This window comes from Sceloporus occidentalis, unplaced genomic scaffold (genome assembly GCF_023333645.1).
Source record: "Sceloporus occidentalis isolate IW3139 unplaced genomic scaffold, rSceOcc1.0.p SCAF_21, whole genome shotgun sequence".
Classification (NCBI taxonomy): Eukaryota; Metazoa; Chordata; class Lepidosauria; order Squamata; family Phrynosomatidae; genus Sceloporus; species Sceloporus occidentalis.
This window is the reverse complement of record NW_028317001.1, coordinates 9,989,413-10,133,095: the sequence shown is the minus strand read 5'-3', so window position 1 is coordinate 10,133,095 and position 143,683 is coordinate 9,989,413. Positions and strand designations below refer to the sequence as shown.

General features: G+C 44.2%; 3 protein-coding genes, 1 long non-coding RNA gene and 1 pseudogene across 7 annotated transcripts; 4 read left to right on the top strand and 1 right to left on the bottom strand.

Annotated features, from left to right (window-relative positions):
* Positions 1 to 47,422: 47,422 nt before the first annotated feature.
* Positions 47,423 to 113,218, top strand: LOC149301582 (uncharacterized). Its single transcript, XM_089484316.1, has 7 exons — positions 47,423 to 48,202; positions 49,140 to 49,253; positions 67,863 to 67,970; positions 68,814 to 68,934; positions 70,332 to 70,918; positions 98,014 to 98,600; positions 113,215 to 113,218. The coding sequence occupies exons 1-7, from the start codon at positions 48,128 to 48,130 to the stop codon at positions 113,216 to 113,218; spliced, it is 1,596 nt and encodes a 531-aa protein (XP_089340442.1). The 5' UTR covers positions 47,423 to 48,127.
* Positions 73,290 to 87,509, top strand: LOC149301584 (uncharacterized; annotated as a pseudogene).
* Positions 92,984 to 94,087, top strand: LOC149301583 (uncharacterized). Its single transcript, XR_016272230.1, has 2 exons — positions 92,984 to 93,128; positions 93,967 to 94,087. It is a non-coding gene; the product is annotated as an uncharacterized LOC149301583 (long non-coding RNA).
* Positions 113,219 to 114,129: 911 nt separating the features above from the next.
* On the bottom strand, positions 114,130 to 126,744 carry LOC149301581 (uncharacterized). 4 transcript variants are annotated; one of them, XM_089484060.1, is made up of 4 exons: positions 125,828 to 126,744; positions 121,601 to 121,767; positions 119,137 to 119,257; positions 114,130 to 115,250 (listed from the first exon to the last, which is right to left on the bottom strand). In XM_089484060.1, exons 2-4 carry the CDS (start codon positions 121,673 to 121,675, stop codon positions 114,433 to 114,435), a joined length of 1,014 nt encoding a protein of 337 aa, XP_089340186.1. In that variant the 5' UTR covers positions 121,676 to 121,767; positions 125,828 to 126,744; the 3' UTR covers positions 114,130 to 114,432. The 4 variants fall into 4 exon arrangements, with proteins under 4 accessions (XP_089340186.1, XP_089340187.1, XP_089340185.1 ...); XM_089484061.1 differs by having other exon boundaries at positions 125,990 to 126,744; XM_089484059.1 differs by lacking the exon at positions 125,828 to 126,744 and adding an exon at positions 124,443 to 124,512.
* Positions 126,745 to 134,920: 8,176 nt separating this feature from the next.
* LOC149301580 (uncharacterized) lies at positions 134,921 to 143,269 on the top strand. The gene is made up of 4 exons (XM_089484052.1): positions 134,921 to 134,941; positions 136,847 to 137,015; positions 137,841 to 137,961; positions 141,720 to 143,269. The coding sequence occupies exons 2-4, from the start codon at positions 136,941 to 136,943 to the stop codon at positions 142,856 to 142,858; spliced, it is 1,335 nt and encodes a 444-aa protein (XP_089340178.1). The 5' UTR covers positions 134,921 to 134,941; positions 136,847 to 136,940; the 3' UTR covers positions 142,859 to 143,269.
* The last annotated feature ends 414 nt before the right edge of the window (positions 143,270 to 143,683 follow it).

Below are 143,683 nucleotides of genomic sequence, written 5' to 3'. Positions count from 1 at the left end.
AGGAATTAACAGCCCAAAAAACAAGGTAAACTTTTTCATTATTGAGGGAAACAGAGACTTGATGTAATTTGCCTTCAGGAAACCCATATAAAGGAAGAGGATATAAGATTGTTGAAAACGCCAAATTGGGGAAAGAATACATAGCAGCCTCAAAAGAGAGGAAAAAAGGTGTAGTGATATATATAAAGGATAAATGAGAATCTAAAGAGGTATTCTCAGACCCCAATGGATACTTGGTTGGTGTAGAAGTTACTTTACAAGACCAAAAGATCCTAATGATGGGAGTTTATGTACCCTTAAGAAATAATGGCCTGTTTTTTGGAAAACGGAAAAAACAAATGCCAGACCATATTTGCTATAGGACCTTAATGATGTGAGATTGGGGTGAGGTGATATGCCCGCAGATAGATAAAAAAGCAGACAACAAAATATACTTATATAAGAAAGGGAAATTGCCGGAATCTTTCTTTGAATTAAAAGAAGCCTTCATGTTAGAAGATACTGGAGAATGAAGTAGGGTCTGTCTAAGGGATTCACGTTCTTTTCAAACACCCATCAATCCTGGTGGAGAATAGATATGTTCTTGACTTCCCCGACTATTAGCACAATGGTGGAAGCAGTAGAAACCTTACCAAAAATCCTATTGGATCACGATCCAATTTTATTGTCTTTGAAGAATAAACCTAAGGAACTGATATGAAGACTAAATGAGACTTTGGTGCTTTACAGACCGCCTGCCGGCGCTGTTGTTTGCTCCGCGAGGGAGCCGCAGCAGCCAAACTGTGCGACTCCCTTGCGGAGCAAAAAAGAAGCTCCAAAATGTCCAAAAACGTCATAAGCGCTGCGTGACGTGCAGACACACAGCGTCCGCTGCGTCAAGATGGCGGTAGCCGTGTGGAACGGCCGCTGCCATTTGTTACAGACAGAGTCCGTAACAGGAGTAGGGGCATCTAGAAGAGATGCCCCCTTTTTAAACTGGGATGTCCTGGGGACGTCCCAAATGGCGGTATGTAACCCGCCTTTGATTCCTAAAGAAAGTAAAGAAGTGCTGGAGGTCAAAAATTTCAGACCGATTTCTCTCCTTAACAACGATGATAAAATCTGTGCAATGGTCTTAGAAAGATTTTTAAAAACCCTACAAAATATCATAAACGGAGACCAAACGGGCTTCCTCCCAAAAAGGCACCTTAGAAACAACACGAGGAATTTACTGGATATTATAGACTTCTATGAGAAGAAAACAGATTAAAAAGCAGCTATGATTTTTCTTGAGGCCGAAAAGGCGTTTGATGAAGTTAATTGGAACTTCATGCTGGAAACCTTAAGAAACATGGTTCTAGGAGATAACTTTATAAGCTGGATAGATGCAATCTATAGAAAACAAACATTGAGACTTATTATTCGTGGGGATAATAAGAGAGATACCCCTCTCACCTTTGTTATTTATAGCCACTTCTAGCATTAAAGAAGATAAGAAGACCAAAGGCCTGAAAATAAAACAGGAAGAGTTGAAACTTAAACTATACGCAGACGACGTGGTGATATACTTATCTGACCCAATAGAAAGTGTTAATCCCCAACTTCATAAATTAAAGGAATACGGACAGCATTCAGGTTTCCGGATTAACAGGGATAAGACAAAAATTTTACCAATGGATTTAACAAAAGAAGGATCAGGAAAATCTACAAGAGGAGACTGGCTTTAAAGTAGAAAAAAGGGTCAAATATCTAGGTGTTGAGTTCACCTCTAAAAACCGAGACCTCTTTAAAAGCAACTACAAGAAAATATGGGGTGATATCAACCAAGATCCCAATAGATGGGCTAAACTCAACCTATCCCTCTTGAGTAGGATTGCGTCATTTAAAATGAATGTACTGCCTAAATTACTATTTTCATTTCAGACTATACTATCCTTCTTAATGACAAACCATTTTTAGAACGGCAGAAGGACCTGCAAAAATCCATCTGGACAGGAAAAGACCTAGATCCAGATTTAAATCTCTAATAGATGATGTAACGATTCACAATCCTCTCTTCTATTTTGACCCGATGCTTCTTTGGGTGTTTGAAGGACAGTCGTGTGGATGGATTTTAAAACACAGACCAAGCGGCTGGTTAAACAAGAATGTAAGTTTATTTTTAACACAGAATAGGCAAAGGTATCTTTGAGATGGAGTTGTTACTATGTCTTCTTTTGTTATTTATATACAGGCCTGGTTTTAACTCTATAATAATAATAATAATAATAATAATAATAATAATAATAACTCTGCCACACAGGCTATACTGTCACTCAAGAAATGATGTAAGCCAAAGCCCTCTTCCTGAGTCTGGTTCCCCTGAGTCTCTCTTCTAGACTCTCCAGAACTAATCCTGTCCCTCTCTGGACAAAGCAGTTCCTTAAGTAACCATCCCTCAGGAACTATGGGAACCCAGTCCTCTCTTGGACTCTTCTGTTCCCATCCTCTCTATGACTATCTCCCACTGAACTCCCGCTTCATCCCTCAGGATTGCAAACCCTAACTGACTCCACCCAACTGCCAAGCGGAAGCTTCAAACTCCTCAGCCAGCACCTGATTGGCTTAGAGTCTATGGCTTCTGATTGGCTGGTTTGTAAGTCAGTCCGTCACACGCCTCCCCCCTTTAATAGGTTCATTGAGACACAGAACCAAACGGTTCTATGGTCCAAGGAACTCCCAGTTATCAATTATACTTACCCATGATATATAACATTATACACACATCAGGTTAGACATGTGATATATTTCATATACTTGTTTTATCAATAACCATTTCCAACTTAAATATCTTTGGTATTTTCCTGTATGTTCCCCTTTTAAACATAGGTCTAATATCAGTTCTACCTGTTATAACAACTTACCATCATTTTCTTATACATTTAGCATATTATATCCATATCCCTTATCACTTGTTGGGTTTTAATATTTTAATATCACTTAAATAACCTTTTTTCCCAACTTTAGATCTTTATATGTTCCATTTAAATGTTTTTATCAAACATATTTAATCTTTTAACCCTTTTCTCTTATTGGATTAAAGACTGATGGAGCATTATCTCCAACTACTTTGCCCCGTTCCCAGTATGGTTTTGAAAACATTTCATCTTCCATTATACTAATGGCAAACTACAATATATTGGTTTTCCAGTCTATCAACTCAATTATATCCTTGTCCTTTTTAGGAGTCTTCTCTGGATCAGTCCTTGTAACTGACCACGTGTTTCTTTTTACCGGCTGTGGACTTAACACCTCATCTAGTAAAAAGTCTTTGCTTCCTCCTGTTTCACTGGACCACATTCCTTGAGTGCGTTGAGCAATCTTTACATCTTCTTCTGTAGACCGTAAAGTGTCCCTTATCAAAATCATCCCGTTCTCTAGATAGTTCATCACAATCTTTGGTCTTTTTCCCTCTATTGAATCTCCTTTTTCAGTTGGTTGATGGCTTTTGGGGTCCCACCAACGCTTGTCTGTCATCTGGTTGCCACCAGTATGTTTGACAGCAAAGTTTATAGACGTGAACATGTTCTGCATATACACAGCTATTCTTTCAACTTTTACTTTAAGATTCTTCCAGTCTCTGTGAACTAAACCTTTTTCTTGGGTTATATCACCCATTTGCCAAACAACATATTTTTCAACACTGTCCTATTTAATATATAGCTTCCAGAACCCTGAACTCTTTATCATAACCTACAAAAGCCTGATGTGATGCTTTTAATAACTACTCCGCAGACAAAATCTCTCAGATGAGAGCCGATTTGGATGCCGGCCTTACGACAGAGGCGACAGGAGAGGTATCCAGGGCCTCCGCCCATACTGTTATTCTGGATCAATTTGAGTCAGTTAGTACAGAGGATGTGGAGAAGCTCCTTGGGAGTATGAAAAAGACCACTTGCTCTCTCAATCCTTCCCCATCTTGGCTGGGCATCCAGGGGGAGATACCATCAAGATGGTACTTAAGAAATATAACTAATGCATCTTTCAGGGAAGGCTTTCTTCCATCTTGCCTCAAAGAGGCGGTGGTTAAACCACTTCTACAAAAAGCCTTCCCTTGACCCTCTGGACAGAAACAATTACAGGCCAGTTTGGATCTTAATATTCTTAGGCAAGGCAATTGAGAGGGCAGTCACCATTCAACTCCAAGCAGTCTTGGAAGAAATGGATTTTTCTACATCCATTTCAAACTGGATTTAGGAAGGGTTACAGAGTTGAGACGGCCATGGTCACCTTAGTCGGCGATCTCCGTTTGAGCATCGACAGCTCTTTGAAAAGGGGAAGTCTGACCCTTCTGGTGCTATTGAAGGCCTCTCAGCGGCCTTCAATACCATTGACCACAGTATCCTTCTGGAACATATGGGAGAGTTGGGAATTGGGGCACTGCTTTCCAGTGGTTCAGGTCCTACATCTCAGGCAGATTCCTGTGACTTAGGGACAGTTCTTCGTCCAAGAGGGAGCTCAAGTCGGGCGTCCCTCAAAGCGTGATTCTGTCTCCAATGCTATTCAACATTTACATGAAGCTGTTAGGTGAGATCTTCTGGAGACATGGGGCGGGGAGCAGGGAGACCTTGAAACAGTAGTACATGTGCTCAACTTCTGTTAACGCACTCTACATGGAGCTATCCTTGTGCCAAGTTCAGAAACTTCAATTGATACAGAATATGGCAGCCAGGTTGGTTACGGGCTCTTCTAGAACTGACTACATTACACCGGTTCTTAAATCCCTTCACTGGCTGCCCATTAGTTTCTGGACAAGATACAAGGTGTTGGTTCACTCTGGAACGACCTCCGGATGAGATCCGTCCTATTAACACCTTGGAAGCCTTTAGGAAGGCTATTAAGACGGACCTCTTTCCAGACTAGATGAGATCTATTGACTTGCCTCCCCCTCCCCCTGACCCTGACCCTTGCCATCGTTAGTGTGATGGAAATTGCTATTGATGTATATCGTTCCTGCCCTCCCACCTCTCCTTCAGAAAACGACCCATTTCTTGCCCGAAAAAACTTTTTTTACTGTATTGTGTTATGAAAGTTTTAAATTTTCTTGCTGTTTAATAGGATTTTTAAAGGTTGATTAATGTTTTTATAATTGGGAGAAGGGTTGGGGGTTTGGAATTTTAATTGTATTTCTTAAATTGTATGTTATTTTATTAGTGTAATCCTCTTTGATTCCATTGAGGAAAAAGCAGAATAATAATAATAATAATAATAATAATAATAATAACTTCTCTTCAAGGGGGTCAAAAGCCCTTTCAGTATGCTCCCAGAACTGGGGGGGGGGGGTGTTTCTGGGGCTGTGGGTATCTCTGTTGGTCCTCCTCTGCAGGGTTGTTGTGAAGGAAAAGGTAAGTATGTGAGGGGGTGCCCAATCTGGATCCTGTGGGTCTCTAAGCCTAGTTCCCAGGTTGACAGGGGATTGCCAGAGTTTTGAGGTCCCTCTGTCTCCCTCCTCTTGGCTTTGGCCAAGAGGATTTTGGCTCTTCTCCCCCCCCCCCCCAGAGCCCCCTCCCCCAGGACTCCAGAGAAAACTCCCCTCCCCCAAGAAAAATGCTATTGAATCCTATCCTGTGTGATGCTTTCTATTTGGCACAAAACTCTTCCCCAGATGAAGCATCAGAAGAGAGGGTCTCTCCTCGGCCCCACTTTCCACAAGGGAGGGGGCTCCTCAAAGACCTTTTTACCTTTGGATCCCCCTCCCCTCCATGGCCATGCCTCTCTCCAAGGATCCCACTGGCCTTCATTTCTCATAATAACCCCCAAGTACCCTGGACCCAAGGAATCCCCCAAGGAGGGGGCAGGGAAGGAAAGAGGGATAGGAGGCCTTACAGGACCCCTGCCTTTCTTTGGGGGGAGAAGAGGAGCTTCTCCCCTCCAGCCATTCCTCTGAATGAACAAGGGCTCTCCCCACTTCCCTCCCTCCCTCAGAACAGACTGTGAGGGCAGCAATGGCTTCTGGGGCTGAGACTGTGCAGGCGCATATAGTCCCAAAGGCCCCTCCTCAGCATGCGCAGGGATTGCCAGGTCCTAGATGCTGCTGCTTATTCCGCTGGCGGCCTTTGTGGGAAAGGAAGGTATGCGCCGGGGTTCAGTGGCCTCCCCTTCCTTCCCTCCTTTCTTCCTTTGAGGAGACCGCAATGGAGGCCAAGGTGCAGAGCTGGACTCAGGAGGGAAAGGCAGGAAAGGAAGGCTCTGCTTTGGAAATATAGCTCTCTCTGTGTATCCTGTATGTTTGTGTCTGTGTGTCTGTGCTGTTCTTATGGCTGGGAATGGAGTTGAGAACTGAGGAGAGTAGAAAGGGTCAGTTTTGGGCAAATTCAGAAATTCTGTGCATCAAAGTCCAGTGTGTTGAAACAGTAAAGAACTTTATTGAGAACACATAGAAATTCAGTGTTTAAGCCAGAACTGACCACTCCAATACAAACAATATATTAAAACCCCTAAAACCAAAAACATGACCCTCTTCCAAACCTAGCCCCCACCTCCAGTTCCCACAGTCTCTGCCCCACAGGTAACAAGGCCCCCTTTTGCCATTCCCAAAAACTAGCCCTTTCTCTTAATGCCGGCCTCCAACTTTCTTAAGCCAAAATCCCACACATTGCAAAAGCTATAATTCCCATAACTATTCTAACCAGCTGCAACAAATCCCAACCTCCCATCTACCTAACCTATACCACAACCCACAATCCCCAGCCAAATTGACAACGCAAAGCAATTATCTATACTATTGGCAATTAAAACCTAAACTTAACAAAATCCAACTTGAAAACATAGAGACATATTGACAGACAACTTTTACAAATAAGATCACAAGGGCCTTTTCTTTGCAGTGCTGGATTGAAAATATATTTGTTGTATTCGTTATTGACAAATATAATGTTAGGATTTGTGTGGCTTCTCTCCTCTGTGGACTCTCTGATGTGTCACTAGGTGTGACTTCTGAGGAAAACATTTCCCACAATGCTGGCATTTGTATGGCTTCTCTCATGTGTGGACTCTCTGATGTATCATTAGGATTGACTTCTGAGAAAAACATTTCACACAACGCTGGCATTTGTATGGCTTCTCTCCTGTGTGGACTCTCTGATGTTTCACTAGGTCTGACTTTGAAGAAAAACATTTCCCACAATGCTGGCATTTGTATGGCTTCTCTCCTGTGTGGACTCTCTGATGCATGACTAGGATTGACTTGTAAGCAAAATGTTTCCCACAATGCTGGCATTTATGTGACCTCTTTCCTGTGTGGACTCTCTCATGACTCAAATGTTTTTCTGTAAAGAACGACAATTACAGATGAGACTGAAAATCAGACTTAACAGAGGAGGGTGTTACTGCATGATTTAGCCCTCATTAATCCCTCCTTCTTAGAGATTAAATTAATAAAGTTGCTGTGAGTAACCTAATCATGACCCTGATGCTTATGCCCCTAAATCCATTGAACAGTTGCATTCTTACTCCTAGGAGCTAGCAAAGAAGAGACCATATGGGAACTGCCTTGAGGGAATCAGTGGAAGAAGATAGTCAAAGGACTGTTGAAAAAAAATATTCAATTAAACATGTGCAAAAATACTTTGATTGACAGGTGGCATCATATCCTGTGAGACGGCCACTGAATGCTGAGTCAGAGCCCAAGGCATGATGCAAGCTAACTGCAGAGGATGCTTCATGCTGTTTGGCACCAGGAGAGGACTCACAACCAATACAGTATGCAGCTCACATGAGGATTGGAGTGGATTGGATTGGAGTTGTGTGTACAAGGGATGGTGAAGTTGATGGAAGTTGGAGAGGAGAGCTTGCAAATATTTGTATTATTTTGCAACTCAAGATAGAGAAGCCCCAAGGATTTCGATGAAATCAACTGTGTTTGTGACTTATTTTTAAGTGTGAAAAGTGGTCATTGCATTGCCAATGCCTATATCTGGATATTTGCTTCCGTACTCTGCTATGATATTTTTTAGCTGTATCTGGGTGGATCACTCTCAGACTGTAGTGTACATTGGCTTGTGAACGCGGTCAAAATTCAGAGCCAACAAGAATCTGAGAGGCAGTGTGCTAATCCCTTTTGTCTGATGTATTTGCATCCAACACCCATTGCATTCAGTTCGTTTCACACCATTCTTCCCCCACAAAGGAAATATTCTAAAGTGATATAAACCTTTCTGAACCCAGTTTCTGCCCCCAAGCACCAATTTCAGTATAAATATCAGCCCCGACTTGCTTTTCTTCGGTGTCAGTCCAGTTACAGATAGACACTCTGTTTGTTTTCATGGCTAAACACCTCAGTGCACTCACCAACCCCAATTGTCATGGGAACTACTGACTTCTCCTTATTTCAAATCCTTAACAATTGGAATAAAGATCTGGATAGATAACGTATCACCATTATCAAAGCCTTACATCTATTCACCACACCCACCTTTGTTACCTAGTTCTTGTGTGTGTGCGTGAACACTTCTATGTATGTGTCTGTGTGTTTTGCTTTCCCCCTAAATAAAACACAAAAACCTATTTCAAATCCCACTGAAGATCTGTTTGATTCAGGAACTGATATAGATTGGCTGAGTCCAGAGGTCACTATTGCCCCAGTAAAACTATTTCTTTCTATTGAGCTAAGTACCAAACTCCCCTAAAAGCATAGCGCTTGCGTCCCACAACATTCCAGAATTGGCAGTTTAGGATTGCATATTTAGAAACCTTACAAAGTGGAGAACAATAGTGCCTCACTAAAACTAGAAATTCCAAGATTCCACAGGAAGTTGTTATGACAATTAAATTACGTGTGAAAGGGAACTAGGAATTGTAGTAGAGCACAAGTTGAACATGTGTCAACAGTGTGATGCAGCAGCTAAAAAGGCCAAAGTGATCCTAGGCTGTATCAATAGTAGTATAGTGTCAAGATCAAGGGAAGTAATTGTGCCACTCTATTCTGTTTTGGTCAAGGCTCACTTGCAATAATCCTGTGTCCAGTTCTGGGACGACAATTCAAACAGATGTTGAGAAGCTGGAGCATGTCCAGAGGAGGGAAACCAAAATGGTGAATGGTCTGGAAACCATGTTCTCTGAGGAACGACTTAGGGAGCTGGGCATGTTTAGCTTGGAGAAGAGAAGGTTAAGAGTGGATATGACAGCCCTGTTCAAATATTTGAAGGGATGTCATATTCAGGATGGAGCAGGCTTGCTTTCTGCTACTCCAGAGAAAAGGACATGGAATAATGGATGCAAGCCACAGGGACAAGAGATTCCACTTAAACTTTAGGAGGAACCTCCTGAGAGTAAGGGCTCTTCAACAGTGGAATTTACTCCCTCAGAGTTTGGTGGAGTCTCTTTCTTTGGAGGTCTTTAAACAGAAGTTGGATGGCCATCCCTTGGGGGGGTGCTTTGAATGTCTATTCCTGCATGGCAGAAGACTGAAACGGATGGTCCTTGTGGTCTGTTTCAACTCTTTGATTATATCATTCTAAAGCAGAATCATAGCTCTCTGACAGTAAATTATGAAAGGGCCCTCAGTCTTAACAGGAAGGGCAATGGATTCAGGTTCCTTACCCACAGAGGCCACATTCTCATAATTCTCCATCATCACAGAACTGTACATCAGTCTCTGCTTCTTCGTCAACAGTTTCCATTCCTCTTCGGTGAAATATATTGCCACATCCGCAAAGGTCACCTGCAACAGAAAATAGCCCTCATCCAGAGAGTGACTAAGCAAAAGGGGAGGAAAGCACATGGTGCATTGCAAATATTATTTGATCACTTTAGAATTCAGTCCAGGAAATAAACTTTAAATTCTGCAAGCCAGAAAAAAGCTGCAGCCTTTGAGATCCAGTTTGTCTCGAATCCTATCAATATAATATACAATATAATAAAGAATATAATTTAGGCCATTTCTGGAATATTATTGATTGATTAGGATACTGACTATCCCAACATGTATAGTACATTTAGTCACCAATGAATTATAGTGCATTTAGCCATATGTCACCTAATTTCAGAGGTATATTTCATTGTTAAAAACAGTTCTGGGGAGTGCTCTGGGTCTGAGAGCCACTGGGCCCACCCTCAATTTAGGCCTAGACATATTCTCCCATATCCCCCAGCATTTCACAGATGAGGAAAGCAAGACACATGTGGCTAAGCAACACCAGAAGGTGGTCAAGATGGCCAAAGTTGTATGATAAAGATCACACAAGCAAGGAAGGGTACCGCAGTTTGCTTTTGCCTCCGTCTCCTGGCAAGGGCAAGACCCTGCTTCCTCCTCTCCTCCCTTCTCCCCTCTTTTGAGTGGAAGGGATGAACACTCTTTTGAATTTGGAACAAATTTTTCAGCAACTGAACTGACCTGAGGAGAATGGGGAAAGTGGGAGGAGGAGAGAGAAATAGGACATTTTCTAAGCCCCTGAAAAAATGAGGTGACAGAGGATTACCCAGGACTCTTTCTGCCAAACTGGGACAGTATGTTCTCCGCTTGCTTTCATGAGCCGGACCAGACATAGATGAAACTAATAGTAAGGATAGCAGCTTACCAAAGAGCTGTTGTACCTCAGGAGCCTCTTTCTGTTGGAGCCCGACTCCCTCTGCTTGTCCTCTGTTTCGGCCATCAGGTGGGCAGGGGATCCTGGTTGTCCTGCACTTGGGTCACTTCTAGCAAGAGAGGCCCAAAGCCGTGTCCAAGGAGGCCAAGATGAAGGTCCTGAGAAAAGGGACCAGGATTAGGATTCACTTGGCAAGAAACCCTGCAGCACTCAAAGACACAAAGAACAGCATCCTGCTGGAGACATACGCAGGTGACATATGCCTCGTTTGGCCCAATGCAGAGGTGGGCATCCCCTTCCTCCCTCTGCACCAAACAAAGCTCCCTGGACCTAGCATAGATTTACATCAGCTCCCCTACTCAACAGATACTCCATGCCTTATTAGAGTGGGGGGGGATTAGGGGATGGGGAATTAGAGAGGCCCCTGGCTATGTCCCCATTGATAGATGTGAAATCAGTCCATCATAAATAAATAAACCATCTGCTGAAACCTGCAGAGGTCCCCAGTGCTTTTCCCCAGCATCAGCCCCTTTCAGAAGAAGGCTGCATGCACACTATAGAAATAAGGCACTTTGACACCGCTTTAACTGCTCAGTGCTATGGAATCCTGGGATTTTACCTTTAGGACACTTAGCCTTCTCTGCCAGAGAGTTCTCATGCCACAACAAACTACAAATCCCAGGATTCCATAGAATGGAGCCAGGAGTTTCAAACTGGATTATTTCTGCAGTGCAGATACATCCCGAGTCGATTGTAAAAGGATAGAAGCACCCATGTCTTGTTTTTACCCTCCTAATAATGGTTTTCCTTTAAAAAATTAAGTAGTTTGTTTTAGTCTATAATCCTTATTTTTGTTGTTTGTTTTATGTTTCATTCTTGGTAATTTGAGTTATTCTGGTCTGTCTCCTTCCTTCTTTCCTGAAAATCTATTAATAAGGAAACTGGGGAGACTTTTAAAACCTCCCAAAGGAGCCACTTTTGGCCTTGTTTGGGGGACTAGCCTCCTCTTTGAAGCCAAAACCCTATGTTTGTGAAGAAGAAGAATAAGGCTTGTATTAAAACTATCCTCTCCATTTCTGATCCCTTTTAAAACCCATGTTCCCCAGAAGGAGCAAAGCTGTGTAATAAGAAAACCCTCTCAGAAAAGACACACAAAGAGACACACTTCCTTCCTTTTGGCCCAAGGAACCTGGCCTCCTTCTGACTTTGGAGCCTCAGGAGAGAAAGAGGAGCCTCTGTTCAACTGAGGCTCAGAGAAGGTTCCGGAACATTATTCCCCACAGTCACAAGCAGCACAAAATGGCCACCAGAACACAAAATGGCCACCTCTGGCTCAGCACTTGGAGGCCTCAGTGCAGTAATGAAACCTACAACTTCCAGGCCTTGTCCCTCTGCTCCCTCTCCCCTCTCTCTCTGCCTCCTTCCTTCCTCCTTGTCTCTCTCTCTCTCTCTCTCTCTCTTTCTTTCTTTCTTTCCTTCCTTCCTTCCTTCCTTCCTTCCTTCCTTCCCTCCCTCCCTCTCTCTGTCCCCTTCTCACTCACTCTTCCGCGTGCAGAGCTAAATAGAGAGGCAGAAGCTCCTCCCCTTCTTTAATCTGGCCAATGGGAGCAGAGGAGCTGGGAGGCCCCGCCCCCTGCCCCACACTCACAGGCTCCTCCTGCAGTTAATATGGAACAAGGCAGGAGGGACTGAGGGACCCTGGAGCCCCAGCCACACTGGTGGCCATTTTGTGTTCTGGCAGCCATTTTGTGTTCTGGCGGCCATTTTGTATGCTGTTTGTGACTATGGTGTATGTTCTAGAACCTTCTCTGAGTCCTCAGTTGAACATGCATAAACACACACAGATACACAGAGAGAGAGAGAGAGAGACATACAGACACACATATACACACATTATATATACACACACACACACAGAGACATATATACACATACATATACTGTATATATACATACGTGTCACAACAAACTACAATTCCCAGGATTCCCTGATTTGACAAGGGAATTGCCTCCACGCTTCCAGATCACAGCCCCAGAGAAAGAGTCTCTACAGTATATCAGCATTGCCAATTTAAGTCCACTTTTTCAGCTGCATTTGAATTTAATAATGATAATAATAATGGTGATGATGATGATAGATAGATAGATAGATAGATAGATAGATAGATAGATAGATAGATCGTGTAGCACATTTGAGACTCACTAAAAGAAAAGTTGGCAGCATGAGCTTTCCTAGACTTAAGCGTACTTCCTCAGATTTATGGGAATTGTAGTTTATTGTGGCACCAGAGCTCTTTCTCACAAAACTACAGTTCCCAGGGTTCCCTAGCACTGAGCCATGGCAGCTAAAGTGGTCTTGAACTGGATTATTTCTGCAGTGTGTCTTGGAACCAACTCAGACTGCATCTTCACTCCAGAGACAATCCAGTTTCATACCATTTTAACTGCCATGGCCCAGTGCTATGAAGTCCCGGTAATTGTAGTTTGTTATCATACCAGAGTTTGCTGAGAGAGAAGGTTCAATGTCTCACAGAACTAGAATTCCCAGGATTCCATAGCACCGAGCCTGGGCAATTAAAGGGGTGTCAAACTGGATTATTTCTGCAGTGTGGTTGCAGCCGAACACGTTTCTATTTTGCATAAATCTTCCTGGCCCCCCTTCATGTCCAAATAAGTATCTTAAAGGTATTAGAAGGACTGAAAGATTCTTTGTTTGGTCCAATGGTAATTTTGAGAGTTGAAATAAGTTACAATTATTTTTATTCAATTAGGTTTACATTTATTTGCTAAAGATCCACCATATTAGTAAAAATATAAATAAATCCTATTATTATTATTATTATTATTATTATTATTAACATTACGGGAACTTTCAAGGGATTTTGACTGAATATTCCGTTTAATATGGGGTGGATTCCATGGATTTTGGTAAAACATGCCGGGAAATAAGTTCAAGGCTTCTTACCAACACTGGTCCTGCCCTGCAGTAAGACCACTCCAATCCCTCTCAACCGAGGACTACAACTCCCAAGTCTTCTTTCTTTCTTTCTTTCTTTGTTACTTTCCTTCTTCCTTCCTTCCTTCTTTTCTCCCAAGCTGCCTTGTGTTAGTGCTGTTACTGCTCTTGTTGTCGTTGTGTGCTTCTAAGTTGTTTCTGACTTATGGTGACCCTAAGGGAAGTCCATTGAAGGCTTTTCTTGGCAAGATTTGTCCAGAAGTGGTTTTGCAAGTGCCTCCCTCTGAGGCTGAGAGAGTGTGACTTCTTGCCTAAGGTCACTCAGTGGATTTCTGTGGCCAAGAGGGCATTCGGACCCTGGGCTCCAGGGTCATAGTCCAATGCTCCAGCCACTAAACCACCGCTGGCTCTTTCTTGAGGATTTGTAGTTTTTTGTGGAGTGGCTCTAAGTCATTGCCGACTTCTGGGGAGCCTTCCCTGGGGTTTTCTTGGCAAGAGTTGTTCAGAGGAGGTTTGCCATTGCCTTCCTCTGAGGCTGAGAGAGTGTGACTTCTTGCCCAAGGGACCCAGCTGGTTTCATGGAGGAGTGGGGCACTGGAGCCTGGACTCCAGAGTTGTAACCCAACACTCAAACCATTGCACCACACTGCCCCCCGTTCCCATGTACAACCTGAGAAATAATAGCAGACTTTTTTCTGTTCTTCATGTGTGTCTTCAAGTCTAATCCAATTTATGGCAACCCTAAGGCAAACTTATCATGGGGTTTCCTTGGCAGGTTTATTCAGCGAGGGGATGCCATTGCCATCCTCTGAGGCTGAGAGAGTGTGACTTGCCAAGGGTCACCTAAGTCCCAAACACACTGCAGCAGTAATCCAATCTGAGACCGCTTTAACTGCCCTGGCTCAGTGCTAGGGAGTTCTGGGAAATGTAGTTTTGTGAGACATTGAGCCTTCTCTGTCAGAAGGCTCTGGTGCCACAATAAACTCCATTTCCCAGGATTCCCTAGCACTGGGCCAAGGCAGTTAAAGTGCTCTCAAACTGGACTATTGCTGCCGTGTGGTTTGGACCTTACTTGGCCACAAACTGTCCATAGCCTGCACTGCATCTCCTAATTCTGTTGGCAGTCCCTCCCTCCCAACACTTTCTCATTTCCCCCCAAAACCAGCACAAAGCTGGCAGATGGAAAGAGGTTTTAAAGCAGCATTTAAATCTGCCATATTTGTTTTTAAAAGACTAAATGTCCCAAATGCTATTATCAGTTTTGTAGCTATTATTACAGAAAGACGTAGAGTGCAAACTCCTCAAGTACCTTTATTTTCTGGAGTGAGATGCGTTTTTGCAACTGACTCTCTGTGATGATCTCCGGTGGTCCAAGCAGCCAAACTGCAGCCCTGTAATAATAATAATAATAATAATAATAATAATAATAATAATAATAATAGTTTTATACCCCTCTCTTCAGCCAAAAGGCTACCAGAGTGGCTTACAAATTGTTAATTAGACATTTAGACATTATGGCTCTTAGCCCAGCAGACCCTTAAATTCCTTAAATCATGCTGCCTCCATCCAGTGAATTATAAAAGGACTTCCCTTAACCTACACTGGGACCAGTTAAGGAACCTTATTTCTCCTTCTTTACTGATTTTCCCAAGCATCAACTGAGCCAAGACACGTGTAAAAGGAGCGTCGAGTAGTAGATACTCCAAGGAGATATTTACTATAAATAACAAAATATAACTGAAATATAAGTCCTACAAAATATTAAGAGTCTTTGAGGTACAATATTTGTAAGTATATAATATTCAATTCATACAAGCTATTAAAATAATAAATAAACCCAAGCGTCCAATTCTGAGACTAACTTCCAAGATCCGCTCTTTAACTCTCTCTCTCTCGATCTCCAACCGACACAATTCCCCCAACTGTCTCTTGGTCTCTCAGTCCTTATATCTCCTTCTCACGGAAACTTCCAGAAGAACCGTTATCTTGCTCTCTGATTGGTCAAGAGAGCCTTCCGTAGCAGTGATGTCATTCTGCATTTGCATAAACCTCCCTTTTCTGCCTGAAGAAGACCTCCATTGACTGGAGCCCAGTCATTGCACTTTCCCAAGGCAAGGCTTGCACCTATTTCCCAATGTTGTTCTTGGGGTCTGCCTTCCAGTTGTTTCCAGGTCTTATGGTGACCTTATGGGAGTCTCTGAAGGGGTTTTCTTGGCAAGTTCCTTCAGAGTGGGTTTCCCATGGCCATCCTCTGAGGCTGAGAGAGTGTGACTTGCCCAAGGCTTCAGTCCTTTTGGAAGCCTTTCTGCTTTATCTTCTAGAAGGCAGCTGAAGTGTTGCTTCTTGCTCTGAAGAATGAGAGGAACCTTGTGGCATCCAAAAGGCTAACATTCTCTGGAGTTATGTCTGATGATATGTATATATAGGATTGCAATACCTGTTCAATTATTAAAAGGTTTCATATCATAGATTCTCATAGATATGTCTCTTAATAGCAGTTAACCAAATTAAACAGTATATAAAACAAAAACATGAAACAAGCTGGACAAGGCAACTGTTACATGGATTTGTAATTGGTTGACTGGCCAAACCCAAAGGATATTCAACAGTGGCTCCTTTTCATCCTGGAGAGAAGTGACCAGTGGGGTGTCCAGTGGGGCTCTGTCCTGGGCCCAGTGCTATTCAACATCTTTATCAATGCCTTGGATGACTGAGTTGGGGGCATACTTATCAAATTTGCAGATGAAACCAAATCACGAGGAGTAGCTAATACCCCAGAAGACAGGATCAAAATTCAAAATGTTCTGAATAGACTAGAAAGCTGGGCTAAAGCTAACAAAATGAAATTCGACACGGAGAAATGTTTGGTATTGCACTTAGGGTGGAAATATGAAATGCAGAGATATAGGATGAGGTACACCTGGCTGAATGAAAATACTTATGAAATGGATCTAGGGGTCCAAGTAGACCACAAGTTTACCATGAGTCAACAGTGTGATGAGGCAGCTAACAAGGCCAATGCGATTTTAGGCTGCATCAATAGAAGTATAGTGTCTAGATCAAGGGAAGTAATAGTGCCACTCTATTCAGCTTTGGTCAGGCTCCACCTGGAATATTGTGTCCAGTTCTGGGCCCCACAATTCAAAAAGGACATTGAGAAACTGCAGCGTGTCCAAAGGAAGGCGACTAAAATGGTGAAGGATCTGGAATCCATGCCCTATGAGGGAGTGGGAATGTTTATCCTGGAGAAGAGAAAGTGATATGAGAGCCCTGTTTAAATATTTGAAGGGATGTCATATTGAGGAGAGAGTAAGCTTGTTTTCTGCTGCTCCAGAGACTAGGACCCTGAACAATGGATGCAATCTACAGGAAAAGAGATTCCAGCTCAACATTAGGAAGAATTTCCTGACAGTGAGGGCTGTTCGACATTGGAAGACACTCCTTCCTCGGAGTGCAGTGATCCTTGGAAGTCTTTAAAGAGAGGCTGGATGGCCATCTGTCCGGGATGCTTTGATTGAGAGTTCCTGCATGGCAGAATGGGGTTGGACTGGATGGCCCTTGTAGTCGCTTCCAACTCGATGATTCTAAGTGAACATGAAACATGTCATAAGAAAGTAATGCTATGTAATGAGAAGAAAAGGTATGTATACACAGAACAATTACAATACACAAATCAGCTTCAATTTATCTACTCTGAATAACATACTGATGTAATGCAGAATAACATCTAAACAATGATAATGTAAAAACTAATTTCAGTTTATTACTATGAATAACCTACTAATGTAAGTAATACAGAATGACTGTATATAAACAAGGGCAATTGTGAGTACAGTTACACAAAGGCTTCAGTACAATGACAATACATATAATTAAGAATGGGCTACAACAAAACAACAAAAGGAACAATTACGAGATACAAACTCCCTCCAATATATCTGCTCTAGGTGAAATGCTAAAATAGATGATATGAAACTGAATTAAGTGCTGTTATCCCTGTCTTTGGGAATTGATGGAGCACATTTCAAGACAAGAGGTCTTCCTCAGCCGCAAGGGAGCAGGCTGTCATCTGAGATACTCTAGTTCTTCCTCATTCAAGAAATGTGCCAGAGACGTATTTTGCAACCGATTTTCCTCTACTTTCCTGCATGAAACTTGTCCTGGTTTTGGGATCTTCTGGGGAGGCCCTGGTTGCTGTCCCACGGACCTCTCAGGTGCATTTGGGGGGAAGGCAGGAGAGGTCTGCTTGGGGGCTGCTCTCAGGAGTTGGGACCCCTTCTTAGTCTTGCCGTTTTCATTAATATTCTGCTTCCCCCGATTTGGGACACAAGGCCGGTTCTGACCATTAAAACAACCGTTGTTTTTGTTGTGTGTCTTGAAGTGGTTTCTGACTTATGGCGACGCTATCCTGGATTGTTCTTGGCAAGATTTGTTCAGAGGAGCTTTGCCATTGCCTTCCCTTGAGGCTGAGAGAGTGCGACTTCCCCAAGGTCACCCAGAAGGTTTCTTTTTTAAATCTTTATTGTATTAAAAGACATATTTTGTGACAGCAGCTAGAACAGAAATAGCTAAATTATGGAAATATGAAAAGATACCAACTTGGGAAACCTGGGAAAGTAAATGAGTGCAGGGAATTGGATAGACTTTCATGTATATCCCAAAATCATGATAAAGGCAGAAGAAAGGAGGAGTGGAAGAAAGTTTTGATAAAGTGGGGAAAAGAATGGGAATTAAACTTGTCGCTAGTGGAGGACTAATCAAAGTCCTCTCTTTTTACTGTTCTCAGTGGATTTGGGAGAATGAAATTTAAGTATCTTTAAGAATATTATGCTATGCATGTTAAAAATTGAATATAAGAATATTCTGTTTCTCTTTGCTTTCTTATATAAATCCCAGGTCAACAAAGAATGATTGAATGACTCACTGTGTATATTAAAAACAATAGAGAGAGATCCATACAATGAAATTGATGTAAACATCTGTATAAATATATATTTCTTCAGTTGTTGTTAACCTTACAAAATAGTAAGAGAAGTAGACAAAATTTCTTTGTAAAATTGAAAGAAAAAAATTGCAGTTTCTTTCTTTTTTTACTTAAATTGTAAAGGAATAATTCACATCTAGACATCATATTTCGGAGGGAGGTTTCAAGGCGAAGGACATTCAAATGGGCTCAGATTCAGAAGACGGAAAAGGAAGACTTAAGAGGGTCCCAAATGACAGTCAAGACTCAGATTTGCTTTTACAAGCAATTTTTATTTGGATTATGTGTTGGTCGTGTTTTATGTATTTGGAAACTTAAATAAAGATGATTTTTTAAAAAAATACATATAACTTATAACAAACAAATGAAGAACATTTAAATTATCAAACATACATAGGAATACCATAGATACATATAATTCTAAATGCAAAATACATTAGAAAAGACTTCCAAACCTAAAGCGACAGCTAGCTCCTTTCTTTAAATAATCCTCTTTTATCTCCGGCTAACTAGTCTTTACATCTTTTCTTGTTCTTAGCTGCCCTCAAGTCGATTTAGACTCATGGCGACCCTATGGATGAGAGTCCATAATTCTCTATTTGTCTTGAGAGGGAGCCATCAGGCAGACCCAGCAACATCTTGGACTGCCTGAAGGAAGAGGCCCCTCCCTCCTCAACTGTCATCTCGGCCTCAGAGGGAGCCATCAGGCAGACCAGCAACATCAGGGACTGCCTGAAGGAAGAGGCCCCTCCCTCCTCAACTGTCATCTCGGCCTCAGAGGGAGCCATCAGGCAGACCAGCAACATCTTGGACTGCCTGAAGGAAGAGGCCCCTCCCTCCTCAACTGTCATCTCGGCCTCAGAGGGAGCCATCAGGCAGACCAGCAACATCTTGGACTGCCTGAAGGAAGAGGCCCCTCCCTCCTCAACTGTCATCTCGGCCTCAGAGGGAGCCATCAGGCAGACCCAGCAACATCAGGGACTGCCTGAAGGAAGAGGCCCCTCCCTCCTCAACTGTCATCTCGGCCTCAGAGGGAGCCATCAGGCAGACCAGCAACATCAGGGACTGCCTGAAGGAAGAGGCCCCTCCCTCCTCAACTGTCATCTCAGCCTCAGAGGGAGCCATCAGGCAGACCCAGCAACATCAGGGACTGCCTGAAGGAAGAGGCCCCTCCCTCCTCAACTGTCATCTCGGCCTCAGAGGGAGCCATCAGGCAGACCAGCAACATCAGGGACTGCCTGAAGGAAGAGGCCCCTCCCTCCTCAACTGTCATCTCGGCCTCAGAGGGAGTCATCAGGCAGACCAGCAACATCAGGGACTGCCTGAAGGAAGAGGCCCCTCCCTCCTCAACTGTCATCTCGGCCTCAGAGGGAGCCATCGGGCAGACCAGCAACATCTTGGACTGCCTGAAGGAAGAGGCCCCTCCCTCCTCAACTGTCATCTCGGCCTCAGAGGGAGCCATCAGGCAGACCAGCAACATCAGGGACTGCCTGAAGGAAGAGGCCCCTCCCTCCTCAACTGTCATCTCGGCCTCAGAGGGAGCCATCAGGCAGACCAGCAACATCTTGGACTGCCTGAAGGAAGAGGCCCTTCCCTCCTCAACTGTCATCTCGGCCTCAGAGGGAGCCATCAGGCAGACCAGCAACATCAGGGACTGCCTGAAGGAAGAGGCCCCTCCCTCCTCAACTGTCATCTCGGCCTCAGAGGGAGCCATCAGGCAGACCAGCAACATCAGGGACTGCCTGAAGGAAGAGGCCCCTCCCTCCTCAACTGTCATCTCGGCCTCAGAGGGAGCCATCAGGCAGACCCAGCAACATCAAGGACTGCCTGAAGGAAGAGGCCCCTCCCTCCTCAACTGTCATCTCGGCCTCAGAGGGAGCCATCAGGCAGACCAGCAACATCTTGGACTGCCTGAAGGAAGAGGCCCCTCCCTCCTCAACTGTCATCTCGGCCTCAGAGGGAGCCATCAGGCAGACCAGCAACATCTTGGACTGCCTGAAGGATGAGACTTCTCCCTCCTTTAACTCTATTTTGTTTTTTTTACGAGTTTACTGTACACCGCTATGATCATCGCGGAATAGCGGTCTATAAATAAAACATATTATTATTATTATTATTCATACTTGACCTATACCAATTTTATTTTGAACTGGAATTATTCCCTCCCCTTTTAAATGTAAATCCTTTGTACATATTCCCCCAGATATTATCTTTTCTTTCCACAATACATAGTAATCTTCATTACAAATTTGACGTTTATATAATCTTTATTATTTTCTGAGTCATAAAAATAGAAAACAAACGACACAAATACAGAATCCATAACATCACTGTCACAAATCTTTCCGTTTCCTTGGACCCACTTTCTGCTTTCTGTCTTCTTGGCCTTTCAAAGAGCTCACTTTCATAATATTATAACAGAACCCTGCTTTTAAACACAAATTTTATGCACAACTCTAAAACGTATGAACACAATATATCCCAATTGCTTATTGATAATATCAGTTTTCATTTATGTTCTTATCTATTGTCAAAATAACGTATGCATAACTTCGCAGTATTCGATTCCTTCTTTATCATGGTTTTCTTTAAGCAGGAGACTCAAACTTTCTTCTACTGACCTATAATTAATCAGGAAATAAAAATACACATTTAAACTAATTTTTGAAGAACAGACTTTGTAGATTCAATTCCAGTTAATTCAGACCTCAATGAGCTTCAGATTTAAGTTCCATCCTTTTCCCATTCCTCTTCTCTTTTTCCATATCGTAATTCTGAGCCCTACAAGAGAGTTTGTCCCGTTCCCTGCAATCATTAACTCTCTGCATCCAATTTTCCCGTCTTGGAGTCTCATCTGACTTCCATAACTTTGCTATTTCAATTCTAGCTGCTTTTACAAGATATAATATAATCCTCCAATATTGTCTTCCGTCCTGAGGGCTTTAAATCGAAGTTATATTGAGTAAGTACAACTTAGGGCTCATTGGGAATTTTATTCCCAATATCTGCTGTATTGAGTCATGTACTTTCTTCCAAAATGTCTGATTTCCCTGCAGTGCCAACATATATGATAGATGTTTCCCTTTTCACAATCACACCCCCAACAATTCCCCTGTGCTAATTTATAAGGTTTTTTTTAGCTTCCATGGGGTGTAATATCACCTGTTCATTATTTTCATGTGGTTCTCTTTTAGATCCTGTGCTACTTGATCTTTGGAATAGCGGTATATAAATAAAACAAATTATTATTATTACTGTACATTTATTTGTTCTATTCCAGGCATTTTGCCATTCTTCAATTTCAATTTTGCATCCCATATCCTGCGCCCATTTCCCCATATACTCTTTCACAGTCTCCTGTTCCATATTCCTCCTCAACAGTAGTTTGTGTCATTTGGATATCTTTTTCTTATCAGGTTGCCAGAACAAATCATCCAATTCGTTTAGTCTAGCTTCGATCCCTATTGTTTTGTTGTCTACCAGAAATCTTTGTTTTAGCTGGTAGGAATTAAACCACTGTCTATTATGTCCATCCTTGTTAATATCTTCCCTAGATCTTATCGACCAATTCCCTGATTGATCCTTCTTAAGCCAATGTTTGTATGTGAGCCAATTACTGATGCTTATCCATCTACCGAAGAGTGCCTTCTGGGCCGATGTCCGAAGTGGTAACTTACAATAAAATGTCTTTTTAATCTTGCTCCAAGTGAGTAGTAAAGATTTCCTCATTGGATGATTATTGACATCTTTATTCATCCCCAACTTCTCATAACATAAGAAGGCGTGCCAACCAAATATTAGCTGCACATCCTCTAGATCAAGCATTTCTTTGTCCTCTAATTTAATCCATTTTTGGATCCAAATTAGATTACATGCCCAATAATATAATCTGAAGTCTGGGAGCAAATAGCCCCTCTCTCTGAAGCATCTTTGAGCTCCTCCCATTTAATCCGAGGTTTGTGTCCTTTCCATATGAATCTTTTTAGCTCGGCTTCCCAACCTTTAAATATCTTATCCTTAATCTCTATTGGCAAATTTTGTAGCAGAAACATAATCTTCTGTAGAACTGCAATTTTGATGACGGCAATTCTGCCTCGTAGTGAAAGATTTAACCAGTTCCATCTCCTTAAATTTTCTCTTATGTCTTTCCATACCCCTAAATAATTATTGTCTTTAGAAATCCAAATTCCTAAGCAGCTCAGTTTCTTTCTTTCTTGGAAGCCCGGTTTCCTCTTTCATTCCTCTACCTCTTCTCCAGTCATATTTTTAGTTATCAACACTGTCTTGTCTTTATTGATTTTCAGTCCTGTGAATATGCCGAATTTCTTTAGCTCCTGTAGCAGCGGTTCTCTGCCCCGATTTGGGTCCTCCAAAACTGTTACCACATCATCCGCAAACGCTCTTACCTTGGTTTCATTTCCTTTCCTGTTAATCCCTTTTATATTTGGATTACCTTTAACAGAGGAAATCAAAATGTCCATCACTTCTAAGAATAAGAGCGGAGATCTCGGGCATCCTTGCCTTGTGCCCTTATTTACCATACATTCTTGGGATCTTTCTCCATTGATAATTAAGCTCTTTGCCGATTATATATTTGCCTTATTGTCTCCCATTTCCATACTTTTTACCACTTCTATCAAAAAATCCCATTTCACGCCGTCGAAGGCTTTCTCCGTGTCAATAGCAATGATGGCACATTTTTCTCATTATTGACCTGGTAAAATTCAAGACAATTTATAATCGTTCTGATATTGTTCCTAATCTATCTGCCCGGTAAAAACCCGTTTTGCTCCTTCCCAATTGTCGAATTCAAAATTCCCTTCAGTCTGCTGGCAAGTATTTGTGTGAATATCTTATAATCAGTGTTCAGCAAACTTATTGGTCTATAATTAGTCATTAACAAGCTGTCCTTTCCTTCTTTAGGAATTAAAGTGACACTCGCTAGCTCCCATGAGTCTGGAATCCCCTCTGCATTAATAGGATTAAACCATTTATATCGTGGATCCACTAGTTCCCCTTGAAATATTGTATATCTAGCTGTAAATCCATCCACTCCAGGGGATTTCCCCTCTTTACCATCTTCTTATCTTCGTCTATGGGGCCTGCAAAGGGAGGGGGCTTCCTTTCCTGGGGAGGGCATGGTCTAGATCTTCCCTGTCTATGGGGCTTCAAAAGAAGGCTCCAGGGCAGAGGAGAATGTGGCCCAATAGAGGGACCCTAACATTTCCCCAAATGAGCACATTCTCCATCTCTCTGTCCAGAGGCAGAGCCCTCTTTCCCAAAATGGCTGCTGAGGGATTCCTATCCAGATGCCCTCTGTCTTTCAGCAGCCCCCTTTATGCCATCTCTTCCCTTGGCACTTTCCTTCTTTCCTTCCTTTAACCTCCATCCCTTCAAGGAAGGGGGCTTTCAGGCAAAGAACTAACAATGGTTTCCATGTCCTTTCTGCATGTTCCCAGAGGAGGATCACTGATCTTTGCAGGGTTGTTGTGAAGGGTAACTAAAGGATGTGTGTGTGTGGGGGGGACTAATTCAGATCCTGTGGGCCTCTAAGCCTAGTTGCCAGGGGGGTATCCCTCTCCCCAGAAGGGGCTTTGAGCTCCCTCCGTCTGCCTGCTCTTGGCTTTGGCCTATATCTGGGCTCTTCTCTCCCCAACAGACAGAGCCCCCTTCCCCCAGGGAAAACCCCTTCCCCCCAGAAAGCTGTTGTTTCAAATGCTGTTGAAGCCTATGCTATCTGATGTTTTTTATTTGTCACAAAAGTCTTTTGACTGGGAGCCTCCCCTCTTCCCAGAGATGAAGAGGGTGCCCCCATTGGAAGACCAAAGAGGGGGGCTTGCCAGCCCTTATCTCCCCCCAAATGAGGAGGAAGGAAGGGAGAGTCTCTCCTCTGCCCCACTTTCCAGGAGGGAGGGGCTCCTCAAAGCCCTTTTTACATCTAAAGGACCCTGCCCCCTCCCCCATGGCCATGCCTCTCCTCAAGTGCCCCCTGCCCCCTTTTTGCCATACATTTCTCTCCCCCATTTCCATCTCTTCCTCCCTCTGAACAGACTGTGAGGGCAGTAATGGCTTCAGGGTCTGAGACTGAGCATGTGCACATGCCGCAAAGGCCCCTCCTGAGCATGCGCAGGGATCGCCAGGGCCTTGCTGCTGCTGAGGCTTATTCCGTTGGCAGCCTTTGCGGAAAAGGAAGGAGTGCACCCTTCATTCCTCTCTTTTTTCCTTCCTTCCTTTGATGAGACTTGGAGGATGCCAGAATGGAGCCCAAGGAGGAGCTGGACTCAGGAGGGAAAGGGAAGGAAGGAAGGCTCTGCTTTGTACATAGAGCTCTATCTGTCTGTTTGGTATGTGTTTGTGTGTGTTTGCCTCTTTTCTGCTTATGGCTGGGAATGGAGCTGAGGACTGATGAGAGAATAAAGTGTATTTTGTGCAAATTCAGAACTTCTGTACAACAAAGAGTCCAACACATTGAAACAACAAATAACTTTATTGAGAACACATAATCAGAAATTCAGTGTTTAAACCAGAACTGCCCTCCCCAAGACAAGGAATACATTGAAACCCCAACACCTAAAACCCACCCTCTTCCAATCCTAGCCCCCACCTCCACAGTCGCACAGTCTATGCCCCAAAGGGAACAAGGCCCCCTTTGCCATTCCCAGAAACTAGACCCCTTTCTGTTAACACCTACCCCCACCTTTCTTCAGACAACATCCCAAACTTTCCAAAAGCTATCATTCCCATAACTATTCTAGCCAGTTGTATAAAAAAATCCCAGCACCCCCTATCTAGCTGACCTATGCCATGACCCATAATCCCCAGCCAAGTTTATAACCTGAAGCAATTATCTATATTAATAGCAATTAAACTTAACAAACTATAACTTTAAAACAGAAACAGACATATAGACAGACAAACGTAACACACAAAATCACAAGGGCATTTCTTTGCATTATTGGATTGAAAATATCCTTTTTGTATTTCTTATTGACAAAAACAATGTTAGTTTACTGCTGAGATTGGAGCGGCTTCTCTCCTGTGTGGACTCTCTGATGTCTCACTAGGCTTGAGTTCTGAGAGAAACATTTCCCACAATGCTGGCATTTGTGTGGCTTCTCTCCTGTGTGGACTCTCTGATGTCTCACTAGGTGTGACTTCTCAGAAAAACATTTCCCACAACGCTGGCATTTGTATGGCTTCTCTCCTGTGTGGACTCTCTGATGTGTCACTAGGCTTGAGTTCTGAGAGAAACATTTCCCACAATGCTGGCATTTGTATGGCTTCTCTCCAGTGTGGACTCTCTGATGTCTCACTAGGTCTGACTTTGAAGAAGAACATTTCCCACAATGCTGGCATTTGTATGGCTTCTCTCCTGTGTGGACTCTCTCATGTGCCACTAGGATTGACTTGTAAGCAATTTTTTCCCCACAATGCTGGCATTTGTATGGCTTCTCTCCTGTGTGGACTCTCTGATGTGTCACTAAGATTGCCTTCAAAGAAAAACATTTCCTACAATGCTGGCATTTGTATGGCTTCTCTCCTGTGTGGACTCTCTGATGTCTCACTAGGTCTGACTTTGAAGAAAAACCTTTCTCACAATGCTGGCATTTGTATGGCTTCTCTCCTGTGTGGACTCTCTGATGTGTCACTAGGTGTGGCTGCCGAGAAAAACATTTCCCACAATGCTGGCATTTGTATGGCTTTGCTCCTGTGTGGATTCTCTGATGCATGACAAGGACTGATTTGTAAGCATACCTTTTCCCACAACGCTGGCATTTGTATGGCTTCTCTCCTGTGTGGACTCTCTGATGTAACACTAGGTGTGACTTTGAAGAAAAACCTTTCTTACAATGCTGGCATTTGTATGGCTTCTCTCCTGTGTGGACTCTCTCATGTGCCACTAGGATTGACTTGTAAGCAATTTTTTCCCCACAATCCTGGCATTTATGTGACTTCTTTCTTGTGTGGACTCTCTCATGACTCACAAGTTCTTCTGTAAAGAAGGACAATCACAGTCAAGAATGAATATCAGAATTAAGAGAGGAGGGTGTTACCCCAATTTTTAGCCCTTGCTGAACCCTCCCTATTTGATATTAAATTAATAAAGTTGGTGAGAGTGACCCGAGCATGACACTATTGCAGATGTCCCGAAATCCATGAAACAATTGTATCCCTACTGACAGGAGCAAAGAAGAGATTGTAGTAGAACTGCCTTAAGGGAATTGGTCGAAGCAGATAGTCAAAGGGCTGTTGAAAAAATATTCCATTAAACCTGATTTAAAATATTTTGATTGACAAGTGGCATCATTTCCTGTGAGACTGCCATAGAGTACTGAGTCAGAGCCCAAAGCATGATGCAATCTAACTGCAGAGGTCACTTCATGCTCTTTTGCACCAGATGACTCACAACCAATACACTATACAGCTCATCTGCAGATTGGTGTAGACTGGAATGGAGTTGTGTGTACAAGAGATTGTGAAGTTGATGGAAGTCAGAGAGCTTGCAAAGATTTGTATTATTTTGCAACTCAGGATACAGAACCTCCAAGGACTTGGGTGAAATCAACTGTGTCTGTGAGTTACTTTTAAGTGTGGACAGTAGTCAGTGCATTGCCAAAACCTATATCTGGATATTTGTTTCCATACTCTGCTATGTTATTGTTGAGCTGAATCTGGAAGTGTTGCTTTCAGATTGCACTGTACATTGGCTTATGAACAGGACTGGAATTCAGAGCCAAGAAGGACCTGAGAGCCGGTGTGCTAATCCCTTTTGTCTGAGGTATTTGCATCAAGCATCCATTGCATTTAATTTGGATTCAGACAATTTTTTCCCCACCCAGGAAACATACTAAAGCAATTTAAACCATTTTGAACCCTCAGTCTCTGTCCGTAAGCAACAATTTCAGTATAAATGTCCGCCCCGATATTTACTGTTCTTTGGCGTCAGTCCTGTTGCAGAGAGACACTCTGTTGGTTTACATGGCTCAGCGCCTCAATATACTCAACAAACCCACTTTCCGTTCCCTTGCAGGACCCTCAGCAATTGGAATCAAGAACATTCTAGGAAATGTATTACCATTAATATAGCTTTACATTGTTCACCAATCCCACCTTTGTTACTTACCTCTTGTGTGTATGTACGAATGCTTGTGTGTGTGTGTGTGTGCGCGCGTGCGTGCAAGCGTGTATTTTGCTTTTTCCCTAAATAAAACATAAAAACCCATTTGAAATTCCTCTGGAGTTATGTGAGATTGCGTGCCTGGTATAGTTGGGCTGACCTCCGAGGTCACTGTTGCCTGAAAAAAATTATGTCTCTTCTTTGGGCTAAGTACCAAATCCCCCCCCCCCCCCCAAAAGCATAGCACTTGCAAGTGTCCTCCCCAGACTCCAGCATTTTGGTTAACAGAGGGCTCCTGGAACCAAAAATGCAGCTAGGCAAGCTCAGGTTGGAAAATAAAAGTGCTTTTTCTCTAATTGTGTCTTCCTTTCCTTCCTTCCTAAATATTACTCATAATTGCTAAATAAAACCACTTAATATGTCTGAAAACAAGGACATGAGCCGGTTCTCATTAGTTCACTGAAACCAGTTCTGAAAATCTGTCAGAACTGCCTCCCAATCCCCAAGGCCCCTCTCCTGGCCCTTCCCAGGGGTCCCTTCCTCTCCGCACAGAGCTAGGCGATTCTGGCTTGGCTCCTGCCTTCCCCTCCTGGCTCCCAGATGCATGACCCCCTTCCCTTTCTCCCTCCGCTCTCCAACCTTCTTTCTTGCCTATCAGCATCTCATTTTCAGCATCTCTTCTCTGCCTTTCATTTTTCACTTTCTGTCTCTTTATCACAGAGATACCCACAGAGTGTGATGCATAAAAGGGGCACTTTGAGGCCCATCTATTGAGAAAGGCGGGATAATCAATATACAAATAATTCATTGGCAAAGGCAGAGCAAAGGAGCTGGGACCTGGACTCCAATTTTGGTGAGGGTCAAGCGCCAGGGAGCAGCCTTAAAACAGCCTTAAAACATTTATAAGACAGGCATGGACTACTGATGGGGTTTGGAGGAGATCTCAGTGGCAACCCCACATTGTATTGCTGGGGGGGGGGGGGAATGAAATAATATTTTGCCCCTCAGCATCCCACAGCATCCCTTTGGGGAAGTGGAGGCCATTTTGCCACTGTTGGGCCCTCTCTGAGCCATTGCAGGCCCAAGGGAGGTCTTTCCCCCAAGAAGACTATCCAGAGCCTTAAAAGGATGGAAGAGGGGCCAAAAAAGGTAGGAAACTTGCTCAGGCATGTGCTGAGTACCATTTGGGTGTGAAAACCATTAATCTCCATGGCTTCTTTCCACAAAATCCTAGAATAGGTAGTTGAGGATGGAGTAATTAGAATCCTTAGAACCTGGAGAGCAATAGTGCTTCACTGAACTACAGATTCAAATATTCTACAGGCTGTTGCTATCACAATTAAATTAGGCTTCAAAGGGCTCTAGGACTCCTAGTAGACCGCAAGCTGAACATGGGCCAACAGTGTGATGCAGCAGCTACAAAGGCCCATGTGATTCTAGGGTGCATCATTACAAGAATAGTTTCTAGAACAAGGGAAGTAATAGTGCCATTCTATTCTGCTTTGGTCAGGCCTCACTTGGAATCATCCTGTGTCCATTTCTGGGCCCCACAATTCAAAAAGGATGTTGACAAATTGGAGCATGTCCAAAAGAGGGCAACCAAAGTGGTGAAGAGTCTGGAAACCATCAAGCCCTATGAGGAGCAGCTTAGAGAGCTGGTTATGTTTATCCTGGAGAAAAGAAGATAAAGAGTGGATATGATATCCATTTTTAAGTATTTGAAAGGGTGTCATTTTGCGCAAGGAGAAGGCTTGCTTTTTTCTGCTACAGAGAAAAGGAGACACCACAACGGATGCAAGCCACAGGGAAAGAGGTTCTACCTAAACATTAAAAGGAACTTTGTGACAGTAAGAGCTCTTTGACAGTGGAATATACTCCTTTAGAGTTTGGCGGAGTCCTCTTCTTTAGGGGGCTTTAAAAAGAGGCTGGATGGTCATCTCTTGGGGGTGATTTGAATGTGTATTCCTGCATGGCAGAAGGGGATTGAACTGGGTGGCCCTTGTGGTCTATTCCAACTCTATGACTCTATAATTCTAGTGGAACCATAGCAACATGATAATATAGTATGAAAAGGCCCTCAGTCTTTATAGAAAGAGCAATGGATTCAGGTTCCTTACCTACAGAAGCCACATTCTCATAATTGTCCATCATAACATAATTATACATAAGTTTCTGTTTCTTCGTCAACAGATTCCATTCGTCTTTGGAGAAATATACTGCTACATCTGCAAAGGTCACCTGAAATAGAAAATAGCCCTCATCCAGGGAGTGACTAAACAAAAGGGGAGGAAAGCACATGGTTCATCCCAAATATCATTTCATCACTTCAGAATTCTGTCCAGGAAATAAACTTTAAATTCTGTCAACAAGAAAAAAATCTACTGCCTTTGAGATCAATTTGGTTTGCATCCTTTCAATATAATAAACAATATAATTTAGGCCATGGCTGGGATACTGAGGATGGATTAGGATACTGACTATTCCAACACATATAGTACATTTAGCCACAAAAGAATTAAGGTGCATTAAGCCATTTCTTCCCAAATTTCAGAGGCAAATTTCATTTTTAAAAAACAGTTCTGGGGAGGACTCTGGATTTCAGGGCCACTGGGCCCACCCCCAATTTAGATCCAGATATGGTCCCCCATATCCCCAACATTTCACAGACAGGAAAAGCAAGGCACATGTGGACAAGCAGAAGCAGAATGTGGTGAGGATGGCCAAAGTTGTTTATGACGAAGATCACACAAGCTAGGAAGGGCACAGTAGTTTGCTTTTGCCTCCTCCTCCTGAGCCAAAAAGGAAGACCCTTGCTACTTATCTCCTCTCCTCTCCCCCCTTTTGAGTTGATGGGGTGCAAACCCCTTAGAAGTCATTTTTCTGCAACCCAAGAGACCTGAGGATAAGGGGGAAAGTGAGAGGAGGAGAGAGCCCCTGAAAAAGCCCCTGAAAAAGTGGGGTGACAGAGGATTAACCATTACTTTCTCTGCCAAACTGGGACAAGATGTTCTCCACTTGCTTTCATGAGCTGGCCCAGCAGTGACATAAATGAAACTAATAGTCAGGATGGCGACTCACCAAAGAGTTGTTCTTGGACAGCCTCTTTCTCTTGGAGCCCAGCTCCCTCCGCTTGGCCTCTGTGTTGGCCATTAGGTGGGAAGGGGGGGTCATGGTGGCCCTGCACTTGGGTCTCTTCCAGCAAAATATGCCCCTTAGCTGTGTACAAGGAGGCCGAGATGAAGTTTCTGAGAAAAGAGACTAGAGTTAGGCTTGGTTTGTCAAGAAATCCTGCGTCACTCAAAGACATAGAGAACAGCATGCTGCTAGTGAGATACACAGGTGACATATGCCTCCTTTGATCCAATACAGAGGTGGGTATCTCCTTCCTCCCTCTTCACCAAACAAAGCCCCCTGGACCTAGCATAGATTAACTTCAGCTCCCCTACACAACAGATACTGCATGTTAAAATGCTTTTCATGTCGCTATGTTATGCAGCATGTGAGGCAACATGTTAACGTATGGTGCCAGATTCTCCACCTTGACTGCAGGCAGTAGCTTGTGAGCTGAAGAAACACCTGTCGCTTTCTCAATGAGCAGAAAGACAATGTAATCTTCTCTCAGATGAGGCTTTTATTCATATAAGAGGTTCCAGTGTGTACAACACTATATACATCGACACCCTCCACCATCCACACCAGTAACAACCCACTCTGGGGCACACACTGTCTGACTCTTCCTCAGTGACAGTTGAGAATGACAGTTGACAGTTGCATCAACATTCCAATGATGCACTGTTTAAATGCTGACACATCTAACTGCCACTAGAGCTGTCAATGACTTCCACAACAGCTCCACCTAGTGACCACATGCATGTCATTTCCTGAGACCTGTTCACCATGGTCCTGACACTCCATGCCTTGTGAGAGTGGAGGGGGGTCAGGGGATGGGGAATTGGAGAGGACCCTGGCTATGTCCCTGTAGCTAGATGTGAAATGAGCGCATCATCTGCTGAAACCTCCTGACCTCCCCAGTGGCCCTGAGAGGAGAAGGCCTTCCTTTGGCTTCTGGCTAGAGAAACACAGCTGGAGGCTTCTCCAATGCCTCACACTCAACACTCTCATCAGGCATGGAATGAACATGGAGGAGGGCTTCCACAATTCCCATTTTTCATTTTGTATTCCTTCTAATTTCACATCTATTTTAAACCTCTCCCTCATTTGAGGATAAAGATACCAGTGACAATCTAGGCCAGATTCTTTAGGTTCTTCTTGTGTTTTGATCTCTAGTTTTCCTTGCGATTCTTTCAGGACATCCTTGTATCTTAACCATTTAGTTTTCTGGATACTTTTCCTCCCGAAAAGAGCCTCATGCGGCAAACACCATAAAGGTATTTTTGGACATATTCTACACTTGTTTTCCCCCAGATCTTCAATAGTGCTTTTCTTACGAAATTATTTATGCTTTCTTTATGAACTTTCTCTTTACCGTAAATTAGGTATCCATGCCACCCAAATCCGGACATAACAATTGTTCATTCTCTGACATAAACCATTGTTTAGTCCAAACTAAACAACAAGCAGCATAATAAAGTCCTCCTCTACTTTTGTCATCACAAAGTATTTTCATTTTTATCCTGGCTCTTTTTTTAATTCCAAATAAATTTTGAGATTTCCTTTTGCCATAGATTCAAGGGTTTTTCATTCTGGATGATGGGTCTCGCTTGAAACAGAAACAGTATTTCAGGAAGGAAACTCATTTGGATCAGTGATATTGTTCCTAATAGCGATAAGTGTAATTTCCCCATTTTTCTAGGTCTTTTCTGATTTCCTTCCATGTGTCTCATAGTTATTGTAAAATGGATATGAGTTTTTATTTGTTACATTTATTCCTAAATATGTAACTTTCTTTCTCACTTTAAATCCACTAATTTCTTCCTGCATTTGTTCTTCCTTTTCCTCATATTTTTTGTTATTAATGTTATTTTGTCTCTGTTTACTTTTAGTCCTGAAACATATTCCAATCCCACTATTACATCCATCATTTGTCTTGTGCTCTTTTCTGGGTTCTCCAGGGAATACAAATGTCATCTGAGAAGACGCTCATTTTAAACTCAGTTGTTTTTAATTTTTATCCCATTGATCTTATTTTCTAATCTTATCCTATTATTCAGTGCTTCAAGGATCAGAATGAACAAAAAGGGTGAAAGTGGGAAAGCTTGCCATTTACCTTTAGAAATTCCTGTTTTTTTTATAGTTAACAATTAGTTTGGCTCTTTGATCTTTATACATTGCCTTTATCCATCTTAAAAAAGAAGCTCCTATTTCGATTTTTCAAGTGTCGCAAATAACATATCCCAGCCTACGTTATTGAAGGCCTTTTCTAAATCAACAAAGAGAAGTGCAAGTTGTTTTTTGTTGTGCCTTTCAAAATATTGAATTATATTTAAGATGCTTTGTATGTTATCACTGAGTTGTCTGTGAGGGAGAAATCCCAATTGGTCCTTTTGAATCCAGTCTTTAAGAAATTTTTTGAGTCTATCGGCAAAAATCATAGAAAATAGTTTATAATCCATATTTAATAAAGAAATTATAGCTCTTTACCTCAGTTGCATCTCTATCTTCTTTTAACAGCAAAGTTATATTATATTGTTTCCATGTTTCAGGATAATGGTTTTCTTTGATGGCATTTAATTTTAATTTGAGTGGTGTTAACAATTGATCCTCAAATACTTTATAATAACTGACGGTGAAGCCATCAGTCCTCGTGTTTTCCCTTTTTTAAACTTTTTCTTATTACTTCAATGATTTCTGCTGCTGTGATCGGTCCATTTAATGTTTTTCTTTCTATTTCTATACTCATTTTGGGGATATGTAAATTCATTTTATAAACCCAGTGAAACTAGTAACTTACAAAGCTCTAGTAAACAGCATGTACACACACAATCCCCACACAAAGGACTCACTTGAGCACTGTGTGTCTGGGGTCTGGAAATCTCACTTCCACCTTCTGGGAAGACAATGCTGCCAGAGACTGAATTTGGGGCTTTATTGTTGGGGTGTGGAAAGATGCGCTCTGTCCACCATGACCACCTGAAAAAGTTGAACCACGTCAACAGGACGCCACAGAGAGGGAATCTGAAGAGATGTCTGCAAAGATATTCAAGGAAAATATTTCTTCACCACTGCAAATGGTCTTGAGCTCCCGGCTTGAGAAATAAGAACAATAGCACTTCAAGCTTTCACCCTACACGAGGGCTTTAATAAATAAGTTACTTTGTCAACCAATCAACAATAACAACAAAACAGAGAGGCGGTTACTCTAACATCCAACTGTCATAATTGACACACTCTCTCAGAAGGACTGGCAGCATCAACATTCCATAATGCAAGTGTCAACTGTTAACTGCCACTGGAATTTGACTGTTTACAATACTTAGCTCACAGCTCTGTCTTGTGGTCACACACGTGTCATTTTCTAACATTTAAGCCTGCAAATCATGGGCTGAGTCTCTCAGCGGCAACCCTTCCACACAATCCTGGACTGAAAGATTTAAAGAAAGGTCCCCTTTCAGCTCCAGGAATAAACACCTACCTTCAACACAAAGACCCTGACTCCTGCAGCCCCAGAAAGGCCTCTCCTGCAGTCCTTTATGGCCGGAGCTTCCCTGGGTCAGAGGCCGTCTCCTCAGCCATAAGAAGGGTTGCTCTGAGTGCGAAGGAGGAGGAGGTCCACAGGGCTGAGGGAGGGAAGGCAATGGGGAAAGGTCAGTGCCAATGGCCATGGAGGACAGAAGGTGACAATGCCTAAGAAACCCCTCTGAGTCCCAGCCCTAGGAATGAGTGGCAGGAGTGAGTCCAGGGGGCTGAGGGGGTCTCCTTTCCCAAAGGGGGAGGAAAGGACCAGTGGGACCCTCCCCAGCTAGGGCCCAAAGGGAGGGTCTCATTCTCCACCTCTCTCTCCCAGCCCCCAATGGACAGCCTCCCCACTGGCCCTGAGTCCCTGCCTCCCCTTCCTCAGACCCCCACAGGTCCCTCCCTCCCTTCCTTCCTTCGCCCCAAAATGGAGGGCCAGAGGCAAAGGGACACACTTCCTCCCTTCTGGCCCAAGGAGCCTGGCCTCCTTCTCTCTCTGGAGCCTCAGGAGAGAAAGAGAAGCCTCTGTTCAACTGAGGCCTCAGAGAAGGTTCCAGAACATTATTCCCTACAGTCACAAGAAGCACAAAATGGCCACTGGAACACAAAATGGCTGCTTCTGCCTCAGCGCTTGGCAGTTCTGGGTCCTCAAACAGTATTTCCAAACCTTAACAACACCTAAAATGCCAAAGCAAAAGAACATTCCCAGAGTTCCATAGCACTGAGCCATGGCCATTACAGTGGTGCAGAACAAGAATGCCCAGCGATGGTGGCATTAATGATGATTAAGGTCTGGCAGCAGATCTATCCTCAACCCCCCAGGCCTGATATCATCATCATCATCATCATCATCCTCCTCCTCTTTGCTACAGCATGAGAGCCACCATTAAAAGCATTGAAATCCCCTTTGGGGACCCCACTCTCCCACCTTCAGAGAGGGCTGCTGGGCCTCCTTCCTCCCCTCCTTAATGGCAGTGGCCAAAGAAAAGCAGCAGCAGTAGACCCAAGCCAGGCCCAAGCAGACCTCAGTGCAGCAGTGAAGCCTAGTGGCTCCAGGCCTTGTCTCTCTGCTGCCCCTCCACTCCTCTCTCTCTCTCTCCTTCCTGTCTGTCTCCTTCTCTCTCTTAAACTCTACTCCTTTCTCCTCATTCTCTCTTCCGCGCACAGAAGTAAATAGAGAAGCAGAAGCTCCGCCTCTTTTTGAGGCTGGCCAATGGGGGCAGAGCAGCTGGAAGACCCCGCCCCCTGCCCCAGACTCACATTTTGTGTTCTGGCGGCCATTTTGTGCTGCTTGTGACTGTGGGAATAATGTTCCAGAACCTTCTCTTAGGCCTGAGTTGAACAGAGGCTCCTCTTTCTCTCCTGAGGCTCCAGAGTCAGAAGGAGGCCAGGCTCCTTGGGCCAAAAGGAAGGAAGTGTGTCTTTTGTGTGTCTTTTGTGTCTCTTTTCAGAGAGGGTTTTTATATTACACAGCTCTGCTCCTTCTGGGGAAAAAGGGTTTTAAAAGGGATCAGAAATGGGGGGATAGTTTTAACACAAGCCTTATTCTTCTTTTTCATAAACATGGGCTTTGGCTTCTAAGAGGAGGATTGTCCCCCAAAAAAGGCCAAAAGTACCTCCTTTAGGAGGTTTTAAAAGTCTCCCCAGTTTTCTTATTAATAGATCTTTATGCATGAAGGAAGTTGACAAACCAGACCATCTCATATTACCAAGAATGAAACAAACAAGCAGCAACAAAAATAAAAATTAGACAGAAAAACAAAGTGCTTAGTTTTTGAAAGTAAAACCATAATTAAGGGGGTAAAAATGAGACTTGACTGCTTCAACCCTTTCACAACCAGCTCAGGCTGTATCTGCACTGCAGAAATATTCCAGTTTGAAACTGTGTTAACTCTCCTGGCTCCATCCTGTGGAATCCTGGGATTTGTAGTTTGTTGCAGCACCAGAGATCCAGAGCCACCCCAAGGCAAGGCTCTCCAGGGCTCTCTTGGCCCTCCTTTCCTTGCGAATACTGACTATCTCAGGGAGTCTGTATATTAGAGAATCAGGAAAACCTTTAGCTATTGTTAAGATTGGGAAATCCTGTTTGGGTCACTTCTGACTTTATGGACCTTACATCCTCCATTATGGGTTTCTTGAAGGCCTCAAACTGCCAACTGTGAAGTGCTAAGGTTGAGGTGGCCATTTTGTGTTCTGGCAGCCATTTTGTGGTCCAGCAGCCATTTTAAGACTGGCCCATTGTGACCTCAGTCTGATGCTCCTTACCTGAAGCATTGATAGTGTCCCATTGTGACCTTAGTCTGATGCTCCTTGCCTGAAGCATTGATAGTGTCCCTTTGTGACCTCAGTCTGATGCTCCTTACCTGAAGCATTGATAGTGTCTCATTGTGATCTCAGGCTGATGCTCCTTTCCTGAAGCATTGATAGTGTTCCATTGTTTTCTCAGGCTGATGCTCCTTGCCTGAAGGACTGAGACTGTCCCATTATGATCTCAGGCTCATGCATCTTACCTGAATAACTGAGACTGGCCCATTTTGATCTCAGGCTGATCCTCCTTTCCTGAAGGATTTAGATGGGACTATGGTCACTTCAGACTGGTGCTCCATACCTGAAGGATTAAGATGTGACTATTGTGGCGTCAGGCTGATGCTCCTTTCCTGAAGATTGAGACTGGCCCATTGTGATCTCATACTCAAGCTCCTTGCCTTAAAGATTTAGATAGGACTATTATGAGCTGAGGCTGGTGCTCTTTACCTGAAGGATTGAGACTGGCCCATTGTGACTTCAGCCTGAAGCACCTTCTCTGAAGGATTGAGAATGGCCCATTGTGACCTAAGGCTGATGCTCCTACCCTCATGCATGGAGTCTGCCTATTTTGATTTCAGGCTGATGATGCACCTTGCCTGAAGTATTCGGATGGCGCTATTGTGACTTCTTCAGGTTGCTGCTCCTTACCTTAAGCATTGAGACTGTCCCATTGTAATCTCAGAATCAGAGGATTAGAGAGTCCTTTAAATCCAGGGAGGAATTAAAAACTGATGGGTTTAATTTAAGTTGGTTTAACTACTATCAGGTTCAAAATAAATTTAAAGAGGACATGAAAAGGGGAGGAATTGAAGATAAAATGAATGAATTAGATATATTATTTTGGCAACCTGATAAAAAGAAGGTCTCAAAGTTTTACAAACTGTTACGCAGCCGTATTTTAGAGCAGGAAACGGTTAAAGTATATATGACGAAATGGGCACAAGACTTGGGGAAAATAATCAATTTAAATGAGTGGCAAAATGCCTGGAAAAAAACCTATGACTTTACTATAGCACAGGAACCCAAAGAGAATTTATTAAAAATTATGAACAGGTGGTATTATACACTGTGGAGGATTAAAAGAATGTATAAGTTGAAACACGGGAAATGCTGGAGGTGTAACAGTGAGAAGGGTAACCTGATTCATATTTGGTTGAATTGCAAAATTATTCAAGGCTTTTGGAAAGAAATTCATATATTGATTCAAAAAATATTGGAAATAAAATTTCCGCTAGACCCAAAAATTTACCTTCTGAACATGACAACAGTGTTAAAACCAGAGGATGAAAAAATTCATTGGAGGACAATACTTTATATGATTACAGCGGCAAGAGTTGAGATTGCTAAACTGTGGAAATCAAACAAAACCCCTACAAGAGATACTTGGTTGATGAAAGTTAATGATTACAGAATATTAGACATGCTTCCCTGTAGTGTAAAAAATTTTAGCAGGAAAAGATCGAAGGAAGATTGGAGAAAGATAACCGATTTTTTGAAAAAAGAATGGAGCTTGGAGATAGAACTTAATGAAGTTTAAATGGGAGGAATTAAGAACATTAAATTTTGTATAGTTTGTGGAATTAATAGAGTGGATTTGGCTTTAACTATCTTCTCCCTTTCTCTCTCCTTCTTTTATATAATTTTTCGACCTTGGTAGCCATAATTTAAAGAAGAAATAGGCTACGAAACAAAGTGGTGCTGAAGAGCGTGTCCAAAAGAAAAGGGAAATTGAAAAGGCTAAAAGTTGTAACCAGAGAGTTTACCTTTAACTGTAATGAGTTGTATACAATTTTAAGTTTGTATGATCCCAAACTTGGATGTTATATGTAAGTTACCTTAGATTTGTCCCAGGCGTTTTCCCAATATTCCAAAGGTATTTCATGTCCTATTTCTGTTGCCCATTTTATCATATATGTGGATATTATTTCCTGTTCCATTTCTCTCTGAAGAAATAGGTTATACAGCTTGGAAATTTTATCATCACAAGACTTGAAAGAGAACTGTATAAAGACCACAAACAGATGATATTATACACCAGTAAGAATTGCGAAGCTATATAAATTGAAAAATGATAAGTGTTGGAGGTGCCAAAAGGAAAAAGGATCTTATTTCCACATGTGGTGGTCCTGCCCAGTAATAAAGAACTACTGGTTAAAAATCCATAGGAATATCAGACAGAGTTTGAAGATTGACTATCCTTTTGTACCTGAATTGTATTTACTAAATATGACCTCTGTGGTGGGAACGAAAACGGAAAAACAATACTGGAGGATTATACTGAATTTAGTAACTGGCGCGAGAATCGTGATAGCTAGAAATTGGAAATCAGTATATGTACCCTCTACAGATGAATGGTGGTTAAAGGTTGTGGAAATCAAGACTATGGAATGCTCTACAGCACTGTGTGATGATAGTTTAAATGAGAGTACTAAGGAAATAAGTAAGAAAGAAAGAGAATGGGAACCTATTACAGAATATCTTACTATAAGATGGGAAATGGATCAGTAGGGAAATGTTACACGATGGGTAGGATAGGTTCAGAGGGGAAGATATGTATAAAAAGATAGAAAGTAAGGTTAAAATAAAAATAAAATATAGATACTTCAAGATAATTAAAGTAAAGAGGCTTTGAAGATACAGTGTCTATAACACTTATAGGGAAGCGTCTCAAATGGTGGAGATGATATCGGAAGATTGTTGAAGATAACATATATATAAGGATGTATATAGATTAAGTTGTATTAGGATTCTTCTTTTTTTGGACTGTAATGTATGAAATCTGTAAAATCTAATAAAAATAATTTTTTTAAAAAAAGTAAGTTACCTTAGGAATGTACAGAATTATAATTTTGGAATTATTATTATTGTAACTAAGGGAATTGACCAAACATACAAAAGATGAGTGATAAAGACAACTGTGTTACATAGTAAACGTTGCAACAAATGTTGAATTAGCTTGTACTAAGCTTTGTTACTTTCCAAGTCCGGGACAGAAGGAAGTTTACTTATGAAGGGTTTATTAAGATTAGAAGAGATACATCTAGCTATTAATGGTTGTATGGAAATTTATTTTAGTCTTTTTTTCTGTGTTTGTAATGGATATACAGCTATGATGGCTTACGTGTGTTGGGATTTGTCAATTTTAATGGAAACTAATAAAGATTATCTTTAAAAAAAAAAAAAAGAAACCATAAAGCCCTATGAGAAGAGACTTAGGGAGCTGGGTATGTTTAGCCTGGAGAAGATAGACAGTTAAGAGGGGATATGAAAGCCCTGGCAAAGGGGGCCTTGTTACCTGTGGGGCATAGATTGTGGGAATTTGGAGGTGGGGGCTAGGTTTGGAAGAGGGTGTAGTTTTAGGTTTTGGGGTTTTAATGTATTGTTTGAATTGGAGTGGGCAGTTCTGGCTTAAACACTGAATTTCAATGTGTTCTCAATAAAGTTCTTTGCTGTTTCAACACACTGGACTCTTTGATGCACAGAAGTTCTGAATTTGCCCAAACTGACCCTTTCTTCTTTACTCAGTCCTCAGCTCCATTCCCACCTGTAGGAACAACAGAGGCAAAGATACACACACAAACATACAGGATACACAGAGAGAGCTTTCTTTTCAAAGCAGAGCCTTCCTTTCCTGCCTTTCCCTCCTGAGTCCAGCTCTGCACCTTGGGCTCCATTGCAGTCTCCTCAAAGGAAGAAAGGAGGGAAAGAAGGGGAGGCCGCTGAACCCCCAGAGCATACCTTCCTTTCCTGCAAAGGCCACCAGCGTAATAAGCAGCTTAGGCCCTTGCAATCCCTGCACATGCTTGAGGAGGGGCCTTTGGGGGCATCTATCTATGCACAGTCTCAGCCCCTGAAGCCATTGCTGCCTTCACAGCCTGCTCTGAGAGAGGGAAGTGGAAGAAGGCATTGTTTGTTCAGAGGAATGGCTGGAGGGTCTTCTGGGGGGCCATTGGGAGTTATAAGAAGGAAGGAAGCCCCTCTTTTCCCTCCAAAGAAAGGCCGGGGGCCTGCCAGGCCTCCTCTCCCTCTCCTTCCCTGCGCCCTCCTGGGGATTTCTTGGGTCCCAGGAACTTCGGGGGTTATTATGACAAAAGAGGACATGGGATACCCTTGGAGAGAGGCATGGCCATGGAGGGGAGGGGGATCCAAAGGTAAAAAGGACTGTGAGGAGCCCCCTCCCTCCTGGAAAGTGGGGCAGAGGAGAGACCCTCGCTTCTGATACGTCTTTGGGAGAGGCATTTGTGTCAAATACAGAGTATCACACGGGATAGCATTGGAAACAACATTTTTCAGAGGGGGGAGAATAATTTTCCTTGGGGGGAGGGGGCTCTGTCTGGGGGGGAGAAGAACCCAAATCTAGGCCTAAGTCAAGAGGAGGCAGAAAAAGGACCCCAAAGCTCCTTCCTGGGAGAGGGACACCACCCGGCAACCTAGGAACTAGGTTTAGAAACCTACAGGATTTGGATTAAGCACCCCCTCACATACATACCTTTCACTTTACAACAACCTTGCAGAGGAGGACCAACAGAGAGACCCACGGCCCCAGAAAGGTTGTTTGTCCCATCGGTTGTGGGATGTTGGTTAAAGGAGGAGAAGGAAAGAAGGAAGGAGTGAAATTGCCAAGCAAGGGGAAACATAAAGGGACTGAGGGGGGACATCTGGGACCTGATTCAGGCATCTTCCCCCAGGAACCCATTATAAAAGCCTTCCACAGCTCACTGTGACATTTTAAATGACCATTTTGCAGATACAATATCTCAGATAAGAGCTGGCTTGGATGCCTGCATGATTACAGAGGCTATAGCTGAGGTGTCCAGTGCCTCCCTGAAAAAGAAAACCAACTCAGCTCTACCTCTGGAAAGTGGAAGCAGATAGACCTGGAAGGGACGTGAAATGGGAAGAAGGGGAAAGGGGGAAAATCTTGGGGGAAGGATCTCTTTTCTGGGGTTTGCACCCATTGCTCCATCTCCCGGTCTCTGGGGGGGGGGGGTCTGCTGGGAGGGGAGAGCATGGAATTCTGGGAGAGGCTGGCGGTTGGCTTGGATTCTAAATAGGGTTCTAGAAGGCTGGTGGGTTTGACTGTTGGCTGGTTAGGAATAATAATAATAATAATAATAATAATAATAATAATAATATATTTATATACCGCCTTTCCAATAAGATCAAAGCGGTTTACAAAATTACAAAAAATACATAACACATAAATGAAGGAAGGTAAATCCCTGTGGATTCTGTCAGCCTTTGAGCTTCACAAGACTCTCTCTCTCTCTCTCTCTCTCTCTCTGAGGTTTTGGAGGCAAGGGACTAATAATAGGAACAATCATAGCATTAATCTTTTATATCCCTGTTGGTTTATTTTATTTTCTAGGAAAGACTGAGGCTTGATTTGCTCTGAGAGCCATTGAATTCTACTTTTGGTGCTTCACGGAAGAGTGCATAAGTGTGTAAAGCACATGTAAAGCACCTCCATTTGCACTTTCTGCAGGTGTGCAAAGAACCAAGATGGCCTCCAAAGGAAGGAAGCGAGGAGAAACCACACTCGAGGAAGAAACTGGAGGAAAGGAGACCTTGGGAAAGTCAATGTCCAGCCCTCCTTTTTTGTAGCGAAGCCACTGGGAATACTGGGATGCAATGGGGGTCAGTTATGTGCAGTGCAGATACAGCCTGAGTTGGTTGTAAAAGGGTACAAGCACCCAAGTCTGGCTTTACCCTCTTAATAATGGTTTCACTTTTCAAAAAATAAGCACTTTGTTTTTCTGTCTAATCCTTATTTTTGTTGTTGTTTGTTTGTTTCTATATTTGTTTGTTTCATTCTTGGTAATATGAGATGGTCTGGTTTGTCAACTTCCTTCATCCATAAAAATCTCTTAATGAGAAAACTGAGGAGACTTTTAAAAACTCCCAAAGGAGCTACTTTTGGCCTTGTTTGGGGGACTATCCTCCTCTTAGAAGCCAAAGCCCAATGTTTGTGAAGAATAATGATAATAAGGCTTATATTAAAACTATCCTCCCTATTTCTGATCCCTTTTAAAACCCATATTCCCCAGAAAGAGCAGAGCTGTGTAATAAGCAAACCCTCTCAGAAAAGAGACACAAATAGGGTTGCCATAACCCGGCTGCAACCGGGTTTTTCCCGGTTTTGGCTGCCCCTGTCCGGTCACGTCACGGGTGCAGCCAAAAACCGGGAAAAGCCCAGTTGCAGCGGGGTTGCTAGGCAACCCTTGGGGCCTCGCTGCCCTCCTCCTCCTCCACCGCGCATGGCCGCGCGGAGGAAAAGGAGGGCAGCGAGGCCTGGGGCGGAGGAGGCTGCAGGGAGGCGGCGCCTCTTGGGCGCAGCTGCGCCAACCTCCCCGCCTCCCTGCAGCCTCCTCGCCTCCTTCCTGGTCTCTGCGGGGGCCAAGAAGGAGGCGAGGCCCCGGTGATCGCCGGCGGCCTGCTCACCTCCTTCCTGGTCTCCGCGGGGGCCAAGAAGGAGGCGAGGCCTCGGTGATCGCCGGCGGCCTGCTCGACTCCTTCCTGGTCTCCGCGGGGGCCAAGAAGGAGGCGAGGCCCCATTGATCGCCGGCGGCCTGCTCGACTCCTTCCTGGTCTCCGCGGGGGCCAAGAAGGAGGCGAGGCCTCAGTGATCGCCGGCGGCCTGCTCACCTCCTTCCTGGTCTCCGCGGGGGCCAAGAAGGAGGCGAGGCCTCGGTGATCGCCGGCAGCCTGCTCGACTCCTTCCTGGTCTCCGCGGGGGCCAAGAAGGAGGCGAGGCCCTGGTGATTGCCGGTGGCCTGCTCTGCTCCTTCCTGGTCCCTGCAGGGGCCAGGAACGAGGTGAGGCCCCGGCGATGGCCGGCGGTCTCCTCGCCTCCTCCCTGGTCTCCACGGGGGCCAGGAGCGAGGTGAGGCCCCGGCCATCGCCGGCGGCCTGCTCGCCTCCTTCCTGGTCCCTGCGGGAGCCAAGAAGGAGGCGAGGCCCTGATCCTGGCCTCCGATCACGGCGAGGCCCGGGGCCCAGGTGGGGAGGGAAAGCCTCCTTAAGTGGAGGCTTCCCCTCACTGCTTGGCCTCCGCTCCCCGCCGCAATCGCGAGGGGAAATGTAGGATAAAATTTTCAAATGTAGGACACATTTTGTGTGTCCTACATTTGAAAATTTTGTCCTACATTTTTCCTGGTTTGGAGGTCCGGCACTATGGCAACCCTAGACACAAAAGACACACAAAGAGACATACTTCCTTCCTTTTGGCCCAAGGAGCCCTGCCTCCTTCTGACTCTGGAGCCTCAGGAGAGAAAGAGAAGCCTCTGTTCAACTGAGGCCTCAGAGAAGGTTCCGGAACATTATTCCTCACAGTCACAAGCAGCACAAAAAATGGCTGCCAGAACACAAAATGGCCTCCTGTTCCTCAGCACTTGGCAGTTGACATTTGAAGCTTTCAGGGGAGAGAGAGAGACTGAGGGGAAGAGAGGAAGGAGGCCGTGGAGGGAAGGGGCCTTGGGAGATATAGGGCCTTCCTGAGATATTTGGGGTTCATTTCCTAACAAAGGGGTTTCTGGCCTCATAAAAGATTTGGGGCAAACTGGATCTGAAAGGCAGTAGTAGCCTCTTGCCAATGGGATTTACAGTGTTTCCTGGACTGGATCTCCCAGCATCCACAGGGCCAGAGAGAGGAGGGCCCTGCCCTGCATAGGGCTGCCATTTCATGGGTCTTAGGTTCTGGGAATGTGTGCCTTTGGCCAGTGTCCGTGTGGCTGGGGCTCCAGGGCCCTTCAGTCCCTCCTGCCTTCTTCCATATTAACTGCAGCAGGAGCCTGTGAGGGTGGGGCAGGGGGGCGGGGCCTTCCAGCTCCTTTGCCCTCATTGGCCAGACTGAAGAAGGGGAGGAGCTTGTGCCTCTCTATTTAGCTCTGTGTGCGGAAGAGAGAGCGAGGAGGCGACAGAGAGAGACAAGGAGGAAGGAAGAAAGAAAGAAAGTGAAGTGGCAGCAGAAGGACAAGGCCTGGAAGCGGTGGGCTTCACTGCTGTGCTGAGGGCTGGCTGGGCCTGGCTTGGGTCTGCTGCTGCTGCTGCTGCTGCTGCTTTGCTTTGGCCACTGCCCCCACGGAGGGGAGGAAGGAGGCCCAGCAGGCCTTCCAGGCATGGGCCACTCTCTCTGAAGGAGGGAGACTCTGACTCCCCAAACAGACTTTTGGTTTGGCATTTTAGTGTTGTTAAGGTTTGAAATCCTGTTTGGGGTTCATTTTGAATTTGGGGCCCTTTCATCCTCCATTTTGCGTTCCCTGAAGGCCTCAAACTGACAACTGCCAAGCGCTGAGGCAGAGGCAGACATTTTGTGTTCTGGTGGCCATTTTGTGCTTCTTGTGACTGTGGGGAATAATGTTCCAGAACCTTCTCTGAGTCTCAGTTGAACAGAGGCTTCTCTTTCTCTCCTGAGGCTCCAGAGAGAGAAGGAGGCCAGGCTCCTTGGGCCAAAAGGAAGGAAGTGTGTCCCTTTGTGTGTCTTTTGTGTCTCTTTTCTTATTACAAAGCTCTGCTCCTTCTGGGGAATATGGGTTTTAAAAGGGATCAGAAATGGGGAGGAGAGTTTTAATACAAGCCTTATTCTTATTCTTCACAAACATTGGGCTTTGGCTTCTAAGAGGAGGCTAGGCCCCCAAAAAGGCCAAAATTGGCTCCTTTGGGAGGTTTTAAAAGTCTCCCCAGTTTTAATATTGAGAGATTTTCAGGGAAGAAGGAAGGAGGCAGAGCAGACCTTCTCATATTATTACCAAATAAACATAGAAACAACAATAACAACAAAAATAAGGATTAGACAGAAAAGCAAACTGCTTATTTCTTTTAAAGGAAAGCCGTATTAGGAAGGTAAAAACAAGACTTGGGTCTTCTGCCCTTTTACAACCGACTCAGGCTGTATCTGCACTGCAGAAATAATCCAGTTCGAAACCGCTTTAACTCTCCTGGCTCCATCCTGTGGAATCCTGGGATTTGTAGTTCGTTGTGGCACCAGAGCTCTCTGGCAGAGAAGGCTAAGTGTCCAAAGGTAAAATCCCAGGATTCCATAGCACTGAGCATTAAAGACAAACCGATTACTCGCATTTACCATTACTTCCAAACTACCAGACTAACTTTTATTTCTATCTCCTTCATTTTTGAATTATCTGTTAATAAGTAAAAAGTAAATATATATTGTTCTACTTATACTTATCCTTACAAATAATTTATTTTCTCTTTCAGTCCTCATTTAAATTGTAAACAGTTGATACAAAATCGCTCCAATTAGATTAAACTAAACATCATTGGGTTTTTCACCTCCCAACATACTTCTGTTTTACAGCTGTTATATTTCTTTGAATAACTTAAAACACTTAACCTTAAATTAGTTCTGTCTCTAAAGTAGCATTTTCCCTCCATGCTTCTGGAGATATTCAGTTATATTATTCCAGTCTCCTTTATATAAATTTGACGCTCCTTTCTAATTCCTCTTGAGAGTTTGTCCATTTCCATCATGTCAAGAAGCTTAAATATTCAATCTTCTTTTGAAGGTATTTCTTTAGTTTTCCATCTCTGAGCAAACACTATTCTTGCAGATGACAACATATAAAATAATATTAAACCATTTCCCCCCCATGGATTGTTCTATTATATTAAGCAAAAAAATTCAGGCACGAATTTAAAAGATATAGTTACAACTTTCTTAATTTCAAAATAAATCAACTTCCAATATTGTATCGCTTTCCCAAAGTCCACCACAAATGATAGACTGAGCCCTTTTCCTTTTCACATTTCCAATACAAATTACTGCAATTCCTTTTTTTTTAAATATAATCTTTATTAGGCATTAAAAACACATAAAGATACACATAACAATAAATAAGATGAACGACATATACAGCATTACATCTTAAATAAATGTATTAGTTATAAACTATACACAATTTATAGTATTCTAATCTAAAAATAAAGCAAGATTAAGTAAGACTTCCAAGAGAAAGAGAGGACACGATTATGCCAAATTATAGCCCTTAATGCAATCAGATCTAAACAAATAGAATTAATCCATGCACAATTTAAATATAGTAAAAAAAGTCATATATCATATATTATACTTATGTTTTTGCTTCTGTGCCTAATCTCATATCCTTCCTGATAAGATAAATCAAAAATCATAGCTACCATATAAAATTAGGGGATAGGCCTTCCTTCTTAATAAACAACATAAAAGGATGCCATACTTTCTTTGTTCTTTCCCAGTCAAGGTTTTTCATGTAGCAAGTGAGTTTCTCCAATTCCATATAATCCAATAGTTTCATAGTCCAGTCCTTCCACAAGGGCTGCCCTGACCCTTTCCAACAAGAAGCATACACCAATCTGGCCGCTGAAATCATATAAAACAGTAATTTCCCATGCATATTCTCAAGTTTAACATCCATAACCATATTCAACAAAAACATTTTCGGGTCAAATGGGGATTTATAATTAAGAATCATTTGCATCTTCTGATGAATCACTTTCCAGTATTTCTTGGCATGCTGACATTGCCACCACATATGTACCAGGGATCCTGGGGAGTTACCACACTTCCAGCAGTCCAAATTTTGGGTTTTGTAAATTTTGGAGAGCTTTAAAGGAGTTAGATGCCACCTATTCTGCATCTTGTAATAATTTTCTCTGATTGCTATACAATGTCTTTACATCAGGAAGTCCCAAGCCCCCGTTTTTACATCATCCTGCATTATCCGAAAGCGGACTCTAGGTTTCTTGCCTCCCCACAAAAACTTGCTAATATCTCAATTCCACGTTACTAATGGTGCTTCATTAGTTAAGATTGGGTTAGTTTGAAACAAGAAAATCATTCTAGGTAAAACTAACATTTTAATAGCATCCACTTTACCCAACCAGGATAAGCCGATTTTATTCCAACGGGATAAATCTGCTTTAATTTTAAGCCAAGTTTTACAGTAATTATTCTTATACAGTTCCAAATTTTTAGTGGAGAGCCAAACCCCCAGGTATTTAACTGTATCAAATTACTGCAATTCTTATACATCTTGCTTATTCTCTCTGGTGTTAAATACCACCAAAAATGTTTTATAATAACTCTCTTTGATGTTTTGGCTGCAAGTATAGTTCAATCTTTGTTTCCAAGTCTACTCCCACTGGTCTAATTCAATTGCAAAACCAAAGATTTGAGACCATCTAACCATATTTTCTTTAATAACTTCCTCTTCTGTACAGATTTTTTAAGAATACAATTATAAAGTCTTGCTAATAAGGCATCTTTATTCAACATTATTTCCTGTTCTAGATCAGAGTCTGATTTGCAAATACCAGATTGTTTTTTATCCATTAGGAAGAGCTCTCTAATTGTCTGTAAAAGAACCATGAAAGATCATAACCCTGATCATTAGGATCTTCTCGTGTCTTTATTCTATAACCAGTTCTATCTATTTGTATTGATTCTTTATAGGAGATCCAATTTGCGTCCTTTTTTGAATCTCTGGTCTCCTTTCTCAGGAACTTCATCTCGGCCCCCTTGGACACATCTTTGGGGCACCTTTGGCTGGAAGTGACCCAAGTGCAAGACCACCAGGACACCTGCCCACCTGATGGCCGACACAGAGGCCAAGCGCAGGGAGTTGGGCCCCAAGAGAAAGAGGATGCAGAGATACAAGAACTCTTTGGTGAGTTGAGGTTCTTGACTATTAGTTTCATCTGTGTCAGTGATGGGCCAGTTCATGAAAGCAAGCAGACAACATACTCTCCCAATTTACCCAAGACAGTCCTTCGGTAAGTCACTATCCTATTAGCTTCATCTGTGTCACTGCTGGGCCAATTTATGAAAGGAAGCAAATCACATACTGTCTGAGTTTTGCAAAGACAGTCCTGGTTAATCCTCTGTCAACCCACTTTTTCAGGGGCTTTTAAAAATGTCCCGGTTGCTCTCTCCTCCTCCCACTTTCCCCCTTCTCAGCTTACTTCAGTTTCTGAGTGCCATTCAGTTTGCACCCCATCAACTAAAAACTGGGGAGAGGAGAGGAAAGAAAGAGGCAGGATATTGCCCTTCCCAGGAGGCTGAAGTAAAAGCAAACTGTTGTGTACTTCCTAGTTTGTGTGATCTTCCTCATAAACAACTTTGGCCATCTTGACCACTTTTTGGTGTTGCTTGTCCACATGTGTCTTCCTTTTCCCATCTGTGAAATGTTGGGGGATACGGGAGAACATCTCTGGATCTAAATATGGGGTGGGCCCAGTGGCCCTCAAGCCCAGAGTGCTCCCCAGAAGCGTTATTAAAAATGACGTTTGCCTCAGAAATGTGGCAAGAAATGTCTAAATGCACCATAATTCTTTGGTGGTTAAATGTACTGTATGTGTTTGGATAGTCAGTACCCTAATCCATCATCAATATCCCAGGCATGGCCTAAATTATATTATGTATTATATTGAAAAGATTCTAGACAAACTGGATCTCAAAGGCAGTAGCTTTTTTCTTGCTGACAGAATTTAAAGTTTATTTCCTGGACTGAATTCTAAAGTGATCAAATAATATTTGGATGCATCATGTGCTTTCCTCCCCTTTTGCTTAGTTATTCTCTGGATGAGGGCTATTTTCTGTTGCAGGTAACCTTTGCGGATGTGGCTGTATATTTCACTGAGGACGAATGGAAACTGTTGACGAAGAAGCAGAGACTTATGTACAAGGATGTGATGATGGAGAATTACGAGAATGTGGCCTCTGTGGGTAAGGAAGCTGAATTCATTGCCTTTCCTATGAAGACTGAGGTCCCTTTCATACTACATTATCATGGCACTATGATTCCACTTTAGAATCATAGAATCATAGAGTTGGAATAGACCACAAGGACCGTCTGGTTCAAGCCGTTGCCATGCAGGAAACACATTGAAAGAATACCCAGTAGATGGCAACCCAGCCTTTGTTTAAAGTCCTTCAAAGACCTTTAAAACCCTTCAAAGAAGGAATAATAGTAATAACCAGAATGAGACGCTAATATGCTCTGAGGGAGTATATTCCACTGTTGAATAGCTCTTACTGTCAGGAAGTTCTTCCTAATGTTTAGGCTGAACCTCTTTCCCTGTGCCTTGCTTCCATTGTTCTGTCCTTTTTGAATTGTGGTGTCTAGAACTAGACACAGTATTCCAGGTGGGCTCTGACCAAAGCAGAATAGAGTGGCACTATTACTTCCCTTGTTCTAGACACTATACTTCTATTGATGCAGCCAAAAACTGTATTGGCCTTTGTACCTGCCGCATCACACTGTTGACTCATGTTCAACTTGTGGTCTACTTGGATTCCTAGATCCCTTTCACATGTAGTTTCATTCAGCCAGGAGTCACCCATCCTATATCTGTGCATTTATTTTTCCGGGCTGAGTACAGTACCTTACATTTCCCTATGTTGAAATTCATTTTTTTTAGCTTTGGCCCAGCTTTGTCTATTCAGGCCATACTGAAGTTTGATCCATTCCTCAGAGGTATTAGCTACTCCTCCTTATTTGGTGTCATCTGCAAATTTGATAAGTATACCCTCAATTCTGTCATCCAGGTCATTGATAAAAATTTTGAATAGCACTGGGCCCAGGACAGAACCCTGTGGGACCCCACTGGTCACTTCTCTCCAGGATGAAAAGGAGCCATCATTGGGTTCAGCCAGTTAACCAGTTACAAATCCATGTAACCGAGTGTTCAAAAAGGTTTAAATCACTTTAGAATGTTTCTGGCGGGGGGGGGGGGATGGTCTGAAACCAAATTGAATGCAATGGGTCCTTGGTGCAAATATCTCAGACAAAAATCATTAGCACATAGCATCTCGAGTCCTTCTTGGCTCTGAATTTCGATTGTGTTCAAAATCCAGTGTACACTACAATCTGAGGGTGACACTTTGAGATGCAGCTCAGCAATAACATAGCAGAGTACGGAAGTAAATAGCCAGATATATAGATATTGGCAATGCACTGACCACTTTTCACACTTAAAAATAAGTCACAAACACAGTTGATTTCATCTAAATCCTTAGAGGTTCTCTATCTTGAGTTGCAAAATAATACAAATATTTGCAAGCTCTCCTCTCTGAATTCCATCATCTTCAACATCCCTTGTACATACAACTCCTATCCTATCCACACCAATCCGCATGAGAGCTGCATACTGTATTGGTTGTGAGTCATCTCCTGGCATGAAACAGCATGAAGGGACCTCTGCATTTAGCTTCCATCATGCCTTGGGCTGTGACTTAGGACTCGATGGCAGTCTCACAGGATATGATGCCACCTGTCAATCAAAGTATTTTTGCACATGTTTAATGGAATATTTTTTTCAACAGTCCTTTGTCTGAATATCTCCTTCTAGTGATTCCCTTAAGGTAGACACCCTCCAATCTCTTCTTTGTTGACTCTTATAAGTAAATATACAATCGTTCCATGGATTTAGGGCCATAAACAGCAGGGTCATGCTTCAGTTACTCACAGAAACTTTCTTAATTTTATCTCTAATAAGGAGGGATGAATGAGGGCTAAACCATGAAGTAATACCCTCCTCTCTTAACTCTGATTTTCAATCTCATCTGTGCTTGTCTTTCTTTACAGAAGAACACTTGAATCATGAGAGAGTCCACAGAGGAAAGAAGTCACATAAATGCCAGCATTGTGGGAAACATTTTGCTTACAAGTCAATCCTTGTCATACATCAGAGAGTCCACACAGGAGAGAAGCCATACAAATGCCAGCATTGTGGCAAATGTTTTTCTTGGAAGTCACACCTAGTGACACATCAGAGAGTCCACACAGGAGAGAAGCCATACAAATGCCAGCCTTGTGGGAAATGTTTTTCTCAGAAGTCAGACCTAGTGACACATCAGAGAGTCCACACTGGAGAGAAGCCATACAAATGCCAGCCTTGTGGGAAATGTTTTTCTCAGAAGTCAGACCTAGTGACACATCAGAGAATCCATACAAGAGAGAAGCCATACAAATGCCAGCATTGTGGGAAATGTTTTTCTTCGAAGTCAGTCCAAGTGATCCATCAGAGAGTCCACACAGGAGAGAAGCCCTACAAATGCCAGCATTGTGGGAAATGTTTTTCTATGAAGTCACACCTAGTGAGACATCAGAGAGTCCACACAGGAGAGAAGCCCTACAAATGCCAGAATTGTGGGAAATGTTTTCCTCAGAAGTCAAGCCTTGTGATACATCAGAGAGTCCACACAGGAGAGAAGCCATACAAATGCCAGCATTGTGGGAAATGTTTTTCTTCAAAGTCAGACCTAGTGATACATCAGAGAGTCCACACCGGAGAAAAGCCATACAAATGCCAGCATTGTGGCAAATGTTTTCCTCAGAAATCAAGCCTTGTGATACATCAGAGAGTCCACACAAGAGAGAAGCCATACAAATGCCAGCATTGTGGGAAATGTTTTTCTCAGAAGTCAAACCTAGAGACACATCAGAGAGTCCACACAGGGGAGAAGCCATACAAATGCCAGCATTGTGGCAAATGTTTTTCTATGAAGTGTGTCCTTGTCATCCATCACAGAGTCCACACAGGGGAGAAGCCATACAAATGCCAGCATTGTGGGAAATGTTTTTCTAGGAAGCCATACCTAGTGAAACATCAGAGAGGCCACACAGGAGAAAAGCCACACAAATCCCAGATATGAACTAACACTCTTTTTGTCAGTAAGGAATGTAAAAAACGTATTTTCAGTCCAGCAGTGCTAAGAAAAGGCTGTAGTGGTTTTGCTTGTAATGTTTGTCTGTCCATATGTCTGTTTAATTTTTAAAGTTATATTTTGTTAAGATTAGGTTTTAATTTCTAATAGTATAGATAATGGCTTTGGGTTGTAAATTTGGCTGGGGTTTGTGGGTCATGGTATAGGTTAGATAAATGGGGGGCTGGGATTTGTTGCAGCTGGTTAGAATAGCTATGAGAAGGGTAGCTTTTGCAATGTGTGGGATGTTGGTTTAAGAAAGTTGGGGGCAGGTATTAACACAAAGGGCTAGTTTTTGGGAATGACAAAGGGGGACCTGTTACCTGTGGGGCATAGACTGTGGGAATTGGAGGTGGGGCTAGATTTGGAAGAGGGTGATGTTTTAGGTTTCTGGGTTTTAATGTATTGTTTGGCTTGGAGTGGGCAGTTCTAGGCTTAAACACTGAATTTCTATGTGTTCTCAATAAAGTTCTTTGCTGGTTCAACACACTGGACTCTTTGATGCACAGGAGTTCTGAATTTGCCCAAAACTGACCCTTTCTTCTCTCCTCAGTCCTCAGCTCCATTCCCAGCCATAAGAACAGCAGACGAAACACACACACACACACACACACACACAAACATACAGGATACACAGGGACAGCTGTATTTCCAAACTAGAGCCTTCCTTTCCTGCATTTCCCTCCTGAGTGCAGCTCTGCACCTTGGGCTCCATTGCGGTCTCCTCAAAGGAGGGAAGGGTGGCTGCTGAACCCCCGGCAGATACCTCCCTTTCCTGCAAAGGCCACTATCGGAATAAGCAGCACCAGCTAGGCCCTGGCAATTCCTGTGCATGCTGAGGAGGGGCCTTTGGGGCCATATATGCATGCACACGAAGCCATTCCTGCCCTCATAGTCTGTTCTGAGGGAGGGAGGGAAGTGGGGAGTGCCCTCTTTCATTCAGAGGAATGGTTGGAGGGTCTTCTGGGGGTCCTTTGTGGGGTTATAGGAAGAAAGGAAGTCCCTCTTCTCCCCCCAAAGAAAGTCAGGGGTCCTGCAAGGCCTCCTCACCCTCTTTCCTTCCCTGGTCCCTCCTCGGGTATTCTTTGGGCCCCATGTTCTTGGGGGGTTATTATGAGAAGAGAGGGCAGGGGGGGACCCTTGGAGACAAGCATGGCGATGGAGGGGAAGGGGATCCAAAGGTTAAAAGGGCTTTGAGGAGCCCCTTCCCTCCTGGAAAGTGGGGCAGAGGAGAGACCCTCCCTTCTGATGCCTCATTTGGGACAGAGTTTAATAGGATTGGAAACAACATTTTTTTTGGGGGGGGGTGGGAGTTTTCTCTGGAGTCCTGGGAGGAGGTGGCTCTGGGAGGAGAGAAGAACCAAAATCAAGACCAAAACCAAGAGAAGGGACACAGAGGGACCTTAATGCTCTGGCAAACCCCTGGCAACCTGGGAACTAGGCTTAGAGGCCCACCGGATCCGGATTGGGCATCCTCCCTCAAATACTTACCTTTTCCTTCACAACAACCCTGCAGAGGAGGACCAACAGAGAGACCCACAGCCCCATAAAGATCCTCCCCCAGTTCTGGGACCATGCTGAAAGTGTGGTAACTCCCCAGGATCCCTGGTACATATGTGGTGGCAATGTCAGCATGCCAAGAAATAGTGGAAAGTGATTCATCAGAAGATGCAAATGATTCTTAATTATAAATCCCCATTTGACCCGAAAATGTTTTTGTTGAATATGGTTATGGATGTTAAACTTGAGAATATGCATGGGAAATTACTGTTTTATATGATTTCAGCGGCCAGATTGGTGTATGCTTCTTGTTGGAAAGGGTCAGGGCAGCCCTTGTGGAAGGACTGGACTATGAAACTATTGGATTATATGGAATTGGAGAAACTCACTTGCTACATGAAAAACCTTGACTGGGAAAGAACAAAGAAAGTATGGCATCCTTTTATGTTGTTTATTAAGAAGGAAGGCCTATCCCCTAATTTTATATGGTAGCTATGATTTTTGATTTATCTTATCAGGAAGGATATGAGATTAGGCACAGAAGCAAAAACATAAGTATAATATATGATATATGACTTTTTTTACTATATTTAAATTGTGCATGGATTAATTCTATTTGTTTAGATCTGATTGCATTAAGGGCTATAATTTGGCATAATCGTGTCCTCTCTTTCTCTTGGAAGTCTTACTTAATCTTGCTTTATTTTTAGATTAGAATACTATAAATTGTGTATAGTTTATAACTAATACATTTATTTAAGATGTAATGCTGTATATGTCGTTCATCTTATTTATTGTTATGTGTATCTTTATGTGTTTTTAATGCCTAATAAAGATTATATTTAAAAAAAAAGGAATTGCAGTAATTTGTATTGGAAATGTGAAAAGGAAAAGGGCTTAGTCTATCATTTGTGGTGGACTTTGGGAAAGCGATACAATATTGGAAGTTGATTTATTTTGAAATTAAGAAAGTTGTAACTATATCTTTTAAATTCGTGCCTGAATTTTTTTGCTTAATATAATAGAACAATCCATGGGGGGGAAATGGTTTAATATTATTTTATATGTTGTCATCTGCAAGAATAGTGTTTGCTCAGAGATGGAAAACTAAAGAAATACCTTCAAAAGAAGATTGAATATTTAAGCTTCTTGACATGATGGAAATGGACAAACTCTCAAGAGGAATTAGAAAGGAGCGTCAAATTTATATAAAGGAGACTGGAATAATATAACTGAATATCTCCAGAAGCATGGAGGGAAAATGCTACTTTAGAGACAGAACTAATTTAAGGTTAAGTGTTTTAAGTTATTCAAAGAAATATAACAGCTGTAAAACAGAAGTATGTTGGGAGGTGAAAAACCCAATGATGTTTAGTTTAATCTAATTGGAGCGATTTTGTATCAACTGTTTACAATTTAAATGAGGACTGAAAGAGAAAATAAATTATTTGTAAGGATAAGTATAAGTAGAACAATATATATTTACTTTTTACTTATTAACAGATAATTCAAAAATGAAGGAGATAGAAATAAAAGTTAGTCTGGTAGTTTGGAAGTAATGGTAAATGCGAGTAATCGGTTTGTCTTTAATGCTCAGTGCTATGGAATCCTGGGATTTTACCTTTGGACACTTAGCCTTCTCTGCCAGAGAGCTCTGGTGCCACAACGAACTACAAATCCCAGGATTCCACAGGATGGAGCCAGGAGAGTTAAAGCGGTTTCGAACTGGATTATTTCTGCAGTGCAGATACAGCCTGAGTCGGTTGTAAAAGGGCAGAAGACCCAAGTCTTGTTTTTACCTTCCTAATACGGCTTTCCTTTAAAAGAAATAAGCAGTTTGCTTTTCTGTCTAATCCTTATTTTTGTTGTTATTGTTGTTTCTATGTTTATTTGGTAATAATATGAGAAGGTCTGCTCTGCCTCCTTCCTTCTTCCCTGAAAATCTCTCAATATTAAAACTGGGGAGACTTTTAAAACCTCCCAAAGGAGCCAATTTTGGCCTTTTTGGGGGCCTAGCCTCCTCTTAGAAGCCAAAGCCCAATGTTTGTGAAGAATAAGAATAAGGCTTGTATTAAAACTCTCCTCCCCATTTCTGATCCCTTTTAAAACCCATATTCCCCAGAAGGAGCAGAGCTTTGTAATAAGAAAAGAGACACAAAAGACACACAAAGGGACACACTTCCTTCCTTTTGGCCCAAGGAGCCTGGCCTCCTTCTCTCTCTGGAGCCTCAGGAGAGAAAGAGAAGCCTCTGTTCAACTGAGACTCAGAGAAGGTTCTGGAACATTATTCCCCACAGTCACAAGAAGCACAAAATGGCCACCAGAACACAAAATGTCTGCCTCTGCCTCAGCGCTTGGCAGTTGTCAGTTTGAGGCCTTCAGGGAACGCAAAATGGAGGATGAAAGGGCCCCAAATTCAAAATGAACCCCAAACAGGATTTCAAACCTTAACAACACTAAAATGCCAAACCAAAAGTCTGTTTGGGGAGTCACAGTCTCCCTCCTTCAGAGAGAGTGGCCCATGCCTGGAAGGCCTGCTGGGCCTCCTTCCTCCCCTCCGTGGGGGCAGTGGCCAAAGCAAAGCAGCAGCAGCAGCAGCAGCAGCAGACCCAAGCCAGGCCCAGCCAGCCCTCAGCACAGCAGTGAAGCCCACCGCTTCCAGGCCTTGTCCTTCTGCTGCCACTTCACTTTCTTTCTTTCTTCCTTCCTCCTTGTCTCTCTCTGTCGCCTCCTCGCTCTCTCTTCCGCACACAGAGCTAAATAGAGAGGCACAAGCTCCTCCCCTTCTTCAGTCTGGCCAATGAGGGCAAAGGAGCTGGAAGGCCCCGCCCCCCTGCCCCACCCTCACAGGCTCCTGCTGCAGTTAATATGGAAGAAGGCAGGAGGGACTGAAGGGCCCTGGAGCCCCAGCCACACGGACACTGGCCAAAGGCACACATTCCCAGAACCTAAGACCCATGAAATGGCAGCCCTATGCAGGGCAGGGCCCTCCTCTCTCTGGCCCTGTGGATGCTGGGAGATCCAGTCCAGGAAACACTGTAAATCCCATTGGCAAGAGGCTACTACTGCCTTTCAGATCCAGTTTGCCCCAAATCTTTTATGAGGCCAGAAACCCCTTTGTTAGGAAATGAACCCCAAATATCTCAGGAAGGCCCTATATCTCCCAAGGCCCCTTCCCTCCACGGCCTCCTTCCTCTCTTCCCCTCAGTCTCTCTCTCTCCCCTGAAAGCTTCAAATGTCAACTGCCAAGTGCTGAGGAACAGGAGGCCATTTTGTGTTCTGGCAGCCATTTTTTGTGCTGCTTGTGACTGTGAGGAATAATGTTCCGGAACCTTCTCTGAGGCCTCAGTTGAACAGAGGCTTCTCTTTCTCTCCTGAGGCTCCAGAGTCAGAAGGAGGCAGGGCTCCTTGGGCCAAAAGGAAGGAAGTATGTCTCTTTGTGTGTCTTTTGTGTCTAGGGTTGCCATAGTGCCGGACCTCCAAACCAGGAAAAATGTAGGACAAAATTTTCAAATGTAGGACACACAAAATGTGTCCTACATTTGAAAATTTTATCCTACATTTCCCCTCGCGATTGCGGCGGGGAGCGGAGGCCAAGCAGTGAGGGGAAGCCTCCACTTAAGGAGGCTTTCCCTCCCCACCTGGGCCCCGGGCCTCGCCGTGATCGGAGGCCAGGATCAGGGCCTCGCCTCCTTCTTGGCTCCCGCAGGGACCAGGAAGGAGGCGAGCAGGCCGCCGGCGATGGCCGGGGCCTCACCTCGCTCCTGGCCCCCGTGGAGACCAGGGAGGAGGCGAGGAGACCGCCGGCCATCGCCGGGGCCTCACCTCGTTCCTGGCCCCTGCAGGGACCAGGAAGGAGCAGAGCAGGCCACCGGCAATCACCAGGGCCTCGCCTCCTTCTTGGCCCCCGCGGAGACCAGGAAGGAGTCGAGCAGGCTGCCGGCGATCACCGAGGCCTCGCCTCCTTCTTGGCCCCCGCGGAGACCAGGAAGGAGGTGAGCAGGCCGCCGGCGATCACTGAGGCCTCGCCTCCTTCTTGGCCCCCGCGGAGACCAGGAAGGAGTCAAGCAGGCCGCCGGCGATCAATGGGGCCTCGCCTCCTTCTTGGCCCCCGCGGAGACCAGGAAGGAGTCGAGCAGGCCGCCGGCGATCACCGAGGCCTCGCCTCCTTCTTGGCCCCCGCGGAGACCAGGAAGGAGGTGAGCAGGCCGCCGGCGATCACCGGGGCCTCGCCTCCTTCTTGGCCCCCGCAGAGACCAGGAAGGAGGCGAGGAGGCTGCAGGGAGGCGGGGAGGTTGGCGCAGCTGCGCCCAAGAGGCGCCGCCTCCCTGCAGCCTCCTCCGCCCCAGGCCTCGCTGCCCTCCTTTTCCTCCGCGCGGCCATGCGCGGTGGAGGAGGAGGAGGGCAGCGAGGCCCCAAGGGTTGCCTAGCAACCCCGCTGCAACTGGGCTTTTCCCGGTTTTTGGCTGCACCCGTGACGTGACCGGACAGGGGCAGCCAAAACCGGGAAAAACCCGGTTGCAGCCGGGTTATGGCAACCCTATTTGTGTCTCTTTTCTGAGAGGGTTTGCTTATTACACAGCTCTGCTCTTTCTGGGGAATATGGGTTTTAAAAGGGATCAGAAATAGGGAGGATAGTTTTAATATAAGCCTTATTATCATTATTCTTCACAAACATTGGGCTTTGGCTTCTAAGAGGAGGATAGTCCCCCAAACAAGGCCAAAAGTAGCTCCTTTGGGAGTTTTTAAAAGTCTCCTCAGTTTTCTCATTAAGAGATTTTTATGGATGAAGGAAGTTGACAAACCAGACCATCTCATATTACCAAGAATGAAACAAACAAATATAGAAACAAACAAACAACAACAAAAATAAGGATTAGACAGAAAAACAAAGTGCTTATTTTTTGAAAAGTGAAACCATTATTAAGAGGGTAAAGCCAGACTTGGGTGCTTGTACCCTTTTACAACCAACTCAGGCTGTATCTGCACTGCACATAACTGACCCCCATTGCATCCCAGTATTCCCAGTGGCTTCGCTACAAAAAAGGAGGGCTGGACATTGACTTTCCCAAGGTCTCCTTTCCTCCAGTTTCTTCCTCGAGTGTGGTTTCTCCTCGCTTCCTTCCTTTGGAGGCCATCTTGGTTCTTTGCACACCTGCAGAAAGTGCAAATGGAGGTGCTTTACATGTGCTTTACACACTTATGCACTCTTCCGTGAAGCACCAAAAGTAGAATTCAATGGCTCTCAGAGCAAATCAAGCCTCAGTCTTTCCTAGAAAATAAAATAAACCAACAGGGATATAAAAGATTAATGCTATGATTGTTCCTATTATTAGTCCCTTGCCTCCAAAACCTCAGAGAGAGAGAGAGAGAGAGAGAGAGAGTCTTGTGAAGCTCAAAGGCTGACAGAATCCACAGGGATTTACCTTCCTTCATTTATGTGTTATGTATTTTTTGTAATTTTGTAAACCGCTTTGATCTTATTGGAAAGGCGGTATATAAATATATTATTATTATTATTATTATTATTATTATTATTATTATTCCTAACCAGCCAACAGTCAAACCCACCAGCCTTCTAGAACCCTATTTAGAATCCAAGCCAACCGCCAGCCTCTCCCAGAATTCCATGCTCTCCCCTCCCAGCAGACCCCCCCCCCCCAGAGACCGGGAGATGGAGCAATGGGTGCAAACCCCAGAAAAGAGATCCTTCCCCCAAGATTTTCCCCCTTTCCCCTTCTTCCCATTTCACGTCCCTTCCAGGTCTATCTGCTTCCACTTTCCAGAGGTAGAGCTGAGTTGGTTTTCTTTTTCAGGGAGGCACTGGACACCTCAGCTATAGCCTCTGTAATCATGCAGGCATCCAAGCCAGCTCTTATCTGAGATATTGTATCTGCAAAATGGTCATTTAAAATGTCACAGTGAGCTGTGGAAGGCTTTTATAATGGGTTCCTGGGGGAAGATGCCTGAATCAGGTCCCAGATGTCCCCCCTCAGTCCCTTTATGTTTCCCCTTGCTTGGCAATTTCACTCCTTCCTTCTTTCCTTCTCCTCCTTTAACCAACATCCCACAACCGATGGGACAAACAACCTTTCTGGGGCCGTGGGTCTCTCTGTTGGTCCTCCTCTGCAAGGTTGTTGTAAAGTGAAAGGTATGTATGTGAGGGGGTGCTTAATCCAAATCCTGTAGGTTTCTAAACCTAGTTCCTAGGTTGCCGGGTGGTGTCCCTCTCCCAGGAAGGAGCTTTGGGGTCCTTTTTCTGCCTCCTCTTGACTTAGGCCTAGATTTGGGTTCTTCTCCCCCCCAGACAGAGCCCCCTCCCCCCAAGGAAAATTATTCTCCCCCCTCTGAAAAATGTTGTTTCCAATGCTATCCCGTGTGATACTCTGTATTTGACACAAATGCCTCTCCCAAAGACGCATCAGAAGCGAGGGTCTCTCCTCTGCCCCACTTTCCAGGAGGGAGGGGGCTCCTCACAGTCCTTTTTACCTTTGGATCCCCCTCCCCTCCATGGCCATGCCTCTCTCCAAGGGTATCCCATGTCCTCTTTTGTCATAATAACCCCCGAAGTTCCTGGGACCCAAGAAATCCCCAGGAGGGCGCAGGGAAGGAGAGGGAGAGGAGGCCTGGCAGGCCCCCGGCCTTTCTTTGGAGGGAAAAGAGGGGCTTCCTTCCTTCTTATAACTCCCAATGGCCCCCCAGAAGACCCTCCAGCCATTCCTCTGAACAAACAATGCCTTCTTCCACTTCCCTCTCTCAGAGCAGGCTGTGAAGGCAGCAATGGCTTCAGGGGCTGAGACTGTGCATAGATAGATGCCCCCAAAGGCCCCTCCTCAAGCATGTGCAGGGATTGCAAGGGCCTAAGCTGCTTATTACGCTGGTGGCCTTTGCAGGAAAGGAAGGTATGCTCTGGGGGTTCAGCGGCCTCCCCTTCTTTCCCTCCTTTCTTCCTTTGAGGAGACTGCAATGGAGCCCAAGGTGCAGAGCTGGACTCAGGAGGGAAAGGCAGGAAAGGAAGGCTCTGCTTTGAAAAGAAAGCTCTCTCTGTGTATCCTGTATGTTTGTGTGTGTATCTTTGCCTCTGTTGTTCCTACAGGTGGGAATGGAGCTGAGGACTGAGTAAAGAAGAAAGGGTCAGTTTGGGCAAATTCAGAACTTCTGTGCATCAAAGAGTCCAGTGTGTTGAAACAGCAAAGAACTTTATTGAGAACACATTGAAATTCAGTGTTTAAGCCAGAACTGCCCACTCCAATTCAAACAATACATTAAAACCCCAAAACCTAAAACTACACCCTCTTCCAAACCTAGCCCCCACCTCCAAATTCCCACAATCTATGCCCCACAGGTAACAAGGCCCCCTTTGCCAGGGCTTTCATATCCCCTCTTAACTGTCTATCTTCTCCAGGCTAAACATACCCAGCTCCCTAAGTCTCTTCTCATAGGGCTTTATGGTTTCTTTTTTTTTTTTTTAAAGATAATCTTTATTAGTTTCCATTAAAATTGACAAATCCCAACACACGTAAGCCATCATAGCTGTATATCCATTACAAACACAGAAAAAAAGACTAAAATAAATTTCCATACAACCATTAATAGCTAGATGTATCTCTTCTAATCTTAATAAACCCTTCATAAGTAAACTTCCTTCTGTCCCGGACTTGGAAAGTAACAAAGCTTAGTACAAGCTAATTCAACATTTGTTGCAACGTTTACTATGTAACACAGTTGTCTTTATCACTCATCTTTTGTATGTTTGGTCAATTCCCTTAGTTACAATAATAATAATTCCAAAATTATAATTCTGTACATTCCTAAGGTAACTTACTTTTTTTAAAAAAATTATTTTTATTAGATTTTACAGATTTCATACATTACAGTCCAAAAAAAGAAGAATCCTAATACAACTTAATCTATATACATCCTTATATATATGTTATCTTCAACAATCTTCCGATATCATCTCCACCATTTGAGACGCTTCCCTATAAGTGTTATAGACACTGTATCTTCAAAGCCTCTTTACTTTAATTATCTTGAAGTATCTATATTTTATTTTTATTTTAACCTTACTTTCTATCTTTTTATACATATCTTCCCCTCTGAACCTATCCTACCCATCGTGTAACATTTCCCTACTGATCCATTTCCCATCTTATAGTAAGATATTCTGTAATAGGTTCCCATTCTCTTTCTTTCTTACTTATTTCCTTAGTACTCTCATTTAAACTATCATCACACAGTGCTGTAGAGCATTCCATAGTCTTGATTTCCACAACCTTTAACCACCATTCATCTGTAGAGGGTACATATACTGATTTCCAATTTCTAGCTATCACGATTCTCGCGCCAGTTACTAAATTCAGTATAATCCTCCAGTATTGTTTTTCCGTTTTCGTTCCCACCACAGAGGTCATATTTAGTAAATACAATTCAGGTACAAAAGGATAGTCAATCTTCAAACTCTGTCTGATATTCCTATGGATTTTTAACCAGTAGTTCTTTATTACTGGGCAGGACCACCACATGTGGAAATAAGATCCTTTTTCCTTTTGGCACCTCCAACACTTATCATTTTTCAATTTATATAGCTTCGCAATTCTTACTGGTGTATAATATCATCTGTTTGTGGTCTTTATACAGTTCTCTTTCAAGTCTTGTGATGATAAAATTTCCAAGCTGTATAACCTATTTCTTCAGAGAGAAATGGAACAGGAAATAATATCCACATATATGATAAAATGGGCAACAGAAATAGGACATGAAATACCTTTGGAATATTGGGAAAACGCCTGGGACAAATCTAAGGTAACTTACATATAACATCCAAGTTTGGGATCATACAAACTTAAAATTGTATACAACTCATTACAGTTAAAGGTAAACTCTCTGGTTACAACTTTTAGCCTTTTCAATTTCCCTTTTCTTTTGGACACGCTCTTCAGCACCACTTTGTTTCGTAGCCTATTTCTTCTTTAAATTATGGCTACCAAGGTCGAAAAATTATATAAAAGAAGGAGAGAGAAAGGGAGAAGATAGTTAAAGCCAAATCCACTCTATTAATTCCACAAACTATACAAAATTTAATGTTCTTAATTCCTCCCATTTAAACTTCATTAAGTTCTATCTCCAAGCTCCATTCTTTTTTCAAAAAATCGGTTATCTTTCTCCAATCTTCCTTCGATCTTTTCCTGCTAAAATTTTTTACACTACAGGGAAGCATGTCTAATATTCTGTAATCATTAACTTTCATCAACCAAGTATCTCTTGTAGGGGTTTTGTTTGATTTCCACAGTTTAGCAATCTCAACTCTTGCCGCTGTAATCATATAAAGTATTGTCCTCCAATGAATTTTTTCATCCTCTGGTTTTAACACTGTTGTCATGTTCAGAAGGTAAATTTTTGGGTCTAGCGGAAATTTTATTTCCAATATTTTTTGAATCAATATATGAATTTCTTTCCAAAAGCCTTGAATAATTTTGCAATTCAACCAAATATGAATCAGGTTACCCTTCTCACTGTTACACCTCCAGCATTTCCCGTGTTTCAACTTATACATTCTTTTAATCCTCCACAGTGTATAATACCACCTGTTCATAATTTTTAATAAATTCTCTTTGGGTTCCTGTGCTATAGTAAAGTCATAGGTTTTTTTCCAGGCATTTTGCCACTCATTTAAATTGATTATTTTCCCCAAGTCTTGTGCCCATTTCGTCATATATACTTTAACCGTTTCCTGCTCTAAAATACGGCTGCGTAACAGTTTGTAAAACTTTGAGACCTTCTTTTTATCAGGTTGCCAAAATAATATATCTAATTCATTCATTTTATCTTCAATTCCTCCCCTTTTCATGTCCTCTTTAAATTTATTTTGAACCTGATAGTAGTTAAACCAACTTAAATTAAACCCATCAGTTTTTAATTCCTCCCTGGATTTAAAGGACTCTCTAATCCTCTGATTCTGAGATTACAATGGGACAGTCTCAATGCTTAAGGTAAGGAGCAGCAACCTGAAGAAGTCACAATAGCGCCATCCGAATACTTCAGGCAAGGTGCATCATCAGCCTGAAATCAAAATAGGCAGACTCCATGCATGAGGGTAGGAGCATCAGCCTTAGGTCACAATGGGCCATTCTCAATCCTTCAGAGAAGGTGCTTCAGGCTGAAGTCACAATGGGCCAGTCTCAATCCTTCAGGTAAAGAGCACCAGCCTCAGCTCATAATAGTCCTATCTAAATCTTTAAGGCAAGGAGCTTGAGTATGAGATCACAATGGGCCAGTCTCAATCTTCAGGAAAGGAGCATCAGCCTGACGCCACAATAGTCACATCTTAATCCTTCAGGTATGGAGCACCAGTCTGAAGTGACCATAGTCCCATCTAAATCCTTCAGGAAAGGAGGATCAGCCTGAGATCAAAATGGGCCAGTCTCAGTTATTCAGGTAAGATGCATGAGCCTGAGATCATAATGGGACAGTCTCAGTCCTTCAGGCAAGGAGCATCAGCCTGAGATCACAATGAGACACTATCAATGCTTCAGGAAAGGAGCATCAGACTGAGGTCACAATGGGACACTATCAATGCTTCAGGTAAGGAGCATCAGCCTGAGATCACAATGGGACACTATCAATGCTTCAGGCAAGGAGCATCAGCCTGAGATCACAATGGGACACTATCAATGCTTCAGGCAAGGAGCATCAGCCTGAGGTCACAATGGGCCAGTCTCAAAATGGCCGCTGGACCACAAAATGGCTGCCAGAACACAAAATGGCCACCTCAACCTTAGCACTTCACAGTTGGCAGTTTGAGGCCTTCAGGAAACCCATAATGGAGGATGTAAGGTCCCTAAAGTCAGAAGTGACCCCAAACAGGATTTCCCAACCTTAACAATACCTAAAGCTTTTCCAGATGCTCTAATATAGAGACTCCCTGAGATAGTCAGTATTTGCAAGGAAAGGAGGGGCAAGAGAGCCCTGGAGAGCCTTGCCTTGGAGTGGCTCTGGATCTCTGGTGCTGCATCAAACTACAAATCCCAGGATTCCAGAGGATGGAGCCAGGAGAGTTAACACAGTTTCGAAAGAGAATATTTCTGCAGTGCAGATACAGCCTGAGCTGGTTGTGAAAGGGTTGAAGCAGTCAAGTCTCATTTTTACCCCCTTAATTATGGTTTTACTTTGAAAAACTAAGCACTTTGTTTTTCTGTCTAATCTTTATTTTTGTTGTTGTTTGTTTGTTTCATTCTTGGTAATATGAGATGGTCTGGTTTGTCAACTTCCTTCATGAGTAACAATCTCTTAATAAGAAAACTGGGGAGACTTTTAAAACCTCCCAAAGGAGCCACTTTTGGCCTTTTTGGGGGGTCAAGCCTCCTCTTAGAAGCCAAAGCCCAATGTTTGTGAAGAATGATAATAAGGCTTGTATTAAAACTATCCTCCCATTTCTGATGCCTCTTAAAACCCATGTTCCCCAGAAATAGCAGAGCTGTGTAATAAGAAAACCCTCTCAGAAAAGACACACAAAAGACACACAAAGGGACACACTTCCTTCCTTTTGGCCCAAGGAGCTTGGCTTCCTTATCTCTCTAAAGCCTCAGGAGAGAACAGAGGCCTCAGAGAAGGTTCTGGAATATTATTCCCCACAGTCACAAGCAGCACAAAATGGCCGCCAGAACACAAAATGTGAGTCTGGGGCAGGGGGCGGGGTCTTCCAGCTGCTCTGCCCCCATTGGCCAGCCTCAAAAAGAGGCGGAGCTTCTGCTTCTCTATTTACTTCTGTGCGCGGAAGAGAGAATGAGGAGAAAGGAGTAGAGTTTAAGAGGGAGAAGGAGACAGACAGGAAGGAGAGAGAGAGAGGAGTGGAGGGGCAGCAGAGAGACAAGGCCTGGAGCCACTAGGCTTCACTGCTGCACTGAGGTCTGCTTGGGCCTGGATTGGGTCTACTGCTGCTGCTTTTCTTTGGCCACTGCCATTAAGGAGGGGAGGAAGGAGGCCCAGCAGTCCTCTCTGAAGGTGGGAGAGTGGGGTCCCCAAAGGGGATTTCAATGCTTTTAATGGTGGCTCTCATGCTGTAGCAATGAGGATGATGATGATGATGATGATGAGGATGATGATGAGGATGAGGATGATATTATCAGGCCGGGGGGGGGGAGGGATGGAGCTGCTGCCAGACCTTAATCATCATTAATGCCACCATTGCTGGGCATAATTGTTCTGCACCACTGTAATGGCCATGGCTCAGTGCTATGGAACTCTGGGAATGCTCTTTTGGTTTGGCATTTTAGGTGTTGTTAAGGTTTGGAAATGCTGTTTAGGGTCCCTTCCGACTTTGGGGCCCTTTCAGCCTCCATTTTGGGTTCCCTGAAGGCCTCAAATTGCCAACTGCCAAGCACTGAGACAGAGACGGCCATTTTGTTTTTTGGCGGCCATTTTGTGCTGCTTGTGACTCTGGGGAATAATGTTCCAGAACCTTCTCTGAGTCTCAGTTGAACAGAGGCCTCTCTTTCTCTCCTGAGGCTCCAGAGAGAAGGAGGCTCCTATCTAATTCCTCTTGAGAGTTTGTCCATTTTGTTTGTTTGTTTGTTGTTTTTTCTGTTTTTTAAATATTGCTTTGGATTTAATACTTTTTTAAGGAGGGGAGGGTACCAGGGATTTTATATGTATTGTATTTTTAACTTTGTTAGCCGCCCCAATTGTTCTCAGAGAGGTGGGATACAAATAATAATAATAATAATAATAATAATAATTATCATGTCCAGCAGCTTAAATATCCAATCTTCTTCTGAAGGCATTTCTTTAGTTTTCCATCTCTGAGCAGACACTGTTCTTGCAAATGACAACGTATAAAATAATATTAAACCATGTTTTTTCCCTATGGATTGTTCTATTATATTAAGCAAAGAATTTCAGGCGAGAATTTAAAAGGTATAGTTACAACTTTCTTAATTTCAAAATAATAAATAAATAAATAAAACTTTTATTTATATCCCGCTTTTCTGTTACAAGACAATCAAAGCGGCTCACAACATATTAAAATCCACATTTACAAAATTATGTCCCAAATTCCCCCCCCCTTAAAACAGGATTAAACGTGTACAACTAAAATATCTATTAAAAACACAATTAAAAAACACAATAAAATATAACAAGGACAGAGCGGTGGGCTAATAATCCATGATGTGGGGGGCAGTCATTCTGTGGCCGGGCGCTTTTATTCAGGAAAGGCCTGTCTAAGCTGGCAATTTGACGGATCTCGTCTGGCAGACCCTTCCATAGTTTGGGAGCAATTGCAGAGAAGGCCTCTGGGAAGTAGCAGTTAGTCTGGTTTTTAAAGGCTGCAATAGATTCCTCCCAGAGGACCTGAGGGTGCAGTGGGGCGAATTATATGGAAGCAGGCGATCCCTCAAATAGGTTGGAGCCAAGCCATGAAGGGCTTTAAAGGTTATAACCAACACCTTCTACTGTGCCCAAAAACTAATAGGCCCGGAAACTAATAATAAATCAACTTCCAAAATTGTATCGCTTTCCCACAATTCCACCACATTTGATAGACTGAGCCCTGCTGCTTTTCACATTTCCAACACAAATTACTGCAATTCTTATACATCTTGCTTATTCTCTCTGGGGTTAAATACCATCAAAAATGTTTTATAATAACTCTCTTTGATGTTTTGGCTGCAAGTATAGTTCAATCTGTTTTCCAAGTGTATTCCCACTGGTCTAATTCAATTGCAAAACCAAAGTTTTGAGACCATCTGATCACATTTTCTTTATTAACTTCCTCTTATGTACAGATTTTAAGAATACAATTATAAAGTCTTGCTAACAAGGCATCTTTATTCAACATTATTTCTTGTTCTAGATCAGAGACTGACTTGCCAATACTGTATTGTTTTTTATCCATTAGGAAGAGCTCTCTTAATTGTCTGTAAAAGAACCATGAAAGATCATAACCCTGATCATTAGGATCTTCTCGTGTCTTTATTCTATAACCAGCTCTATCTATTTGCATGAATTATTTATAGGAGATCCAATTTGTGTCCTTTTTTGAATCTCTGGTCTCTTTTCTCAGGACTTCATCTCGGCCCCCTTGGACACACCTTTGGGGCACCTTTTGCTGGAAGTGACCCAAGTGCAAGACCACCAGGACCCCTGCCCACCTGATGGCCGACACAGAGGCCAAGCGGAGGGAGTTGGGCTCCAAGAGAAAGCGGTTTCCAAGGTACAACAACTCTTTGGTAAGTTACCATCCTTACTCTAATTTTCATCCTTGTCTGGGCCAGCTCATGCAAGCGAGAGGAGAACATACTGTTCCAGTTTGGCAGAGAGAGTCCTGGTTAATCCTCTGTCACCTCATTTTTACACAGGTTTTGAAAATGTCCTATTTCTCTCTTCTCCTCCCACTTTCCCCATTCTCCTCAGGGCCGTTCAGTTGCTGCAAAATGTGTTCCAAGTTCAAAAGACTGTGCATCCCATCCACTCAAAAGAGGGGAGGAGAAAAGGGGGCAGGGTCTTGCCCTTGCCAGGAGTTGGAGGCAAAAGCAAAATGTTGTACCCTTCCTCGCTTGTGTGATCTTTATCATTAACAACTTTGGCCATCTTGACCCCCTTCTGGTGTTGCTTGTCCACATGTGTCTTGCTTTCCCCATCTGTGAAATGCTGGGGGATACTGAAGAATATCTCTGGACCTAAACTGAGGGTGGGCCCAGTGGCCCTCAATCCCAGAGTACTCCCCAGAACTGTTTTTAAAAATGAAATTTGCCTCTGAAATTAGATGAGATATGGCTAAATGATTCATTGGTGAGTAAATGTACTATACATGTTGGGATAGTCAGTATCTTAATCAATCAATAATATCCCAGAAATGGCCTAAATTATATTGTTTATTATATTGTATATTATATTGACAGGATTCAAGACAAACTGGATCTCAAAGGCTGTAGCTTTTTCTTGCTTGCAGAATTTAAAGCTTATTTCCTGGACTGAATTCTGAAGTGTTGAAATAATATTTGCAATGCGCCATGTGCTTTCCTCCCCTTTTGCTTAGTCAATGTCTGGATGAAGGCTATTTTCTGTTGCAGGTGACCTTTGCGGATGTGGCGGTATATTTCACCGAGGAAGAATGGAAACTATTGACGAAGAAGCAGAAACTTATGTACAGTTCTGTAATGATGGAGAATTACGAGAATGTGGCCTCTGTGGGTAAGGAACCTGAATCCATTTCCCTTCCTGTGAAGACTGAGGGCCCTTTCATAACTCATTGTCAGAGTGCTTTGTTTCCACTTTAGAATTACAGAATCAAACCAACTTCCTGACAGTAAGGGCTGTTCGATAGTGGAACACACACCTTCCTCAGAGTGTAGTGGAGTCTCCCTCCTTGGAGGTCTTGAAACAGAGGCTGGATGGCCATCTTTCAGGGATGCTTTGATTGAGAGTTCCTGCATAGCAGGGGGTTGGACTGAATGGCTCTTGTGGTCTCTTCCAACTCTATGATTCTATGATCAGTCATGAGTAATATCTATGAAGGGAGGAAAGGGGGACACAAAAATAAATACAAGTACTGTATTTTCTGGCATATAAGACTACTTTTTAACCCAGGAAAAATCTTCTCAAAAGTTGGGGGTCATCTTACATGCCAGGTATCATCTTATAGGGCAGGTGCTGAAACGTCCGAGCTGGACTGGAGAATCTGTGGTCACCACATATGGTGGGGGGAGATCAAAAACGGCTGGGGCCACATCCCCACCATATGCAGAGATTGTATGAAAGCTGCTACCGCTCTGATAGTCTTGGAGACAGGGAGCACTGGGCAGGCAGGGAGAACTGACCAATCCAAGCAGGCTTTGTATACAACAAGGTTTCTTAATAAGTACCTGCATGTCATAAGCATTTGAATTTAAATTACCATATTGAAATCAAATTTGATGTTTTTTTTAAAAAAGATTTATTTGATGTGCGTTGGAAGAGGGGTAGTCTTATATGGTGAGCATATCCCAAACTCTATAGTTTAACTGGAAAAGTTGGGGGTCATCTTATATGCCCAGTCGTCTTATACGCCAGAAAACATGGGTATTACAAAGCATCACAAGAAGTAATTTGTGTTCTAGCAATAAGAGTAAACATCAATTCATAAAATGAAATCCTAAACCTGGCAGGTAAACATTGTCCTAAATAACTTTGAGAAATATAGACTTAAAATAGTAGCATTGGCACGGTCGCTTAGAAAGTTGTATCCTAATCGAGTACCTCACAAGCTGAGTTACATAACATTTCGGGCAGAATACAAGCTACACAAGGTTTGTTTATAGTGGCAACCCACTCATCCACTTCAAACTCCTAAAAGATTCATATAAAACAGAACAGTCAACCAAATATAGTGCAGAAAACACCATAGAAAATCCTATTAATTCCAAAAAGGAAGTTGTATAAAAATGTAATAGCCTGATTCTGTGTCATAATTATTTCAAGATATTTCTTGGGTGTTTCTGCAACTGTTTCAAAAAGTTTATGCTACAAATAATCATGAGGTCTAAATCATGGGGTAACACCCTCCTCTCTTAACTCAGATTTTCAGTCTTATCTGTCCTTGTCCTTTACAGAAGAACATTTGAGTCGAGAGAAAGTCCACACAGTAAAGATGTCACATAAATGCCAGCATTGTGGGAAATGTTTTTCTTTGAATTCAGACCTAGTGAGACATCAGAGAGTCCACACAAGAGAGAAGCCATACAAATGCCAGCAGTGTGGGAAATGTTTTTCATTGAAATCACATCTAGTGACACATCAGAGAGTCCACACAAGAGAGAAGCCATACAAATGCCAGCATTGTGAGAAATGTTTTTCTTGGATGTCAAGCCTAGTGACACATCAGAGAGTCCACACAGGAGAGAAGCCATACAAATGCCTGCATTGTGGGAAATGTTTTTCCTTGAAGTCAAGACTATTGATACATCAGAGAGTCCACACAGGAGAGAAGCCATACAAATGCCAGCATTGTGGGATATGTTTTTCTTGGAAGTCACACCTAGTGAGACATCAGAGAGTCCACACAGGAGAGAAGCCATACAAATGCCAGCATTGTGGGAAATGTTTTTCTTGGAAGTCAGTCCTAGAGATGCATCAGAGAGTCCACACAGGAGAGAAGCCATACAAATGCCAGCATTGTGGGAAATGTTTTTCTTTGAAGGCAGACTTAGTGAGACATCAGAGAGTCCACACAGGAGAGAACCCAAACAAATGCCAGCATTGTGGGAAATGTTTTTCTTGGAAGTCACACCTAGTGAGACATCAGAGAGTCCACACAGAAGAGAAGCCATACAAATGTCAGCAGTGAAATAACATTATTTTTGTCAGCGGTGAAAAGGCCTTTATGATTTTATTTGTCTGTCCATATGTCTGTTCTATTTTGTTAAGCTTAGATTTTAATTGCTAATTGTATAGATAATTACTTTGGGTTGTAAATTTGGCTGGGGATTATGGGTTGTGGTATAGGTTAGGTAGATGGGGGGCTGGGATTTGTTACAGTTGTCTAGAATAGTTATGGGAATGATAGCTTTTGCAATGTTTGGGATGTTGGCTGAAGAAAGTTGGAGGACGGTATCAACCGAAAGGGCTAGTTTCTTTGAATGGCAAAGGGGGCCTTGTTACCTGTGGGGCATAGATTGTGGGAATTTGGAGGTGGGGGCTAGGTTTGGAAGAGGGTGTAGTTTTAGGTTTTGGGGTTTTAATGTATTGTTTGGATTGGAGTGGGCAGTTCTGGCTTAAACACTGAATTTCAATGTGTTCTCAATAAAGTTCTTTGCTGTTTCAACACACTGGACTCTTTGATGCACAGAAGTTCTGAATTTGCCCAAACTGACCCTTTCTTCTCTACTCAGTCCTCAGCTCCATTCCCAGCTGTAGGAACAACAGAGGCAAAGATACACACACAAACATACAGGATACACAGAGAGAGCTTTCTTTCCAAAGCAGAGCCTTCCTTTCCTCCCTTTCCCTCCTGAGTCCAGCTCTGCACCTTGGGCTCCATTGCAGTCTCCTCAAAGGAAGAAAGGAGGGAAAGAAGGGGAGGCCGCTGAACCCCCAGAGCATACCTTCCTTTCCTGCAAAGGCCACCAGCGTAATAAGCAGCTTAGGCCCTGGCAATCCCTGCACATGCTTGAGGAGGGGGCTTTGGGGGCATCTATCTATGCACAGTCTCAGCCCCTGAAGCCATGGCTGCCTTCACAGCCTGCTCTGAGAGAGGGAAGTGGAGGAAGGCCTCGTTTGTTCAGAGGAATGGCTGGAGGGTCTTCTGGGGGGCCATCTGGAGTTATAAGAAGGAAGGAAGCCCCTCTTTTCCCTCCAAAGAAAGGCTGGGGGCCTGCCAGGCCTCCTCTCCCTCTCCTTCCCTGCGTCCTCCTGGGGATTTCTTGGGTCCCAGGAACTTCGGGGGTTATTATGACAAAAGAGGACATGGGATACCCTTGGAGAGAGGCATGGCCATGGAGGGGAGGGGGATCCAAAGGTAAAAAGGACTGTGAGGAGCCCCCTCCCTCCTGGAAAGTGGGGCAGAGGAGAGACCCTCGCTTCTGATGCGTCTTTGGGTGAGGCATTTGTGTCAAATACAGAGTATCAAACGGGATAGCATTGGAAACAACATTTTTCAGAGGGGGGAGAATAATTTTCCTTGGGGGGAGGGGGCTCTGTCTGGGGGGGAGAAGAACCCAAATCTAGGCCTAAGTCAAGAGGAGGCAGAAAAAGGACCCCAGAGCTCCTTCCTGGGAGAGGGACACCACCCGGCAACCTAGGAACTAGGTTTAGAAACCTACAGGATTTGGATTAAGCACCCCCTCACATACATACCTTTCACTTTACAACAACCTTGCAGAGGAGGACCAACAGAGAGACCCACGGCCCCAGAAAGGTTGCATGTCCCATCGGTTGTGGGATGTTGGTTAAAGGAGGAGAAGGAAAGAAGGAAGGAGTGAAGTTGCCAAGCAAAGGGAAACATAAAGGGACTGAGGGGGGACATCTGGGACCTGATTCAGGCATCTTCCCCCAGGAACCCATTATAAAAGCCTTCCACAGCTCACTGTGACATTTTAAATGACCATTTTGCAGATACAATATCTCAGATAAGAGCTGGCTTGGATGCCTGCATGATTACAGAGGCTATAGCTGAGGTGTCCAGTGCCTCCCTGAAAAAGAAAACCAACTCAGCTCTACCTCTGGAAAGTGGAAGCAGATAGACCTGGAAGGGAGGTGAAATGGGAAGAAGGGGAAAGGGGGAAAATCTTGGGGGAAGGATCTCTTTTCTGGGGTTTGCACCCATTGCTCCATCTCCCGGTCTCTGCGGGGGGGGGGGGGTCTGCTGGGAGGGGAGAGCATGGAATTCTGGGAGAGGCTGGCGGTTGGCTTGGATTCTAAATAGGGTTCTAGAAGGCTGGTGGGTTTGACTGTTGGCTGGTTAGGAATAATAATAATAATAATAATAATAATAATAATAATATATTTATATACCGCCTTTCCAATAAGATCAAAGCGGTTTACAAAATTACAAAAAAATACATAACACATAAATGAAGGAAGGTAAATCCCTGTGGATTCTGTCAGCCTTTGAGCTTCACAAGACTCTCTCTCTCTCTCTCTCTCTGAGGTTTTGGAGGCAAGGGACTAATAATAGGAACAATCATAGGATTAATCATTTATATCCCTGTTGGTTTATTTTATTTTCTAGGAAAGACTGAGGCTTGATTTGCTCTGAGAGCCATTGAATTCTACTTTTGGTGCTTCACAGAAGAGTGCATAAGTGTGTAAAGCACATTTAAAGCACCTCCATTTGCACTTTCTGCAGGTGTGCAAAGAACCAAGATAGCCTCCAAAGGAAGGAAGCGAGGAGAAACCACACTCGAGGAAGAAACTGGAGGAAAGGAGACCTTGGGAAGGTCAATGTCCAGCCCTCCTTTTTTGTAGTGAAGCCACTGGGAAGACTGGGATGCAATGGGGGTCATTTATGTGCAGTGCAGATACAGCCTGAGTTGGTTGTAAAAGGGTACAAGCACCCAAGTCTGGCTTTACCCTCTTAATAATGGTTTCACTTTTCAAAAAATAAGCACTTCGTTTTTCTGTCTAATCCTTATTTTTGTTGTTCTTTGTTTGTTTCTATATTTGTTTGTTTCATTCTTGGTAATATGAGATGGTCTGGTTTGTCAACTTCCTTCATCCATAAAAATCTCTTAATGAGAAAACTGAGGAGACTTTTAAAAACTCCCAAAGGAGCTACTTTTGGCCTTGTTTGGGGGAATATCCTCCTCTTAGAAGCCAAAGCCCAATGTTTGTGAAGAATAATGATAATAAGGCTTATATTAAAACTATCCTCCCTATTTCTGATCCCTTTTAAAACCCATATTCCCCAGAAAGAGCAGAGCTGTGTAATAAGCAAACCCTCTCAGAAAAGAGACACAAATAGGGTTGCCATAACCCGGCTGCAACCGGGTTTTTCCCGGCTTTGGCGGCACCTGCCCGGTCACGTCACGGGTGCAGCCAAAAACCGGGAAAAGCCCAGTTGCAGCGGTGTTGCTAGGCAACCCTCGGGGCCTCGCTGCCCTCCTCCTCCTCCACCGCGCATGGCCGCGCGGAGGAAAAGGAGGGCAGCGAGGCCTGGGGCGGAGGAGGCTGCAGGGAGGCGGCGCCTCTTGGGCGCAGCTCGCCAACCTCCCCGCCTCCCTGCAGCCTCCCCGCCTCCTTCCTGGTCTCTGCGGGGGCCAAGAAGGAGGCGAGGCCCCGGTGATCGCCGGCGGCCTGCTCACCTCCTTCCTGGTCTCCGCGGGGGCCAAGAAGGAGGCGAGGCCTCGGTGATCGCCAGCGGCCTGCTCACCTCCTTCCTGGTCTCCGCGGGGGCCAAGAAGGAGGCGAGGCCTTGGTGATCGCCGGCAGCCTGCTCGACTCCTTCCTGGTCTCCGCGGGGGCCAAGAAGGAGGCGAGGCCCCGGTGATCGCCGGCGGCCTGCTCACCTCCTTCCTGGTCTCCGCGGGGGCCAAGAAGGAGGAGAGGCCTCGGTGATCGCCGGCGGCCTGCTCGACTCCTTCCTGGTCTCCGCGGGGGCCAAGAAGGAGGCGAGGCCTCGGTGATCGCCGGCAGCCTGCTCGACTCCTTCCTGGTCTCCGCGGGGGCCAAGAAGGAGGCGAGGCCCCGGTGATTGCCGGCGGCCTGCTCACCTCCTTCCTGGTCTCCGCGGGGGCCAAGAAGGAGGCGAGGCCTCGGTGATCGCCGGCGGCCTGCTCACCTCCTTCCTGGTCTCCGCGGGGGCCAAGAAGGAGGCGAGGCCTCGGTGATCGCCGGCGGCCTGCTCGACTCCTTCCTGGTCTCCGCGGGGGCCAAGAAGGAGGCGAGGCCTTGGTGATCGCCGGCGGCCTGCTCACCTCCTTCCTGGTCTCCGCGGGGGCCAGGAGCGAGGTGAGGCCCCGGCCATCGCTGGCGGCCTGCTCGCCTCCTTCCTGGTCTCCGCGGGGGCCAAGAAGGAGGCGAGGCCCCGGTGATTGCCGGCGGCCTGCTCACCTCCTTCCTGGTCCCTGCAGGGGCCAGGAACGAGGTGAGGCCCCGGCGATGGCCGGCGGTCTCCTCGCCTCCTCCCTGGTCTCCGCGGGGGCCAGGAGCGAGGTGAGGCCCCGGCCATCGCCGGCGGCCTGCTCGCCTCCTTACTGGTCCCTGCGGGAGCCAAGAAGGAGGCGAGGCCCTGATCCTGGCCTCCGATTGCGGCGAGGCCCGGGGCCCAGGTGGGGAGGGAAAGCCTCCTTAAGTGGAGGCTTTCCCTCACCGCTTGGCCTCCGCTCCCCGCCGCAATCGCGAGGGGAAATGTAGGACAAAATTTTGAAATGTAGGACACATTTTGTGTGTCCTACATTTGAAAATTTTGTCCTACATTTTTCCCGGTTTCGAGGTCCGGCACTATGGCAACCCTAGACACAAAAGACACACAAAGAGACACACTTCCTTCCTTTTGGCCCAAGGAGCCCTGCCTCCTTCTGACTCTGGAGCCTCAGGAGAGAAAGAGAAGCCTCTGTTCAACTGAGGCCTCAGAGAAGGTTCTGGAACATGATTCCCCACAATCAGAAGCAGCACGAAAAATGGCTGCCAGAACACAAAATGGCCTCCTGTTCCTCAGCACTTGGCATTTGACATTTGAAGCCTTCAGGGGAGAGAGAGAGACTGAGGGGAAGAGAGGAAGGAGGCCGTGGAGGGAGGGGGCCTTGGGAGATATAGGGCCTTCCTGAGATATTCGGGGTTCATTTCCTAACAAAGGGGTTTCTGGCCTCATAAAAGATTTGGGGCAAACTGGATCTGAAAGGCAGTAGTAGCCTCTTGCCAATGGGATTTACAGTGTTTCCTGGACTGGATCTCCCAGCATCCACAGGGCCAGAGAGAGGAGGGTCCTGCCCTGCATAGGGCTGCCATTTCATGGGCCTTAGGCTCTGGGAATGTGTGCCTTTGGCCAGTGTCCGTGTGGCTGGGGCTCCAGGGCCCTTCAGTCCCTCCTGCCTTGTTCCATATTAACTGCAGGAGGAGCCTGTGAGGGTGGGGCAGGGGGCGGGGCCTTCCAGCTCCTTTGCCCTCATTGGCCAGACTGAAGAAGGGGAGGAGCTTCTGCCTCTCTATTTAGCTCTGTGTGCAGAAGAGAGAGTGAGGAGGGGACAGAGAGAGAAGGAGGAAGTAAGTAAGTAAGTAAGTGTAGTGGCAGCAGAAGGACAAGGCCTGGAAGCGGTGGGCTTTACTGCTGTGCTGAGGGCTGGCTGGGCCTGGCTTGGGTCTACTGCTGCTGCTGCTTTGCTTTGGCCACTGCTCCCACGGAGGGGAGGAAGGAGGCCCAGCAGGCCTTCCAGGCATGGGCCACTCTCTCTGAAGGAGGGAGACTGCGACTCCCCAAAAAGACTTTTGGTTTGGCATTTTAGTGTTGTTAAGGTTTGAAATCCTGTTTGGGGTTCATTTTGACTTTGGGGCCCTTTTATCCTCCATTTTGGGTTCCCTGAAGGCCTCCAACTGCCAACTGCCAAGCGCTGAGGCAGAGGCAGACATTTTGTGTTCTGGTGGCCATTTTGTGCTGCTTGTGACTGTGGGGAACAATGTTCCAGATCCTTCTCTGAGGCCTCAGTTGAACAGAGGCTCCTCTTTCTCTCCTGAGGCTCCAGAGTCAGAAGGAGGCCAGGCTCCTTGGGCCAAAAGGAAGGAAGTGTGTCTCTTTGTGTGTCTTTTCTGAGAGGGTTTTCTTATTACAGAGCTCTGCTCCTTCTGGGGAACATGGGTTTTAAAAGGGATCAGAAATGGAGAGCACAGTTTTAATAGAAGCCTTATTCTCATTCTTCACAAACATTGGGCTTCTAAGAGGAGGCTAGTCCCCCCAAAAAGGCCAAAAGTGGCTCCTTTGGGAGGTTTTAAAAGTCTCCCCAGTTTTCTTATTAAGAGACTTTCAGGCAAGAAGGAAGGAGGCAGACCAGAATAACTCATATTACCAAGAATGAAACAAACAAACATACAAACAAACAAGAACAACAAAAATAAGGATTAGACTGAAATACAAACTACTTTTTTTAAAAAAGGAAAACTATTATTAGGAGGGTAAAAACAAGACATGGGTGCTTCTACCCTTTTAAAACCGACTCAGGTTGTATCTGCACTGCAGAAATAATCTAGTTCTAAAGTGTGTTAACTCTCCTGGCTCCTTCCTATGGAATCCTGGGATTTGTAGTTTGTTGTGGCATGAGAGCTCTCTGGCAGAGAAGGCTAAGTGTCCAAAGGTAAAATCCCAATATTCCATAGCGGTTAAAGCAGTGTCAATGTGCCTTATTTCTATAGTGCGGATGCAACCTTCTTGGGAAAGGGGCTGATGCTGGGGAAAAGCACTGGTGAACACTGGGATGCCCACCTCTGCATCGGCCCAAAAGAGGCTTATGTCACCTGTGTATGTCACCAGCAGGATGCTGTTCTCTGTGTCTTTGAGTGCTGCAGGGTCTCTTGCCAAGCCAATCCTAACCCTGCTCCCTTTTCTCAGGAACTTCATCTCGGTCTCCTTGTACACGGCTTTGGGGCCTCTCTTTTTGGAAGTGCCCCAAGTGCAGGACCACCAGGAACACTGCCCACCTGATGGCCGACACAGAGGCCAAGCGGAGGGAGTTGCGCTCCAACACAAAGGGGCTGCGGAGGTACAACAACTCTTTGGTGAGTCCCCATCCTGGTTATTAGTATCATATGTTTCACTGCTGGGCCAGCTCATGAAAGCAAGTGGAGAACATATTCTCCCAATTTGGCAGAGACAGTCCTGGTAAATCCTCTGCCACCCCACTTTTTCAGGGGCTTTCAAAAATGTCCTGGTTTTGTTCTCCTCCTCCCACTTTCCCCTTTGTCCTCAGCTCACTTCAGTTCCTACAAAATGAGTGCCAAGGATTTTGAACCCCATCAACTCAAAAGTGGGGAGAGAAGAGGAAAGAAGGGGGCAAGGACTTGTCCTTGCTAGGAGTCTGAGGCAAAAGCAAACTGCTGTGCCCTTCCCCGCTTTTGTGACCTTCCTCATAAACATCTTTGGCCATCTTCACCACCTTCTGGTGTTGTTTGTCCACGTGTGTCTTTCTTTTCCCATCTGTGAAATGTTGGGGGATATGGGGGAACATCTCTGGATCTAAGCTGTGGCCCTCAAGCCCACAATATTCTCCAGAACTGTTTTTTAAATATGACATTTGGCACTGAAATTTGGCAACAAATGGATAAATGCACTATAATTCTTTGGTGGCTAAATGTAGTATATGTTATAGTCAATATCTTAATCTATCCTGAATATCCCAGCCATAGCCTAAATTATTTTGTTTACATCTTATCTTTGGTTTATATATGATATATTGTGTATATCGAGCTAGAATAGACCCTTTCAATCAACTACTAAACGATTCTTCAACAGATAGGTAAATTCAGCTGATTCAGTGGGTCTACTCTGGTGAGGAACAGAGGCAGTTTTGCTTATGTGAAATCACAATACTTGTGAAACTCAGCTTATTCCACACATGGTTGTAAATCCTATGGGATCAATAGGTCTTCTTGGGCTAAGACTAACAGTATGATTCAGGCCCTTATCATGGTAATGAAAATCATTTCATGGTTCAGACTGAATAATAGTGAATCAAATATGATTGGATGGGTTATACTTATAAGATGTAGTGATTGTGTGCAGAGGGATTTTGCAGCACCCTTGAGACCAACTGTGTGAAAGATATTGCAGCATTCAACCTGGTCTGTGCCCCTTCCTCTGGCAACAGCCCTCTGACCCTCTCCTCTCACCCCCTCAGAGCTCAGCCCCAGTGGTCAGTGGGACGGAAATGGGTCTTCCCAGCCACAACACATTGCTATGGGCTACATTCCTCTGGCCATGCAAGCAACTGCACAAGACCGTTCCTGAGAGGAACAAGAAGGGATAGGAAATGTCCGAGACCCAGGTAGCCCCCTGTCCTTTTGGACTCTCAGTCTGTGGGGCTCTTGCTACTGAGATGGCCTCAGGGAAGGCAGAGCAACTGACTTCTAACCTCTGGTGATGGTGGGGCTGGGGTGTCTTTTCCAGGCATTCCTCACCCTCCTCAAGGGCTGCCCCACCTTCGACCAGAGCCAGTAATGCAGCCACCATGGTTCTCCAGCTCTGGCAGAGTTTGTCCTTCAGCCCTCCCTGTTAGCTCACCATTTCCTCCAAAGGAGGCCATACTTGAAGGCCACAGACCCAGTCAGTCCCTTGGAGGGGAGAGAGAGCTGGGGGGCTCTGGAAGAAAATGGAGTGGGGTGAACCCAGGAGGAAATGGATGGGAAACAGGATGATGTGAAAAGACCTTCCTATTGACACCCAGAGAATGTCAGAAACTCAGAGCTTTGCTTCCCAGATTTTATCCTACACAAACACACACACAATTGACATATCCAGCGGGAGCCATGTTGGCCATATAGCAGTAGCATCCCAAATCCACAAAACTAGGATATCGGATATGTTATATGGATGTGAATATACCACATTTTAGGCTTCACGGGAGAATGATAAAGAGAAGGCCAATGGATGGGACCTGTACTATTGGAGGTTGCTACCTCCAACAAAGGTTTTAAAATATCTTTTAAATTGGGACAGCATTGGTATGTTTTACCTTATCAACACCTACAAGTTTTCCTGTGTAAAAGCATGGAGCCTGCCTGAGAAATTCAGTTTTCTCTTCCAAACAGAGGGGCTTGTAGCCTCACAAAGGATTCGAGACAAACTGGATTTCAAAGGCAGTAGCTTTTTGCTTGCTAACATTATTTAAAGTTTGTTTCCTGGGATAAATTCTGAAGTAATGAAATAATATTTGGGATGCACCATGTGTTTTCCTTCCCTTTTATTAGTCACTCTCTGGATCAGGGCTATTTTCTATTGCAGGTGACTTTTGCGGATGTGGCGATATATTTCACCGAGGATGAATGGAAACTCTTGACAAAGAAGCAGAGACTTCTGTACAGCGATGTTATGATGGCGAATTATGAGAATGTGGCCTCTGTGGGTAAGGAACTTGACTCCACTGCCCTTCCTGTGAAGACTGAGGGTCCTTTCATACTACATTGTTATGGTGTTATGTTTCTACTTTAGAATTATGGAATCATAGAGTTGGAATAGGCAACAAGGGCCATCCAGTTAAACCCCTGGCCATGCAGGAATACACATTCAAAGCACCCCCAACAGATAGTCATCCAGCCTTTGTTTAAAGATCTCCAAAGAAGGAACGCTTTAGAAATAAATCTTAATAATAATAACAATGGCTCAGTACAGATTAGAAGAAAGGGGTGGCCACAGGCTGTCCCTTTCTCCTCCGGATCATTGCCGCAGCAACCTCATGGCTGCAAGAACGATCTGCAGCCAAAAGGAGCTCAGAAATGGAACTCCTTCCTGTGATGCCACCAAGGCGCCATTTGCACCTTGGAGCGTCACGGTGATATGTCTTATGCGCCGTGCTGTTTGGACGCGTCACACAAGACACGTCATGGATGCATGCGCCGTATGGATGGCGCTGCGTCAAGATTGTGCTGCCCATAAGTATTAGGCTTTGGGAGTGCACAGTTACTGCATGCTCCCAAACCCTAAAATCACCGCCGGCATGCCACAAAGTGCCCATTTGTACCAGGCCAATAATAACAATAATGATACTCCACCACGTTCAGAGGAAGGATATTGCACTCTCGAACAGCCCTTACTGTCAGCAAGTTCCTCCTAATCTTTAGGTGGCATCTCTTTTCCTGTGGCTTGCATCCACTGTTCCTCTCCTTTTCTCTGGAATAGGAGAAAGCAAGCTTGATCCATCAAGGTGACATCTCTTCAAATATTTGAACAGGGCTATTATATCCACTCTTAACCTTCTCTTTTCCTGGATAAATATAGCCAGCTCCTAAGCCACTTCTCATAGGGCTTGATGGTTTTCAGTTCCTTCACCTTTTTGGTTGCCCTCCTTTGGATACTCTCCAGATTCTCAACATCCTTTTTGAATTGTGGTGCCAAGAACTAGACACAGGGTTATTTCAAGTGAGGCCTGACCAAAGCAGAATAGAGTGGCACTATTACTTCTCTTGATCTAGACACTATACTTTTATTGATAAAGCCTAGGATCATATTGACCTTTTTAGCTGCCTCATGTTCAACTTCTGGTCTACTATGAGTCCTAAGCTACTTTCACACGTAGTTTAATTGTCATAACAATATCCTGTGTAATCTTGGAATTTGTAGTTTGGTGAGGCACTATTGCTCTCCACTTTCTAAGGATTCTAAATACAGTGGTACCCCGGGATACGAATTGATCGCGTTACGAAATTTCCGGGATACGAAAAAGTTAGATTGGAAAAAACTGTTCCGGGTTACGAAAGATTTTTCGGGTTACGAAATTAATTTCGGCGCGAAATTCAAATGCGAAGCGCGGCTAGCGGCTTTCCAGCGCTAACGGAAAGCCTTTTCGGGTTGCGAATTTTTTCGGGTTACGAACGGCGCCGCGGAACGAATTAATTTCGTAACCCGAGGTAGCACTGTATCCCATTCTAAACTGCCAATTCTAGGATTCTGTGGGAAGGAACTATGGAGATAAATGCTTTTCACCCCCAAATGCTCCTCAGCACATCCCTCAGTAGGGCGGTTTACAGACTGCCCCTTTGGGGTGGCCTGTACCTGCCCCTTTCATCAACGGATCAGGGCCTCAGCTGCCACAGCGGCAGCCCTGAGGCCCCAATCCACCGCTTTTCCACGCCGTGGCCTGGAAAAAGTGTCCTTGGGGCTTCAAGCCCCAAAGACACCCCAACAGCGGCGTGGAAAGAAGAAAGGGGCCACTCTGCACCTTTCTCTTTTGTATCGCTGGCGCAGCTCTCTAAAGGCTGCACCAGCGACACAAATGAACGAAGGAGCTCCAAAATGGAGTTCCTTCCTGCACCGTGGAAAGGGCGCCACAAGCGCCCTTTCATGACACCAGGACGTCACGTCCATGCCGCTCCGTTTGAATGCGGCGCAGTCGTGACATCCTAATGGGCATCACCATCTGCATGTAGAATGGGCGCCACCATTTTGTACGTACTGTGTGCGTACTAGGGTTGGGGGCGTCTGAAAAATATGCCCCCGGGCAACCCTAGTACGTACACAGTACGTACTAGGGCGCCCTTCTGGAAAGGTCCTAAGTTTCCTGGCTTTTTTGGCCCTTCTTCCAGGCTTTTCAGGCTCAGGAGAGTCTTCTTGGGGAAAAGGCCTCCCTTGGCCCTACAATGGCTCAGAAAGAGCCCAATAGTGGCAAAATGGCCTCTGGTTCCCCAAAGGGATGCTGTGGGATACTGAGGAGAAAATGGTATTTCATTTCACCCCCAGACAATACAATGTTAGGTTGCTCCTGAGATCCCCTGTGGGCCAGTGTGACCCCCCCCCCCATCCCCAACATTAGGCCATCCCTGTCTTATAGATGCCTTAAGGCTGGCACTTGACCCTCACCAAAATTGGAGTCCAGGTCCCAGCCCCCTTGCTCTTGCTTTCCCAATGACTTATTTGTATATTGATTATCCTGCCTTTCTCAACAAATGGGACTCAGAATGTCCCTTTTGTGCATCACATGCTGTGGATGTGTGTCTGTGATAGAGAGATGGAGGGAATGGGAAAAACAGAAAGGCAGGAAAGAGATGCTGAAGGTGAAAGCTGAAGCAGTGCGGATAGGCAAGAGGGAAGGTTGGAGAGTGGAGGGAGAAAGGGAAGGGGATCAGGTCTCTGGGAGCCAGGAAAGGAAAGCAGGAGCAAAGCCAGGATTGCCTAGCTCTGTGTTGTTGTTGTTGTTGTTGTTATTATTATTATTAACCTTTATTTATAAAGCGCTGTAAATTTACACAGTGCTGTACATACAATCTTTTTAATTGGACGGTTCCCTGCCCTCTGTCTTACAATCTAAAAAGACATGACACAGAAGGAGAAGGGAGTGGTGGTGGCTAAGGGGCCTGTCTACTAAGATAATACATATAAAATACATAGCAATACTGGAAATGATTCAATAAAACAGACAATAAAAGAACATCAAATAGCAAGTGACAATTATGCAATGGCTGGGAACGCTTCTCTGAACAGGATGGTCTTCAGCTCCGTTTTGAAGCTGGTTAATGAAGTGATGGCTCTTGCTCGCGGGGGAAGAAGGTTCCAGGAGTGAGGGGCAGCGAGTGAGAAGGGGCGAATCCTAGATGGGGCAGAGGAAATCCTGGGCTGGGACAGCAGGCTTGACTACCAGAACGGAGGGCCCTAGTGGGAAGGTGAGGGGAAATAAGGTGAGGTATGTGGACAGGAAAGGACCTCTGGGAAGGGTCAAGAGAGGGGCCTTGGGGATTGGGAGGCAGCCACCAACCTGACAGGTTTTAAGAACTGAACTGGTGAGAACCGGTTCAGGCCCTGGTTTTCAGACATATTAAGGGCTTCCATTTAGCAATTATGAACAATGTCTATGAAGAAAGGAAAGGCAACACAAAAATTCCTTTTTCTCTAATGTTTCTTTTTCCTACCTGAGCTTGCTTAGGGTCTTTTACTTGAAATGCTAGAGTTTGGGGAAGACACCTGCAAGTGCTATGCTTTTAGGGGAATTAGATACTTAGCTCAAAGGGGAGATATAGTTTGATTGAGGCAACAGTGACCTCAGGATCCAGCAAAGCTATAGCAGGTCTGCAATCACACAGAACTCCAAAGGCATTTGAAAGGCAAAATGAACACACACGCACACAGAGAATTATGTAACAAAGGTGGGAGTGGTGAATAAATGTAAGCCTTTGCTAATGGTAATATGTTGCCTGGATGGATCTCAATCCCAGTTGCTGAGAATCCGGAATGGGGAGAGAAGTCAATAAATAGCTCCCATGGCAAATGGGGTTGGAGAGTGTATTGAGGTGCTTAGCCATGTAAACCGACAGAGGACCCTATCGCATGGGATAAAAAAGCCAGCTTAACTTTTCTGAACTGAATTCTGATTCGGGCTGCATCCGGGTCCTATCATATGTGAATCTCCGCTGAATCCACCATCCAAATCCATCCTGGATTCAGCCCGAATCCCCACAGCACTTCAGCGGCCATTTTTTTAGTGTTGGAAGCTTCCACTTAAAAAAGAAGGGGGATGCCTGAGCATGCCTCGGACCCAGGCTACATCTGGGATGGATTTGGCCAATAGATTCAGCAGTGATTTACATATGATTGGACCCGGACATAGCCCAAATTAAAATTCTCTTTGGGAAGGTACCCTGGCTTTCTTACCCCATGCAATAGGGTGCAGAGTCTCTGCCTGCAACTGGACTGAGGCTGAAGAACAGCCACTAGGAGCAGATATTTATGCTGTAATTGTTCCTTAGTGGCAGAAACTGAGGGTATGAAAAGGTTTAAATTGCTTTAGAATGTTTCCTGGGTGAGGAAAGAATGGTCTGAAACCAAATTTAATGCAATGAGGGCTTGGTTTAAGCTCTCCCCATTTACTGTGACTTCCTTCACTCTGTCCATCACTTCTTCTCTTAAATTAATGAGGAGAATTAAATTAAATTAAAATTATATTCTGGCCTCAAAAATAAGAGCCCTCCCTCCACCCCAACTGTCATCATCAGACCTGGGAGGGAGTGAAAAAGACAGGCCCAATTTCCATCAGGCCTAACTGTGACTTTTACTGTAACTCACGTCGCTCTGTTTTATTTTACTGTATTGTATTTATTTTTGTATTTTATTTTATTCTCTTTATTTTTATTGTTGTAACCCACCCGGATTCCTTGTGATTGGGCAGGCTATAAATAAATCATCAGCATCATTATTATTATTGGTGCAAGTACCTCAGACAAAAGGGATTAGCACACTGATTCTCAGAGCCTTTTTCTGACTATTTCCTTCCAGTCCCACTCCTTAGCCATAATCCCTTCAACCTCTACAGACATAAATGGATCATGCAGCTAAATCCATTCATTTTCTCAAGGCAGGTTCTCCTACAATCTCTTCTTTGCTACCTCCTATGAGTAGGGATCCATACCTGCAAAAATGCTAAATTCAGGGCACTCACTCCAACTTTATTAATTTTATATCAAATAGGGAAGGGTTAACAGGTGGCTAAATCTTGGGGTAACACATTCCTCTCTTGATTCAGAGAGTCAGTCTTGTGTGTCATTGTTCTTTTTTTTTTTTCAGAAGAACATGTCAGTCTTGAGAGAGTCCATACATGTGAGAGGCCACATAAATGCCAGCACTGTGGGAAATGTTTTCCTTCAAAGTCAGACCTTGTGAGACATCAGAGAGTCCACACAGGAGAGAAGCCACACAAATGCCAGCATTGTGGGAAATGTTTTCCTTCAAAGTCAAACCTAGTGACACATCTGAGACTCCACACAGGAGTGAAGCCATTCAGATGCCAGCATTGTGGGAAATATTTCTCTCAGAAGTCAAACCTCCTAATACATCAGAGAGTCCACACAGGAGAGAAGCCACACAAATGCCAGCATTGTGGGAAATGTTTTGCCTATAAGCCAGTCCTTGTCATGCATCGAAGAGTCCACACAGGAGAGAAGCCATACAAATGCCAGCATTGTGAGAAATGTTTTTCTTCAAGGTCACACCTAGTGAAACATCTGAGACTCCACACAGGAGTGAAGCCATTCAAATGCTAGCATTGTGGGAAAGGTTTCTCTCAGAAGTCAAACCTCCTGATACATCAGAGAGTCCACACAGGAGAGAAGCCATTCAAATGCCAGCATTGTAGGAAAGGTTTTTCTCAGAAGCCCAACCTAGTGACACATCAGAGAGTCCACACAGGAGAGAAGCCACACAAATGCCAGCATTGTGGGAAAGGTTTCTCTCAGAAGTCAGACCTAGTGAAACATCAGAGAGTCCACACAGGAGAGAAGCCATACAAATGCCAGCATTGTGGGAAATGTTTCTCTTCGAAGTCAAACTTAGTGATACATCAGAGAGTCCACACAGGAGAGAAGCCACATAAATGCCAGCATTGTGGGAAATGTTTTTCCTCAAAGTCAAACCGAGTGATACATCAGAGAGTCCACACAGGAGAGAAGCCACACAAATGCCAGCATTGTGGGAAAGGTTTTCCTTTAAAGTCAAACCTAGTGACACATCTGAGACTCCACACAGGAGTGAAGCCATTCAAATGCCAGCATTGTGGGAAAGGTTTCTCTCAGAAGTCAAACCTCCTGATACATCAGAGAGTCCACACAGGAGAGAAGCCATTCAAATGCCAGCATTGTAGGAAAGGTTTTTCTCAGAAGCCCAACCTAGTGACACATCAGAGAGTCCACACAGGAGAGAAGCCACACAAATGCCAGCATTGTGGGAAAGGTTTCTCTCAGAAGTCAGACCTAGTGAAACATCAGAGAGTCCACACAGGAGAGAAGCCATACAAATGCCAGCATTGTGGGAAATGTTTCTCTTCGAAGTCAAACTTAGTGATACATCAGAGAGTCCATGCAGGAGAGAAACCACATAAATGCCAGCAGTGAACTAACACTGTTTTTGTTAAGAAGTATTACAAGAAAAATATTTTCAATGCATTGGTGATAAGAGAAAGCCCTTGTGATTTTGTTTTTAAGGGTTGTCTGTTCATAAAGTTATTGATTTTTGTATGTTGTTGTGTTGCTATTGCTGTTGTTGTTGTTGTTTTACAGAATTCTAGAATAAGAATGGACCACAAGACCCATGTAGTCCAACCCCCGACACACAGGATGACAAAGCATGGATTTATAGGATTCTGGCTTTGTAAGGCACCACAAGCGCCATCTAGTCCAAGCCCCTGCCATACAGGAAGATGTAGCATGCTGGGTAGGTGTGTTATGTGTGAATGTGACATAATTAGAAGATGAAGTATGAGATGAAGGATCTGGCACAGAGAAGCAAGAAAAGCTCAAACTGAATGTGCAAAAGATAAAGACACCGTAATGCAAGGACATGAAAGCGAATGTATTAAAAGAAGAATGGACTGTGTATAACACAACTTGATGTAAAGAGCACCAGAACAAGAACGGAATGGGAAAAAGACGTCACTCATCAGGAAAAATGATGCACATATAAAAAGCATAAAGGAATATTCAAAACCATGGTGCTAGTGTGCCAAAATCAGCTGGAACTGGCACCCATCGCTATTTCAGAAAACTGATCGACCTCTGGGAAGATTTGTGTGCATGAGCATTGTATGAATGTGTGCATGATTTGAGGCCTCTTGACATGTAATATATTAGAATGAGTGTCCCCAATGTTAGAATAAATGTTACATACAAAGTGTTTGAACCCAGATCTGGTCTCTTATGTGTCTGATTAAAAGTTTTATGGTCCGATTCTGTATTTACTCACCACTCAAGAACACCTAGATTGGTGACAGTTGTCTGATCTCTCATTTCACCTTCTGGAGCTCCTGCACTGATCCCTGAAAGCGGAAAGAGAACTAACCAAGCAGTGGGGACACACTTCCTTTGTTAACCCATTACGATTCCACTATAAGAGACAGGCTTTGGAGTTCTTATCCACTGCCAGCCGTAAGGTTTGGGTTAAAATATGGGGGGTTGGTCATCTCCTGCAGCCTCTGGTTCCATTGGAGGCAGGGCTTCTTCTCCAGCATCACCTGGAACAACGGACCAGAACAATGGACAACAACAGATGGATGTGGCATGTGTGTTTGTGCATAGACATTTGTACATCTGTATGTGTGTATGTATGTGGGAGATCTAAGTGCACTCAGACTTATACTTTTAAGAGCTTACACACACACACATCTATATATATATGGAATGTTTCAAGTCTATACATCTTGCATACGATACCCATAGATACATCTATACATACCCATAGATACCTGTCTGAACGTGTGCATGTGTACGTGTGTGTGTGTGTGTGTGTGTATATATACATATATATATATAGAGAGAGAGATAGAGAGAGAGATGCAAACACATGTACACATATATGTTGGATCATATATATATGATTTATATATTTATATATACTCTTCTACTTGCATACAGTTTAAACATAAGGAAATGCATAGAGGAATATGTAAGTACATATGAATGCGCATGTATACACCCCCCAGGTTCTGGTCAACATCAGCGTGTAGATATAATTATAATTGTATATATGTTTACTTCCGGTCATAACAGCATAACTGCCCTGCAATTGCTGTAATTGAAATGTTTATACTTTGCGATGTTTTTATGACATGTATTTTACACATGATTGCCTCCTGAGGACACTGTGAGGGCTGCCATTGGCTGGAGTCCGCACACTCCCACCATCCCTGGCCCTGATTGGCTGGAATCCCCATCCCTCCCACCATCCCTGGCCCTGATTGGCTGGAATCCCAGTCCCTCCCTCCATCCCTGGCCCTGATTGGCTGGAATACCAGTCCCTCCCTCCATCCCTGGCCCTGATTGGCTGGAATCCCAGTCCCTCCCTCCATCCCTGGCCCTGATTGGCTGGAATACCAGTCCCTCCCACCATCCCTGGCCCTGATTGGCTGGAATCCCAGTCCCTCCCACCATCCCTGGCCCTGATTGGCTGGAATCCCAGTTCCTCCCACCATCCCTGGCCCTGATTGGCTGGAATCTCAGTCCCCCCTACCATCCTTGGCCTTGATTGGCTAGAATCCCAGTCCCTCCCACCATCCCTGGCCCTGATTGGCTGGAATACCAGTCCCTGCCACCATCTCTGGCCCTGATTGGCTGGAATCCCAGTCCCTCCCTCCATCCCTGGCCCTGATTGGCTGGAATCCCAGTCCCTCCCACCATCCCTGGCCCTGATTGGCTGGAATCCCAGTTCCTCCCACCATCCCTGGCCCTGATTGGCTGGAATCCCAGTCCCTGCCACCATCCCTGGCCCTGATTGGCTGGAATCCCAGTCCCTCCCACCATCCCTGGCCCTGATTGGCTGGAATCCCAGTCCCTCCCTCCATCCCTGGCCCTGATTGGCTGGAATCCCAGTTCCTCCCACCATCCCTGGCCCTGAATGGCTGGAATCTCAGTCCCCCCTACCATCCTTGGCCCTGATTGGCTGGAATACCAGTCCCTGCCACCATCCCTGGCCCTGATTGGCTGGGATCCCAGTCCCTCCCACCATCCCTGGCCCTGATTGGCTGGAATACCAGTCCCTGCCTCCTTGTGTTCTGGGGGACTTTAGTGTTCCAGCAGCCATTTTGTGTTTAGGCAGCCATTTTGTGTTCTGGTGGCCATTTTGTGCTGCTTGTGACTGTGGGGAATAATGTTCCGGAACCTTCTCTGAGGTTAATACAAGCCTTATTCTTCTTCTTCACAGACATTGGGCTTTGGCTTCTAAGAGGAGGCTAGTCCCCCAAAAAAGGCCAAAAGTGGCTCCTTTGGGAGGTTTTAAAAGTCTCCCCAGTTTCCTAATTAATAGGTTTTCAGGGAAGAAAGATGGAGACAGACCAGAATAACTAATATTACAAGAATAAAACAAACAAACATACAAACAACAACAACAAGAAGAATAAGGATTAGACAGAAAAACTAACTGCTTACATTTTAAAAAATCAAAACCATTTTAACAGGATAAAAATTCAACTTGGGTGCTTCTATCCTTTTACAATCGACTCAGGCTGTATCTGCACTGCAGAAATAATCCAGTTCTAAAGTATGTTACTTCTTCTGGTTCCATCCTATGGAATCCTGGGATTTGTAGTTTGTTGTGGCATGAGAGCTCTCTGGCAGAGAAGGCTAAGTGTCCAAAGGTAAAATCCCAGGATTCCATAGCACTGAGCGGTTAAAGCAGTGTCAAAGTGCCTTCTTTCTGTTGTGTGGAGGACACCTTCTTGGGAAATGGGCCGATGATGGGGAAAAGAAGGAAGGGAGGACAGATGGACGGACAGACCTGAGCTGGGTTGTGGGCGATTGGCACTCTTGATATCAATATTAATATCTTTCACTATTGATTGTAATTAAGGAGGGGATCAGGTTCCTCCTTTCAATAGCTTCAGGAAAATGGTTAGGTTTTGTTTAGGTTTGGAAGTCCTGTTTGGGGACTTTTTGTGTTCTCACAGCCATCGGGTGCCATCAGGAAAACTTTTCTTTAGGATCAGAAATCCTGTTTGGGGCCCTTCCGACTTTGGGGCCCTTTCATCCCCCATTTTCGGTTTTCTCAAGGTCTCAAACTGCCAAGCGCTGAGGCAGAGGCGGCCATTTTGTGTTCCAGCGGCAATTTTGTGCTGCTTGTGACTGTTGGGAATAATGTTCCGGAACCTTTTCTGAGTTGAACCAAGAGGCTCTTCTTTCTCTCCTGAGGCTCCAGAGAGAGAAGGAGGCCAGGCTCCTTGGGCCAAAAGGAAGGAAGTGTGTCCCTTTGTACCTCTGGCCCTCCATTTTGGGGCAAAGGAAGGAAGGAAGGGAGGGAGGGAGGAAGGGGCCGGTGGGGGTCTGGGGAAGGGGAGGCAGGGACTCAGGGCCAGTGGGGAGGCTGGGCTTTGGGGGCTGGGAGAGAGAGGTGGGGAAAGAGACCCTCCCTTTGGGCCCTAGCTGGGGAGGGTCCCACCGGTCCTTGCCTGCCCCTTTGGGAAAGGAGACCCCCTCAGCCCCCTGGACTCACTCCTGCCACTCATTCCTAGAATGGCTGGGACTCAGAGGAGTTTCCTAGGCATTGTCACTTTCTGCCCTCCATGGCCATTGGCACTGACCTTTCCCCATTGCCTTCCCTCCCTCAGCCCTGTGGACCTCCTCCTCCTTCGCACTCACAGCAACCCTTCTCTATGGCTGAGGAGACGGACTCTGACCCAGGGAAGCTCCGGCCATAAAGGACTGCAGAAGAGGCCTTTCTGGGGTCGCAGGAATCAGGGTCTTTGTACTGAAGGTAGGTCTTTATTCCTGGAGCTGGAAGAGGACCTTTGTTTAAATCCTTCAGTCCAGGATTGTGTGGAAGGGCTGCAGCTGAGAGACTGAGCCCATGCTTTGCAGGCATAAAGCCCCAAATTCAGTCTCTGGCAGCATTGTCTTCCCAGAAGGTGGAAGGGAGATTTCCAGACCTCAGACACACAGTGCGCAAGTGAGTCCTTTTTATGGGAACTGTGTGTGTATGTGGTGTTTGCTAGAACTTTGTGAAATATTAGTTTCACTGGGTTTATAAAATGAATTTATATAAGTCTTCACTTACCCCAAATGAGAATAATCCAGGGTGCAATATTCAAGTCATAAACCTATACATTTATAGATATTTGTTATATCATGTGCAACATATTCAGCAGTGTGCATCTTTTTAAAAAATATTCAAGGAAAAATGAAGAAATTGTGATTTTAACAATAGATCCATTCAGAAACAATGCACACAAATGTACATGCCTCAATTTCTATATGGCTTTGGCAAGAAGAGGGAGGAGGTTCATACTTCATGCTCCTGCTATGATTGACATAGGAAACACAGCAGTTAAGCTTAGAAAAATAGTCTCATTTGCAAAAATGAAATAATTATTTTGACCAGTGTCTAAATGGGAAGGAGGCCATGATGATGGGAGGGCATGGATTAGATCTGTAAGATCATGCCGAAGAGCTAGAGCTTCTCCACCTGGGACATAGAGCAGGTGCTCCCCCTCCTCCTCTGTGTGAAAGAGAAGTCAAATTCTCATCAGTCATGATGACATAGCATGAAAAATTTGCATTCCTGCATTTAAAAATCTGAGGAGTCCTGAATCCTGTTGGTTAACCCTAGAGAGTAGACCCACTGAAACCATAAGTGACTGGTGAGTCGACATATAGATAAATCCATCTGATTCAGTGATTCTACTCTGATTAGCACTAGGCATAGGATACAGGCAAGGATTTAGGTCTGCATGTGGCTGGAACAGGATATTCCCAAGACAAGATGGACAGGCAACAGTATGGAAAATGGGCACTCTCCACATGGGCAAAGACATTATCAGAATTGTGACTTCTCTGCATGCAGAAGACAGCCATGGGAATTGGGTGCTCCCTTTCCATCAGCTCAATCCACTGGTGCCCCCTGATCCTGGGAGAAGGGCTGGATCCCATGGAAGGGGAGCAGCCTGAGAAGAGAGAGCTCCTTTCCTGCCCTTCTTGACTGGGGGCCTTCCTGGAGAAGGGCCATTTGTAGACTCATTCCACCCAGAGAAACACTGGAGCATAGAGAGTTCTACTGGTTTGGCCACTGGGAGAATGAGGAACCACCAGGCCAGACAGCCTGACCCAGCACAACCCTCTATGCTCCAGTGTTGCTCCGAGTGGAATCAGACTACAACTGGCCATTCAGTGACCCAGGTCCTACCATACAGTTGTGGAAGGCATCCCGCATGGCCATTCCATGCCTGGTGAGAGTGTTGGTGTGAGGTATTAGAGAAGCATCCAGTTGTGTTTCTGTAGTCAGAAGCAAACTGAAGAAATCTTCCTCTGAGGGCATTGTGGACCTCTGCAGGTTTCAGCAGATAATGCACTCATTTCACATCCAGCTATAAGGACATAGTCAGGACCCTTTCCAATCCCCCATCCCCTGATCCCCAGCTACTCTCACGAGGCATGGAGTAACTGTTGTGTAGGGGAGCTGCAGTGAGTCTGTGCTAGGTCCAGGGGGTTTTGTTTGGTGCAGAGGGAGGAAGGGGATGCTCACCTCTACATCGGCCCAAAGGAGGCATATGTTACCTGCATATGTCATCAGCAGGATGCTCTTCTCTGTGTCTTTGACTGCTGCAGGCTTTCTTGCAAGCCTTACCCTGGTCTCTTTTCTCAGGAACTTCATCACGATCCCCTTGTACACAGCGTTGGGACATTGTTTGCTGGAAGTGACCAAAGTGCAGGGCCACCAGGATCCCCCTGCCCACCTGATGGCCAACACAAAGGCCAAGCAGACGGAGCTGGGCTCCAACAGAAAGAGGCTGCCGAGGGTTAACAGCTCTTTGGTAAGTTGCCATCCTGACTGTTATTTTCATCTGTGTCTGTGCTGGATCATGAAAGCAAGCAGAGAAGATACTGTCCCACTTTGGCAGAGAGAGTCCTGGTTAATCCTCTGTCTCCTCATTTTTTCAGGGGCTTAGGAAATGTCCTATTTCACTCTCCTCCTCCCATTTCCTCCTTTCTCCTCAGGTCAGTTCAGTTGTTGCAAAGTGCATTCCAGGTTCAAAAGAGTCTACAGCCCATCAATGCAAAAGAGGGGAGAGGGGAGGAGAGAAGGGGGCAGGGTCTTGCCCTTGCCAGGAGTCTGAGCCAAAAGCAAAATGCTGTACCCTTTCTCGCTTGTGTGATCTTTATCATTAACAACTTTGGCCATCTTGACCCACTTCTGGTGTTGCTTGTCCACATGTGTGTTGCTTTCCCCATCTGTGAAATGCTGGATGATATGGAAGAATATCTCTGGACTTAAATTGAGGGTGGGCCCAGTGGCCCTGAAGCCCAGAGTACTCCCCTGAACTGTTTATTAAAAATGAAATTTGCCTCTGAAATTAGGTGAAATATGGCTAAATGAAAACTAATATACATGTTGGAATAGCCAGTATGTTAATCAATCAATAATATTCCAGAAATGGCCGAAATTATATTGTTTATCATATTGTATATTATATTGAAAGGATTCGAGACAAACTGGATCTCAAAGGCTGTAGCTTTTTGCTTTCTTGCAGAATTTAAAGTTTATTTCCTGGACTGAATTCTGAAGTGTTGAAATAATATTTGCGATGCACCATGTGCTTTCCTCCCCTTTTGTTTAGTCACTCTCTGGATCAGGGCTATTTTCTATTGCAGGTGACCTTTGCAGATGTGGCTGTATATTTCACTGAGGAGGAATGGAAACTGTTAACGAAGAAACAGAGACTGATGTACAGTTATGTGATGATGGAGAATTATGTAAATGTAGCCTCTGTGGGTAAGGAACCTGAATCCATTTCACTTCCTGTGAAGACTGAGGGCCCTTTCATAATTCACTGTCCGAGTGTTATGATTTCACGTTAGAATTGTAAAATCAAAGAGTTGAAATAGACCACAAGGACCATCCGGTTCAATATTCTGCCATGCAGGAATAGACATTCAAAGCAACCCCAAGGGATGGCCATCCAGCCACTGTTTAAAGACCTCCAAAGAAAGAGACTCCACTAAACTCTGAGGGAGTATATTTCACTTTTGAAGAGCTCTTACTATCAGGAAGTTCCTCCTAAGGTTTAAGTGGAATCTCTTGTCCCTGTGGCTTGCATCCATTGTTCCATGTCCATTAATTTGAAATTAATAATAATAATAATAATAAACCGTAATGCGATGCCACCATGCTCTGATGGAGTATATTCCACTGTTGAATAGCTCTTATTGACAGGAAGTTCCTCCTAATATTTTGGTGGAACCTTTTTTCCTGTGGCTTGTGTGATCGAGTTTGGATTTATATAAATTTCAGGTACCAAGCGATCAAAAATCATGACCCCTGACTGACCCCATCACAGCCGCCATTATCCCAAAAGCGAGCTGACCACATAGCCAGACAAGCCTAGCAGGCCATGGCTAAAGCAGAAAGGTAGATTTAAACCTTTAAAACCAGTTCTGGGAGTTGCCATTGTCGCAGGCAACCTGAATGAGGACAAAGGAAGTTTGCCTCACCTATTGATGGTATTAAGTACCCAGCCATCTACATAGTAGTCTTCTCCCAAAGAAGTGGCAGACCCTTTTGTGTATCCATTGTTTAACTTAGTCTTAGTCAATAGATAGCCATGAAGACCTTTGTTCCACAGGTAGCTATAGCCTGAGGATACGTTTCGCAGTATAAATAAGACCCAGATTCCAGCCCTCCTTTGGGCTTTGTGAGCTACAATTTCAAACCTCAACTCTGTCGAGCAATCGCTCCGGAGCTCTCTTGGGCACTGTGCCCTGCTGAAATCACTTGGGCAAGCCAAAGCCCACTGTCTCTTTCGGGCCTCTTGTTAGCTTAGCCCGCTGGAACTTAGCTCCTAGCCATCGCGGTTGCCGCTTGCTTTCTGTTCCCCGCTGCCATGTTCACTTACCAACATCCCTCACATCTGTCGCTTGGAGAAGACTCCTAAGGTAAATATTTCAACGGTGCCTCTATCCTTTCTCCTTTACCCCCAACTCTTCCCCTCCCTTGCTTTAGCATTGAATGTGCGTGTGCGTGTGTGATCCCTTTTTGGTTGTGTGGCTTTAATAAATGTTTATGTTTTATTTGCAACTCATTGACATTGCAGTCTCTGTTTCTTGGGGTTGGACTATATGACCTCTGGTATACACATAGGGACCCAATCCGCTGCGTGCGTTGTTAGGACACGCCTCTTGTAAATTTGAGCTAATTAAATTCCCCTGATTCGATCCTTCCTAACACTTGCGTCCATTGTTCTGTGTCCTTTGTTCTAGAGCAGCAGAAAGCAAGCTTGCTCCATACTCAGTATCTCTTCAAATACTTGAACAGGGCTGTCATATCCACTCTTAACCTTCTCTTCTCTAAGCTAAACATACCCAGCTCCCTAAGTCATTCCTCAGAGAGCATGGTGTCCAGACCCTTCACCATTTTGGTTTCCTTCCTCTGGACATGCTCCAGTTTCTCAACATCTGTTTGAATTGTGGTGCCCAGAACTGGACACAGGATCATTGCAAGTGAGCCCTGACCAAAACAGAATAGAGTGGAAGTATTACTTCCCTTGATCTTGACACTATACTCCTATTGATACAGCCTAGGATCACATTGGCCTTTTTAGCTGCTGCATCACACTGTTGACACATGTTCAACTTGTGCTCTACTACCATTCCTAGTTCCCTTTCATATGTAATTTAACTGTCATAACAACTTCCTGTGGAATCTTGGAATTTCTAGTTTTAGTGAGGCACTATTGTTCTCCACTTTGTAAGGATTCTCAATATCCAATCCTAAACTGCCAATTCTGGAATTTTGTGGTAAGGAGCCATGGAGATTAATGCTTTTTGCCCCTAAATGGTCCTCAGCCCATTCCTGAGCAAGTTTCCTGGCTTTTGTGGCCCTTCTTCCAGCCTTTTGAGGCTCTGGAGAGGCTTCATGGGAAAAAGGCCTCCCTTGGCCCTGCAATGGATCAGAGAGGGCCCAACAGTGGCAAAATGGCCTCCACTTCCACAAAGGGATGCTGTGGGATATTGAGGGGCAAAACATTATACCATATTTTTAGGCAACACAATTTGGGGTTTCCCCTGAGTTCCCCTGGGGTCCAATGTGACCACCCCACTTCCCAACAGTAGTCCATCTCTGTCTTAGAGATGTCTTAAGGTTGTTTTAAGGCTCATCCCTCACACTTGACCCTCACTAACATCAGAAACCAGGTCCCAGACTCCTTGTTCTGCCTTTCCTAATGCATTAGTTGTATAATGATTGTCTTGCCTTTCTCAAGAAATGAGCCTCAAAGTGTCCCTTTTGTGTATCACACTCTGTGGGTGTGTGTCTGTGATAGAGAGATGGAGGCAATGTGAAAAACAGAAAGGCAGGGAAGAGATGCTGAAGGTCAAATGGTAAAGCAGTGCAGATGGGCAAGAGGCAGGGTTGGAGAGCGGAGGGAGAAAAGGAAGGGGATCAGGCCTCTGGGATCCAGGAGGGGAAGGCAGGAGCAAAGCCAGGATCGCCTAGCTTGAAAAACACACAAAGCATCACAAGAAGTAATTTGTATTGTAGCAATAAGGGTAAACATCAATCCATAAAATGAAATCCTAAACCTGGCAGGTAAAAATTGTCCCAAATAACTTTGAGAAATATAGACTTAAAATAGTAGCTTTGGCACGGTTGCTTAGAAAGTTGTATCCTAATCGAGTATCTCCCAAGCTGAGTTATATAACATTTCAAGCAGAATACAAGCTGCACATGGCGTGTTTATAGTGTTTATAGTGGCAACCCACTCATTAACTTCAAACTTCTAAAATGATTCATATAAAACAGAACAGTCAAATGGATATAGTGCAGAAAACACCGTATACTGTCCTATTAATTCCAAAATGGAAGTTGTATAAAAATGTAATAGTCTTGGTCATAATTATTTCAAGATATTTCATGGGTGTTTCTACATCTGTTCCAAAAAAATCTGCTACAAATAATCGCAGATGCCCAATATCTGGCAACTTTAACAGTTACCTGCTCCTAATAATACAATTATTTGCAAGCTCTCCTCTCCGACTTCCATCAACTTCACCATCCCTTGTACACACAACTCTAATCCACACCAATCCACATGTGAGCTGTATACTGTATTGGTTGTGAGTCATCTCCTGGTGCCACACAGCATGAAGGGACCTCTGCAGTTAGCTTCCATCATGCCTTGGTCTCTGACTCAGGACTTTATGGCAGTCTCACAGGATATAATGCCACTTGCCTATCAAACTATTTCTCCACATGTTTAATAAAATATTTTTGCAACATTCCTTTTTCTCACTATCTACTTCCAGTGATTCCCTTAAGTCCCCCTCCAATCTCTTCTTTGTTAACTCCTATAAATAAGGATACAATTGTTCCATGGATTTAGGGGCATAAGTAGTATGGTCATCCTTGGCTTACTAACAGAAACTCTCTTAATTTAATCTCTAATAAGGAGGGGTTAATGAGGGCTAAATCATGGGTAACACCCTCCTCTCTTAACACTGATTTTCAGTCTTATCTGTCACTGTGCTTCTTTACAGAAAAAATATTTGAGTCATGAGAGAATCCACACAGGAAAGAAGTCACATAAATGCCAGCATTGTGGGAGACATTTTGCTTACAAGTCAATCCTTGTCATGCATCGAAGGGTCCATACAGGAGAGAAGCCATACAAATGCCAGCATTGTGGGAAATGTTTTTCTCTGAAGTCACACCTAGTGATTCATCAGAGAGTTCACACAGGAGAGAAGCCATACAAATGCCAGCATTGTGGGAAATGTTTTTCTCAGAAGTCAGACCTAGTGAAACATCAGAGAGTCCACACCGGAGAGAAGCCATACAAATGCCAGCGTTGTGGTAAATGTTTTCCTCGGAGGTCACACCTAGTGATACATCAGAGAGTCCACACAGGAGAGAAGCCATACAAATGCCAGCGTTGTGGGAAATGTTTTTCCTCGAAGTCACACCTAGTGAAACATCAGAGAGTCCACACAGGAGAGAAGCCATACAAATGCCAGCATTGTGGGAAATGTTTTTCTCAGAAGTCAGACCTAGTGAAACATCAGAGAGTCCACACCGGAGAGAAGCCATACAAATGCCAGCGTTGTGGGAAATGTTTTTCTCAGAAGTCAGTCCTAGTGATACATCAGAGAGTCCACACAGGAGAGAAGCCATACAAATGCCAGCGTTGTGGGAAATGTTTTTCCTCGAAGTCACACCTAGTGAAACATCAGAGAGTTCACACAGGAGAGAAGCCATACAAATGCCAGCATTGTGGGAAATGTTTTTCTATGAAGTCAAACCTAGAAAGACATCAGAGAGGCCACACAGGAGAGAAGCCATACAAATGCCAGCATTGTGGGAAATGTCTTTCTCAGAAGTCAGACCTAGTGACACATCAGAGAGGCCACACAGGAGAGAAGCCATACAAATGCCAGCATTGTGGCAAATGTTTTTCTCAGAAGTCAGTCCTAGTGAGACATGAGAGAGTCCACACAGGAGAGAAGCCATACAAATGCCAGCATTGTGAGAAATGTTTTACTTCGAAGTCAAACCTAGTGAGACATCAGAGAGTCCACACAGGAGAGAAGCCATAGAAATGCCAGCACTGTGGGAAATGTTTTTCTCAGAGGTCAAGCCTAGTGACACATCAAAGAGTCCACACAGGAGCGAAGCCACACAAATCTCAGCAGTAAACTAACATTATTTTTGTCAGTAAGGAATATAAAATATTTTCAATCCAACGGTGCTAAGAAAAGGCCCTTGTGATTTTGTTTGTAAGGTTTCTCTGTCCATATGTCTGTTTGTTTTAAAGTTGTATTTTGTTAAGTTTAGGTTTTATTTGCTAATAGTATAGATAGTTGCTATGGGTTGTCTATTTGGCTGGGGATTGTGGGTCATGGTATAGGTTAGCTAGATGAGGGGCTGGGATTTGTTGCAGCTGTCTAGAATATTTATGGGAATGATAGCTTTTGCATTGTGTGGGATGTTGGCTGAAGAAAGTCGGAGGCTGATATTAACAGAAAGGGCTAGTTTCTAGGGATGGCAAAGGGGGGCTTGTTACCTGTGGGGCAGAGACTGTAGGAATTGGAGGGGGGAGCTAGGCTTGGAAGAGGGAGCAGTTTTAGGTGTTTGGGGTTTTAATGTATTGTTTGCTTGGAATGGGCAGTTCTGGCTTAACCACTGAATTTTTGACTCTGTGTTCTCAATAAAGTTCTTTACTATTTCAACACACTGGACTCTTAAATGCACAGAAGTTGTGAATTTGTGCTAAACTGACCCTTTATTCCCTCCTCAGTTTTCTGTTCCATTCCCAGCCATAAGAACAGCAGAGGCAAACACACACAAACACAAACATAGAAGATACACAGAGAGAGCTTTATTTCCAAAGCAGAGCCTTCCTTTCCTGCCTTTTCCTCCTGAGTCCAGCTCTGCACCTTGGGCTCGACTGGAGTCTCCTCAAAGGAAGAAAGAAGGGAAGAAAGGGGAGACTGCTGAATCCCCAGCGCATACCTTCCTTTCCCGCAAAGGCCACCAGTGGAATAAGCAGCAGCAGCAGAGAGGCCCTTGCAAATCCTGCGCATGTTGAGGAGGGGCCTCGAGGGGGATGTTGAGGTCGCCCAGGACCAAAAGCCTAGGTGACTCCAGCAGCATCTCAGAGACCAGTTGTGTCAGCTCCGCTAGGGAGTCTGTTAAGGAACGGGGTGGACATTAAACCAACAGAATCCCTAGACTTCACCTAGTCTTTAAGCTGAGGCAAATACATTTGATGTGGTCGATCATATGGATAGGTATCCTGCTCAAGGCAAGATTGTCTTTATGGACCAAAGCGATGTCCCCTTACCTGCTCACTGAGGGAGAACCCGGCTGGTAAGGCCTGATCCCAGGTGGCTGAGCTATCATCACGCAGCCAGGTCTCCATGAAACAAGCCAGGTCAGCCTCTTCGTCCAGTAGGAGATCCTAGACTATCTGCGTTGTATTTTTGACTGACCTGGCATTACACATGGTTGGTTTGGTATGCTCTCCAGCCCTTTTGGGATAGAAGGGTGAATGGAAGGGGAGAGAGATATCTGTCAGGGTCCTAATTGCAGCCCATCTTGCAACACAAAAGGCAGTACTTTGAAAAAGGAATCGCTTTTATTGAAGAAGAAGTAATGGAAGTGACTTTTTTGTCAGGAATTAAAGAAGGTATAAACATATCCCTTTTATAACCATATGCATCCACCTCACTCCATTTACCAATGAAGCTAATTAATCGGGTAGCCCTTTCCCGCACAGCGTTCTCCCGCCCTTTTAGGTGCAGTGTCCTCCCATCCGGGATTCTGGCAGCTTTCCTAAAAGCAATGAAGCTCTCATGTGCCTTTTCTCAACCACTGCACCTCTGGCCTTGGACCACAGAACTCAGCCACACAACGGTTTTAATTTACATTATGGCTTAGCAATATATATAGCTATCTATAATATAAAACCCTATCAATCTCCACATAATATGATACCACATGAAAATATAATATGCCTAAACCCATAGCAACATAATATAATATAAAAATATCCATAACTCTCTATGTTTCCCCTCCTTTTCCAGAGACCAGTCTTTTAAACTCAAGCCTCTGTTAGAAGAGTGATTCCCACACATTCCAATCCTAGCAAAGAAGCACATTCTTTAGCCATGATCTCTCTACCTCTTTCTAGTATCTTCTATTAAAGCACATATTAAAACATATTATTTTAACCCACCATAAATCCCATCTATCTTAACTCTAACCTAAACCTAAACCTATAACCCTTATGACATGAATCCCTAAATGAATAGATGCATAATAAAGGTATTCATGACATAATGTGACCTCAGGCTGGTGCTCCTTACCTGAATGAGACTGGCCCATTGCGACCTCAGGCTGATGCTCCTTGCCTGCAGCAATGGGACCATTGTGAATTTAGGCTAATACTGCTTATCTGAAGGTTTGAGATGTGACCATTGCTACCTGAGGCTGATGCTGCTTGCCTGAAACACTGAGACTGGCCCATTGTGATCTCAGCCTGAGTTTCCTTGGCTGAAGCATTGAGAGGGTACTATTGTGACTTCAGGGTGGTGCTCTTTACCTGAAAGATTTAGACTGACCCATTGCAACCTCAGGCTTATGCTCCTTGCCTGAACGATTGAGATGGGAGAATTGTCACTTCAAACTGGTGGTGTGTCCCTGAAGGATTGAGACTGGCCCATTGTGTGTCAGAGTTCTGTCATAAAGGGTAAAAATATTAGGGTTTGGTTATTAAAGTAGGAGTTATAGTTGCAGTCCATAGTAGGCAGTGTAGAGTGATGGGTTATAGAAAGCCCGTAATGGAAAATGATAGAAGGGCAGATGGAGTGGCTTTTAGATTAAGCAGGGCGTTTGGAGAGGGGCTGGGGTTGCAGCTGTAGATGGTTATCAAGGAGGAGTGAAGCTGGCTTGGGAACATCGCTCTTCAAGGTGAGGCTGTCTGGGAGAAGGGAAGGGAAGTATACACAACCTTGGTATCTATGCAACCTCCGCTTGTGTTGCTTTAGCTGGGAATTGGGGGCTGGTTTAGGGAGGGGTTGAGTGTATTAAGAAGGGAGCAAGTTCCTTTGGACTTCATACTTTGCAAAAAGGTATTAATGGATGTTTCTGCCTGGATTCATCAATAAAGCTTCTTTTGTTTCAAATGAGTTTTATTTTCTGAGCACAGGACTGACTCCAGATCTCACCATTTGCAAAGTCTCACAGTTTTACCTCCAATGGAGACCCAGGAACAAGAAGAGTTCTTGGGGAAACCGGTGGTTCTGGAGATCCCGGTGGTGGAGGAGCAGGTGCCTTCTTCAGAGGAACTAGGGCCAAGCCCAAGACTGGGAAACCTCCTGAAGCTCACACCATCCAGACCACCACTGGAGGAATTGGGTTTCCGGCCCCAGACTGGGGAAAAGAAGGCCGTCGGGGGGCAGAGTGACAGCCTGGGACCTGGCAGTGGGGGAGTCATTTGATAGCCGCCCCAGCAAAGAAGAACCCCAGGTAGACGTTTATCGAATGGAGGAAGACATAAAGGAATTAAAGGACCTTATGAAGTGGATGGTGTCGAAATTAAAGATATGGAGGAGGAAGATGTCAGAGGTGAACCGAGGGCAGCTGATGCTCATTGCCTGAAGCACTGAGGATGTCCCATTGTGATTTCCAAATCCTTCACCATTTTAGTTGCCCTCCTTTGGGTGTCCTCCAGTTTCTCAACATCCTTTTGAATTGTGGGGCCCAGAACTGGACACAGTATTCCATGTGGGGCCTGACCAGAGCAGAATAGAGTAGTACTATTACTTCCCTTGATCTAGGCTCTATACTTCTATTGATGCAGCCTAAAATCGCATTGGCCTTCTTAGCTGCCACATCGCACTGTTGACTCATGTTCAACTTGTGGTCTACTTGGACTCCTAGATCCCTTTCACACATAGTTTCATTCATCAAGGTGTCCCCCATAATCCTATATCTGTGCATTTCATTTTTCTGCCCTTAATGCAGTACCTTACATTTCTCCATGTTAATTTTCATTTTGTTAGCTTTGACCCAGCTTTCTAGTCTATTCAGGTCCTTTTGAATTTTGATCCTGTCCTTTGGGGTATTAGCTACTCCTCCTAATTTGGTGTCATCTGCAAATTTGATAAGTATGCCCCCAATTCTGTCATCCAAATAATTGATAAAGATGTTGAATAGCACTGGGCCCAGGAAAGGACCCCACTGGACACAGCACTGGTCACTTCTATCCAGGATGAAAAGGAGTCATTGTTGAGCACCCTTTCGGTTCGGCTGGTCAACCAATTACAATTCCATGTAACAGTTTCCTATTCTAGGTTGTTTCATGTTTTTGTTTTATATACTGTACCGTTTAATTTGGTTAATTGCTATTAGTGAATTGCCCAGAGTGGCCACCAGATGGCGCTCCAGGATAGAAGTTGGTGAGAAGCCCAGGGAGGCTGCAGTGCCTTGAGTATCCACAAGAGGGCGGCGTTGTATTAGGAATGTTCTTTATTGATAAAACCGAAATCTATGGGGACTAATGTGATTTTCCCATTGGCTCCCCATTCCTGAGGGGGCGTGGCCTCCTTCCCTTTACCTGGACCTTCCTCTGCTCCCATTGGCTGCCTATTCCCCCCCCCTCGGTTGCCCTGAAAGTGAAAGGACCACCGGAAGGAAGTGGGGGGAATTGCAGCACTGCATCATGGGAAATTTGCAACCGGGGGGTTTGCGGTGTTGAAACAGAGCAGAAGCAGAGCTGCATTCCACACCAGACCAATTCGGAGTGGAATCGGAGTGAGCTTGGAAGCAATTTCTGAGCATTCGCTTGTTACCTATTTCACCAAAATGAGGGGTCACTTTGGAACCACTGCGGAAGCCCCATGGAAGGAGCCCCCATAGAAAGGAATCCTGTGTGATGACACTCACATTTTCGCGTGGATTCGCATCGTTTGACCTGCAGTGGCTTCGGATCTGAGCTGCAAAGAGCTGCAAAAACCTCCGTGTGATAAACACAGTCTTTCAGATTTCAGAAAACTCTCTGGTTTGGGGGAATAAGAAGCTAATTATCATAATTGTTGTTGAAATTCAATGCCCCAATAATATGGAACTCACAGTCTGTCAAAGTTTACATGAACTGTGTGAAATGTGGTTTTTGTTTTGCTGTTGTCTGTCCTGAATTTCCCATCTCCACTAAATGACCCCAAGATCAAGCAAGAAGAGAGAAGGAGAAAACTGTGTCTCCTTCCACTTTTTCAACCCCATTTAGAAATGTATGAACCTCTTTCATGGCCATGCTTTTCACAGCTTTGCTCCTTAAAAAACACAAGGCTTGTAATCTTTCACAGAAGACATATTATTTGGGAGGCAGTTCAAGAAAAATCCTGCCAGGAAGGTGCCCTCAATTTCTTTTCTAGGCATAGAGGCTGGTGGGCTTTTTCATCCACAGTTTTATGGTGGAGGTGGCCTATGACAAACCTCCTTTGAACACAGACCAATGAAGAACTGCCTTCAACTTGACCACTAGTTAACCTGTTAAAAGTTTACATGATGAAGAGAGTTCTGCCTGATGGATCCTATGATGCTTCTTCTGAGTTTCACTTAATTTCTTCAGGTAAAATTGTATTTATTTGTTAGACTGTTCTTATACTTTAAAAAAATCTTCTCCAGACAAAGGACTTGGAAAGAAGAAAGGTCTGTCCACAAAATTGTCTGGCCTTAAGATGAATGGCAAAGGCATCATGCAAAATGAAGAAGAGACGGCGATCCTGAACCAGACAGTTCTTTCTGACCCAGAGGAAGGGAGCCAAGTGAGTCTGGGACACTTTTATGCAAGAGGTTCTTGGCCTTAGGAGAAAAGCCGCAATATAGAAAAGGGGCACCACCTCATCTTTCTACTCTTTGTTCAAATGGACAGGTTTTCTCTGACCTACGGAGTCAAAGCAGCCCATTTGGATGTTGAATACGGATTGGAGGATGACTCACATTTGCTGCTGGGATCTTACTGGCATGGATACAGGAACATGGCTCTCATAGAATCAGAGGACGACCTGGAACTAACTGAGAAGGAACAGAAGAAGCCTCATGCACTTTCCATGGTGTTTTAGAGTTGGGCAGCGTGTTCACATCTGGCTGTCTTGCAAAGAGAGTTAGTTATTCCTCCCCACTGAGAATTTATCCTTAAAGTAACGGAGGTCAGGGCATTAAATCCACCCCAAACTTTTTACTCAACTCTCTTCCCCCCAATAAATTCAATGTCTTGGACAGTCAAGGTTAAAACCAACATGGATTCACTGTCCCACTAAGATGGAAGCCACTAAGGAGGTTGGATACAATGGGACACAGACCTTTGTCTTTAGTGAGAGCCATTCAATGAATTTTATGAGGCAAGTCAGGTTTATTTACATACCACCTTTCTACTGTAACAGTGAACAGTGACCATATTATCAATGGGGAATTTAATTAGCTCAGGGTCACAAGAGGAGGCCTGTTGCTACATCTCAGGGATCGGCCCTTCGATCTGGATACCAGGAACTAGAAATCCAGAAATGAGGCAGGATTGTCTTTATGGCCCAAAGCCATTCCCCTTATGTGTTCACTGACGGAGAATTGGGGGCAGGCTTAGGGAGGGGTTGAGCTAGTTCCTTTGGACTTCAGACTTTGCAAAAAGGTGTTAATGGATGTTTCTGCCTGGATTCATCAATAAAGCTTCTTTTGTTTCAAATAAGTTTGATTTTTTGAGCACAGGACTGACTCCAGATCTCACCGTTTGCAAAGTCTCACAGTTTTAACTCCAAGGGAGACCCAGGAACAAGAATAGTTCATGGAGAACCCCGTGTGATAAACACAGTCTTTGAGATTTCACAAGGCTCTGTGGTTTTGGGAACAAGAAACTAATTATCATAATTGTTGTTGATAATAATAATAATAATAATAATAATAATAATAATAATATCCCATTCTCATAAAGGGATAACTGAAATTACACATTTAAGAAAATAAACTCTCTTTTCCTGGAGTTTGCACCCATTGCTCCGTCTCCTGGTCTCCTCCGCTGGGAGGAGGGAGAGCGTGGAATTCTGGGAAAGGCTTAGGACTGGAGCGTGGCTTTGGTGCGGCTTTTGGACTCTTAGGACACATGCATCATTGAAATACCATACCTCCAAAGTGACTCGAAGCAGCTTTATTTTGGCCTGTCTGTAACCGGCCAATATGATCAAGACTGCCAGGCTCTTTCTAAGAAAGGAGAGCAAACTAGGAGAGGCTGCAGCTGTTTGCTTTTGCCTGAGCCTCTGGGAAGGGCCCCTCTTCTCCTTTCTCCTTGGCTGTCTTCATGGAGGGCAGACTCCTTTTGCCCTTTGGACTCAGTTTGCAGCAATGGCAGTGAGCTCAAGAGAAGGGGAGAAATGGCAGGAGGAGAAGGAAACTGTGGCATTTGAAGAGCAGCTGAAAAGGTGGGAGGGCAGAGGATGAACCAGGGGAGGGTCCCTGCCAAACTGGGAGAGTTGGAGGGTATGCAGAAGGACCTGGGCCTGGAAATGGAGGAGGAGAAGGGGGCTTCTAAAATGACCTCCATGGATGAGGAAGCTGGGCCAAGTCCATGACATACAATGGCCCAGTGAAACGATGTCCATGATATAGGAGCCAGTGTGGCCTAGTGGTTTGAGCATAGTGGAAGTACAACTATGGAGATAAGGTTTTAAATCCCATTTCCAACATAGAAACTCTCTGGGTGACTGGGCAAGTCACACTCTCTCAGCCTTAGGAGAAGGCAATGGGAAACATTAAATATAGACATTTAAATATTGCAATTGCTATGGTTGTTGTTATTGGGTTGTTGTTGTTGTTGTTGTTATTGCTGTCTATCTATACATTATGATTTCATGTAGATTATTGGAAGAAAAGAATAGACCCATTAAAATCAGTCAGACACTTGAGTCCTACCCATTCCTCCTCCTATTGACATCTTTGGGAGTGAGGAAGGCTGGGGCCAACCTTAGGACTCCAATCCTAGCCCCATTTTCTGGGAATTAAAGGGTTGTACAGGCCACCCCTTTTAGCGCCAAATCAGGACTATGGCAAACACACACCACTTTATGCAGCTCCTTTTTGCACTGTGATAAGGCTATGCCGTGGCCCTTATCTGGCCTTTCCGTGGTGCAAAAAGGAGCTAGATAGAAGTCCTCCCCTCAGCCTCTCCACCCTAATTTTAGCCCATTTTTCCTTTTGTAATTTATCTTACTTAGATCCCATACAGAGAGGCCAAAATAAAGCTGCTTCAGGTCACTTTGGAGGTATGCTATTTAAATGATGCATGTGTCCTAAGAGGCCGGAAGCCATGCCAAAGCCATGCTACAGTCCTAAGGACTGGAGCTCAGCTTTGGTGCAGCTTCTGGCCTCTTAAGACGCATGTGTCATCTGAACAGCATTCCTCCAAAGTGACCCGAAGCAGCTTTATTTTGGCCTTTCTGTTCAGGCCCATAATTTACTTTTATAATTTGGACTGGGGTGTGGGAGGGAGGGTTAGGGTTTGGCTATTATTTTAAATGTATAGTTTACACATATTGTATTTTATTACTCTTTCTTGTAACACGCCTTGATTCCTTCGGGAAAAGGCGGGATCGAAATAAATTATTATTATTATTATTATTATTATTATTATTATTATTATTATTATTTTGACCCAGAGTTAGAGGACATAAGAGTGGAGTGATCACTGTTGTATATAATGATGCAGAAATGCATCAGTCAGCCTTCAAAGGAGATAGAAGGAGATGACATTGTAGATTCTTTTCTGTGTATTAACTGAACTTTGCATAGAGTAGAAGAATGTAAATTGAGTAACAAGATAGAAGTAAATATGAAATAGAGAAAGAAAGGAAAGTTATGATACATGGTAAAGTATAGAATAAATTAGAAGTGAGGAAGCTGAAATAAGATCTTTCCTATTCTTCTAGAAGTGAGAAAGAAGACAGACGTGGTAAAAAGAGAGTTAGGTATGTAGTTGGAGGTATGTGTAAGTGTAGAAAGTAGGGGATACAGTTGAGTAGAGTGAAATGAGGAGAAAGAGAGTGGTACAGTTATGAAGGAGAGAGAGAGAGAAAGGAGGAGAGAGGTGGAAAGAATAAGAAAGAAGGTAGTAGGAAGGTAGGGTGGCATGCGGTTTAAAGAATAGAGGAGGTAGGAGAGAGAAAGATGTAGATGGAAGAAGTAGATGGTAATAATAAGAACAAAATAAAAGAACAAGTGTGATGTATGTTTGAATTGTAATTTTATTGACTGTATGGCTGTTTATTCTGAAAATAAAAAGAATTTCAACATTATTTCCAGTTTGACCTCAGTATCTGCTGAGGTTTGGTTTCAGGACCCCACAAAGTAACCCAAATCCCTGGATGTTCAAGTCCTATTACAAACAATGGGGTTGTAGTATGATGAACCTTACATAAAATGGCAAAATCAAGGTTGGCTTTTTGGGGATATATTGAGATGCAGAATCTGTGGATACTGAGAGCTGACTGTGAAAGGTTAAAAAGCAGCTGAAATCATCCTATTAAGAGAAATGCAACCCATGTAATTGGACTCATGGAGAAGTGGTCAGATGGGACCAAGGAGAATGTGTTTCTTTGGTTGGTTTCCCTGGAAAGAACTGAGAATCTTGGCCAAGGTGGGAGTTGAGTCAGTTGAGGCTGAGAGAAGGAGGAGAGACCTCAGGAGAAGAGCATTTCTCTGGGTTCGTTTGCCTGTTTCCTATTTTATGTTAGTGTTTTGAGTACTGTCTTTCTTACAGAGGAACCTACTCCTGCTTTGTGAAGGCATCACAAGTTGGACTGGTTGATCTCACCTGAAAGCATCATTCTTATTCATTCATTCCTATTGTACGTTCCTTGAACTGTATGGTTGTGTTACTTACTAAATTTCATCCCACCTTTCTCCCATGGGTGGGTCTCAAGGTGGCTTAGAATACAAAGTGTAGAATGAACAAAAGCATTTCTTAAAAATGAACACATGCTAGTAAAATAAGGATACTGCTATTCCTTCGGTTGGAAGTTCGTTCTCCAAGATCTGCAAGGGATAATCTACAAATGTTAACTGGGAGGGAAAGAGGACATTGGAGGACAATGGCTTGGAGTTATATCACATAGAGAGTAGTGAATGGAGACTTCCATGTTAGTGGGTTGGTGAATCTGCTCTGTCTTTTAGTCTGAGCTCTCTCTGGTGCTGACTCTATTTTGGAAATGGGCTCCAGCCCCATGGATGAAAACATGGAGGAAATTCAATGCCCCAATAATATGGAAGTCACAGTCTGTCAAAGTTTACATGAACTGTGTGAAATGTGGTTTTTGTTTTGCTGTTGTCTGTCCTGAATTTCCCATCTCCACTAAATGACCCCAAGATCAAGCAAGAAGAGAGAAGGAGAAAACCGTGTCTCATTCCACTTTCTCAACCCCATTTAAAAATGTATGAACCTCTTTCATGGCCATGCTTAAGACACAGATTTGCTCCTTAAAAAACACAAGGCTTGTAATCTTTCACAGAAGACATATTATTTGGGAGGCAGTTCAAGAAAAATCCTACCAGGAAGGTGCCCTCAATTTCTTTTCTAGGCATATAGGCTGGTGGGCTTTTTCATCCACAGTTTTATGGTGGAGGTGGCCTATGGGAAACCTCCTTTGAACACAGACCAATGAAGAACTGCCTTCAACTTGACCACTAGTTAACCTGTTAAAAGTTTACATGATGAAGTGAGTTCTGCCTGATATAGCCTATGATGATTTTTCTGAGTTTCACTTAATTTGCTCAGGTAAAATTGTATTTATTTGTTAGACTGTTCTTATCCTTTAAAAAAAAATCTTCTCCAGACAAAGGACTTGGGAAGAAGAAAGATCCCTCCACAAAATTGTCTGGCCTTAAGATTAATGAGAAAGGCATCATGCAAAATGAAGAAGAGACGGCGATCGTGAACCAGACAATTCTTTCTGACCCAGAAGAAGGGAGCCAAGTGAGTCTGGGACACTTTTATGCAATAGGTTCTTGGCCTTAGGAGAAAAGCCCCAATATGGAAAAGGGGCACCACCTCATCTTTCTACTCTTTGTTCAAATGGACAGGCTTTCTCTGGCCAACGGAGTCAAAGCAGTCCATTTGGATGTTGAATGTGGATTGCAGGATGACTCACATTTGCCGCTGGGATCTTACTGGCATGGCTGCAGGAACATGGATCTCATAGAATCAGAGGACGACCTGGAACTAACTGACAAGGTACAGAAGAAGCCTATGCGCTTTCCATGGGGTTTTAGAGTTGGGCAGCGTGTTCACATCTGGCTGTCTTGAGAAGAGAGTTAGTTATTCCTCCCCACTGAGAATTTATCCTTAAAGTAACGGAGGTCAGGGCAGGGGAACATTAAATCCACCCCAAACTTTTTACTGAACTATCTTCCCCCCAATTAATTCAATGCCTTGGACAGTCAGAAAACCAACGTTTTCATGTTTAAAATACCATTCAAAAAATATTTTGTAGTAGTTTTCCCTCAGGGCTTGGGAAGCTGTGTATTTTATCCTCCTTTTCCAAGTTAACTCCCATTCTTCCATCTCAATATTGTGTCCTAGATTTCTTGGCCATTGAACCATGTTTTCTTGAACCACTTCAGATTCCATCTCATGTTTTAACAGGATTGTATACAATCTCCCCACAAGTGAACCTTTCCCGATAGCAAGCACATTTCCTAGTATTTCTGTACTAATTATTTCTATTCCATATGTTTTCATATCTAACAAAAACCTCTCTCTTATTTGCCTGAAAATAAGCCAATTACATTGTTTACCTTCTTCTCTTATTTCCTCTAATGTTTTTAATTTAATCATATTGCCTTGGTTATTTATCAAATCATTGTATTATTATTATTATTATTGCGCTTCTCCAAACAGATCAAAGAGGCTAACAGTAAAAGCATAAGTAAAATACAATAGCAACTTATCATTGTTGCATCCAAAACTCTCCCAATTCCTCCCATCCACATTAAAACACAATTAAATTCTTAAATAATTATTAAAATAATTATTAAAAACAGAGCAGAGGCAGTTAGAGCAGTTGTTGAACAATTTATTAAATTAATTGGAGATTGCTGTAATGTTAATCTGAAAAGGCCTGCCGGAAGATATACGTCTTGATCGCATTTTTAAAGCCTTCAAGACGGGTGATATATCAGACCTCTTCCGGAGGCCATTCCATAAACTGGGAGCAGCAGAAGAGAGGGTCCTCTGGGTAAATGCAGAGAGCCTTGTTATGGTTGGCTGCAGTAACCTTTTACTAGAGGACCTCAATGTGTGGGGCAGATTGTATGGGAAAAGAGGATCCTGTAAGTAAGCTGGACCCAAGCCATGAAGGGCTTTAAAGGTTATAACTATCACCTTGTACTGTCCCCGGAAATTAATGGGCAGCCAGTGAAGAGAGGTTAGTATAGGTGTGATATGGTCACCTCTAGATCTTCCAGTGACCACTCTGGCTGCCATATTTTGGATTAGTTAAAGTTTCCGGACTTGATATAAGGGTAGCGCTATGTAGAGCACATTACAGAAGTCAAGATGTGAGGTTACCAGCGCATGCACCATAGTTTTTAGGTCTTCAGGTTCCAGGAAGGGACACAGTTGGTGTATCAGTCAAAGATGATAACAGGCATTCTTGGCCATCGCATCTATCTGAGCTGACATCTGGAGCAATGGATTCAGGAGCACCCCCAAACTGCAAACACAGTCCTTTAGGGGAAGTGTGACTCCATCCAGGACCGGTTGACAAACCTCCATACTCAGATTAGGACCTCCAACAACATGCACCTCCGTTTTATCTGGATTCAGTTTCATTCTTTTCTTTCCTTATCCAGCCCATTGCTGCCTCAAGACATTCATTCAGAGGGAGATGCCTTCTTTAGTTGACACTGAGATATCTCTGGATGTCATGAGCATACTGATAGCACCCGCCCAATGCCTCTGGATGAACCCTCTTGGCGGTTTCATGTAGATGCTGAATAGCATTGGGGATAGGAAGGCGCCCTGGGGAATGCTGGATTTAAGCTCCTTTTTAGAGGAGCAACTGTCCCCAAGCATCTCCATCTGGAATCTGCTTGAGAAATAGGACCGGAACCATTGCAATGCATTGGCCCCTATCCCCAATTCTCTCAGGAGTTCCAGAAGGATGCCATGTTCACTAGTATCAAAAGCCACTGAGAGGTCCAAAAGCATCAACAGGGTCACACTTCCACTGTCAATACTCAAGTGGAGATCATCTAAGGTGAGCATAGCAATCTTGACTCCGTATCCCATTCTGAAGCCAGTTTGAAAAGGGTCTAGATAATCTGATTCTTCCAAGACTACTTGGTGTTGAAGAGCAACTGCCTTCTCAATCACCTTGTTTAGAAATGGAAGATGGGAGACCGGTCTGTAATTCTTCATGTCCAAGGGATCTAGGGAGGGCTTTTTCAGAAGAGGCCATATCACCGCTTCTTTTAAGCAAGATGGAAAATAGCCTTAACTAAGAGATGCATCTATGATATATCTCAGGTGAGTCCTCAAAGCATCTCCTCCTTGGATGACCAGCCATGAAAGGCAAGGGTTGAGAGGGCAATTTGTCTTCTTCACACTTCCAAGGAGCTTGTCCACATCCTTGGTACTCACAGATTCAAAATGATCCAGTATGATCTTATTCACAGAGTCACTGGACACCTCACCTATAGCCTCTAATCGAATGTTTTTACTGTTTTACTATTTTTATACTATCATTGTTTAATCCAGTTTTAGTATTGGGATCGGGGTGGGCATAGGGATTGATTTCTTTTGGATGTTATTGTAATCTCAATGTATTTTATTGTTGTAACCTAGAAATAAATCTATTATTATTATTATTATTATTATTATTATTATCATCATCTTATGCTGGTATCGAAGTTGGTTCTTCTGTGAGAGATTTTATCTGCGAAATGGTCATTTAAAGCATCACACTGAGCTGTGGTAGGCTCTAACAATGGGTTCTGGGAGGTGGATTTCTGGATCAGGTCCCAGATGCTCCCCACTTCAGCAGTCCCTTTATGCTTCTCTGCCCTCAGCACTTTCCCTCCCTCCCTCCTCCTTCCCATCCTTTAACCTACATCCCTTCAAGGGGGTCCAAGGCCCTTTCAGCATTTTCCCAGAACCGGGAGGGGGGTAATCTTTCAGGGGCTGAAGGTCTTTCTCCTTTTCCTCCTTTGCAGGGTTGTTGTGAAGGAAAATCCAAATCTTGTGGGCCTCTAAGCCTAGTTCCGAGGTTACCATGGGGGTGTCCCTTTTCCAGAAGGGGCTTTGGGTCCCTCCATCTGCCTTCTCTTGTCTGTGTCCTAAATTTGGGCTCTTCTCTCCTGCCCAGATAGAGCCCCTTCCACAAGACCCCAGGGAAAACTCCTCCCACCCAAAAAATGTTATTTCCAATGAGGCATAAGAATGGAGGGTCTTTCCTCTGCCCCACTTTCCAGGAGGAAGGGGGCTCCTCAAAGCCCTTTTTACCTTTGGATCCTGATCCCCTCCATGGCCATACCTCTCTCCAAGGGTCCTTCCTGCCCTCTTTTCTCCTAATAACCCCCCAAGTACCTAGGCCTCAAGGAATCCCCTGAGGAGAACAAAGGGAAAGAAAGAAGGAGAGGAGGCCTGGGAAGCCCTCTCCCCTTTCTTTGGGGAGAGAAGAGGGGCTTTCTTCCTTCTTATAACCCCGAGCCCTCCCCCCGCTGGGAGACCCTCTAGCCATTCCTTCAATAGAACGAGAGCTCTCCCCACTTCCTTGCCTCTCTCAGAACAGACTGTGAAAGCAGCAATGGCTTCAGGTGTGAGACTGCACAAGCACACATACATCGAAAGGCCCCTTCTGATCATGCACAGGGATCACCAGGGCCTTACTGCTGCTGCTGTTCATTCTGCTGGCGGCCTGTTCTTATAACTGGGAATGGAGCTGAGGGCTGAGGAGAGAAGAAGGTGTCAGTTTTGTGCAAATTCAGAACTTCTGTGCATCAAAGAGTCCAATGTGTTGAAATAGCAAAGAACTTTATTGAAAACATAGTCAGAAATTCAGTGATTAAGCCAGAACTGCCCTCCCCAAGCCAAAGGATATATTGAAACCCAAAACCTAAAACTCCACCTTCTACCAAACCTAGCCCCCACCTACAATTCCCACCATCCATCCCCCATTATTAACCAGCCCCACTTTGCCTTCCTTCTCACATGCACAATCTCTCCCTGCCCCAGACATTCAAAGAAGCTAGCTCCCTTTCTGTTACTACCAGTCCCCAACTTTCTTCAGCCAACATCCCACAAATTCTGAATGCTATCATTGGTATTCTAGCTAGCTCCAACAAATCCCAGCCCCCCGTCTAACTAACCTAAACCATGACCCATAATCCCCAGCCAAATTTATAACCCAAAGCAATTATCTATACTAGTAGCAACTAAAACCTAAACTTAACAAAACATAACTTTAAAATATAAACAGACATATGGACAGACAAACCGTACATATAAAATCATAAGGGCCGTTTCTTAGCACCGCAGGATTTAAAAATAGTTTTTATTCCTTCTTTACAAAAATAATGTTGGTTCACTGCTTGGATTTGTGTGGCTTCTCTCCTGTGTGGATTCTCTGGTGTGTCAGTAGGGTTGACTGCCGAGAAAAACAGTTCCCACAATGCTGGCATTTGTATGGCTTCTCTCCTGAGTGGATTCTCTGGTGTGTCAGTAGGTTTGACTGCTGAGAAAAACAGTTCCCACAATGCTGGCATTTGTATGGCTTCTCTCCTGTGTGGACTCTCTGGTGTGTCAGTAGGTTTGACTGCTGAGAAAAACATTTCCCACAATGCTGGCATTTGTATGGCTTCTCTCCGGTGTGGACTCTCTGATGTGTCACTAGGCTTGACTTCAAATAAAAACATTTCCCACAATGCTGGCATTTGCATGGCTTCTCTCCTGTGTGGACTCTCTGATGTCTCACTAAGTCTCCCTTCAAAGAGAAACAGTTCCCACAATGCTGGCATTTGTATGGCTTCTCTCCTGTGTGGATTCTCTGGTGTGTCAGTAGGGTTGACAGCTGAGAAAAACATTTCCCACAATGCTGGCATTTGCATGGCTTCTCTCCTGTGTGGACTCTCTGATGTTTCACTAAGTCTCCCTTCAAAGAGAAACAGTTCCCACAATGCTGGCATTTGTATGGCTTCTCTCCTGTATGGACTCTCTGATGTGTCACTAGGCTTGACTTCAAATAAAAACATTTCCCACAATGCTGGCATTTGCATGGCTTCTCTCCGGTGTGGACTCTCTGATGCATGACAAGGATTGACTTGTAAGCAAAATGTTTCCCACAATGCTGGCAGTTGTATGGCTTCTCTGATGTGTGGACTCTCTCATGACTGACACGTTCTTCTGTAAAGAAGGATAATGACAGATAATACTGAATATCAGATTTAAGAGAGGAACGTTTTAGCCCAAGCCCACCTCTCTATGAGGTGAAGAAACCCAAATATCAGTGTTTGGTAATATGCAAGAATCAATGTATATCTAGATGGAATAAAGTATGAGAGTGAACCAAAGTACACAGTTTAGAATAGAGGCCTCTGGGAGAGTGGAATGCAGAAGGGGAGCAGATTTGAAGTTGTTCAAGGTGAAGCATTTGTCCAAGCACTTAAAGGCAACAAAGAGCATTAGGAAAAGACTGCTATAGAATGTAATTTCACTGGCAGAGGTTCCTCTGAGTGCCACCATATCTGATAAGGAGCAATGGGGTGTAGCCAAAGGTATTTTAAAGTATATTTAAATGTATTCATGTATCTGAACTATGATTGTTGGAAATGTATATGTTTGGAGTGTGAAGTGCCCAATAAAGTGATGAAGATGAGTTTTCTTTGTTTGTTTTCCTATAAAGGTAGCCATTTTCTTTGGCTCTGGGCCTCAGTTTTGTTAGAATGGGAATTGTACTGAGGACAGCTAGCTTTGAATAAATCTGAATTGTTAACAAAATCTGGCTCCTCTGCCTTACTCTATTCTGTCACAACCTTTTAAAGCCTATCATCCACAACACCTATTTGATATTAAATTAATAAAGTTGGAGTGGGTGACCTGAGCATGATCCTGCTGCTTATGCCCCTAAATACATGGAACGATTGTATCCTTACTCATATGAGCTAGCAAAGAAGAGACTGGATGGGGACTACCTTGAGGGAGTCAGTGGAAGCTGATAGTCAAAGGGCTGTTGAAAAAATATTCCATTAAACATGAGTAAAAATATTTTGATTGACAGGTGGCATCATTTCCTGTGAGACTGCCATAGATTCTTAAGTCAGAGCACATGGCATGATGCAAGCTAACTGCAGAGGATGCTTCATGCTGTGTGGCACCAGGAGATGAATCACAGCCAATACAGTATACTCCTCACATGTGAATTGCTGTGTATAGGATTGGATTGGAGTTGTATATACAAGAGATGGCGAGCATGATGGAAGTCAGAGAGGAGAGCTTGCAAATACTTTTATTATTTTGCAACTCAAGATAGAGAACTCCCAAAGATTCAGATGAAATCAACTGTGTCAGTGACTTATTTTTAAGTGTGAAAAGTGGTCAGTGCATTGCCAAAACCTGTACCTGGAATTTTTTTTCCATACTTTGCTAAGTTGAGCTGCATCTGGGAGCATCATTCTCACATTGCGCTGTACATTGGCTTTTGAACAGGACTGGAATTCAGAGCCAACAAGGACCTGAGGACTGGTGTACCTTATGTCTGAGGTATTTGCACCAAGCACCTATTGCATTCAATTTGATTTTGGACTATATTTTCCCCACCCAGAAAACATTCTAAAGTGATTTAAACCTTATAGAAAACTCAGGTTCTGCCCACTAGCAACAATTTCAGTATAAATATTTCAGTCTTGTTGCAGACAGACTCTCTGTTGGTTTACATTGCTAAACATCTCACTACACTCACCAGCTCCACTTGCCTTGGGAGTTACTGACTTCTCTCCCCATTCTGGACCCTCAGCAATTGGAATCAAGTTCTGTCTAGGTTATGTATTACCATTAGCAAAGCCTAACATCTATTCACCACTCCCACCTTTGTTACCTAGTTCTTGTGTGTGCGTGTGAACACTTATATGTGTGTGCAAGCGTGTACAGTGCACCTATGTCACATGCGGGCACGCCTTGGGCGGATTTCAGAATACACTAAAAGCCACAGTAGGAAAAAGGGAGGCGTGCCCCATAAGGGTTAATGGCGCCTGTGACTGTGCCGGGCACGGACATTCCACTGCGCGGAGCACCATTCATGTAAATAGGGCTCGAGGATACACTGAGTTCCCCTAATGCCGGGGGGGGGGGAACGGGATGACTCCCGAGGCCACTGTTGCCCCGATCTCCCCTTTGAACGAAGTATGAAATTCCCCTAAAAGCATAGCACTTGGGAGTGTCCTCCCCAGACTCCAGCATTTCGGGTAACAAAGAGCCTCTGGAATCAACCATGGAGCTAAGCAAGCTCAGGTTGGAAAAGAAACATTAGAGAAAAAGGAATTTTTCTGTCACCTTTTCCTCTATTCATAGACATTGCTCATAATTTCTAAATGGAACCCCTTAATATGTTTGAAAACAAGGACTTGAGCCGGTTCTCACCAGTTCAGTTCTTAAAATCTGTCAGGGTGGTGGCTGCCTCCCAATCCCCAAGGCCCCTCTCCTGGCCCTTCCCAGAGGTCCCTTCCTCTCCGCACAGAGCTAGGCGATCCTGGCTTTGCTCCTGCCTTCCCCTCCTGGCTCCCATCTGCCAGATCCCCTCTCCTTTCTTCCTCCACTCTCCAACCTTCCCTCTTGCCATCTGCACTGCTTCAGCATCTCATATTCAGCTTCCCTGCCTTTCAATTTTTCACTTTCTCTCCGTCTCTCTATCACAGACACATACCCACAGAGTGTGATTCAAAAAAAGGATACTTTGAGGCTCATTGGTTGATAATGGCAGGATAAGCAATATACAAATAACTCATTGGCAAAGGCAGAGCAAGGGGGCTGGGACTTGGACTCCAATTTTGGTGAGGGTCAAGCACCAGGGAGCAGCCTTAAAACATTATAAGACAGGCATGGACTACTGATGGGGTTTGGAGGAGACCTCAGGGGCAACCCCACATGCCTGGGGGAGGGGAGTGAAATAATATTTTGCCCCTCAACATCCCACAGCATCCCTTTGGGGAAATGGAGGCCATTTTGCCACTTTTGGGCCCTCTCTGAGCCATTGCAGACCCAAGGGAGGTCTTTCCCCCAAGAAGACTCTCCAGAGCCTTTAAAGGATGGAAGAGGGGCCAAAAGAGGTAGGAAACTTGCCCAGGGATGTGCTGAGTACCATTTGGGTGAGAAAAGTATTAATCTCTATGGCTTTTTCCTACAAAATCCTATAATAGGCAGTTTAGGATGGAGTATTTAGAATCCTTAGAAACTGGAGAGCAATAGTGCCTCAGTGAACTACAGATTCAAATATTCTACAGGATGTTGCTATCACAATTAAACTAGGCTTGAAAGGGCTCTAGGACTCCTAGTAGACCGCAAGTTGAACATGGGCCAACAGTGTGATGAGGCAGCTACAAAGGCCCATGTGATTCTAGGCTGCATCAATACAGGAATAGTTTCTAGATCAAGGGAAGTAATGGTGCCACTTTATTCTGCTTTGGTCAGTCCTCACTTGGAATAATCCTGTGTCCAGTTCTGGGCCCCACAATTCAAAAAGGATGTTGACAAATTGGAGCATGTCCAAAGGAGGCCAACCAAAGTGGTGAAGGGTATGAAAGCCATCAAGCTCTATGAGGAGCAGCTTAGAAAGCTGGTTATGTTTATCCTGGAGAAAAGAAAATAAAGAGTGGATATGATAGCCATGTTTAAATATTTGAAAGGGTGTCATGTTGCGCAAGCAGCAGGCTTGCTTTTTGCTGCTACAGAGAAAAGGAGACACTACAATGGATGCAAGACACAGGGAAAGAGGTTCCACCAAAATATTAGGAGGAACTTCATGACAGTAAGAGCTCTTTGACAGTGGAATATACTCCCTTAGAGTTTGATGGAGTCCTCTTCTTTGGAGGTCTTTAAAGAGAGGCTGGATGGCCATCTCTTGGGGGTGATTTGAATGTGTATTCCTGCAGGGCAGAAGGGGGTTGAACTGGATGGCCCTTGTGCTCTATTCCAACTCTATGATTCTATTATTCTAGTGGAACCAAAGCAACATGATAATATAGTATGAAAGGACCCTCAGTCTTTATAGAACGAGCAACAGATTCAGATTCCTTACCTACAGAAACCACATTTTCATAATTGTCCATCATTACATAATTGTACATCAGTCTCTGTTTCTTGGTCAACAGTTTCCATTCATCCTCTGAGAAATATACTGCCACATCCGCAAAGGTCACCTGAAATAGAAAATAGCCCTCATCCAGAGAGTGACTAAGCAAAAGGGGAGGAAAGCACATGGTGCATCCAAATATTATTTCATCACTTCAGAATTCAGTCCAGGAAATAAAGTTTAAATTCTGTTAGCAAGCAAAAAGCTACTGCCTTTCCCCCCTTTTTTATTGTGGTAATACATCTTTTTTTTTTTTTTTTTTACAAAGCTTGCATGTTTACAACAAGATAAATAAAAACATATATCAACAAGCTATAAATCTGTTAGGCTTATTCCTGATAACTCTCCACAAGAAACTGTATAATTTTATCTTTTAATACAACATCTTATTCCCCTATCTCTAGGTATGAATAGAAAGGTTTTGTTTCTTGTACCTCTCCTTACTGAGCAGCCGCTAAATAAAGTCTTACAGCTTCCCAATCCTTTCCCCATTTAACCATATCCTTCTTGTTTATTAATGCTGTTAATCTGTCTAGATCTTTCAATTCTTGAATTTTGTTTTGCCAAGTCTCTATTTCTGGGATTATTATAGGTAATTTCCAGTTCTTTGCTATTATCCTTCTGGCAGCCGATATTAAGTATAATAATATTTCCCAATATTTCCTTTCTTCCTCTGGGTCTAGTAATAAGGTCTTGTTTAACAGATATATTTCTGGTCCAAACTCAAAATCAATTTTTAATATTAACTTTATTTCCAAATGAATCTTCACCCAAAAAGACTTTATATATGTGCTTTGCCACCACATATGTAAATATGTACCCATTTCTTTTTGGCATCTCCAACACCGGTTATCCTTTAATTTATAATTTTTTCTACTGAGAATGGTGTTTGATACCATCTATTTACAACTTTCAAATAAATTTCTTTTATTTTTTGTGCTACAGTAATTATTTTGTTTTTAATCTAGCTTTTCCCCATTTTTCCAAGTCTAAATTGTATCCCAACTCTTTTGCCCATTTTGTCATAGAATCATTAATTTCCACTTCTTCAAGGGATCTTTTCAGTAAGATGTTATATATTTTACATAATATATTTTTTCATCTTCTTTCATTAATATTCATTATATTCTTTCTCAAAACCAAATAAACTCTTATCCTTTGTAAATCTGGCTTGGTAAACCTATTGTGACAAGGTCTATCATGCATATGATGAATTGGGCACAAGGCCATGAAGGTTCATGTTGCCAATCTCTTCCTTTTAGTTGGTTTCAAGGTGCCACAAGATTGCTTTGCAGACTGTTGGGCATGCTTTGATTGTGAATTCCTGCATGGCAGGGGTTGGACTTGATGGCCCTTGTCGTCTCTTCCAACTCTACGATTCTATGATTCCTTCTTTAAGTTGAATATAATTCAACCAATTCATATGGCCTAGTTTAGTTATGATTTCTTCCTTTAATCATAATATAACATTTCCTTCATTATCATGAGTTCATATTTCTCTGTACCTTATCCATTTCTGATCTTTTCCCCATTGGCCTAAAAAAGCCTCCTGTGGGGAAACCCAAAGTGAAAGTCCAATGTAAAACATTTTTTCACAGTTAGCCAGTTATTAATGAAAGGTTTCCTCAATAGATATCCATTAAAGACTTTGTCCCGTTTGTGCCCATCATACCCATCATACATATGCAAAAAAGGTACTGCCTTTGAGATCCAGTTTGTCTCAGATATTTTCAACATAATATACAATATAATAAACAGTATATTTTAGGCCATGGCTGGGATATTGAGGATGGATTAGGATACTGACATTCCCAACACATATACAACATTTAGCCACAAGAGAATTATGGTGCATATAGCCATTTCTTGCCAAATTTTGGAGGCAAATGTCATTTTAAAAACCAGTTCTGGGGAGCACTCTGGACTTGAGGGCCACTGGGCCCACCCTCAGTTTAGATCCAGAGATGGTCTTCCATATCCCCAACATTTCACAGAAAGGAAAAGCAAGGCACATGTGGACAAGCAACATCAGAAGGTGCTGAGGATGGCCAAAGTTGTTTATGAGGAAGATCAAACAAACTAGGAAGGGCACAGCAGTTTGCTATTGCCTCAGCCTCCCGGCAAGGGAAGACCTTGGCAACCTATCTCCTCTCCTATCCCCCCTTTTGAGTTGAAGGGGTCCATACACCTTGGAAGTCATTTTGCAGCAATCCAAGAGAGCTGAGGAAACGGGGGAAAGTGGGAGGAGGAGAAAGGAACGGGACATTTTTGAAAGCCTCTGAAAAAGTGGGGTGATAGAGGATTAACCAGGACTTTCTCTGCCAAACTGGGACAATATGTTCTCCACTTGCTTTCATGAGCAGGCCTAGCAGTGACACAAATGAAATTAATAGTCAGGATGGCGACTCACCAAAGAGTTGTTGTACTTCGACTGTCTCTTTCTCTTGGAGCCCAACTCCCTCCGCTTGGCCTCTGTGTTGGCCATTAGGTGGAAAGGGGTCCTGGTGGCCCTGCACTTGGGTCTCTTCCAGTAAAATATGCCCCAACGCAGTGTACAAAGAGACCGAGATGAAGTTCCTGAGAAAAGAGACTAGGGTTAGTGCTTGGTTTGTCAAGAAACCCTGCGTCACTCAAAGACATAGAGAACAGCATGCTGCTAGTGAGATACGCAGGTGACATATGCCTCCTTTGATCCAATGCAGAGGTGGGTATCTCCTTCCTCCCTCTTCACCAAACAAAGCCCCCTGGACCTAGCATAGATTAACTGCAGCTCCCCTACACAACAGATACTCCATGTTAAAACGCTTTTAACGTTGCTATGTTGCGCAGCACGTGAGGAAACACGTTAACGTATGGCACCAGATTCTCCACCTTGACTGTAGTCAGTAGCTTATGAGCTGAAGAAACACCTGTCGCTTTCTCAATGAGCAAAGAGACACTGTAATCTTCTCTCAGATGAGGCTTTTATTCATATAAGAAGTTCCACTGTGTACAACACTATATACATCGACACCCTCCACCATCCACAGCAGTAACAACCCACTCTGAGGCACACACTGTCTGAATCTTCCTCAGTGACAGTTGAGAATGACAGTTGACAGTTGCATCAACATTCCAATGATGCACTGTTTAAATGCTGACACATCTAACTGCCACTAGAGCTGTCAATGACTTCCACAACAGCTCCACCTAGTGGCCACATGCATGTCATTTCCTCAGACCTGTTCACCATGGTCCTGACACTCCATGCCTTGTGAGAGTGGAGGGGGGTCAGGGGATGGGGAATTGGAGAGGACCCTGGCTATGTCCCTGTAGCTAGATGTGAAATGAGCGCATCATCTGCTGAAACCCCCTGACCTCCCCAGTGGCCCTCAGAGGAGAATGCCTTCCTTTGGCTTCTGGCTATAGAAACACAGCTGGATGCTTCTCCAATGCCTCGCACCCAACACTCTCATCAGGCATGGAATGAACATGGAGCATGGCTCCACAATTCCCATGTTTCATTTTGTATTCCTTCTAATTCCACATCTATTTTAAACCTCTCCCTCATTTGATGATAAAGATACCAGTGACAATCTAGGCCAGATTCTTTAGGTTCTTCTTGTGTTTTGATCTCTAGTTGTCCTTGCAATTCTTTCAGGACATCCTTGTATCTTAAGCATTTCGTTTTCTGGATACCTTTCCTCCCGAAAAGAGCCTCATGCAGCAAACACCATAAAGGTATTTTTGGACATATTCTACACTTGTTTTCCCCAGATCTTCAATAGAGCTTTTCTTACTAAATGATTTGTGCTTTCTTTATGAACTTTCTCTTTGCCATAAATTAGGTATCCATTCCACCCAAACCTTAAATGTTCACCCTCCAGACATAACAACTGTTCATTCTCTAACAAAACCCATTCTCTAATCCAAACTAAACAACAAGCAGCATAATAAAGTTTTCAGTTTGGTAAACCCAGCCCTCCTCTACTTTTGTCATCACAAAGTATTTTCGTTTTTATCCTGGCTCTTTTTTAATTCCAAATAAATTTTGAGATTTCCTTTTGCCATAGATTCAAGGGATTTTCATTCTGGATGATGGGTATTGCTTGAAACAGAAACAGCATTTCAGGAAGGAAACTCATTTGGATCAGTGACATTTTTCCTAATAGCGATAAGTGTAATTTCCCCCATTTTTCTAGGTCTTTTCTGATTTCCTTCCATGTGTCTCATAGTTATTCTGAAATAGATCTGAATTTTATTTGTTAAATTTATTCCTAGATATTTAACATCCTTTCCCACTTTAAATCCACTAGATTCTTCCAGGATTTGTTCTTCCTTTTCCCCATATTTTTTGTTATTAATGTTGTTTTTTCTCTTTTAGTCCTGAAACATATTTGAATTCCACTATTACATCCATTAATTGTCTTGTTCTCTTTTCTGGGTTCTCCAGGGAATACAAATGTCGTCTGAGAAGACTCTCATTTTAAGAAATCTTAAATTATTCTGGTTTTTATAGTTAACAATTAGTTTGGCTCTTTGATCTTTATACATTGCCTTTTTCCATCTTAAATAAGAAGCTCCTATTTCCATTTTTTCAAGTGTCACAAATAACATATCCCATCCTATGTTTTCTAAATCAACAAAGATAAGAGCAAGCTTTTTTTTGCTGTGCCTTTCAAAATATTCAAGTATAATTAAGATGTTTCCTATTTTATCACTGAGTTGTCTGTGAGGAAGAAATCCTGATTCATTCTTATGAATCCAGTCTTTAAGAACTTTTTTGAGTCTATCGGCTAAAAGCTTGTTTCCATGTTTCAGGATAATGGTTTTCTTTGATGGCATTTATCGTTAATTTGAGTGATTGACCCTCAAATACTTTATAATAACTGGCGGTGAAGCCATCAGTCCTGGTGTTTTCCCCTTTTAAACATTTTCTTATTACTTAGATGATTTCTGTTGTTGTTATCGGTCCATTTAATATATTTCTTTGTTGGTCTGAAAGTGGCTTTAAGTTAGCTTTTTTCCAAAAACTCCTCTATTTTGGCTCTAGACATTTGAGATCCTTTATAGAATTTAGCATAGAATACTTGGAAGTTGTTCTTAATTTTATTTTGGCCAGATGTTAATGTTGAATCTTTATTTATGTCCGAAATTATGTTTCTTTCTTTTAACTTCCTTAAAAGGAGGAGGAGGTCCACAGGGCTGAGAGAGGGAAGGCAATGGGGAAAAGGTCAGTGCCAATGGCCATGGAGGGAAGAAGGTGGCAATACCTAGGAAACTCCTCTGAGTCCCAGCCATTCTAGGAATGAGTGGCAGGAGTGAGTCCATGGGGCTGAGGGGGTCTCCTTTCCCAAAGGGGGAGGCAAGGACCGGTGGACCCTCCCCAGCTAGGGCCCAAAGGGAGGGTCTCTTTCCCACCTCTCTCTCCCAGCCCCCAAAGCCCAGCCTCCCCACTGGCCCTGAGTCCCTTGCCTCCCCTTCCTCAGACCCCCACAGCCCCCTTCCTTCCTTCCTTCCTTCCACCTTCCTTCCTTCCCTCCTTTGCCCCAAAATGGAAGGTCAGAGTTCTGTTCAACTGATGAGGCCTCAGAGAAGGTTCCGGAACATTATTCCCCACAATCACAAGCAGCACAAAATGACTGCCTCTGACTCAGCGCTTGGCAGTTTTCAGTTTGAGGCATTCAGGGAAACCAAAATAGAGGATGAAAGGGCCCCAAAGTCAGAAGGGACCCCAAACAGGATTTCCAAACCTTAACCACATCTAAACATTTCCCTGATGCTATTGAAAGGAGGAACCTGATCCCCTCCTTAATTACAATCAATAGTGAAAGATATTGATATTAATATTAAGAGAGCCCATCGTCCACAACCCAGCTCAGGTCTTGACCGCTCAGGGAGGCCAGTCCAGCTGCAGGTGGCCCTCTGTCCTTCCGTCCGTCCGTCCGTCCGTCCATCCGTCCGTCCGTCCTCCTTTCCTTCTGCATTCCTCCTCTTTTCCCCATCATCAGCCCCTTTCCCAAGAAGGCTGCATCCGTACTATAGAAATAAGGCACTTTGACACCACTTTAACCACTCAGAGCTATGGAATCCTGGGATTTTACCTTTGGGACACTTAGCCTTCTCTGCCAGAGAGCTCTCATGCCACAACAAACTACAAATCCCAGGATTCCATAGCATGGAGCCAGGTTAAAGCGGTTTCGAACTGGATTATTTCTGTAGTGCAGATACAGCCTGTCGGTTGTAAAAGGATAGAGGCACCCAAATTGACTTATTATCCTGTTAAAAATAGTTCTGCTTTTTAAAAATATAAGCAGTTTGTTTTTCAGTCTAGTCTTTTTTCTTCTTGTTGTTATTTGTTTGCATCTTTGTATATTACATTCTTGGTCATATGGGATGGTCTGGTCTGGCTCCTTCCTTCTTCCCTGAAAATCTCTCAATATTGAAACTGGAGAGACTTTTAAAACCTACCAAAGGAGCTACTTTTTGCCTTGTTTGGGGAACAAGTCTCTTCTTAGAAGCCAAAGCCCAATGTCTGTGAAGAACAAGGCTTGTATTAAAACTATCATCCTATTTCTGATCGTTTTTAAAACCCATGTTCCCCAGAAGGAGCAGAGCTAAGAAAACCCTCTCAAAAAAGACACACAAAGGGACACACTTTCTTCCTTTTGGCGCAAGGAGCCTGGCCTCCTTCTCTTTCTGGAGCCTCAGGAGAGAAAGAGAAGCCTCTGTTCAACTGAGGCCTCAGAGAAGGTTCCGGAACATTATTCCCCACAGTCACAAGCAGCACAAAATGGCCACCAGAACCCAAGATGGCTACCTCTTCTACACAGCTTGGCAGTTGTCAGTTTGAGGCCTTCAGGGAGAGAGAGAGTGTGACTTCTTGCCTAAGGTCACTCAGTGGGTTTCTGTGGCCAAGAGGGCATTTGAACCCTGGTTTCCAGGGTCATAGTCCAATGCTCCAGCAACTAAATCAGGGGCAGGCAACCTGCAGCCCGTGGGCCAAATGCAGCCCAGCAAGGCCTTGGGACCGGCCCCAGCCCGGTCCTGCCACCGATTGCCACCGGGGCCTTTAGCCTCGCGCGCAGGGGCAAGGGGGGCAATTGTCTATAGACGCCTCAGAAACATGCATTTATATTAACATTTTTTTAAAAAATGAGCAAATTTCCTTGCGTGCCCTCCACTTTTTTTAAAAAAAGGGTCCACCATTTGAAAATGTTGTCCAATATTTGTCCCGGTTTATTTATTTATTTAATTTTTTAAAAATTTTTTTTAATTATTTATTTTTTGGCTTCGGCCCCCCAGTTGTCTGAGGGACAGCAACCCGGCCCCCGGCTCAAAAAGGTTGCCTACCCCTGAACTAAATAAACCACACTGTCTCTTTCTTGAGGCTTTGTAGTTTTTGTGGTGTGCCTCCAAGTAATTGGCAACTTCTGGGGAACCTCTCCTGGGGTTTTCTTGCCAAGAGTTGTCCAGAGGAGGTTTGCCATTGCCTTCCCTGAGGCAGAGAGAGTGTGACTTCTTGCCCAAGGGACCCAGCTGGTTTCATGGAGGAGTGGGGCACTGGACCCTGGCCTCCAGAGTTGTAACCCAACACTCAAACCACTGCACCACACTGTCACTCGTTCCCATGTACAACCTGTGAAATAATTGCAGACTTTTTTCTGTTCCAACTTATGGCAACCCTAAGGCAATCTTATCAAGGGGTTTCCTTGGCAAGTTTCTTCAGAGAGGGGTTGCCATTGCCATCCTCTGAGGCTGAGAGAGTGTGACTTGCAAAGGGTCACCTAAGTCCAAAACACACTGCAGCAAAAATCCAATCTGCTTTAACTGCCCTGGCTCAGTGCTAGGGAATTCTGGGAAATGTAGTTTTGTGAGACATTGAGCCTTCTCTGTCAGAGAGCTCTGGTGCCCCAATAAACTCCATTTCCCAGGATTCCTTAGCACTGGGCCAGGGCAGTTAAAGCACTCTTAAACTCGACTATTGCTGCCATGTGTTTTGGACCTTTCTTGACCGCAAACTGTCCATAGCCTGCAATGCATCTCCTAATTCTGTTCGCAGTCCCTCCCTCCCAACACTTTCTCATTTCCCCCAAAACCAGCACAAAGCTGGCAGATGGAAAGAGGTTTCAAAGCAGCATTTAAATCTGCCATATTTGTTTTTAAAAGACTAAATGTCCCAAATGCTATTATCAGTTTTGTAGCTATTATTACAGAAAGACGTAGAGTGCAAACTCCTCAAGTATCTCTATTTTCTGGAGCGAGATGGGCTTTTCCAACTGACTCACTGTGATGATCTCCGGTGGTCCAAGCAGCCAAACTGCGGCCCTGTAATAATAATAATAATAATAATAATAATAATAATAATGATTTTATACCGCTCTCTTCAGCCAAAAGGCTATCAGAGTGGATTACAAATTGTTATTAGACATTCAGACATTTTGGCTTCTTAGCCCAGCAGAAGGAAAAAAGCTGGGAGGTGAATCCCTAAACAAACACAAGCAGGTGAATGAGCAAAAAGTTTAGGGGAGATGGACACTCGGCAATTTTATTTAAACAGTGTGTTGCACTCAAATGCAATGAATGTATTTAAAAAAATGTTAAAATACTATAAAAACTAATTCAAGCCTGTGGGCCACGCGTTTCGACATATGTGTCTTCCTCAGTGGTCATGTACAACTGTAAAGATAAAATGAAAATGGGTCACATACATTGCCATATAAATAGTAGCAAAGACCATATACCTAAAAGAGCATGAATCATAAATACCTAATGAAATACTCTTGGGAAGATACTCATAAGGTGTATGGGGACATCCCGTCTCTATGGGTATGCTCCATTGGGATGCGTTTGGTCAATATTCATTATTTTGTAATGGGCATACTGCATTATCCCTTTTAATTTGTTAGTCATTGTGCACTCTCTATTCTGTTGTATACCCTTTTATCTCATTCTGTGAGGCACAAATGAACTGATATTTCTTGTACTGTATATGTTCCCATGGGATTTGCAGTTTTCTGGCCCAGTACTGATTGTTCATTTTACGTTTATGTCTGTAGGGCGTGGCCCACAGGCTTGAATTAGTTTTTATAGTATTTTAACATTTTTTTAAATACATTCATTGCATTTGAGTGCAACACACTGTTTAAATAAAATTGCCGAGTGTCCATCTCCTCTTAGCCCAGCAGACCCTTAACTTCCTTAAATCACTCTGCCTCCATCCAGTGAATTATAAGAGGATTTCCCTTAACCTACACTGGGACCAGTTAAGGAACCTTATTTCTACTTTTTTCCTGATCTTCCCAAGCATCAACCGATCCAAAACACGTGTAAAAGGAGCGTCAAGTAGTAGATACTCCAAGGAGGTATTTATTATAGATAACGATATATATGTAAAATGTAAGTAATACAAGATATTAAGAATCTTGCAGGTACAATATTTGTAAGTATATAATATTCAATTCATATAAACTATTAAAATAATAAATAAACCTAAGTGTCCAATTCTGAGACTAACTTCCAAGATCCGCTCTTTAACTCTCTCTCTCGATCTCCAACCGACACAATTCCCCCAACTGTCTCTTGGTCTCTCAGGCCTTATATCTCCTTCTCACGGAAGCTTCCAGAAGAACCTTTATCTTGCTCTCCGATTCGTCAAGAGAGCCTTCCGTAGCAGTGATGTCATTCTGCATTTTCATAAACCTCCCTTTACTGCCTGAAGAAGACCTCCATTGACTGGAGCCCAGTCATTACACTTTCCCAAGGCAAGGATTGCACCTATTTTCCAATGTTGTTCTTGGGGTCTGCCTTCCAGTTGTTTCCAGGTCTTATGGGGACCTTATGGGAGTCTCTGAAGGGGTTTTCTTGGCAGGTTTCTTCAGAGTGGGTTTCCCATGGCCATCCTCTGAGGCTGAGAGAGTGTGACTTGCCCAAGGCTTCAGTGGTTTTGAAGCCTTTTTGCTTTATCTTCTAGAAGGCAGCTGAGGTGTTGCTTCTTGCATTGAAGAAGGAGAGGAACCTTTTGGCATCCAAAAGGCTAACATTCTCTGGAGTTATGTCTGATAATATGAATATACAGGATTGCAATCCCTGTTCGTTTATTAAAAGGTTTATAGTGCACCCCATATCATAGAATCTCATAGCTATGTCCCTTAATAGCAGTTAACCAAATTAAACAGTATATAAAACAAAAACATGGAACAAGCTAGACAAGAGGCTCCAGGCTGCACCTGGCTCTTTTGCATTGGTGGCGGCTGTGGAGCTGCGGCTGTGAGGAGGCCAAGCCTCAGACACCTCTCCGCCGTCGCCGCCGGCAACTCCTGTGGTGGTGATGGTGACGGCGGAGAGGAGGCCAAGGAGAGTGCCAGAGGCGTCCTCTCCGCCGCCGCCTTTGCGTGAGGGCCAGGTGCTGGGCTGGAGTCTTCTTGGCCTCCAACACTCAAACCTGGCCCTTTTGTGCTTGCGGTGGCAGCGAGGAGGCTGAGGAGGCATCTGGTGTTGCTGCTCCGCCACCTCGGGCTCCTCGTTGCCAAGGCCAGGGGAAAGGCGAGGTGTTTCTCCTGGAGGCCAAGTGTGCTGGCAGTGGAGCGAAGGCCGAGGAGTACTGCCAGAGGCCTCTTCGGCCCCCTCTCCACTGCCGCCATGGCGCAAGGGCCATATGGGGCTATTGGAGGCCAAGAGGCTTCTGGGTCACCACCCGGCCCTTCAGCGGTCATGACAGTGGAGGCGTGCAGGCAGAGGTGGAGAGGAGGCCTCTGGCGCTGATCCTCTGCCTCCTCTTCGCTGCCACCGCAGCAATCACTGCTAGCTCCGCAGAAGGGCCGGATGGTGGGCTGGAGCCCTCTTGGCCTCCAACATCCCCACGCGGCCTTTCCCCCAACCGTGGCGGTGAGGAGGGAAAAAGTTGGGGAGGGGAGGAGAGGAGAGGGGCTTTTGTCCCCAATGTTGGCACGTGTGGATTTGAGCATACGCGGATTTTGGTATACGCCAGGGGGCGGAACGGATCCCCCACGTATACCAGGGCCCCACTATATTTGCAAGCAAAGGAGGGCCAAGAGAGCCCTGGAGAGCCTTGCCTTGGGGTGGCTCTGGATCTCTGGTGCCTAACAAACTACAAATCCCAGGATTCCTCAGGATGGAGCCAGGAGAGTTAACACAGTTTCGAACTGGAATATTTCTGCAGTGCAGACACAGCCTGAGCTGGTTGTAAAAGGGTAGAAGCGCCCAAGTCTGGTTTTTTTCCTCTCTTAATAATGCTTTTACTTTCAAAAACTAAGCGCTTTGTTTTGTTATTTTTGTTGTTGTTTGTTTGTTTCATTCTTGGTAATATGAGATGGTCTGGTTTGTCAACTTCATTCATGCATTAAAATCTCTTAATAATAAAACTGAAGAGACTTTTAAAACTTCCCAGAGGAGCTACTTTTAGCCTTTTGGCGGGGGGGGGGGGGGATCCTCCTCTTAGAAGCCAAAGCCTGATGTTATGAAGAATAATAATAATGCTTGTATTAAAACTATCCTCTCCATTTCTGATCCCTTTTAAAACCCATGTTCCCCAGAAGGAGCAGAGCTGTGTCTATTTGAAAAAACACACAAAACACACAAAAATAAACACACTTCCTTCCTTTTGGCCCAAGGAGCCTGGCTTCCTTATCTCTCTAAAGCCTCAGGAGAGAAAGAGATGCCTCTGTTCAACTGAGGCCTCAGAGAAGGTTCTGGAACATTATTCACCACAGTCACAAGCAGCACAAAATGGCCGCCAGAACACAAGGAGGCAGGGACTGGGATTCCAGCCAATCAGGGCCAGGGACACAAAATGGCTGCCAGAAAACAAAATGGCCTCCGGAACAGAAAATGTGAGTCTGGGGCAGGGGGTGGGGTCTTCCAGGTCCTCTGCCCTCATTGGCCAGCCTCAAGAAGAGGAGGAGCTTCTGCTTCTCTATTTAGCTCTGCGTGCGGAAAAGTGACCGAGGAGAGAAGCAGAGTGTCAGAGGGAGAAAGAGACAGATAGAGAGACAGGAAGGAAGGAGGAGAGAGGAGTAGAGTGTAAGAGAGATAAAGAGACAGACAGGAAGGGAGGAAGGAAGGAAGGAAGGAGAGAGGAGCAGAGTGTAAGAGAGAGAAAGAGACAGACAGAGAGGGAGGAAGGAAGGAAGGAAGGAAGGAAGGAAGGAAGGAAGGATGGAGAGAGAAGCAGAGTGTCAGAGGGAGAAAGAGACAGATAGAGAGACAGGAAGGAAGGAGGAGAGAGGAGTAGAGTGTAAGAGAAAGAAAGAGACAGACAGGAAGGGAGGAAGGAAGGAAGGAAGGAGAGAGGAGCAGAGTGTAAGAGAGAGAAAGAGACAGACAGAGAGGGAGGAAGGAAGGAAGGAAGGAAGGAGAGAGGAGCAGAGTGTCAGAGGGAGAAAGAGACAGATAGAGAGACAGGAAGGAAGGAAGGAGAGAGGAGCAGAGTGTAAGAGAGAGAAAGAGACAGATAGAGAGACAGGAAGGAAGGAGGAGAGAGGAGTAGAGTGTAAGAGAGATAAAGAGACAGACAGGAAGGGAGGAAGGAAGGAAGGAAGGAAGGAGAGAGGAGCAGAGTGTAAGAGAGAGAAAGAGACAGATAGAGAGACAGGAAGGAAGGAGGAGAGAGGAGTAGAGTGTAAGAGAGATAAAGAGACAGACAGGAAGGGAGGAAGGAAGGAAGGAAGGAGAGAGGAGCAGAGTGTCAGAGGGAGAAAGAGACAGATAGAGAGACAGGAAGTAAGGAGGAGAGAGGAGTAGAGTGTAAGAGAGATAAAGAGACAGACAGGAAGGGAGGAAGGAGTGAGGGGACAGCAGAGGGACACGGCCTGGAACCACTAGGCTTCACTGATGCACTGAGGTCTGGCTGGGCCTTTCTTGGTCTACTGCTGCTGCTTTCCTTTGGCCACTGCCATTAAGGAGGGGAGGAAGGAGGCCCAGCAGTCCTTCTAGGCATGGGCCACTCTCTCTGAAGTCCCAAAGGGGATTCCAGTGCTTTTAATGGTGGCACTCATGCTGTAGCAAAGATGATGATGATGATGATGATGATTTTATCAGGCCTAGGGGGGAGGATAGAGCTGCTGCCAGACCTTAATCATCATTAATGTCACCTTCCTGTGCCTTCTTGCTTTGCACCACTGTAATGGCCATGGCTCAGTGCTATGGAACTCTGGGAATGTTCTTTTGGTTTGGCATTATAGGTGTTGTTAAGGTTTGGAAATACTGTTTGAGGACCCTTCCGACTTTGGGGCCCTTTCCTCCTCCATTATGGCTTCCCTGAAGGCCTCAAACTGCCAAGTTCCAAGCGCTGAGACAGAGGTGGCCATTTTGTGCTGCTTGTGACTGTGGGGAATAATGTTCCAGAACCTTCTCTGACGCCTCAGTTGAACAGAGGCTTCTCTTTCTCTCCTGAGGCTCCAGAGTCAGAAGGAGGCCAGGCTCCTTGGGCCAAAAGGAAGGATGTGTGTCTCTTTTCTGAGAGGGTTTTCGTAATACACAGCTCTGATCCTTCTGGGGAACATGGGTTTTAAAAGGGATCAGAAATGGGGAGGATAGTTTTAATACAAGCCTTATTCTTCTGCTTCACAAACATTAGGCTTTGGCTTCTAAGAGGAGGCTAGTCCCCCAAACAAGGCCAAAAGTGGCTCCTTTGGGAGGTTTTAAAAGCCTCCCTAGTTTCCTTATTAATAGATTTTGAGGCAAGAAGGAAGGAGACAGACCAGAATAACTCATATTACCAAGAATGAAACAAACAAAAAGAGAAACAAACAAGAACAACAAAAATAATGATTAGACAGAAAAACAAACTGCTTATATTTTAAAAAAGCAAAACCATTTTTTACAGGATAAAAATTTGACTTGGGTGCCTCTATTCTTTTACAACCAACTTAGGCTGTATCTGCACTGCAGAAATAATCTGTTTCGAAACTGCTTTAACTCTCCTGGTTCCATCCTATGGAATCCTGGGATTCGTAGTTTGTTGTGGCATGAGAGCTCTCTGGCAGAGAAGGCTAATGTCCCAAAGGTAAAATCCCAGGATTCCATAGCACCGAGCAGTTAAAGCGGTGTCAAAGTGTCTTATTTCTAAGTGCAGATGTAGCCTTCTTGGGAAAGGGGCTGATGCTGGGGAAAAGAGGAGGAATGCAGAAGGAAAGGATAACGGACGGAGGGCCACCTGCAGCTGGACTGGCCTCCCTGAGCGGTCAAGGCCTGAGCTGGGTTGTGGACAATGGGCACTCTTAATATCAATATTAATATCTTTCACTATTGATTGTAATTAAGGAGGGGATCAGATTCCTCCTTTCAATAGCATCAGGAAAATGTTTAGGTGTTGTTAAGTTTGCAAATCCTGTTTGGGGTCCCTTCCGACTTTAGGGCCCTTTCATCCTCCATTTTGGGTTCCCTGAAGGCTGCCAACTGCCAAGCACTGAGGCAGAGGGAGCCATTTTGTGTCCTGGCGGCCATTTTGTGTCCCGGTGGACTTTTTCGTTTCTGTCAGCCATTTTGTGTTCTGGTGGACATTTTGTGCTGCTTGTGACTGTGGGGAATAATGTTCCGGAACATTCACTGAAGCCTCAGTTGAACATGTCAGGGAATGACATGGATGTGGCCACTAGGTGGAGCTGTTGTGCAAGTTATATATATACAGCTCTAGTGGCAGTTAAATGTGTCAGCATTCGAACAGTGCATCATTGGAATGTTGATGCAACTGTCAACTGTCCTTCCTAACTGTCACTGAGAGACAGACTGAGACAGTTGGTGTGTGAGAGCAACTGCCTCTCTGTGGAGGGTGTTACTGTGGCTGCGTCACACGTTGTGTTATTATTGTTGGTTGGTGTAAATAGTGTGTATTAGAGACGGTTGTCCAATACACTGTGTATGTGTGTGTGTGTGTGTGTGTGTGTGTGTGTGTGTATATATATATATATATATATATTGTAAATATTGCAAACGAAGATTAAAGTCCTCATGAAGAGTGAAGGCTTGTTCTTTGGTTATTTCTCAAGCCTGGAGCTCATGACCGTTTGCAGTGGTGAAGGAATATTTCCTTCTTGACCAGAATACCTTTGCAGACATCTCCACAGATTCCTTCTCCCTGGCGTCCTGTCGATGTGGTTCAACTCAGCAGGTGGTCGTGGTGGACACAGTGCGTCTTTCCACATGCCCCAACAGAACAGAGGTTCCTCTTTCTCTCTCTGAGGCTCCAGAGCGAGAAGGAGGCCAGGTTCCTTGGGCCAAAAAGAGGGTTGTGTGTCCCTATGTGCCTCTGACCCTCCATTTTGGGGGGAAGGAAGGAAGGAAGGAAGGAAGGAAGGAAGGAAGGAAGGAAGGAAGGAAGGGGCCTGTGGGGGTCTGAGGAAGGGAGGCAGGACCAGTGGAGAGGCTGGGCTTTGGGGGCTGAGAGAGAGAGAGGTGGGGAAAGAGACCCTCCCTTTGGGCCCTAGCTGGGGAGGGTCCACCGGTCCTTGCCTCCCCCTTTGGGAAAGGAGACCCCCTCAGCCCCTGGACTAACTCCTGACACTCATTCCTAGGGCTGGGACTCAGAGGAGTTTCCTAGGCATTGTCACCTTCTGCCCTCCATGGCCATTGGCACTGACCTTTTCCCATTGCCTTCCCTCCCTCAGCCCTGTGGACCTCCTCCTCCTTCGCACTCACAGCAACCCTTCTCTACGGCTGAGGAGACGGCCTCTGACCCAGGGAAGCTCCGGCCATAAAGGACTGCAGAAGAGGCCTTTCTGGGGCTGAAGAAGTCAGTGTCTTTGTACTGAAGGTAGGTCTTTATTCCTGGAGCTGAAAGATGACCTTTGTTTAAATGTTTCAGTCCAGAATTGTATGGAAATGTTGCAGCTGAGAGAGTGAGCCCATGCTTTGCAGGCATAAAGCCCCAAATTCGCTCTCTAACAGCATTGTCTTCCCAGAAGGTGGAAGGGAGATTTCCAGACCTCAGACACACAGTGCGCAAGTGAGTCCTTTTTATGGGAACTGTGTGTGTATGTGTTGTTTACTAGAACTTTGTGAGATATTAGTTTCACTGGGTTTATAAAATGAATTTATATACATCTTCACTTACCCCAAATGAGCATAATCCAGGGTGCAATATTCAAGTCATAAACCTATACATTTATAGATATTTGTTATATCAAGTGCAACATATTCAGCAGTTTGCATCTTTTTAAAAAATATTCAAGGAAAAATGAAGAAATTGTGATTTTAACAATAGATCCATTCAGAAACAATGCACACAAATGTATATGCCTCAATTTCTATGTGGCTTTAGCAAGAAGAGGGAGGAGGTTCATACTTCATGCTCCTGCTATGACTGACATAGGAAACGCAGCAGTTAAACTTAGAAAAATAGTCTCATCTGCAAAAATAAAGTAATTATTTTGACCAGTGTTTAAATGGGGAGGGGGGCCATGATGAGGGGAGGGCATGGATTAGATCTGTAAGGTAATTCATGTCTCATCCAGCCCTAGAGCTAGAGCTTCTCCACCTGGGACATAAAGCAGGTCCTCCCCCTCCTCCTCTGTGTGAAAGAGAAGTCAATTTCTCATCAGTGATGATGACACAGCATGAAAAATTTGTATTCCTGAATTTAAAAATCTGAGGAGTCCTGAATCCTGTTGGTTAACCCTAGAGAGCAGACCCACTGAAACCATAAGTGACTGGTGGGTCAACATGTAGATAAACCCAATTGATTCAGTGATTCTACTCTGATCAGGACTAGGCATAGGATACAGGCTAAGATTTAGATCTGCATGTGGCTGGAACAGGATATTCCCAAGACAAGATGGATAGACAACAGTGTGGAAAATGGGCACTCTCCACATGGGCAAAGACACTCTCAGAATTGTGACTTCTCTGCATGCAGAAGGCTGCCATGGGAATTGGGTGCTCCCTTTCCATCAGCTCAATCCTCTGGTGCCCCCTGATCCTGGGAGAAGGGCTGGATCCCATGGAAGGGGAGCAACCTGAGAAGAGAGAGCTCCTTTCCTGCCCTTCTTGACCGGGGGCCTCCCTGGGGAAGGACCATTTGTAGACCCTTTCCACCCAGAGCAACACTGGAGCATAGAGAGTTCTGCCGGTTTGGCCATTGGGAGAATGAGGAACCACCAGGCCAGACAGCCTGACCCAGCAAAACCCTCTATGCTCCAGTGTTGCTCCGAGTGGAATCAGACTACAACTGGCCATTCAGTGACCCAGGTCCTACCATACAGTTGTGGAAGCCATCCCGCATGGCCATTCCATGCCTGGTGAGAGTGTTGGTGTGAGGTATTAGAGAAGCATCCAGCTGTGTTTCTGTAGTCAGAAGCAAAATGAAGAAATCTTCCTCTGAGGGCATTGTGGACCTCTGCAGGTTGCAGCAGATAATGCACTCATTTCACATCCAGCTATGAGGACATAGTCAGGACCCTTTCCAATTCCCCATCCCCTGATCCCCAGCTACTCTCACAAGGCATGGAGTAACTGTTGTGTAGGGGAGCTGCAGTGAGTCTGTGCTAGGTCCAGGGGGTTTTGTTTGGTGCAGAGGGAGGAAGGGGATGCTCACCTCTACATCGGCCCAAAGGAGGCATATGTTACCTGCATATGTCATCAGCAGGATGCTGTTCTCTGTGTCTTTGACTGCTGCAGGGTTTCTTGCTAAACCAAGCCTTACCCTGGTCTCTTTTCTCAGGAACTTCATCGCGATCCCCTTGTACACAGCGTTGGGACATTGTTTGCTGGAAGTGACCAAAGTGCAGGGCCACCAGGATCCCCCTGCCCACCTGATGGCCAACACAAAGGCCAAGCAGACGGAGCTGGGCTCCAACAGAAAGAGGCTGCCGAGGGTTAACAGCTCTTTGGTAAGTTGCCATCCTGACTGTTATTTTCATCTGTGTCTGTGCTGGATCATGAAAGCAAGCGGAGAAGATACTGTCCCAGTTTGGCAGAGAGAGTCCTGGTTAATCCTCTGTCTCCTCATTTTTTCAGGGGCTTATTTCACTCTCCTCCTCCCATTTCCTCCTTTCTCCTCAGGTCAGTACAGTTGCTGCAAAGTGCATTCCAGGTTCAAAAGAGTCTACAGCCCATCAATGCAAAAGAGGGGAGAGGGGAGGAGAGAAGGGGGCAGGGTCTTGCCCTTGCCAGGAGTCTGAGCCAAAAGGAAAATGCTGTACCCTTTCTTGCTTGTGTGATCTTTATCATTAACAACTTTGGCCATCTTGACCCCCTTCTGGTGTTGCTTGTCCACATGTGTGTTGCTTTCCCCATCTGTGAAATGCTGGATGATATGGAAGAATATCTCTGGGCTTAAATTGAGGGTGGGCCCAGTGGCCCTCAAGCCCAGAGTATCCCCAGAACTGTTTTTTAAAAATGAAATTTGCCTCTGAAATTAGGTGAAATATGGCTATATGAAAACTAATATACATGTTGGAATAGCCAGTATGCTAATCAATCAATAATATTCCAGAAATGGCTGAAATTATATTGTTTATCATATTGTATATTATATTGAAAGGATTCGAGACAAACTGGATCTCAAAGGCTGTAGCTTTTTGCTTGCTTCCAGAATTTAAAGTTTATTTCCTGGACTAGATTCTGAAGTGTTGAAATAATATTTGCAATGCACCATGTGCTTTCCTCCCCTTTTGTTTAGTCACTCTCTGGATCAGGGCTATTTTCTATTGCAGGTGACCTTTGCGGATGTGGCTGTATATTTCACTGAGGAGGAATGGAAACTGTTAACGAAGAAACAGAGACTGATGTACAGTTATGTGATGATGGAGAATTATGGAAATGTAGCCTCTGTGGGTAAGGAACCTGAATCCATTTCACTTCCTTTGACGACTGAGGGCCCTTTCATAATTCACTGTCAGAGTGCTATGATTCCACTTTAGAATTATAAAATCAAAGAGTTGAAATAGACCACAAGGAGCACCCGGTTCAATCTTCTGCCATGCAGGAATAGACATTCAAAGCACCCCCAAGAGATGGCCATCCAGCCTCTGTTTAAAGACCTCCAAAGAAAGAGACTCCACCAAACTCTGAGGGAGTATATTCCACTGTTGAAGAGCCCTTACTCTCAGGAAGTTCCTCCTAAAGTTTAAGTGGAATCTCTTGTCCCTGTGGCTTGCATCCATTGTTCCATGTCCATTAATTTGAAATTAATAATAATAACAACCATAATGCGATGCCACCATGCTCTGATGGAGTATATTCCACTGTTGAATCGCTCTTATTGTCAGGAAGTTCCTCCTAATATTTTGGTGGAACCTTTTTTCCTGTGGCTTGTGTGATCGAGTTTGGATTTATATAAATTTTGGGTACCAAGCGATCAAAAATCATGACCCCTGACTGACCCCATCACAGCCGCCATTATCCCAAAAGCGAGCTGACCATGTAGCCAGACAAGCCTAGCAGGCCATGGCTAAAGCAGAAAGGTAGATTTAAACCTTTAAAACCAGTTCTGGGAGTTGCCATTGTCGCAGGCAACATGAATGAGGACAAAGGAAGTTTGCCTCACCTATTGATGGTATTAAGTACCCAGCCATCTACATAGTAGTCTTCTCCCAAAGAAGTGGCAGACCCTTTTGTGTATCCATTGTTTAACTTTAGTCTTAGTCAATAGATAGCCATGAAGACCTTTGTTCTGCAGGTAGCTATAGCCTGAGGATACGTTTCGCAGTATAAATAAAACCCAGATTCCAGCCCTCCTTTGGGCTTTCTGAGCTACAGTTCCAAACCTCAACTCTATTGAGCAATCGCTCCGGAGCTCTCTTGGACACTGTGCCCTGCTGAAATCACTTGGGCAAGCCAAAGCCCACTGTCTCTTTCGGGCCTCTTGTTAGCTTAGCCCGCTGGAACTTAGCTCCTAGCCATCGCGGTTGCCGCTTGCTTTCTGTTCCCCGCTGCCGTGTTCACTTACCAACATCCCTCACATCTGTCGCTTGGAGAAGACTCCTAAGGTAAATATTTCAATGGTGCCTCTATCCTTTCTCCTTTACCCCCAACTCTTCCCCTCCCTTGCTTTAGCACTGAATGTGCATGTGCGTGTGTGATCCCTTTTTGGTTGTGTGGCTTTAATAAATGTTTATATTTTAATTGCAACTCATTGACATTGCAGTCTCTGTTTCTTGGGGTTGGACTATATGACCTCTGGTATATACATAGGGACCCAATCCGCTGCGTGCGTTGTTAAGACACGCCTCTTGTAAATTTGAGCTAATTAAATTCCTCTGATTCGATCCTTCCTAACACTTGCGTCCATTGTTCTGTGTCCTTTGTTCTAGAGCAGCAGAAAGCCAGCTTGCTCCATACTCAGTATCTCTTCAAATACTTGAACAGGGCTGTCATATACACTCTTAACCTTCTCTTCTCCAAGCTAAACATACCCAGCTCCCTAAGTCATTCCTCAGAGAGCATGGTTTCCAGACCATTCACCATTTTGGTTTCCTTCCTCTGGACATGCGCCAGTTTCTCAACATCTGTTTGAACTGTGGTGCCCAGAACTGGACACACGATCATTGCAAGTGAGCCCTGACCAAAACAGAATAGAGTGGAACTATTACTTCCCTTGATCTTGACACTATACTCCTATTGATACAGCCTAGGATCACATTGGCCTTTTTAGCTGCTGCATCACACTGTTGACACATGTTCAACTTGTGCTCTACTACCATTCCTAGTTCCCTTTCATATGTAATTTAACTGTCATAACAACTTCCTGTGGAATCTTGGAATTTCTAGTTTTAGTGAGGCACTATTGTTCTCCACTTTGTAAGGATTCTCAATATCCAATCCTAAACTGCCAATTCTGGAATTTTGTGGGAAGGAGCCATGGAGATTAATGCTTTTTGCCCCTAAATGGTCCTCAGCCCATTCCTGAGCAAGTTTCCTGGCTTTTGTGGCTCTTCTTCCAGCCTTTTGGGGCTCTGGAGAGGCTTCATGGGAAAAAGGCCTCCCTTGGCCCTGCAATGGATCAGAGAGGGCCCAACAGTGGCAAAATGGCCTCCACTTCCACAAAGGGATGCTGTGGGATATTGAGGGGCAAAACATTAAACCATATTTTTAGGCAACACAATTTGGGGTTTCCCCTGAGATCCCCTGGGGTCCAATGTGACCACCTCACTTCCGAACAGTAGTCCATCTCTGTCTTAGAGATGCCTTAAGGTTGTTTTAAGGCTCATCCCTCACACTTGACCCTCACTAATATCAGAAACCATGTCCCACACTCCTTGTTCTGCCTTTCCTAATGCATTTGTTGTATAATGATTGTCTTGCCTTTCTCAAGAAATGAGCCTCAAAGTGTCCCTTCTGTGCATCACACTCTGTGGGTGTGTGTCTGTGATAGAGAGATGGAGGCAATGTGAAAAACAGAAAGGCATGGAAGAGATGCTGAAGGTCAAATGGTAAAGCAGTGCAGATGGGCAAGAGGCAGGGTTGGAGAGCGGAAGGAGAAAAGGAAGGGGATCAGGCCTCTGGGATCCAGGAGGGGAAGGCAGGAGCAAAGCCAGGATCGCCTAGCTTGAAAAACACACAAAGCATCACAAGAAGTAATTTGTATTGTAGCAATAAGGGTAAACATCAATCCATAAAATGAAATCCTAAACCTGGCAGGTAAAAATTGTCCCAAATAACTTTGAGAAATATAGACTTAAAATAGTAGCTTTGGCACGGTTGCTTAGAAAGTTGTATCCTAATCGAGTATCTCCCAAGCTGAGTTATATAACATTTCAAGCAGAATACAAGCTGCACATGGCGTGTTTATAGTGTTTATAGTGGCAACCCACTCATTAACTTCAAACTTCTAAAATGATTCATATAAAACAGAACAGTCAAATGGATATAGGGCAGAAAACACCGTATACAATCCTATTAATTCCAAAATGGAAGTTGTATAAAAATGTAATAGCCTGACTCTTGGTCATAATTATTTCAAGATATTACATGGGTGTTTCTACATCTGTTCCAAAAAAAATCTGCTACAAATAATCGCAGATGCACAATATCTGGCAACTTTAACAGTTACCTGATCCTAATAATACAATTATTTGCAAGCTCTCCTCTCCAACTTCCATCAACTTCACCATCCCTTGTACCCACAACTCTAATCCACACCAATCCACATGTGAGCTGTATACTGTATTGGTTGTGAGTCATCTCCTGGTGCCACACAGCATGAAGGGACCTCTGCAGTTAGCTTTCATCATGCCTTGGTCTCTGACTCAGGACTTTATGGCAGTCTCACAGGATATAATGCCACTTGCCAATCAAACTATTTCTCCACATGTTTAATACAATATTTTGCAACATTCCTTTTTCTGACTATCTGCTTCCAGTGATTCCCTTAAGTCCCCCTCCAATCTCTTCTTTGTTAACTCCTATAAATAAGGATACAATTGTTCCATGGATTTAGGGGCATAAGTAGTACAGTCATCCTTGGGTTACTAACAGAAACTCTCTTAATTTAATCTCTAATAAGGAGGGGTTAATGAGGGCTAAATCATGGGTAACACCCTCCTCCCTTAACGCTGATTTTCAGTCTTATCTGTCACTGTGCTTCTTTACAGAAAAATATTTGAGTCATGAGAGAATCCACACAGGAAAGAAGTCACATAAATGCCAGCATTGTGGGAGACATTTTGCTTACAAGTCAATCCTTGTCATGCATCGAAGGGTCCATACAGGAGAGAAGCCATACAAATGCCAACATTGTAGGAAAGGTTTTTCTCAGAAGTCACACCTAGTGAAACATCAGAGAGTCCACACAGGAGAGAAGCCATACAAATGCCAGCATTGTGGGAAATGTTTTTCTCAGAAGTCAGACCTAGTGAAACATCAGAGAGTCCACACTGGAGAGAAGCCATACAAATGCCAGCATTGTGGGAAATGTTTCTCTCAGAAGTCATACCTAGTGAAACATCAGAGAGTCCACACTGGAGAGAAGCCATACAAATGCCAGCATTGTGGGAAATGTTTTTCTCGGCAGTCAGTCCTAGTGAGACATCAGAGAGTCCACACAGGAGAGAAGCCATACAAATGCCAGCATTGTGGGAAATGTTTTTCTATGAAGTCAGTCCTAGTGACACATCAGAGAGTCCACACAGGAGAGAAGCCATACAAATGCCAGCATTGTGGGAAATGTTTTTCTATGAAGTCAGTCCTAGTGACACATCAGAGAGTCCACACAGGAGAGAAGCCATACAAATGCCAGCGTTGTGGGAAAAGGTATGCCTGCAAATCAGTCCTTGTCATGCATCAGAGAATCCACACAGGAGCAAAGCCATACAAATGCCAGCATTGTGGGAAATGTTTTTCTGAGAAGTCAAACCTAGAAAGACATCAGAGAGTCCACACTGGAGAGAAGCCATATAAATGCCAGCATTGTGGGAAATGTCTTTCTCAGAAGTCAGACCTAGTGACACATCAAAGAGTCCATACAGGAGAGAAGCCATACAAATGCCAGCATTGTGGCAAATGTTTTTCTCGCAAGTCATTCCTAGTGACACATCAGAGAGTCCACACAGGAGAGAAGCCATACAAATGCCAGCATTGTGAGAAATGTTTTACTTCGAAGTCACACCTAGTGAGACATCAAAGAGTCCACACAGGAGAGAAGCCATACAAATGCCAGCATTGTGAGAAATGTTTTACTTCGAAGTCAAACCTAGTGACACATCAGAGAGTCCACACAGGAGAGAAGCCATAAAAATGCCAGCAGTGAACTAACATTATTTTTGTCAATAAGGAATACAAAAAATATATTTGCAATCCTGCTGTGCTAAGAAAAGGCCCTTGTGATTTTGTTTTTCTGTCCATATGTCTGTTTATGTTTTTAAATTTTATTTTGTTAGATTTAGGTTTTAATTGCTAATAGGATAGATAATTGTTTCGGGTTGTAACTTTGGCTGGGGATTGTGGTTTGTGGTATAAGTTAGCTAAATGGGGGGCTGGGATTCGTTGCAGTTGGTTAGAATAGTTTTGGTAATGATAGCGTTTGGAATTTGTGGGATGTTGGCTGAAGAAAGTGGAGGCTGATATTAACAGGAAGGTGGCTAGTTTCTGGGATTGGCAAAGGGGGGCTTGTTACCTGTGGGGCATAGACTGTGGGAATTGAAGGTTGGGGCTAGGTTGTAAGAGGGTGGAGTTTTAGGTTTGGGGGTTTTAATGTATTGTTTGGATTGGAGTGGGCAGTTCTGACGTAAACGCTGAATTTCTGACTATGTGTTTTGAATAAAATTCTTTGTTGTTTCAACAGACTGGACTCATTGGTGTACAGAAGTTCTGCATTGGCACAAAATTTACCCTTTCTTCTCTCCTCAGCCATCATCTCCATTCCCAGCTATAAGAACAGCAGAGGCAAACACACATACATTTATATATATATGTATATATGTGTGTGTGTGTGTGTGTATTATATCTACATACATACAGTATAGATAGACTTTATTTCCAATGCAGAACCTTCCTTTCTTGCCTTTCCTGGGCTCCATTGTGGCCTCTTCGAAGTGTCCTCAAAATAAGGAAGGAAGGG

Excerpts from the sequence above, each read along its gene's own strand:
- LOC149301582 (XM_089484316.1), top strand. The coding sequence starts at position 48,128 with ATGGCCGACACAGAGGCCAAGCGCAGGGAGTTGGGCCCCAAGAGAAAG. Across the intron at positions 48,203-49,139 it reads AGAGATACAAGAACTCTTTG|GTAACCTTTGCGGATGTGGC; the intron begins GTGAGTTGAGGT and ends TTTCTGTTGCAG. Across the intron at positions 70,919-98,013 it reads GGAAATGTTTTTCTTTGAAG|TCACACCTAGTGATTCATCA; the intron begins GCAGACTTAGTG and ends TTTTCTCTGAAG.
- LOC149301580 (XM_089484052.1), top strand. The coding sequence starts at position 136,941 with ATGGCCAACACAAAGGCCAAGCAGACGGAGCTGGGCTCCAACAGAAAG. Across the intron at positions 137,016-137,840 it reads CGAGGGTTAACAGCTCTTTG|GTGACCTTTGCGGATGTGGC; the intron begins GTAAGTTGCCAT and ends TTTCTATTGCAG. Across the intron at positions 137,962-141,719 it reads TGGAAATGTAGCCTCTGTGG|AAAAATATTTGAGTCATGAG; the intron begins GTAAGGAACCTG and ends GCTTCTTTACAG.
- LOC149301581 (XM_089484059.1), bottom strand. The coding sequence starts at position 124,500 with ATGGACTCACTCCTGCCACTCATTCCTAGAATGGCTGGGACTCAGAGG. Across the intron at positions 121,768-124,442 it reads GACTCAGAGGAGTTTCCTAG|GAACTTCATCTCGGTCTCTT; the intron begins GTATTGCCACCT and ends CTCTTTTCTCAG. Across the intron at positions 119,258-121,600 it reads CGAAGTACAACAACTCTTTG|GTGACCTTTGCGGATGTGGC; the intron begins GTGAGTCGCCAT and ends TTTCTATTTCAG.